The sequence below is a fragment of the Canis lupus genome, chromosome 14 (genome assembly GCF_003254725.2).
Source record: "Canis lupus dingo isolate Sandy chromosome 14, ASM325472v2, whole genome shotgun sequence".
Taxonomy (NCBI): Eukaryota; Metazoa; Chordata; class Mammalia; order Carnivora; family Canidae; genus Canis; species Canis lupus.
In genome coordinates this window covers 50,150,344-50,294,522 of record NC_064256.1, presented here as the reverse complement: position 1 = coordinate 50,294,522, position 144,179 = coordinate 50,150,344, and the positions used below count along the sequence as shown (strand labels likewise).

General features: G+C 35.5%; 1 long non-coding RNA gene across 1 annotated transcript; it reads right to left on the bottom strand.

Moving 5' to 3' along the window:
- Window positions 1–72,931: 72,931 nt before the first annotated feature.
- On the bottom strand, window positions 72,932–135,326 carry LOC112670893 (uncharacterized). The gene is made up of 3 exons (XR_003143280.2): window positions 135,251–135,326; window positions 84,490–84,604; window positions 72,932–75,275 (listed from the first exon to the last, which is right to left on the bottom strand). It is a non-coding gene; the product is annotated as an uncharacterized LOC112670893 (long non-coding RNA).
- Between the last annotated feature and the right edge of the window lie 8,853 nt (window positions 135,327–144,179).

The following is a 144,179-nucleotide window of genomic DNA, read 5'->3' as shown; positions in this document are numbered from 1 at the left end:
CAAATGGAGGCGAGGGTTCTTTTTCTAAAGTTTAAGAAACAATGACATTTCATGCCTGTAAGTTTACCTATGAAAAACTGAAGTTTACAGACATGTAAAAAATAAAAATAACCTTTTCACTTTATTAGTTTCGTTGTTATGTAACAAATTACCACAGTGTAAGCTTGAGACACACACATTTACTGTCTCACTGTTTCTGCAGGTCAGAACAGAGTACAACTTAAGTGGGTTCTCTGCAAGACTGCCATCAAGACGTCTGCCAGAGCTTGGTTCTCGTATGAAGGCCTGACTGGGGAAAGATATGTTTCCAAGATTGTAAAATTCATCTTATGTTGTAGGACACATGTCCCTGTTTTCTTGCTGGCTGTTAGGCAGAAGTCATTCTCAGCTTCTGGAGGCCACACAGAGTTACTTGCCATATGGCCCTCTCACAGCATGGCATTTTACTTCCCATCAATGGGATTGATGGGATCCAGCATCTCTCCAGTCACTAAAATAGAGTCCTCTATAATGAAACATAATAATGGGAGTGACATCCTATCACCTTTGCCTTATTGACTTGATTAGAAGTGAGCCACTGGCTTCCCCTCCCCACACACTTCCAAGGCAATGGGACTAGACATGGATGTGTATCTTGGAGGGTTGATTTGGGATGTGTCCATCATATCCACAAGTAATTTTAAGAGTTTACAGAAAAATCAAAATCTTCTAAGTGCACATCTACCACGGACCACACATGTAGGTAAAAGAATTATAGCTTTTCCCACTGTGTTGTTACCACTGGTGTTTGAGGTGAGGAGGGTTAAGTAGGGAGGAAAGGGATAATTTCCAAGGGAAGAGAAAGAATGTCATTTATAGCAAGTTAGTGTGCTGAGAAAACACAGAAATGCATGGGCAGAAGCCACTCTTGCACCATGGTAAGGTATAGAGAAACACATGAAATGTGAAGACATCCATATTCTGGAACTACTTTTAAAGAATAAGACTAGCAATTAAAGGAACTAAAATTTTTTTAAAGATTTTATTTATTTTTTCATGAGAGACAGAGAGAGAGAGAGAGAATGGCAGAGACACAGGCAGAGGGAGAAGCAGGCTCCATGCAGGGAGCCTGATGTGGTACTCGATCCTGGGTCTCCAGGATCACGCCCTGGGCCGAAGGCGGCGCTAAACTGCTGGGCCACCCAAGCTGCCCAGGATCTAAAATTTTAATGTGGCTGGATTTAACAGAATTGCTAGCTAATATAAAACTAGAAATCTGGGCAAGTCTATTGCACATCTAAGTTTCGCATGTGCCCCACTCTAGTAAGGCACTATACATGTGTGTATATACACATACACGCTTAAAGTGATAATTTCCATAATGTTATATAAAAGAAAATGGCTCTGATAGCCCCTTGTCTTAGCTAGAATATCATTCTTTTCCTTTGTAAAAACTTTTGTTATTTTGTCTGGTTGCACATCCAGGTCCAAATAATTTCTCCCAGAAAATATTCTGCTAAACTCTGTTGAAAAATGAACTGGGAGTACTAGTTGTCTAAGGGATTTTATTTTATTTTATTTATTCATGAGAGACACACAGAGAGAGACAGAAGCAGAGACACAGGCAGAGGGAGAAGCAGGCTCCATGCAGGGAGCCCAACGTGGGACTCGATCCTGGGGCTCCAGGATCATGCCCTGGGCCTAAGGCAGGCGCTAAACCACTGAGCCACCCAGGGATCCCCTGTCTAAGGGATTTTAAAACACACTTGAAGCAGTCCTGGTGGCTAAGGGAAATTTTATCTTTTCATTTGCTTCATTTGCTCAGGTGCTTAAAAAAAAAGAAAAAAAAAAACACTCCTCTGAAAAGTACGACAGGTCTCTCATAGATTAGAATTGAAATTCCAAGACATAGGACAAGCGGTCTCCAAAATTGGTTGCAGGTAGCCCAGGCAGTGAGCAAGACAACTGAAAGCTGGAAGAATATTGGGATGTATACTTGTAAATATAAAAATAGAAGAATGATGTTTTACCACTATATATTATTAATATATGAGCCTTGGGTACTTATTAATTTGCATGTCACAGAGTCATAGGTCATCTATGCATTTGGAATATCCTGAAGGAAATGTGAGGTTAAAGGTTGACAATTGAGACCTCAATTATTCACTTGCTTTTAGCATATTGTGGTGTTTTATACTTTATTGTGTCTAGTTAAGTAGACATATTACGTGATTCTAACTAACCCTGTTGAAATGTCTGGGAAGCCTTAGAAGGGTCCCACTGAGGAACCATGTATAACTGAGAGGGAAGCAAACCATAAGAGATGCTGAACTCTAGGAAACAAATTGAGGGTTGCTGGAGGAGAGATGGGTGGGGGGCAAAGGATAATGGGATGATGGGCATTAAGGAGGGCACTTGCTGTAATGAGCACTGGGTGTTATATGCAACTGAATCACTAAATTCTACTTCTGAAACTGAAAAAAAAATCATTAGAAAAAAAGACATTTCTATTGTTGGGTGACGCTCTCCAAATACCATAAAAGAATATGGGGTCATTACCAGATCTGACATGAAGCCCAAAGTATATAAATAACAAAAAGATTACTTAAAATATAAACTCCTGACCACCATTGTTAATGGCATTCTTGGTTCCATGTATGCATATTATCCCCTCAGGTATTAGTTAATGTAATTCAGTGCCATCTTCCATTGTTTTTTTATTTATCTTTGAGGTAACTTTTTTATATATAACAGTCATTTACAACTAGTATGGAAATAAACTCAACTTAGAACCACTCCTTTCATTCATTGCAGCACAAATTTTAAACCAGGATTTAAACAAAGAATTTCAATAATCAAAAAAATTTTTAATCACATTGTTGACTAAAAGGTGTCATTAATTAAAATCCTCTGGCAAGAGAAAAATGTTTTCCAACACCAAAAAAATGAAATATACATATTTTAAATATTTTAATTTTTCTCAACTTCTGGGTATCTATTTTATGTATGCTTTAATATATGTAATATATCATAACATGGTAATATAATCTATAAATAAATATAATAGGAATATAATAGGTTTATTAGAGCTGAGACCTCAAAATTTTGGAAGCCCTGGTTTACAATCTTGCTTATTAGTATAAGTATTCATAAAGGCTTTTTTTTCTTCATTAAATTGCATAAACAAAATTTATTAAACTATGTTCTTCGAAGCTAATCTTCTATTTGGAAAAATAGAGGTTAAATAAATAGAGGTTAAAAATAGAGGTTTTAATCTAGACATCTCAAAGTCTCCAGTATGCTAATGTGCCAAGTCAATCTCTACAAGGAGGATTGCATGTACAGCATTTCTCAGTTTTATTAATCCACAGAACCCTATTTTCATAAAACATCTCACAGAATTGATGTTCTGATTAAGGCACTTTGGAATACACTGGTAAACATTCTTTGATTTTTATCTACTATTTATAGAACTCTAATAAATAAGCCTGTAGCTCTAATGATTAGCTAAATTGTGATAAAAGTAAAATTAACTCATATAGCTCCTCTACTTCCTGAGTTAAATTCTTCTTACAGTCAACCGTTCTGTGCCTATATTTAGACTCCTAACTGTCCCAATCCAATATTCTGATCCATTACTTTCCTTATTCTGTGATTCTAAGCCCCCTAACATCTAATTTTAAGCAACTTTGCTTCCTCAATCACATTCATCAATTTACACTTGAACACTGTCCTATGCCAGACTATGGCCAAAGTATTTACTACATGACCAAATAACTCATTATAATTGTTTCTAAGTGTTAAATGCCTCTTTATAGTTGTTATGAAAATACCAGATCTAGAAGGAAGACCTAAATTGAAATCAGGAGATTCAAAAAGAAGTACAGAAGGAGAGAGCAAGTCACTTGAGATGAATTCTGAAGAGTGCCTATAGATAACCCAAGGATGCTGGGCACATATTTTTCTATGGGGCTGGTTGAATAGTGTAGGGAGACCCTAGAAACCTAAAGACAATTATCCCTAAGAAATATTCATTTCAGTGGAGCCTTCAGTAACATCACCCTAGTGAGTTAGTGATGTTGTCATGTAAGCCAACACGGTAGTATCAAGTAAGAAAGGTACTAGCTGGGGAGTGGGTTTTAAGGTTATTTAGAATGCCAGGAAAGAGACAGCTGCTCATTGAGTCTATGTGTTTAGCCGGCTCTGGATTGCCACTCCAGCTCACTGCCACCTGGATCACATGGTCCATTTGTTCAAAATGAACTCTTTATCTGTCATGGCTACAGGCCAGATGGGTCTGTCAGCTGTAGTGACTCAGCAGCAATCCAATGCTCTGCTGGCATAGGATGGTCAGTTCTTAGGATTCGCTGATGGAAGCTCCCAGGCCATAGTTATAGAAATCCCACATGAACTCAGAAAGGCTATGCCACCTGATGATCTAGCAAAGAACAAGATTTACATTAGCAAAACTAGTAAGTTATCCTATAACAAGTGCATGGGCAATGTTATTAGAGTACAAAATACAGTAATGCTAAAAGTTAGAAATCTGGATGTAGTCAGATAGAAAATAATTATGGTATTATTATGAATGTAGTTAAACCTTTAGGATGAAATTTCAAAACATCACAAGGGGATCTGGCTGCCCAATTCCTATAAATGCTTTAAAAATGTATTCCTTGCTGAATAATTTTCTAACAGGAAATAAATAACAACCCTGAGTTTATGGGCTCCACTACATTTTCTTTGGCAGTCCTATCCCACTTTCTCAGCTGATGGGAATTAATTTATAGGAAAAACATTTGGTATACAACATTTCTTGTTGTGTCCTGTCTGTAGTGTGCTTTGATGTCAGAAGCTCTGAATTTCATAGCTTTAGGGTCCTGCTTAGAGTGAGCCTGAAGATTTCTTTGAAAGATACTTTCACTGGATAAATTTAAAATAACACATGGACAAAGTGTTATAAATTTAAGACCTGGGAATTTTTCATACTGTTTAAATAAATGAAAAATATGGTATTGCTTTTAATCTGTCTTCAATTATAGAATACTGATTTCAGAGAGCTTTTCTTTAAATTCACATCTTAGAATTGATAAGACCTTTAAATAGTGGGCTGCAGATCAAAAGTGACTTAAAAGCTATCTTCATATTATACTGTTTAATATGAATTTTACTGAGATCATCAATCTGTATCTTTTTTTTTTAGGATTTTATTTATTTAGAGACAGAGTGTGTGTATACATGTGAGGAGGGAGGTAGGGGCGAAGGGAGAGGGAGAGAGAGAGAATCTCAAGCAGACTCAGTGGTGAACATAAAGCCCTACCTGGGATTTGATCCCACCACCCCGAGATCAATGACCTGAGCCCAAACCAAGAGTCGGAGACTTAACCTGAACCACCCAGGTACCCTATATCCTTTTTAAAATAAAAAATAAATGTGGCTTTGCATGTGTGCCCTATATGTGCTTCCTCTAAAATACATCTCAATTCTATTTACCTGCCTTTTTACCCACTGCTCTCATGACCATAGTCACCTCTAGCATGGGCTTCTAGGAAGGCTTCCTCATTGGTCTTCATTCTTCCAGTCTTGTCCCAGCAACACCATAAAACAGACAAATTAAATTAGATTCGTTCAGTAACCTCCCATTGCCCTTACGATTAAATACAAGATCCTCATTGTAGCTTATGAAGCCCTGAACCAACTTACACCCACACTCCTGCCTCCAACCTGTCTCTAACTCATTCTCTCCTTCTCCAATTCTGCTTTATCATTTTAGCTTTCTTTCAACTAATATATCAAGTCAAGATTGTTCCTTACGACTTGAAGTGATAGTACTCCTTCTGCCTGGATGTCTTTTCCATTCCATCCAATGTCTGTTGACATTGTTGCATTGTCTTGGTCTTTATAAAGTTTCAGCTTTGATGTTATGCCCCAAACAAGGTTGTCCCTATCATCCAACTTAAAATAGGTCCTCTTTGGTATTCTGCTAAGTCGGTCAGAGAGAGAAAGACAAATATCCCATGGTATCACTTATATGCAGAATCTAAAGAACAAAACAAACAAATGGAAAAGAACAGAAATGGATCCATAAATTTGAGGAACAAGTTATGGTTGCCACAGGGGTAGAGGGTAGGTCGGTAGACGGGCAAAATGAGTGATGAGTAGTGGGAAGTATAGGCTTCCAGTTAAGGGGTGAATAAGTCATAGGGATAAAGACACAGCATAGGGAACGGAGTTAGTGGTATTACTAGTGTTGTATGGTGACAGATGGTAGCGACACTCATGGTGAGCATAGCATACTGTATAGATTTGTCAAATTACTGTTGTACACTTGAAACTAATACAACATTGTGTGTCAACTATATTTTATTTATTTATTTTTTTTTTTCAACTATATTTTAAATAAAAAAAAATACTGAAGTAACTCTTCTTCCCTGCCCCTAATTTTCCTTCATCACACTTTTTCATAATTGAAAATTATACAGTTCTGTTTACTTGCTTACGGTCTATCTCCTTCACTAGATTTTAAGCTCCATATAAGTAGGGCTCAGATTTATTTTGTTAGAGTCTGTACCCAGCACCTATCAGAGTAGATTCTCAATAAATATTTATAGAATAAATGAGTGACTTTATACCTTCTAATTGCTTGTATCTGTCACATTCATCTGTCTCTATCACTGTATTTTTTTCATAATTGAGTATATATCATGGCCAAGCACTATGCTAAGGAATGTAATAGTATTTATATCACCACCTTATTTAAAATAGCTAATATAATAAGACTACTTTTTACTGTGTGCTATAACTTGCAATAAGGACTGAGGCACAGAGCGGTTGGATAACTTGTGTAAATTCCCACATGTGTGAGTGAAGGTCAGGCAGTCTCAGCTTAGTGCCCATCTTCTTAATCACTAGACTAGGGGGCATCCCTGGAATAGACATTTAACTCCTTCTTGTTCTATGCCAAGGATGGTCCCCAAGAGGCTTAGAATTAGCTTACAGGCTCACTGATGACCAGTACACTCAGAAGTGTCAATTATACATATGTGTTTATCTTGTTATGTCTCCCAGAGCCTCAAAAAAAGGAAGCCCAATGCCACTTGGGTCTCTTCTGTTTGTCTCTGCAGTAGTGGTTGGTTTCTGGATAAACTAGATCACATCCTGCCCAGAAGGTCTGGTCAACCCCAGCTATTTCTCAGATGTCTTTATTGATTTTTGTATTGCTTCTGGCTTGTTTTCAGCACATCACTTTAGTGTCTTACTTGACAGCCCTCTGACCTATTCACTACTGAATTGTTGTTCAGGAATGTACTCACTTGTCCTGCCTGCAGAATAGAGCCGAATTTCTACAGTATTCTGATCAGCTGGATACTTCAAAGGGTGATCATACAGGTGTGTGGAAGATTTCTTGGCCATATTTTAGTAATACTTGGCAAAATGGGTTTCAGAATGATGTTACTTTCAACACTTCCTCACCTTATTGCATCTATATTAACTGACCTAATTAGTTCAATTACTAGGTATTACTGAATATTTACTATCAAGCCAGTATAGTACTAGAAATATATTATATATATTGGCAGACTGAAAAATATATAGTGCTCTTACAGAAGATATAACTTTATGGGGAAAATTTATTTTAATAAACACCTTAGAGATTTATCTGGGATAGTATAAGGTCAAGTGCTGGAATGAAAGGTGCAAACAATGTGTACAAGTTAAATTAAAAGAAAGCAAATGGCTATGGACAGGACATTGTGGTAAAAGACTTATGAGCATGCAAGGACATTTGGCCTACTATAGGAAGCAATGTGGCATAATGGTTAAGAGAGCATGGACAGGTGCAGAGATCCTAGATTCAAATTTGGATTTTTCCATTCACTGAATGAATGGTTTTGGACAAGTTTCTGGATTTCTATGACATAAATTTAATTATTTGTAAATATGTAGTAATAGTTTTTGCCTTATAGAGTTAGTAGTGATGAGTGTTGCAGCAAATACGATATATAAAGGTTTAATTTAGTGATTGGGGACAGAAGGTATCATATGGCTGATATTATGAAGGGTGGATGGTATTTGCATGGGAAGATGGTCTAGGAAGGAACTTTAGCAAAATGGTGCCTTTAGCACCATTAAAGGCCAGGAACTGGGAATGCATGGCATGTGCCCAGAGAGGAAAGAGGACCTGCCTCAGTGGAATCTACAATAGTCTAGTACCTTCTATCAGACAGTCTTCCTTTTGGATGAAAAGTAAAACTATTTGCTTTAGGGCAAAAAGTACCAAAAATTCCACCCTGTCTCCAAAGAGAATTCAATACCACTCTCACTTTGAAGTGTTGATTTTCATCTGCACGGCACATTGCTCCATTACCATTCCTGCCAGTCTTCCAAGAGATGCTCTCACTTTCTTAATGCAGGTTGTTATCTCCTTGTCAAATGATGCCTCAATGCAAGGAACATTCCCAAGTTACATGAATACAGATACCACTTTTAGCTTTGGGCTTTTGATAGGCTAGCAATCCAAAGGCAGAACGAAGTGTAAGATATGCCTCTGTCTTATCTGCTCTATGGTACATAGAATAATTTCTTTCCATTTTCATGAGATTGTCTTTGTGTTCCTTTACCATAGATTTTATCAGCAGCTACAGTGAGATGTAGTCTAACAGAGAAGTTAGACTATATATGAGCTCCTCCACAAAGGCCTGGATGACAAACGTCAGGCTTGCTGAATACAAGGTGGGGGAGGGCTGAATGACAACAAACTAATCTTTTCATATTAGGAAAATTATTCCTTCTTTCTTTCTGCAAACAACAGGACAGTTGTCCCCCTCCACTTCCATGGAGTCTGTAATGTGGAGATACAGTCAAATAGCCTATGAGAGAAACAGTGTTGGTGTTCTCAGAAAGAGACTGTGAGCACCTCGCCCTTTTATCTGAGATGCTCATAACTCATAATACCTTCGGAGAGTCACATGGTTAACAGACCCTTCCAGCCAGGCTTTGCTTTAATCCCTTCTAATCCTCCCCGCAGCCGTACAGTCAACGCTGTTCTCCCCTTTCAGTCCAAGGCACAGAGAATGTGGAGAACCCTCTGTACAGTTTGTGTTGCCAAGTATTCCATGCCTCGCTGCCCCGTGCCTCTAAGATACCTAATTATCCCCACACTCGAGTGCTGTGGCTACAGAGAAAGGGAGGTGTGCTACAAAAGGTGCTGTTTTGACATGCACGAGCCTGAAGAAAGGAGGCAGGAGCAAGGTTTTGTGGCTCCACTCACACAACCTGGGACTTGCTGGAGAAAGACAGATGTTCCAGTATAGGGTGGAGAGCTTTCTTCTGGCTTAAGATTCAAATACGTAGGATGAGCTACATTAGACGCGGTCTCTTTGATGGCAAAACATGCATGAATTAAGCAGCATGTAAACAAATCACCTCAGGCTCTAAGATTCTGGAGCCATAATGATGAAAAGCCATTTGGGATCGGGTGAAATGTTTAGTTTCCTTTGGGACATGCTGGCATTCCACACAGAGGTGGTAACTCCTCTGATGGCTGAGCAGAGTGAAAAATGGAGAGCATCCACCCTCTTTAGCTTCTGACTGGCCAATGTCTGCCTGCAATGCTCTTAGGTTTAGAGAGGTCCTCAATGCTCTTAGGTTTAGTCAGGGCCTGGGCATGGTGGGCTCCATTCTCCTTTTCAGGCACTGACAGCCCTCAACCCATACAGACTATGATGATGCCATCACAGTATCCCTGGCAGCAAGATATGCTCACAGACCATGTCAGAGAGGCAGTGGACCACCCTGTATCAGTGCCACCCTTGGGCACTGAAATCCCATTTTTAATAAATTCCATTTTTAACAAAGCCATATATGTAGGTACACATAGCTTTTGAAATAAAACAACTGGCTTATTGGCCTCCCTATGTTTCCTTCCCAAGAGAATAGGAAGGACCAGGCATGCAACTGAACATTTAGGGGCATCTGAATACTGTGTAAGCTTCTGTGCTTCTCCAAATCCGATTCCTGTCAGGCCCCCAAGCTTCAAAATTCTGTAGCCAAGGAAGACTGGAAAATGTATAAGTCAGGATTTTGCTCCTGGGGACTTAGCCACAGTGATGAGGTGCTTAGCATCCTATACCACCTGCATTCTAATGGGCCATAAGCTATTCTGGTTTTTCTGAGGCTTTGCTGAAAGTAAAAAGGATAAGCAGCATGCTCCATCTTTAGTATTCTGAACTGAGAAGAACTGCGCTATAAGCCATCTCTTCTGCTTTCCTGTCAGCACAGACACGCAGGGGAGGGGGGTCCCGCTATATCGGATGGTTTTAGAATAGCATCCAAAGTGATCTTGAAGTAAGAGGCCACAGACTGGTTAATGCCTGTGGTGCCCATGACATTTGTTTCAGATTCCTCACTGTTACAGTCCTGAGATGATTGTAAGCGTGATGGCCTCAGATTACACGTGGGGAAGGTAGAGCTACACGAGCCTTATACAGTCACCAGCCATGCGCTTTGTTCTCAATTTCCCACTATGCCTCAGATGGCCTACCAGCAGTTAGACACAACTTTTCTGATGTTGTATTGGTTCTAGAAGCATCGTAGGGGAAGAGCTAACATCTGATAGCACAGATCTCACAGTTTTAGATTTATAAAACTGACAGAAGTCACATGCAAGAAGCAAGCTTTGCATTTGACGTCCTACGGTGTTACAAAAAAGTAATTTTCAATGCAAACTGAAAACCAAATTTCAACATACTTTTCAAAAAGTTGTCAGGCTAAAGCATTTCTCCTGCAACTTCATAAGAATTGCTATCCTCATGCTGCAAATGGCACTGAAACAGTTTTTAGATACTGGATACAGAGAGTATTTCATAGATAGCAGACCTTGGGGCAAACCTGGAGCAAATCTCTGACATTGGTCTTGGAGTTTCTTCTCCCGTTTTGAACAGGAACTAGGTAATGGTTAGTTTGGGGAGAAAAAAATAGGATATAGTTTGTTAAAAATCAGCATGACATTTTTATTGTTCTCACTAGCCCTAAGTTTCTTTTTATTGACACCTACAGGATAAGTGTTGTCTCTCAGATTCATAGTTGGGCGCAAATGCGTCTACATGATTCTGGAGAGCCATCTCTCCTTTAAGCTTTCTTGTTGACTCATGTAGGAAGGCCCACGGCATAATTAACACTAATTAAGTTTTCTCACTATTCTGAAAACCCTCGCTCTCTGGAGGAAGCAGAAGAGGTAGGTCTCAGAGAAATACTTTTCTTCTTCCTTCTAGTGTTAGCTATGTCTTGTAGCAACTTGAGACTGGGGACCAATTGAGAAAATCACTGACTATATATTCACACTTGTCATCTAAATCTTCTTTCAGTCAGTAAAAATGTACTGAGTATCTATTATGGGCCAAGCAATAGTTTTTGACACTGTGGCTAGAAGGAAAAAAGAAAAAAAGGACGAAAAAAATCTCAGCCTTCATGGGATTTTTATTTCCGTAGGACAGATAGACAATAATTAAGGAGAATAAGTAAAATATGTACCTGATAAAGAATCATAAATATTAAGCAGAGAAGGAAAAGAGCCCAGCAGGTTGGAGCGAGAAAAGACTGTTGAAATTTTAGGTAGGATATCCAGGAAGGATCTCTGAGAATATTTTTGAGTAAGGATTTAAAGGGAGTGAGGAAGCAAGCCATACAATTATCTCAAGAAAGGGCATTCTAAACAGAGAAAATATCAGGTTCAAGCTGAGACAGGGCATGTCCAGGAAATGGCAAAAGTGCCCGGATGCCCAGAGCAGAGCAAGGGACAACAGAATAGGTAGAGAAGTCAGCAGTCACATCGGGTAGGGCCTGGAGGCCATTGTAAGGACTTCTGCTTTTACTGAGTAACATCAGAAACCAGGAGAGGCTTTTAAGCAAAGCAGTTGCATCATCTCACATTTTAATAATATCATGCAGGCTGATGTGCTGAAGTCAGACCATATAAGGAACAAGGATGGGGGACAATGTAAGAGGCGACTGCGGTGATCTATTCAAGAGGTGACAGGTTTTTTTTTGGTTTTGTTTTTTTGTTTTGTTTTTTTTCCCCAGAGTGTTGATGGTATGGACTTGAAAGACAGGGTCAGATTCTGGATATATCCACATATGCCACTTTAGTCAAATAAATACTGCGTCAGGTTCACAACCACAAGAAAGTCCTTTTAAACACTCATAGGGTACACAGAATATATGATGTCCTCTGCAAACATGAGTAGTGAAAAGATCTACATAAATTCATATTCATTCCTCGCATTCACTTATGTTCCCTACTCAGATTGCATATTTATTCTTAGTTATCCCATTATAAGAAGCATCTTGATTCAAACAAATTTGATGACTTAAACTTTGAGTTCCTTAGGAAAAGCACATTCTACATACACACAATTTTAGAATACATTTTCATACTTAAGTGTAATTACTAAATGGAAATTCACCATTGCCATCTAATACTCATACTCTATATAATATTTCTCCCTAGCCTGTCATAATTTGTGGAAAACACTATAAAACTCTGATTCTCTTATGCCATGCTTGTTTTAGCACTTAGTCCTAAATAAAATATTCAGAAGTCACCTTTTGCAGAAGTAATCTGCCTCACTTAAGGTTGCATCCTCTCCTCAGGGTAGCCCACATCCAATGACTGGTCTGTGCAGGGGACAGGGCCACCTTGCCTGGATTCACAACTCTGAAGAACCATGCCAGCTCCAGAGCCCCCTGTGGACTTTGCCAAGGTCTCTGTTGCAGCTGCATCAGAGTTCAGCTTCTCTTGCTGCAAGTCCTGCTTTTTTTACTCCCTCACATTTGCCTAATAAACTTATTACCTGTAAATCTCTATTTCAAATTCTACTTCTCAGGGCCCAAACTAAGACATCATGACCATATTTGTACAGCTGTTGTTTAGTGAAATTGAAGAGTGAAGCCATAGATATAGCCAGAATTTCAGCAGCTTTTTTTTTTTTAAAAAGGAATACACAACAAAAGGAATGAATGTTAACTACCACTATTGTAAATTTTAATTCTGATCTAATCTCCAAATTGCTTACTATATCAGTTTGTTATTTATTTTAAGGAAAAGCTTTTAAAATGAGCAGCTAACTTTCAAGGGAAAGTGTTTTGCTGCTGTATAAAATGTATTCCCTATTCTGCAAATTACAGCAAACATACATGCAGAATTTTAAAAATAGCTGTCCTTAGAAATCAGAAGTATATGACATAATTACTTGAGCATGCATGCATCTTGGAAAGAGATGAAAGCAGTTATATTTGAGACTGTTCTCTAAGTTCCTCAACTACTCAGTCATTAATAAAATAAACACCTTCTCCCTATATATCCATATCTCTATGTCTCCAGTCAGGTTCCCATCTGCAAATATATGTACTCATAGGTGAATATTCTTAGAAGTGCTCTCTCGATTGGGGATTCTTTTGTAAAGTATTTTAAACAAAAAGAAACATTGCCTGCCATTGGAGACATCTGTATGCCACTGTCAGTTCATCTCCCTGGAAACAGAAGAGAGGTTTATAATATAATGTATTCTGGTAATAGCAATCACCCTGACAATATATGACATAGATATAGTAATTCTAACTATGCACCACAAAGCATTTTATATATGCATTAATAAATTCCAGTAAAATAGAAATACAGTCAGTTGGAATTATTTCTTTTCTCATTTGTTTGACTAACAGCACCTCAAGATCAGAGATTCATATTCTCATTGCCTCTCTCTCCTCCCCGCCCCCCCCCCAAAAAAAATTTTGGCTTTGGTTTGGGAGTAATTTCTGTTTTCTCTAATGTTTTTATAAAAACCAGGTAAGCAGATTGTTCTTTGGGGGGCTGAGAAATTATAGCATGATCACAACAAATCAGTATAATGAGACACATAACTAATTTGAGAATAACGTTATGGGAACAGTTCATCGTTGCTAAAAGATTTCACTTGTCATACTTGGAGCTATATCATTCAATTTTATAATGTTAGAATTAGAAATAATTTTATTAAATTAACCTATTTCAAATTATTACATTTTCATAAGAAAAAAAAATCAAGCCCAATAAGATAAAGTATTTATTTCAAGGTCATAGACTGTTGTAGAATTAAGCCAGAAATTCAGATATATTTCTTTTCAGTTGATAAACTGAGCACAAAATTAACCTTATCCTGTCTCAACACACTGCACAGCAATAGAAAAGACATAGGAAGAAATGTAACTGTATAATTGTGCTAAGAATCTAAAGAGGGTATTATCAGCAGAACAGAAATGCCAAAAAATTTCTAGAAGAATCTAAAGAGGGTATTATCAGCAGAACAGAAATGCCAAAAAATTTCTATAAGATACAAGACAGCCTCTCTGTCTCTTGGATCCATTTGTATACATCTTGAGAACACTTATTTCTTTCCTTGCCCCATTCAGTGACTTCAACAAGGTGGACCTCTCTGCTTAGAGTCAAGGAGGTGGTTCTTTAGCCTACTGCCTGCTACCTAGTAAGTAGGTTCACACAAGAGTAAGAAATAAATCATTCTGACAGTTCATCTTGTTGGGGAAGGTGGGCTTTTTAAAATTTATTATTTGAGAGAGAGAGAGAGAGAGAAGAAGGGGAATAAGGGGAGAGAGAGAGAGAGAGAATCTCAAGTAGATTCCCCACTGAGTTCAGAGCCTGATGTGGGGCTTGATCCCATGACCCTGAGATCATGACCTGAGCTGAAATCAAGAGTCGGATGCTTAACTAACTGAGCCACCCAGTGTAACTTGGGAAGATTTTTAAAGAAGATATAACCACTGACTGACCTGTAAGCTGTTGGACTGTGTGCTTGGAGGCTCCTCACCTGTTCTCCTATCCTTGGAATGTGGGTTCCACTTGCCTTTCCCACTCCCAGAGGCTGCTCTAAGGACATAGCCCTGAGATAGTGACGAGGTGTTGAGAATAATTGTAGAATATACTGACTGACCTCAGTTAAGGCCTCTACATAAATCTTTAAGATTTGGCAAATGGGTATGAGGACACATTCATCTTGCTGCCACCTAATTTGTTTATTAAAACTATCACCTACCAACCTAGAGTAGATTTGGCTTTTTCCTTTGGTCTTTCCCCACCCTCCATGTTTGGGGGTCAGTTTCAGATTACATCTGGGAAGCTCCTGAGGAGGTTATGAGCCAACACGGTCTAGGACAATTCAGTATACTCACCTGGAGCTACACTGTCTGTAAGTAACTGGGACTCATAATCATACTGACTATGAAATCCTAACCATAGTACTGCTGCTTCCTTGGAGAATCAATTTACTTATCTGTAAAGAGTTAATAATAACCTATCTACTCATGCAGCTATAATTATTTGTTATTTTTATTATTTTTCCCCAAGTCTCAAACATAAATACTAAAGAGACAAAAAATACCAGATAAATTCTGAAACCAGAGCAAAGCAGTCCACATTCTAAAACAGAAACAGCAGTGAACTGACAACTTGTGAGCTGTTCCTCCAAATGAAGCTGCTAAGAAACTCTGCATGTAGAAGCAATAACTATGAAGAATGGGATGTAAAATACAATGATGTCCAGAATAACTAATTACAAAACTTTCTTCCAAAAAGCTGAGATAATCAGGCCCCTCCCCATCTCCACATATAAAAAGAGCTGACTGTGGATTTTGTCCTCAGGATAGAGCCAAGGAAACATTTTCTAAATTAGAAGCTAATATAATTGATCTGGGGTAGGACTTCAACTTTCAATTTTTTTAATTCTCTTGATGACTCTGGAGTTAAAGGCCATTTTCCTAAGCTAATAGTTCTCAAAGTGTGGTACCTGGGATAGCAGCTTCACCAACATTAGAGAACTTATTAGACATGGAACTTATCTGACCCTATGCTAAATCTACTAAATTGCAGACTACAGATATGTAGTCCAGCAATTTGTGTTTTAATAAGTATTTGGATAAATATGCTGTATGTTAGTTTAAGAACCTCTACTCTTAGTGGAGTGAAGAATCTAATTTAGAGGACTCTTATTGACCTGAATATTTGGGCCGGAGCCTAAATAAGAAAACAATAAGTAACTCCAGACTTCTATGATAAAAAATATATGGGTGAGGGAGGGGTAAAAAGGATGAAAGATTAACTCTATTCAGATAAAAAATAATTTACTTTGATAGCACCAAGTACTGCTGGTCAAAATCAGCTTTCCCATTTGTAAAAAAAATAAATTATGCCAACATAATCAGCTTCATGACCAAAAAATACCCTTAACAACATATATATATATATATATATATATATATATATATATATATATATATAAAGTTAAAAAGTTATATTCAAAAGCATCAAATTATAAAAAATGTTTTATCTGAATAAACAGTATTGGAAACAGCTTCTTACACACAAAATCCATATTTAATCACAAAAGTTTGTTTGGCCATATGAACATCCTCAATATTATCTGCAGTGACTAATCTATAAAAAGAAAATGATCAAAAGGGAAGAATACAGAGCAATCACAGAAAAAGAAATAATTTCTGACATGATACTCAATTCCATGTGTAGCCAGAGAAATGCTAATTGAACTATATATCCCATGTATAAAATTCACAAAAATTAAAAACTGCAAGAAAATCTGTCAAGAAAAAGAAACTCAAAAATCAGAAATGAAAGAGAAGATACAAACTGTAACACAGAAAAAAAAGGGTTTAAGAGACTACCACAAAAACTTATGCACCAAAAAATTGGACAACCTAGAATAAATGGGGTAATTCTAAGAAACACACAAGATTCCAGGACTGAATCAGGAAAACAGAAAATCTCAGCAGACTGATACTAGTAATAAAATTGAAATGATAAAAACTCCAAGACCAGATGGCTTCATAGTTGAATTCCACCAGATACTTAAAGATGAGTTAATACCTACCCTTCTCAAACTATTCCAAAAATAGAAGAAAGGATGTTTTAAAACTCATTCTATAAGGCCAGCATTACCCTGATACCAAACCCAAAGGAACAAGAAGAACAAAATTACAGATCAGATCAATAACCCTGAAAATCATAGATGCAAAAATCCTTATCCAAATATTAACAAACCAAATCTGACAATACATTAAAAGAATCATTCACCACTGTCAAGTAAGATTTATTCCAGGGATCAATATCCACAAATCAATCAATGTGAAGTATCGAATTCACAAAAAGAGACATAAAAAATATATGATCACCTCAATAGAGGAAGAAAAAAGTATTTGACAAAGTTCAACATCCCTTCATAATAAATGTTCTTAAAATAATGAATTTAGAGGGAACATAACATAATAAAGATGATCTATGAAAAACTCACAACTAATGTCATACTCAACGATGAAAAGCTGAAAGGTTTTCCTTTAAGATCAGGGACAAAATAAGGATGTCCACTCTTGCCACTTGTATTCAACATAATACTGGAAGTCCCAGCCATTGCAATCGGATAAGAAAAATAAATAAAAGGCATCCAAATTGGTAAGGAAGAAGTAAAACTTTCACTATTCATAGATGACATGATACTATATACAGAAAATTCTAAAAACTTGAGGAAAAAACTCTTAGAATAAATGAATTCAGAAAATAGAATAACGTTAAAATAGAATAAATGAATTCAGTAGTTAAGATACAAAACCAATTACTGAAATCTGTTGCATTTCTATACATATTAACTAGTAGGAAGACAAATAAAGAAAACCATCTATAATTGCACCAAAATGAATAAAATACCTAAGAATAAATTTAATCAAGAAGTAAAATTCTAAAAAAAAAAAAAAAAAAAAAAAAAGAAGTAAAATTCTGAATTCTGATAAGACACTGATGTAAGAATTTGAAAATAACACAAATAAATGAGTGGGTATACCATGCTTATGGATTAGAAAAATTAACATCGTTAAAATGTCCATCATAGCCAAAGTAATCTACAGATTGAGTGCAATATATTCCTCTTAAAATACTACTATTATTTTCCAACAAACTAGAAAAAAATAATCATAAAATTAACATGGAACCACCAAACACCCTGAGCAGACAAAATAGTCTTGAGAAAGAACAAAACTGGAGGTATCACAAGATTTCAAGCTATACTGCAAAGCTACAGTAATCTAGATAGCTACAGTAATCTAGATAATATGGAACCAGAACAAAAATAGACACGTATAGATTAAAATACAGGGCCCAGAAATAAACCAACGTTTATATGGTCCATTAATCTAGGACAAAGGAGTAAGAATATACAATAAGGAAAAGACAGTTTCTTCAACAAATGGCATTAAGAAAACTGGACAGCTACCTGCAAAAGAATGAAAATGGACCACTTTCACAAACAATATACAAAAATAAACTCAAAATGGATTAAAGACCAAAAAGTAAGATGTGAAGAAACCATGAAACTCCTCAAGAAACATAGGCAGTAAATTTGCAAATTATGTATTTAATAAAGGGTTAATATCCAAAATATATCAAGAACTCATCCAACTCAGGAGCAAAAAAAAAATAAATAAATCTGATTTGAAAATGGCCAGAGCAGTCCATTGGATTCGGTTTTGGCTCAGGTCATGATTTCGGGGTTATGAAATCATAATAATTCATGATATCTCCCCACCCTCAGGACAGGGTCTGCTTGACATTCTCTCTTCCTCTTCTCTGTACCTCCTGCTAGTGCTCTCTAATAAAGACATCTAAGAAATAAATAAAAATGGGCAGAGAATCTGAACAGTTTTCTAAGGAAGACATACAGATGGTCAACAGGTATATGAAAAGATGCCCAACATCTTCCATCATCAGAGACATGTAAATCAAAATCACAATGAGGTGTCACCTTATAGCTGTCAGAGTGGCTAGTATCAACAAGACAAGAAATAATAAATGTTGGCAAGGATGTAGAGAAAAGGAACACTAGTGTATTGTTGATGGGAATGTATATTGGTGCAGCCGCTTGGAAAACAGTATGGAGTTTCCTCAAAAATGTTAAAATAGAAATACCATAAATTCCAGCGATTCCAATCCTTGGTGTTTACTCAAGGAAGATAAATAATAGAAAACACTATTTGAAAGAATATATGCACCCCTATGTTCATTGCAGCATTATTTACAATAGCCAAGATATGGAAGGAACCTAAGTATCTATCAAAAAATGAGTAAAGAATATGTGAACACACACACACACACACACACACACACACACACAGGAACATTACTCAGCCATGAGAAAGAATGAACTTTTGTCATTCATGACAAAAGAAATGGATTTGGAAGGCATTATTCTAAGTTAAATATGACAGAGAAAGACAAATACCATATGATTTCACCAAATGTGTAACCTAAATAACAAAACAAATAAACAAAAACAGAGCTAGACTTATAAATACAGAGAACAAATTGTGGTTGCCAGAAGGGATGGGGGGTGGGGAGAAGGGGGAGAAATAAGTGAAAGGGATTAAGAGGTACAAATTTTTAGTTGTAAAATAACTAAGTCACAGGGATGAAAAGTAAAGCATAGGGATTATAGTTAATTATACTGTAATAATTTTGTATGATGACAGATGGTAACTAGATTTATCATGGTGAATATTTTATAATGTATATAATTAATGAATCACTATGTTATACTCCTGAAATGGATGTAGTATTGTATGTCATCTAAACTTCAGTTAAAAAATAAGCTGCAGTCATACCCAATGATGCTGAAAGGATGTGGTGAAACTGACAATATCAAATGTTGACAGGGATGTAAATTTTATAGGAAAAATTAGGATAATCTATATAACTGTTAAAATGAGGTAAAATAAAATGTATACAACTAAGAAATTCTACTTTTGGCTATCTACTTTAAAGGTTAAAAATGCAAATATTTAATAATAAGTGGAAGATATTTTTAGTACAGCATTGCATATAGTAGCAATAAATGAAACTAATAGGAAAATAGTATATGTATTTTTCCTCTTTCATGTACTATTATGCCACTACTCAAAATAATTATTTATTTTCATTTTTAAAGATTTTATCTATTTGAAAGAGAGCATGAGCAAGCATGAAGGGGAGGGGCAAAGGGAGAGGGATAAGTAGACTCCAGCTGAGCAGAGATCATGAACAAGGGATCATGACCTGAGCCAAAAGCAGATGCTTAACCAACTGAGCCACCCAGGCACCCCAATTTTTTTATTTTTATTTATTTTTTCCAATTTTTTATTTTTTAAAAGACGTCTTTATTTGAGAGAGAGTGAGCATGAGCAGGGGAGGAAGAGCAGAGGGAGGGAGAGAAAATACTCAAGCTGACTCCATGCTGACTGTGGAGCCAGATGCAGAGCTTAATCCCAGGACCCTGAGTTCATGACCTGAGCTTAAACCAAGATCTAGCTGCTCAACCAACTGAGCCACCTAGGCACCCCTCAAAATACTTATTTTAGATTTTATCTAGGGTCAGGAGAATCATTTATAGTTTAATAAGAGAAATATGTCAAAAAAAGAAAAATCTATCATCTCATGTCTCTAAGACATTATTTTTAATTCTTTTTAATTTTAAAACAAAAAAATACTCATGTATTTGGGTATATGTGGTTAATTTGGCAAATTAAATTACTTGGAATTATTATCTCTTCTCCTCTTACATACACATACACACAAACACAGTCATGCAGAAATTAAAGAGGAAATGTAGTAAAATTACATTGAAAAAAATTGAAAATACATAACTAACATAAAATTGAAAAGAGCTCCTTGAAAATTCAGGAGCTAGAAATAACAGGACACATACAGTGGGGTGATCTGAGGTTGCAGATAAGTGGTTTACAAGCCATTAGAACAAATATAAACCCTAATATTAAAGGGTTATGGAAAAGAAGGCATGCAACATGCATCCAAACCTCTCCTGGTGCTAGAGCTGCTCTAGCAGCATAACACTGAGAGACACAAATGGCTTCAAAGAAGACCTGGATATGAGACCTGAAAAATTCCACCTACTCTGAGAATATACTAAAAAGCTTACAATTCCAAAGATGACATAAAAATGGCCAACAGACACATGAAAAGATGCTCCATGTCACTTGGCATCAGGGAAATACAAATCAAAGCCACCATGAGATACTACCTAACGCGAGTCAGAATGGCTAAAATGAACAACACAGGAAACAACAGATATTGGTAAGTGTGGTTAGGGAGATTGCAAGCTGGTACAGCCACTCTGGAAAATAGTACGCAGGTTCCTCAAAAATTTCAAAGAGAGCTACCCCACGACCCAGCAATGTACTTCTAGGTATTTAGCCTAAAGATATACATGTAGTGATCTGAAAGGGCACCTGCACCCCAATGTCCACAACAGCCAAACTATGGAAAGAGCCCAGATGTACATAAAAAGATGAATAAAGAAGATGTGGCATATACATCTATACAGTGGAACTTATCATTTGCAATGGCGTGAATGGAACTAGAAGGTATTACGCTAAATGAAATAAGTCAGTCAGAGAATAATTATCATATGATTTCACGCATATGTGGAATTTTAGAAACAAAACAGAGGAGCATAAAGGAAGGGAGGGAAAAATAAGACAAAATCAGAGAGGGCAACAAACTATAATAGATTCCTACTTATAGAAAACAAACTGAGGGTTGCTGGCGGGGAGGAGGGTAGAGGGATGGGGTAATTGGGTGATGGGCATTCAGGAGGGCCTGTGATGTAATGAGCACTGGGTATTATATAAGACTGATGAGGGATGCCTAGGTGGCTCAGTGGTTGAGCGTTTGCCTTTGGCTCAGGGAGTGATCCCAGAATCAAGTCCCACATTGAGCTTCCTGCATGGAGCCTGCTTCTCCCTCTGCCTATGTCTCTCCCTCTGTGTGTGTGTCTCTCATTAATAAATAAATAAAATCTTTAAAAAAACTGATGAATGACTGAACTCTACCATAATATACGATATGTTAATTAATTGAATTTAAGTTAAAAAAAAAAGAAGTTTACAATTCACATAGGGCCATAAACGAAAAAAGAGTCAACCATAAGAAACTAGAATTCTACATAGAAGTAATTAACCAAGACCAAAACCCAATAAGTTACTATGAAATTACATCAGAAATGATGGAAACCATGGGGTGAGACTGAGGGAATGGGAAACTACATTTTAAAATTGACTTCACATCAGGAAACTTGCAAAGGAAAACAAATAACAGAAAAAAATGAAGATAAGCACACAATATATAATCATGAAAAATACATAAAGAAAACACAGAAATCCTGACTTCTACGTAACTAACATCACTATGGAAAACATATAAGGCAAAAACTTACAGAATTACAAGGAGTAAGTCAGTAATCCGCCATCCAAGCAGAACATTTTAAATTATTTTTAAGAAACTGAGATCAAGTGTTTATAAAGCTAGTATGGGTAGAGAAGATTTGAACACCACACATTACCAGGCTGCATCTATTAGGTATGCTTTGAACTCTCCATTCAACTAATTTTCCAGGGCACAAATAATTTTTTTTTGTCTTTCTTTTTTTTTTTATTTAAAAGTCTGCATATAAACATTTTCAAAGGCTGACCATTCACTAGTCCACAAAGGAAGACTCAAAAAATTCCCCAAAATAGCTATTTTACAGATCATAATCTATCATCACATAACAATTAAATTAGATATAGCTAATAAAAGAGCTTTTTAAAAATGTGTGTAACTAAAAGTCATACTGCTAAATAATATATAGGTTGAAGAATAAATCATAATGAAAGCTATGAAAAATTACATATTTAGAACAAAATAACAGATGTCAAAATAGATCCTAAAATATGTAGAAACATGGTATATAAAATAGAAATGGAACAAAATATCATGGAGAAAGTTTAGATATTTAGTAAATGGCACAAGTAAATTGGCTTTCCATATGGAAAAAATTAGATCATTACTTAAAACTACTTTGAAGTGAGATCGAGATATTTTGGAGAACTAAATGAAAACAAAACAAAACCCAAAGAATAAAAAGCCTTTGAAACCCTCAGAAGAAACTTACAAAAGACTATTTTTATGGCCTTGACATAGTAAAGAATTTCTTAAACTGGACACAAATAGCATAATCAAAGAAGGAAATAGGTTGATAAATTTGACAATATCAAAATTTTAAAATTCTGCTTGACAAGAAACTCCATAAACAAAATTAAAAGACATATTAAAGACTGCAAGAATAGTTGGCAATATATATAACAGTCAAAAGATGTTCACTCAGAATATCAATGAACTACAAATCAATAAGAAAAGGTCAAATCAATGAAGAAAGTCTATGAAGCTACAATTCACAGAAGAGGAAACCAAGTGGCCAATAAACTTATAACAGCTCCACCTCATTAGCAATAAGGGAAATGTAAATGAAACAATAAATAAATACCAACGGCGGCCAAAATTAAAAAGTCTGAATATACCAAATGCTAAGGAAGTTGTAGCCAACAAGAACTCTCCTGCTCTGCAGGTAGAAGTGTCAAATTGGATCATATTTTGCATAGTAATCTAGCCAGAGCTGAGGGGGGTGTGTTGGAGGGAATGTTTAGTCTCAGCCACCCGTTTATCTCCAAAATTCATGCTCTTTCCCTTACAAAACAAATAGCATGCATTTCTTCCTGTGTAATCCACAAATATAACTTAATAATATACTCACAGCGGGCTCAAAAAATATTGTAGCTGCAGGTTACGAGCCCATCTAAGAGCTATCATTTTGGTGCTGTGGGCTCCCTCTTCAGCATTCTTAAATCAGCTTAGGTTCTCAGTGTCTCATCTATTTCTACACATTTCAGTCAGCAGCTCCACCAATGTACATAAAATAAAGTGGTTTTGTCCAATGCAATAGGACAAGCAATTGGCAGGTTATTATATTTTGTAACTTCAAAGAGAATTTTTCACACATGCAACACAAATGCCAGAGTCCAAACTCACTTCACTAGTTCTCATAATATTTTGGTTTCCAGTCTAAAGCTGGTTTGGTTGAATCTAAAACTTTTCCATTAAAACTTCACTCAGCTCAACTAAAGTGAGAATTTCACTATCTACTGTTGAAAAAGCAATTTTCATTGCTACTTTAAGAGTCCAAGAAAATGGGCACCCCGGGGGGCTCAGCGGTTTAGCGCCACCTTCGGCTCAGGGCCTGATCCTGGAGACCAGATGGAATCCAGGTCGGGCTCCCTGCATGGAGCCTGCTTCTCCCTCTGCCTGTGTCTCTGCCTCTCTCTCTCTGTCTCTCACGAATAAATAAAGTCTTAAAAAAAAAAAAGTGCAAGAAAATGAAAACTTTGGATTTAATTAATAATGAAAAATGATCAACCAATCTCAAAGTGTTTCAGTGAATTTTACTTGGGAAAAGAAAAATATTCCAAGAAAATAGAGCAAACTAAAGAGACTTGGTTATTAATATATTAGCCTTGGGACTTTAGCAGATTTAAACACTCCACTACTGTATGTGTAACATTTGTAAAATAAATAGGCAGGAACCCTGAAAGCTGTTGGGTTAAGGTACTTCTAAGAAGCTAAGAACAAAGGGACCTGGGTTTCTTCTCTTTTTGAAAAAACTTTTTAAAATTACAAGAAGAAATCAGATTTATATAGGTCTTACAAAGAATTGGTAAATTTTTTTAACGATTTTATTTTTCATTCATGAGAGACATATATACACGTATATTATATATATATATATATAATATATATGCACACACACATAAATATATGTTATACATAATACATTACTTTCTGGAACTTGTTTTTAACCCCTACTATGTTTTTGAGATCTATTCACATCCTAGTGTACTCAACTTTTATACAGCATCCCATTGTTTGAATGTATCACCCTTTATTCATTACTATTGGTGGATATTTGGTTTATTTCCTATTTTTCATTTGAGAAACATTTCACATTTCAAAAATTAGTATCTCAATGCATGTCTTCTGGTAAACATAAATAACTTTTCTGTTACAGATCTAAGAAGTTAAACACGAGTTTGGGGCTCTAAGCATTTCTAACTTTACTGAATATTGCCAAAAAGACTGAGTGACAAAGCAGGCCTTTCTCATACATAATCGTAAGCAGTGAAAATTGGTATAGACTTCATGATAGTTATTTGTTAAAATATACCAACATTGAAAATACATGTAACTTTTGGCTGAGGAATTCTATGTCTAAAAATATATCTTAACAACATACTTGCTCATGTGTACATAAATGTATTTTCAGAACTAAATATAGCATTTTTTAGGTTTTTTTGAGAGAGAGAGCATGAACAGGGAGGAGGGGCCAAGGGAGAGGGAGAGAGAGAATCTTAAGCAGATTCCACAATCAGCACAGAGCCTACTGTGGGGCTCGAAATCACCACCTGGAGATGGTGACCTGAGCCAAAATCAAGAGTCATACACTTAACCTACTGAGCCACCCAGGTGCTCCTAAACATAGCAATATTTTTGTAATAGTGAATAATTAGAATAAAATTTGATAGCCTTTTTATGACATTTATAAGCAATATCATAAATAACTTTGAAGTCTAAAAGCCCAACCTCCCTACACACACACACACACACACACACACACACACACAACTTCCAGACAGAAGGATGCCTTAGTCTTACTGGAGAAGAGCATGTATGAAAAAAGGCAAAAGAGAAAAGTATGTTAACATGTTTCAACGCATTACATTCATCTCCTCGGTGTACATGTAACAGGATGTTAAGGAGGACTTTTCTGTAATCCTACAATTACCTGCTAGGATCAAAAACTGTGGATGAAGCGGCTTCAAGTACTTTACTTTCCAAAGAGACACACCGATGAGAGGTGTCAGAAACCTCCCTTGGAGTTTTATTAAGAGATGACTACGCAAGCTCTACTGTTCCAGCGACTTCACTGGCTCCTCTCCCCAACTGCCCCAACTCTTACTCTATGTACGTGGAAGAGTAAGGAAGAAGGAACAGAAATTAAATAGCTACTGGAGTTGAAAGAGTCATGCAGGCTCCACAAGTAAGGCAGTGTTTGTCCCCTAAGTGAAATTAGTCCATTTCATCTCCCTCTTTCTGGCCCAGAGGGAGACACATCCAAGCTAATTCTCAGGTGCAGGAATGAGAGGGTGGGGTATTTGAGCAGACCACACATCTCTCACACTATGGTGAGGGAGTGGAAAGAATGCAAAGAGTAAAGCATACCCTTTTCTCATGCCCTAAATCTGAAACTTGGCTAAAGATGAAGCCAAGAAAGTGCTTTATGTGGGATATGAGACAGGAGTTTTCAACTAGAGAAGACAGTGGTCTATTTTTGTTCTTGTTTCTTGTTGTTTATTTGCTTTAAAAACTGGAAGTGACCAGAAAGTTTTGGAATCTACACAAGTGTTTGTTAAAGAATTCAGCAACCTAGTCTGCAAGATAGGCAGTAATAGAAGAAAAATTAAAGATTTCAAGTTCCTCCTCCACTATGTTTGGGCTACTGAATAAAATGGCTATATATGCACAAAACTTAAAAGACTGTAGGAATATATACTGAATAGTTACAGACATTAGTGTTGGCTGGTAAAATTATGAGTGATTATTTTTGTTTTTATAAAAAAATAAAAAATATAAATATGTTCTATAATAAACTTCCAAAGTCAGAATAAAGCTCCACTCTTTGCATGAAAATAAACAAATGGGTCAAAGTGTTATGTGTGTATCAAGAATTATTTTTAAGGTATATTGCTTATGAGTTAGATTCTACTTAATTCCTAAGACAAAGAGCAGTGGTAATCACAAGTGTCACTGTACATTTAGAAATTATTTTCTGAACACCAAAATGAAAAACAAAATCATAGGACTGATTAAAACCCCACCTGTAGAAGAAAAGAAATAAAAGGGGTTGCAACTCTTTCCCTTACATCCTCGAGACCTGCTGGATTTCCTTAAGATTTAAGATAATCCACCTGAAGAGGCTCAGCAGAGCTTCAACTACCGAGGACACAAGCCCTTCCTGCTATCTCCCCATATTATAGTCTCACTCCTACAGCCTTCGAAGGTGTTCTTACCCTGGGCACCAGGTGCCTGTGAGTAGAAGACTCATGATAACCAGAAGCCTCTACAACCCCTTCCAGGAAGAAGGTAATTAATGCAATCTTTTCATGGAATATGATCATTCCCTGAGATCAAAGTGCATTTCTGTTTTCATAATTGAAGGGACTCTCCTTGATACTCTTATTACCACAGGCCAGAAAGTATTCAGTGAGGCCAACTAAAATTTTGATCATAATTCCAAGGACATTATTTCCTTAATTAGTATTTTTTTAAAAGATTTTATTTGTTTATTCATGAGAGACAAAGAGATGGAGAGACATAGGCAGAGGGAGAAGCAGGCTCCCTGTAAGGAACCTGATGTAGGACTCGATCCCGGATCCCGGGCCAAAGGCAGACGCTCAACCACTGACCCATCCAAGTGTCCCCTTAATTAGTATTTTTGAAAATATTACTATTTTCTGAGATATGGTGTTTCCAGATGGATCATTCTTTATCATATATTTTAATGTAGCAACTTCACCACTTTCGGTAGATCTTATATTACCATGCAGGGCAAACAGGGTGGAGAGGGAAACTAGATTAACGACTGAATTGTTATTTTATCTTTAGCTCAAAAAAATCCTTTAGACAAAGCTATTGAAAACTCAAAACCAAATTAATATGTAATTTACTCTTTTCTTCTTCATTTGGCATTAATGTCTCTTGCTTTTAGTCATTCTTATTCCATAATAGCAAATTCTGGGTCACTAAATGAAAGAGTAGATTTCCTGCTCCTAATCCTACAAAAATATAATTAGATGTTGAAAAGAAAATTTTCATTTTTCGAAGGCATAAAGAAAGAAAACACAATTTCACTAGCACTTGCAGTTTTATTTATTGGAAAAAATTTGTTAAATTAACCTCTTCTTTTATTGGCCACAATAAACTCAAGTTGGATTATTGCAAGACTTTCACTTTATATTAAAAAGTCTCTTTAAATGAAGAGGAATCAGAAAGGTGTCTTTTTTTGGCACAACCCAATACTGACCCCAGCATGGGGAAGAGTAGGAAAGCAGAAGCCAATATGCTTCCCTTCCTCTCCTGCTGCCTGAACACACACCTGAAGGCTGCATGACTCTGACAAAATCACGCTGCCCTCCAACAGGTACATCTAGGCTGCTGGACCTTAGGTTGAGCCAAACTCCAAGCAGGATCTACGGGAGAAAGGGTTAACTCCTTTGCATTTAAAGAAAGACATAGATATATATGGTCAGTTCACCAGAAGTGGCCTCAACAGTATCACAACTCAAAATTCCAGGCCTAGAATCCTGGAAGAGAGGAGGCCTCAAAGAGCAGTAGCTTCTCCCTACCTCTTGGTCACCCAAAGTACTTGCTCTGAGTTCTCTTGTCTCTGCTTTAAACAAGTGCAAGACAACCACAGTCCTGTCTAGGGTGAATGTCCCTGGTTCCTGTGAAACATCCCTCTTCCCTAAAGCCAGGTTTAATTGCAAACCTGATGGGAGCATCAGGACAGGAGCCTCTGCATCTTTCTGATAAGGTACAAGTTTTCAGTTCCCTCAGGTTTTATGATCATCAGGGGTGGGAAAATGCTGACAATAGAAGTCAATGACCACAGGTGGTGACTCTCTAAGTGCTGATTTTTCCAAAAGGGAGAAAGAGAGTTGGTCTAGGAATTAAAATTGTGATGAAGGAGGAAGCGTGACCATGGCAACTGATTTGGATGTTAGAGAAGGAAGAAAGGCTTCAAGATGAATCAGTGTATCTCTAACTATGTGCAAATTAAGGAAAAAGATAAAAATGGTCTGTCACCAAGGCTACATCACTGGGAAAGGCTTGGTGTTGACATCCCCCTTAAAGCTGGAGTGCTGACATTGTTGCTGCTACTACTACTTCTACTACTATAAACAGTAAAAATAATACTAGCTGCCATTTACGAAGTGTTAATTTGTGTGCCAGGTTTTTCACACGTATCATCTCAGTAATTTCCACACATTGTTCTAATATAAGCACTATCCTCATGCCCATCTTCAAGAAACTGAGGTTCAGAAAAAACCAGTAACTTCCCCCAAATCAAAGAGCAAGTAAGGAGCAGAGCTAAGAACCAGTGCTCTGGCTACGTGCAAATTCTCATGGTATGCACCTGAGGCTTAGCATCACTGAACACCATTGTCATACTTGGTCCTTCAGGCTTCTGAAAGGCAAAAGAGAATGCCATCCAACTAGCAAATCTACCCTCTATTAAAAACTGGCCACTATTTAAAACAAAGTAACAACAAAACACAACAACAACAACAAAATGTCTACTATTGAATGAACATCAATGCCTTACACTTTTGTTAGCATCAAACCCCTTCCCTTCAAGTGGGCCTTGCTTGTAACACTGTAATTTGTAACGCTTATGACTATTACTGCGAAAAATTCAGTCAAGATTAGCGCATCTCTTTTAAAACAAAATCTTTTTTGTCTTGCTATGCCTTTATCACAGATAACTCCCAGGCTTCTCTGTGATTTCTAACAACTCAACCAGTCCTCTGAAGGCTGAAAAAAAAATCTCTCCTTTCCAAGGTTGTCATAGTCGCATTGAAATGACAACCCCAGGCATAGTCCACTGCAAGACACAAAAAGCTGTTTCTCTCTTCCTGATGTTCTTTCAATAAAAGTAATTGACAAAAACAAAAACAAAACAAAACAAAATTCCATCAAATCATGAAAGAATAAGCCAGTTAAGTTCTTTACTGGTTGGAGAGCAGAGTGTAGTAAATTGTGGGCACAATATATAAAGTATTTTCAAAGTGTGTATTTCAAATTAAAAGTAGCAAATATTTTTGTCACTCCTTATGTGCAAGACCCTGGAACTAGTTTCAGTGAAAAATACAGTCTATAAAATGACCTTCCTTCTAATATTTATCTAGTTTTGTATTCCCATAACTTAAATAATACAAAAACTGCATAAAATGTGGGCAAAATATTTGAACAGATACTTCATTAAAGATGATATCAATAGCCAATAAGCACCTGAAAAGGTGCTCAACATCATTAATCATAAGGGAAAATGCAAATAAATACTAGTGGTATTCAAAGTAAGACTATATAACCATTAAAAAAAAGTCTGATAAGACCAGGTAAGGGTGAGATCAACTGGAATTCCCATATATTTCTAGTGGCAATGTAAAAGGTATAACTACTTTGGAAAAGTGATGTCTAGAGGTTATTTAATAAAAGTAAACATACATATGCCCTGTAGTCCAGCAGGTATTTACCCAAGAGAAATTAAAATATATGCCCACCAAGAAACTTGCACTGAAATGCTTACAGCAGCTTAGTCATAAGAGTCTGGCACTGGAAACAGCCAGAAGTATTCTATAGGAGAATGGATAAACAAAATGAAATATTTAACTCATGAAATTATACTCTACAATAAAAAAGAAGAAAATACTGGTAATGTAAAATTTTAAAAATTCAAAACATACTGAGTGAAAGAATCCCTATTTCTTTATGGGATTCTTTATGTTTATGTTTATGTTCCTTTTTATTATAAGGTCTAGAACAAATAAAGCTAATCTGTAGTGATAACAAATCAGTGATTTGTTAATGATGTGTAGTGATAACACATCAATGTCCTCTGAAATAGTGATAGGGGAATAAAATGGAAAGGAGCATGAGAGAACTTTCCGGAGTGATATTATAATGGAAATTTGGGTCACACTCTGTATGCACTTGCCAAAAATCAGCAAATATTTACTTATGTGTTTTCCACTGTATGTCATTTTTATCTTAAAAAGATTGTTTAAAAGGTTTAAATTCCTAAAATATTTTTATTTAAAATTATTTATTTTTTACTTATTGATATTCATTTTAATATATTTATAAAATATACACTGAAGTACTTAAAATGAGCTTAACTACTATCTTCAATTTAAGCATATCAAGAAATAAGATGGACTGATGATTAATAGAGGGACAGATGGATAAATATATGATAGAGCAAATATATTAGAACAATAGTAAAATAGTAAGAATCCACTTAAATGTTGTGGCCACTGTATTCTTTGAATTCACTGTATGTCTGAAAATGTACATAACAGGTTGGAAAAACTTTACTCCTTCAGTCTTTATCTATGTGAAATGATTAAAGAGAATGTAATGAAGAAGGAAAGAGGAAAAGAGGGCAAGAAACAACATCCAGGCAGATACAATTTTCTCTCTATATATAATCTCCCGTTTCATTTCATTGCTATACAGTCTTTGTCACACATGCAGCAGAAATTTATTGAGTTTCTACTATGTACCAGCCTGCATGCAAGATGAACAAGAAGCACTGATTTCAAAAAGCTTGGAGTAGAGTGGCATCTAAAGATTCAATATAGATAAAATGTTTAATCAGGCACTATCATCATGCAGTGTTAGTTTCTAGACTTGGAAAATTTTTTATATTTGGGGAAGTATTAATATTAATCAACAGTACTATAATGTTAGAACCAATTATATTAAAATCAAGCATACGTCATAAGTACATGAATTATTCTGTAATTTATTATTAGGCCAACAAACAGGACATTTGCTTAATTATGATTTTTATATAGAGTGTGTCCATTTAGGGAGCTAAATTAAAAATATCATAATAAAATATTAAGTTTTACGACATTTAGGTAAGCTTATTTAAATCTACAGCTTCAACTACTATCAATGATTCCTAAATGTGTATTTTTAGCCAAGAGCTCAGTTTTGAGTTTCAAAAACTTGAAACCAATGCCCTACTAGACATTTCTACCCAGCTCTCATATTTAACAGCTTCAAAATAAACTAGCTTCTTCCATGTGGCTATATAATTAGTTATCTAAGTCCAAATTAAAAATGGTTAGCCTAAACCCCTTTTTCATACTTATTTACTAACATCAGTCAATGTTTAGTGTTATTTATTCTAGGTTCTAAAAATCTTGGAAAGTTTATTTTTATTAAAATGAAAATGCTAATGAAATAAAATTCAGAAAATACAGGAAAATGGTAAAAAATATAATCACTCATAATTTTACTATACAATAAGTACAAATGCTATGTGCTTCTGCAACACTTTTTGTCCCAAAGCAGAATTTTATAGGAGGCTTTTGTTTTTTTACTTAGTAAAATATAATATAAATGATTTAATACTTTGCTTCTTAAAATTTAATGTTATAACTTGTTTTCAATCATGCCATTTGGTCCTTGTAAACTCTATTTTTAAATGGCTAGCAAAATATTTAATTACCTCATGTTCCACCTATAACAGACTGTATTCAGGTTCACATTGCATTTTTTTCTATATTATAAAAGTTATTTAAACCATTCCTCTCTAAAAACTGAGCAGAGGATATCTGAACTATGGAGTAACATCAAGCAGTCTAAGACACATGTAATGATAATGGCGGTCTCCAAAGGATGACGAGTGGGTGCAGAAAAAATATTTTTAAAAATGGCCAAATGCTTTCAAATTTGAAGAAAATGCAAATAAATTCAACAGGCTTAGTGAACCCCAAAGCAAAATAAAAATAAAGTCAATAATATTAGAATAATAATAATGGTTTAAAATCAGTAAAACATCAAAAATCTAAAAAAAAAGTCTAGGTTGAAGAAGGAGGGGAAGAATATTGTGTACAGAGAAGTGAAGATAAAATGATGGCAGATTTCTCATCAGAAGTAATACTAAACAGAAGAGCATATAACACCTCTAGAGTAGAGGAAGAAAAAATATCTACCAATCTAGAATTAACTGATGAAAATACATTTCAGAAATTAAGAGAAAACAAAGTTTTTTTGAGATATATGGAAGTTGGTATAATTCATCACCCGCCGACTTGCACTAGAGAGAGAGAGAGAGGAGCGAGAAAGAGAGAGAGAGTGAGAGAGAGAGAGAGAACCATTCCAAGCAGGAATGGTGGAAATCTGGATCCACATGAAGAAATAAAAGAGTACAAGAAATGGAAGATATGCAGGCAAATATAATAGTTTTTCTTTAAAATTTAAATGACCCATAAAGATAAGTAACAACAAATATTGAGACATTATAACATTGGAGACATAATTTATGGCAACAATAGCAAAAAGACCAGGAGGAAGGAAATGGGACTAATCTGTTGTAAAATTCTTACCCTGTATGCAAATGGTATAATATTATCTGAAATTAGATTGTGATATATTAAGAATGTATGCAAAAAAACTAAAACAACCACATGCAAAAAAAAGTAAAACAAACAGAACATGTCTTAACTTTCAAGTCAAAGAAAATTAAATGGAAACTCAAAATATTCAATCCAAAAGAAAGAAGAAAACAATTAAAAGGTAACAAAGATATATGGGAAAAATAGATAATAGCAAATGATAGATTTCAACCTGACCACATCAGTCATAACATTAAATATAAATGATCTAAAGCCCTAAATAAATGGTAGAGATCATCAGATTGGATGAAAAATATCAAGATTCACCCATAAGCTATCTATAAGAAACCTACTTTAAAAATAAAAGCACAGTTAACTTAAAAGTAAAAGAATGGGAAAAGATAGGTCAAGCTAACATAAATCAAAAGAAAGCTGGAGTGACTAAAATAGTATCAGATGATGGATTTTTTTAAAGATTTTATTAATTTATTCATGAGACATACAGAGAGAAACTGAGATGCGGGCGGAGGGAGAAGCAGGCTCCCTGAAGGGAGCCAGATGTGGGGCTCCATGTCAGGACTTGGGATCCAGGATCACACCGTGAGCCAAAGGCAGAAGCTCATCTGCTGAGCCACCAAGGCGGCCCATCATATGAATTTTATAGCAAAGAATATAATCAGGGATAGAGAAGGTTATTGCAGAGGGACAAATAAATCAATTCATCAAGAAGACCTAAGAAATCTAAACATGCAACAGCAGAGCTTCAAAAGCACATGAAGTATAACCAATAGAACTACAAAGAAAAATAGACAAATCCATAATTATAGTCCGACATTTTAATATCCTTCTCTCTCAATTAATTGATGGAAAGATTAGATTAAAACCACTAAGGATAAAATAAGAATGGAAGAGCACTACCAACCAACTTGACAAAATTGTCATTTATTGACTTTTTCACCATACAAAAGTAAAATGCACATCTTTTTCATGTGCACACAAAACATTTATTAAGACAGACCATAATACTCCAGGGCATAAAATAAATCTTAATAAACTTAAAATTACTCAAACTGAGCAGAATCTATTTCAGACCAAAACATAATTAAATTAGAAAGCAATAGCAGAAAAACATTTAAGAAAAAATTGAAAACCTAACAACGGATTCAAAATAACTCAGAGGCCAAAGGAGAAATTAAAAGAGAAGAAATTAATTTTAAACTTTTTTCAATTCAATTAAAATTAAATTGTAACATAACAATATTTATGAGATGCAGCTAAAAAAGTAGGGAGATTTGTAGCATTAAATGCCTACATTTTGAATCAGTAACCTCAGCATCAACTTAAGAAACTAGAAAAAGACTAAATTAACTAGCTATGGAACAGAACAAAGGAAATAATAGAGAGCAGATATCAACAAATTCTTTGAAATCAATAAAATATGTAAATCTTTAACCAGAATGAGGAAAAAGAAAGTAAATACATTATCACAAATTAGAGAGGTGACATCACTACAGATTCTGCAGATATTATAAAGATAAAGAAATATTTTAAACAGATGTATGCCCCCCAAATCAGTAATTTGGGTGAAATTCCTTGAAAGACACAAACTGCTAAAACTTACTCAAGAAGAAGGAAATAATCTGAGTAGCCCCTAAGTATTAGAGAAATTGAATTTGCAGTTTAAAATTTTCTCACAAGGAAAAATCCAGTCCAGATGGCTTCAGATGTGACATCTACCAAGTTTTAAGGAAGAAGGACTACCAAATCTATACAAAGAATTGAAGAGAGACTATTTTCAAATTTATCCTAGGAGAACAAGTTGACCCTGATTTCAAAACTAGACAACGATGTTACAAGACAATTACAAACCAAAATTTCTCATGAATATACATGGAAAATTTATTATTTTAGCAAATCAAATTCAACAACATACAAAAAGTCTAATACGTCATGACCAATTTGGGTTCATTGGGGAAGTACAGGGGTAGTTTAACATTTGAAAATTGGCGACACCTGGGTGGCTCAGTGGGCATCTACCTTTGGCTCAGGACGTGATCCTGGAGTACTGGGATTGAGTCCCGCATCAGGCTTCCTGCAGGGAGCCTGCCTCTCCCTCTGCCTTTCTGTGTCTTTCATGAATAAATAAATAAAATATTTTAAAAAAGCACATTTGAAAATTGATGTATTTCACTACATCAACAAACTAAAAAAAGAAAAATACATAGGACTATCTCAGTAGATGCAGAACAAAACATCTGACAAAATCTAGTATCTATTCCTCATTTAAAAAAAAAACAAACAAACAAACTCAAAACTCTTAGGCAACCAGAAAAAGAAGGGACCTCCCTACACTTGATAAAGAGCATAATAATAATACACTTGATAACATAAAAATAAATTCAAATTTTATTATCTAAATATTAAATTTAAAAGTCCAAAATTTCCTAAAGAAACAGAATATTTTTGTGACCTTGGCTTAGACAATGACTTCATAGGTACAATACCAAAATTATAATCCACAACATAAAATTTTGATAAACTCAAAATTAAGAAATTCTATTCTTTAAAATACATTATTGGTGGGGATGCCTGGGTGGCTCAGCAGTTTAGTGCCTGCCTTTGGCCCAGGGCATGATCCTGGGGTCCCGGGATGGAGTCCCACATTGGGCTCCCCACAGGGAACCTGCTTCTCCCTCTGCCTGTGTCTCTGCCTCTCTCTGCCTCTGTGTCTCTCATGAATAAATAAAATCTTTAAAATAAAATAAAATAAAATAAAATAAATAAAATATATTACTGGGAAAATAAAAGATAAGCCACAAAATGGGAGAAAATATTTGCAATTCACATTTCTGTTGAAGTACTAGTATCCAGAATATACAAAGAACCCTCTAAATAACAAAAAGAAAAGCAAATAAGCATACTATCAGAATAGAAATTTTTACCAAAGATGATATGTCAATGGCAAATAGGCAAAGAAAAAGATGTTCAACATCATTCATCATTAGAAGAATGCAGATTAAAACCAAAATGCTATACCGCTACAGATCCACTAAAATAATTAAAATTTAGAACATGACTATAGTAAGTGTTGGTAGGGATAGAAAGCAACTGGAATTCTCATAACTGCAGGAGAAAACACGAAATACTTTGAAAAAAAAAAAAGATTGACATTTTCTTAAACACTAAACACCTGTTATTATACTGTCCATCTACTTCCTTCCTAGATATTTGCCCAAGAAAAGTGAAACCATATTTCCACACACACTTTTGTGGGGATGTCCTTAATAGCTTTATAAACCAAAACAACCTAAATGTCTTCCAATAGGTATGTGGATAAACAAATTTGGTATATTCATACAATCGAGTATTGAACAATATCAGTGAATATCAAATACTTAAGCTGAATGAAAAGCCAGATTTTTTTTCCAGTACTTACTTTGCTATTCTTTTATATAGTTTTCTAAAAAATGCAAACTAACCTATGGTGAAGAAATCCATTACAAAGGAACAGGGGGAGACCTTCGGGATGATGGATATATTCATTATGTTGATTGTGATGATGCTTTCATGGGTAAAGAGGTCTGTGAAAAATATATTAATTTTTACCTTTTAAAAATATGTGGCCTTTATTATACCTAATAAAGATTTAGAGAGAGAGAGAGTTTGGGGGTGGGGGTGGGGGTTCGGGTAGAATGGAGAAAGGAAGAGTAGAAGGGAGGAAAAAACAACCCGTAGGGTCTTCTGTGAGCTCTCAGCATAGTACCTCATCTTCACATCATATCCATGCCCTTCCATGACATGGCTCCTGTTACCCTCTTCAGTTCATCTCTTGTAACTCCCACTCCTATCTATTGTTAGTCTCTTTCACCACATACTTGATGTTCTAGTTTACATTATCCCAGGCCTTATTCTCCCCAACAACCCCTGCAACTCCTCTTTTGTCTTTCAGAGCTAAATGTTAGCTGTACTTTTCGTGATCCCAGGGGCAGGCTGAGTCAGTTGCCTTGCTGTGCCCCCGCATAGCAAGTGATAGTTCTGCCAAAACATTCTTCACTCTAGTTAGACTGTTGACTCACTTGTTGGCTTCTCTTTCATCAAGAAATCCCTGAAGAATAAATCGTCTGGTCTACCTCTATTCCCTTCAATATTTCCTACAGTACCCACATATAGTATAAACTTAACATAATTTGTTGCATGGAAGAATGAATATAATTATGTTAATGTATGTTCTATTCCACTGGTGCCCTTTGAGTGCCATAGCATAGTAGGAAGAAGTCCCAGAGGTAGTCATAGCTATTATCCTAAAATTTGTTTCTATTAGGAGAATACAGAAAATTCTAAATGCATGAGACCATTAAAAATGTTCACCACACATCATAGAAAAACATCCCCCCCCCACCAAGGTTCACAATGGGCTACACAGCCTCACTGTAGAATCATCTGCCAAACAAATTGATGTCCTGGGGCATCACTGGCTGGCTCAGTGAGTTAAGCATGATCTTAGGGTCCTGAGATCAAGCCCTGTGTGGGACTCTGCATAGGGTGTGGAGTCTGCTTAAGATTCTCTCTCCCTCTGCCCCTCCCCCCACTGCTCACTCAGAAAGAAAGGAGAAAAGGAAGGAAGGAAGGAAGGAAGGAAGGAAGGAAGGAAGGAAGGAAGGAAGGAAGGAAGGGAGGGAGGGATAGAGGGAGGGAATTGTTACTTATGTTTTCAACAAGCACAGTAATGACTGAGTGCAGTAAACTGCATGACAACTTCTTTGTTTTGAGCGCAGAGTACTTCTGAACTCTTGAAATCTGGAATTTAGTCTGACTCACAATTTTACTGTGAGTGTCTGACAATCAAGAAATAAATTAATCTAGTTCTCAGAACAGTCTCCAGTGGGAATTATAGAAGAGTGAGGGGGAATTCTCTTGGATGGACAGATGTTTTTTCATAAGAATGTTTTTCTGCCTTACTTTGAAAGTGTTTATGAACTGTTCACAAAATACACAGTTACTGTAAACAGGTATTTTTGTTGACCACTTATGCTTAGGAGCCACATTTCCCAGAACTGGCTGGAATGAACCCAGTTGTACTGTTTCTGCATGATCCACAATTGGAGATCAATATGAAAGAAGTTCTGAAATGTCACTGGACTGGATGCTAAACGTAGTCCATTTTGAAATGAATTTCAGAGTACAGCCACTTAAGATATTGTTCTGTGTCATTTAGGTCAGACAATAGAAGCGGAATAGAAAATGCAAGCAAAGAATTTTTAATGTCAAGCCTTTAAAATATAGCTAAGAAAACTTGGGTGAGGATGTGTGAATTTCCAAGCACTCTGGGAAGAGGTGAAAATTAAAATCTAGCTGTAATTCCCCCCAGAACAGGTCATTTCTTCCTTTTGAAGCACACAAAGAAGAAATCATGCACCAAGTAAAGCCAAATCCCTTTAAAGCTTCTGTTAGTAGTAGGTTCATTTATTTTTTCCCCTGAGCAAGCCTCATCGGATTCAAATCAAAGTCTTGAGGCATGTCTGCTAGATAATAATAAATGATGAACAATCTATCTAGTAAAGTCACAGTGGAAAATCAGAATAGTAAGGTTACTTTTACAAACATTTATTTAATAAGGGCATGCACAGAAACCCGAAGGCAAAAAAAGTTGATGGGAAACAATTATGATATACCTAGGGGCATCTTTCAACATCTATTTCAAACTGATAGGAACTGGAGAAAAAGTAACAGCAAATGAAATTTTCATCAGTCAATCATAAGAAACAAGAAAAATAGTAACATGAAAATATCACTCATCTTCTGCATACACAGAGATTAGGGGAAGGCTCCTTTGTAGAATCTTATTTTCAGTCATGGTGACAAATTTAGGAGAAACTGAAAACAGCCAACTGTCCTGGTCTGACACAGCTCATTCTATCTACCTGTTACTTATTTCCAAAGAGTTTCTTGGGGAAAAAAAAAAAAAAAGTCGATAGCAATTCACCTGTTTCATCTCTATCAGACATGATTAAAATATATAAATTTAAATTGCCCTATAATGAAAGATGTGTACACGTTCTCAGTTGAATTGCATTAAAGCAATAATGGTAGGTATGTATCAATTACCACTTCCTTTTATAGCAGATCACCTTTACTCTTGAATTTATGTGACTCTCAAATTGTAGAGGGAACTGTTGCAGAAATGACTCATGGCATCAAGCTTATCCCCTAACAACCAAGTGTAGAGGGTAGGTAAAAGATTCTAAATGCTAAAAAGCTTTTCTGCAGTGTCAGTAGCAATTCCAGAAGCCTGTACTTTTTGAGGCATTTATTCTTCGACCCAAAGTGCACGAAGTGGCAATTTTTAAAATGGTAGCACCCTGAAGAGACTTTCTAGAGAGCAGTCTCTTCTGTGGCGCTGTGCCTAATAACTAGTCTTTCTTTCACCTGAAATCATGGGCTTGAGGCAGAAGGAGGAGTCTTCACATGGCTACCATGCTCTGGGCATGAGATCCAGGACTGTGCACACTTTATCTACTTTAATATTTGTAACACCTTCCATCGAGTGTGATCCACTATCTTATAGGTGAGCACTGAGGTTTAATTTCTCTACACCAAATTGATCCACCCAGTCAGCCTGACTCCAAAGCTGAGGTTCTTAACTCTATACCAGCCAATTCAATTCTGGATCATGTTTACGTTCCTAGTGTAGTTTCATTCTAGTGAGCCAAACATCTGATCAACGTCTACAAGCAGCCCACTGTTACAGCTCCCAGACTGTACTTCTGCAGTTCCATGTGCCCCAAACAAAGTTCAATCAGAATACCAAACCCACTAAATTATGAAATGGGATCCTCTCTAAAATGTAAGCCCTTTGAAGGCAGAACTGAGGTCAATTGTATCTTAAGCACTTTGTAGAGTATCAGCGATGGAGGAAGCGCTCCACAAACATTTGGTGAGTTATCATTGAACTGAGAGGATTGGTTAGATAAATAATTTCCCATATGTGCTCCATGGAACTCTAAGAATTATTTAGGGCTTGCTTGATGTGAGGAGAGGCACTAGAATTGCAGGGAGACGGTGCTGATCATGCAGGAGTTCTAGTCTGCACCGTCAGCAAAGTCACAGTTAACCCTACATCAGTCAGAGTGCTTTTTCTTTCATCTTTTTTTCTATTGAACACTTTGTTTGAACAAAGCAATGTATGGCTAAAAAAGGTTTAAAACTATTGGATTAAATGGTCCCTCTTTCACTTCCGAATTTATGTCATTGGTATCCACTTTCCTCTTAAGACTCCATAGCTGAATCCATGTAATCAAATGTATGTCACGCATTTACATAACAGAAGTTGCTGTGGGAAATTGGTGTTGGTGGGTGTGGTGTACTTCATTTGTGTAAAGTGTTCCAGAATCTCATGGAAGAAAATTGTAGAATAATCCAACATGTCAAATTCACCAAGTTCTAGAATGTGAGTCTTTGGGAAAGATTCCCTCATCTGATTTTCAGGAATGTTGAAAGGACATCATGATTGAGAGGAGGCATGAATCATACCAAATTTGGGGGGTTTTACTACCGATCATGGACAACAATAAACTTTATTAGAGATTATTCTCTGAGGAGGCACTTCCCAGAATCCCTTATTGCAATAAGAGGTTGATACCATATTCAATGAAATAGTCTTGTGAAGCAACTATCCCTACTACATATTAAGAGGATGGGGAAAAGCCTAGTATTAGCCAGATCATGTGGCAACTTTTAACTTAATGTTGGAAAGTTACAAATACACAAAACTGATTATAAAAGTAAGGAAAGCCCAGAACATGGCTAGAGTCTGACTGGGGGCTTAAACTGGAATTACACTGCCCATTCCCCAAGCTCAGGTGCACTGGTAGTGAGAGCCCCCACCGTTCCCCCAAAAATCTCATGGCTATGGGATTAGAGGGTATGTATCAGGGATGCGTGGGTGGCTCAGTGTTTGAGTGTTTGCCTTTAGCTTAGGGCATGATCCTGGGGTCCTGGTATCGAGCCTTACATCAAGCTTCCCCCGGGGAGCCTGGTTCTCCCTCTGCCTATGTGTCTGCCTCTCTCTGTCTTTCATGAATAAATAAATAAATAAGTCTTAAAAAAAAAGGTGGTATCAGGCAAATGAAGTGAACAGTAATTAGAAGCAAAGTCAACTTGGCTGCATCCACTCTACAAGATCAGAGGGAGTTTATTAAAGGGTATTTAACACAGAAAAAGAATAAAGTTGCAAAAGAGATATGTTTAAGTCAGTGTTCTCATGAGTGTTTCTGAGTAGAGGACACCAGTTGATTTATTCACTGAGTCAGGTCAAGGCAGTTCAGCCAATAAATAATGCTGTTGCACATTCATGGTTTTTGCTTGTCATCAGTGCTGCCTGAAGGGAGCCAAGAACTGGCTAAATGTGACATACTCTCTTCTGCGGTCTTGTGTGTATACTTTTGTCCTGAGACTAGAGCAAGTTCTCTGCCTCAGGCTTAGGTTGCTCTTGCCGTTCTCACTCTCTCCACCCATGGAAATGGGGATAGGACCCTTCCCAGAGGTAGGTGTTAAGTGAAGAATCATCAATGACATGAGTATTTTGATCACTGACTTTGTTCTAGGCCACAAGTACCACCAACATCCACATTTTATAGAAGAGTAATCACACAGAGATTTGCTGTCCTGCCAAATTCCTACACAAGTTAAGTGATATGCTGGGATCTGAATTTTGTTATGTCTGACTCTATGACTGAGGTATCTAATGATGACTTTGAAACCATTTCCTCTGACACCACATGGTCTCTCTTGTTCAAATCTTGAATATGGTGATGCTTCTAAAGGGTGTGGGAAATCACCAAGCCTGTATAGGACCACCTTCAAAGAGTAGATAGCTTTGTGGAAATGATTTGTGCTAATGGGACACAGGCACAGCTCACACTGGCAAGTTCACACCAGCAGGGGGTGAACAGTAAAATACTGAATAGCAGTTGAGAGCATAGTTCTGCAAACATGGGCTCAGGCGCTGGTTCTAATGTTTACTCACTGACCTTGAGAAAGTTCCTTTAATTTTTCATCTACAAAAACTTGATGGTATAGCTGTAAGAATGAACTAAATAAGTGGTGTAAAACCTTGGCATACTGCCTAGTACATAATAAGAGCTTTATAAATGCCAGCTATTATTATTGATGCTGCTATTATTGTATTCGCCACAGTTATATTTGCAGCAATGTTTAAAAATCACATTTTCTTTTCTAGCAAAAAGTTTTACCAGTTCAAATCTTTCTCATGGTCCCATAGGACACAACAAGGATCCTAATATATATTTACACATAACTGCTTTTACTGGACAACTCTAAATAGAACACTAGTGAATTAGTAGTCACCATCACATATACTTGTATGTACCAAAGATACTAATATTCTAGCATGAGAAGAAAGTGAACAAATAACGGAGAGAAAGTTAATTGCCAATGCTAATTTTCTTAGGAGAGATAATGGTAATGAGGCCTTGTAAGAGAATGTCCTCAATCTTAGGGAATACACATTAAAGTATCTAGGAATAAAGTGTGGTGATGTCTGCATTCTCTTCTCATGATAAAATTCTCAATGGGACTCCCATTTCTGCACATCTTGGGAGCATGGGCACTGTTTTTTTTTTTCTTCTGTACTTTCTATTCAAGAGTGTTTACGTAGTTAATAGCTTTGCAAAACAGACGATATCTTCCTCTAGGGCAAGAAGTAAGCACATTGGCTTGCGGTTTCCTTATAAAAGTTTGAGGTCTCTTAACTGTGACACAAAGCTATTGTGTGCACAGCATCCCATTGGATCTGCCTCCGTGCCACTTCTGTACGACTTGGGGATGAGGCAACCAATATGCAAATAAAGCTGCTGTGCTATGAGTTATAACATTTTGGCTTCTGACCCAGGAGTCATATGTCCTATGCTAATCAATGAAACTCAAACAAGCTATCATATTGGTTTTCAAATAGGGGGAAAAAAATCTCAGGCCCTTCAGTTCTTGACTGCTTTCACATGTTTGAGTGTGTGAAATAAACTTGTACATAAGTGTATATACTAGATTATAAAAATCAAGAGATTAACTACCCATTTTAAGAACATACACAGAATAACCTTAGCTACAAATCATTGAATTCTACACTTGAGCCTATGGTCCCAAGTGAAAATGGAAAGAAACCAGATATTCCCTGTAGCTGTGTGGGCATGCAGGCATGGAGTGGCTCTCAGGGAACTCTAGCTCTTGCATCAGGTATGGAATTAAGAGAAAATGCACTCAAAAGGGCCTCCGGGGATCTGAAGTAGCATATATGTCTATCTCAGCACTTAAAAAAACACTCAGGTACTGTACCTTGGTTAGTAAACTTGTTTCTCATAAGTCTATGGATTAGAAATTCTGAATCCACTTTATACATTGACATTATGCACCCTCAAAGGGAAGTACATCACTTGAAGTTTTTTGCTAAAAATGCATAGCCTTAATCTAATCATGAGAAAAATATCAGATCTGTACTAAAAGACATGCTACAAAAGGACTGTACTCTTCACAAGTTTCAGTACTCTTCAAAAAGTTTCAAGCTCTCAGGGATAAGGAAAGACTAAGAAAATGCTAGAGACTTAAGGAGACATGATAACTAAATGGAATGATTGAATCCTGGAACAGAAAAAGGACATCAGTGGAAAATCTGATGAAATCCAAATAACAAAATGAAACAGTCAGGTAAACATTTAGACAGCTAGGCACATTATTTGCATTCTGCCTTACTCTTTTAACCTTAAAATCATGTTCACCAATGTTTCACAGACATTTAAGGACCTACTTTGTGCCAGGTATCACAATAAGTCCTTAAATAATCTTGCAATAGGTGGGTTGGGAAATACTACTAAACCATTTTTTGCACGAGAGGAAAGTGAAGCAACACAAGGTTTAAGGATTTGCCTAAGACTCAGAATGACAGGGCTAAAATATGAATTATAATAAAATCCTGACATCTTTCAGTAGTTCATGAATTTTATACTCCAATCCATGTATCAGCAAGATTATTAGGGTCAACTTTATATCCCCCTTTTGAATTAGGAAAATTTAACATGCAAAAGACCTTTTATTATTGATATCTTTTTACTTCTATAAAATCTACAATCCACTATAATTTTAAACATATATTATCCCATTTAATATACATATATTTAAAGAATAGTTTAAGAATGATTTCCCACTTGGCTTGGGCAATCTAAGTATATTCTCATAAAAAAAAGTATATTCTCATCATTTAACAATTATTTTGGAGAACTTTTTTAAAGTATTCATAGTCTTCATGTACTACCATATTAAGCTTGGGGAAGTTTGTCCACAGTTTTTTTGAGTCAGTAATGATTTGACTGGATTCAGATTTGTCCTTAAAATGTGAATTTAGCTAAACTGTTCAGTCATAAAGTAACTAACAACAGTTGTAATCTTTCAGTCAGTTGATTTGGGGAACTCCAAAGAAAGACAAATACAAAATAGTTTTTTTTTTTTTTTTTTTGGCAGTATGCCATCTGACATAGATAAACTTTTATTCATTATGATCTTTTGAGCATATCAAAGTACCAAGTAATATCTGTCACTGAATATTTTTCATAACCAGATTTTTATCTATATGTGAAATGTAGCTATTGTTTTATAAAAGTAAGTTCAACTGATCTCAACCTGGATTTATTCATAGGTAGCCTTAGATTAAAAAATGTATGGTTGGCTATTAAGCCATCTGCTCCTTTGGGTCTATTATGAAGGGCAAACTGTCTTAAAAAGATAGACTTTATTGTATAATTTCTGATATTTTTCCCACTAAAAGTCAGCAAAACAATGTTAATAGTTTTCATGAAATTTCGTCGTATTTAAATCAGAGAGTAAACTAGCAAAAAGGAATATGGGGTAAGGAGGAATATAGTAAGCAGCTATGATAATCATTATGTCTGTGCAAAAATAAAGAAAAAGAGGAGAGAGAGATGGAGGAAGACAAAAATAAATGAAAACAGAACAGCTCTTGAACTAATGTAACTCTAACGTGCAAACGACCTGGCTAAGTGTCAAAACCCAGAATATAAAATGTAGATTGCTTGTCCTATTCTTATAAAACTGTTCATTGATGATTTGGGCACTCACTTTGCATCTCAGGATTTTTTTATTTTTAATGCATGCTCCAGAAGTATTAACCAAGAAACAGGCTTCTCAAATATTTTTAAACCTATTATCACTTTGAATAAGCATAAAAACTCCATAAACCATTAAAGATTCAGACATAGATTTTAGGAGGTTAACCTGTAAGAGTTGAAAATAAATCTCTTCTGTGTGTCCCCATCAAGTCAAGAAGAATTTTGCCCAATTTTACTGTCAGTGACTTTCCTTCTGAAACCAATAGATGTGCATTTCTTTCCAAAATAAAAGTGATATGGTTGGTTATGCTTTCTCAAACTGTATCTTAACTCTTCCTTGATATTTTGATAAGCTCTTATATAATAGTTAGAATGGGATAGCATTTGCTATTTAACAATTGCCTAATACATAGAGACAGCATTGCTGGCAATTACTATCTTTCAAAGTACTTTTTGGTTGGTTAGTACTTTTATAATTGGTCTGGTGTATATTATTTGACTGTGAATAAACTGCCATTATTTTTTGAGAAATGAGCCTTTAAGTAGCTTCATAAATGTTAATGACATCATTTACCATCATCTACTGGGCATCTTGGGGTATTCAATGGAGATAGAGTAACTAACTGCTATTAAGAAAAAATGAGAACAATTAACCTCTAACATAAGATAGCTCATGCTTAATTGATAACATCACATGATCCATACCATTATTGACATGAATTAAAAAATACTAAAAAATGTAGATGTCATATTCTACATACATAATTACAGACAAAGATATGCAAGAGTGCATCAACTATATAATCAAGTCAGTCTAATTGGATGACTGAAGAATAAAAATAATGATATTGTTTTGCTGGGAAAATTATGAAAGAGTTCTTTGAATTTTATACCAAAATGTGTAAAATGCTCAATAGATAAATACACATAGATGTAAAAAGTCATTTAAAAAATTCTCTTAAAAGACTGAGGTATAGGAAACCAATTATTATATTCAACCTGAATACAGACAGACATACCCAGCGTTCATCCTAGCCATTCTTGGCTTCTTTATGAAGTAAACATTGAGCAAGCCTCTAGTCAACTCTGGACTTCAGGGATTTTATCTGGGAAATTAAACTAGATGATCTTTTCTTAGGGTTCCTTCTTGTTCTGATATTATTCTGTAGTTCTATGAAGGCACCCAGAATTCAATCTCTTCATGTACTAGGAATCTTGGAACTATGAGGAAAGATGATCTCTAACCATTATTCACTCTGAAGTGTCAATCCAAAATCTTACAAGTTCTCCTTTTGTTTTGTAAACTAGCCTGAGTATAAAGACGTAACTTAATGTTCTTTTTTTTGCTTTTATTTTGATCTGGGAATTGTGTCATTTGCTACTACTTCAACTTGGAATATAGTATCTACATATATACACTGGATAAATTTTTCCTCAAATGCTCATATTAAAATGTTGACTCTGAAAAAAAAAAAAAAGTTGGCTACCTTGTTTAATACTTTTCTTAGTGGGGCAGCCCGGGTGGCTCAGCAGTTTAGCGCCTGCCTTTGGCCCAGGACGTGATCCTGGAGACCTGGGATCGAGTCCCATGTTGGGCTCCCTGCATGCAGCCTGCTTCTCCCTCCTCCTGTGTCTCTGCCTCTCTCTCTGTGTCTCTCATGATTAAATGAATAAAATCTTTAAAAAAAAATACTTTTCTTAGTGTTTATCAGTGAGTGATGGTCTGCTCTAGCTTTCTGATCTAAATATCTATGGAAATAAAAAAAATAAATGAAGACAAATATCTTTTTGAAAGGATTCTGGTTAATTAATATAATACTAAAAAGTGGTTTAGAAAATATTTTTCTTATAGACACAAAAAATTATAGAATGTCAGAAGAAATGATACCTATAAAAATGTAACGCAGATATAGGTAGCATGTGGCACATACTGACATGTTTATCTTTTCCATTCTATGCTTTCTACCATTTGAGGGATCAGTTCCAGTACCAGGTATATAGTAAAGCTCACTGAATGCTTGTTGAATAAACAATGATCTCTCTCTCCCTCATTTTATAGATATGGCTATGTAAAGAGATTGCACCATTTGTTAATTTATGGCAAATCCAGATTTAGAATCCAAGCCTTCTGACCCCATAGTCTAGTTGTACTGTTAACATTATACAGCTATAAGAATTTTGATATCAGTTACAAATATAATAAAGAAGAATTTAGATATATGAAAATTTCCACTTAGAGACTGAAGATTTTTAAAAGTCATCACCTCAACGGGAACCAAGAACACTTTTGTTGTGCCTTTACAGAACACAGCATTGTGGTCAGGGATTAAATGAGTTGAACAATTCTCAGTAAGTGCTGCCTCCCCATTCCGTGCACTATATGGGGATGCAGCCTTGATGCTTTGGTGGAGAGTCCTAGGCTTTAGTAGGGGATCTAAAACCCATTAATATTCTAGAATTCTGTGTAACCGAGTGGATCTTTTTTAGAATCTCAGAATTGGAAAAGTCCTAGGAGTTATCTTACTTAACATTTCACCTAACACATGAATCCTTCATAGAACAACTCCTATAGACAACACCCAGACACGGCCAGAACTTCTGTTAACACTGTACCACTTCACAAGGCAGCCTTAAGCAAGAGAAAGAATGGAAGACTTTGAAATTAAAACATGTAAGTGATGACACTAAATGTTCTTAACTTTTTTGAGCCTCCATTTCCTAAGTTTTTAAAATGTAGGGTCTAGTATCTGCCTTGCAGGTTACTATGAAGATCAGATTTAAAAAATTAAATAAAGATCTCTCCCCCAGTAGGCAGTCAAAAATACTCATGTTCCCCACAGATACTTTATTAATAAACTTAGGCAAAAAGTATAACACTGTATGTTAATTATACTGAAATTTTTAAAAATGAAAAAAAAAAAACCCTTGATCTATATTTACCGAAAAGAAAATGACACAAAAGCAGAAGTTGAGTGAAAAGGAAATTGAATAATAGTATATATACTATGATATAGTCTTTAAAAGTATAAAATTTTAAATCATAACATAGTACTGTATTTTTGTAGAGAAGTGTTTGCGTGCAATACACACGCATACATATGTGAAACAGAAATATACAGACCAAATTAAAAGCTGATTATTTCTGGGGAGGGAAGAAAGGTGAAATATTTTACGGAAAAAAATAATTTGCTTCTGCCTAGACACTTTGGTTTCCTAGAGCTGTCATAACAATTACAACAAACTTGGTGGCTTAAAGCAATAGAAATTTATTCTCTCATGGTTCTGCAGCCCAGAAGTACCAAATTAAGGTATTGGCAAAACCATAACTTCTCTGAAGTTTGCAGAGCATACTTCCTGGCCTCTCTTTATTTTCCAGTAGTTGCTTATATCCTTGGCATTTCCTGATGTATGGACCCATTGTTCCAATCTCTGCCTCATCATTACCTGACATTATCCTTATGTGTCTCCGTATTCAAATTTCCTTTTCTTACAAAGACTTCAGTCATATTGGATTTAGGGTTCATTCTAACTCATCCTAACTTGATTATATCTGCAAAGATCCAATTTTCAAGTAATGTCTCATTTACAGGTTCTATCTAAGTAGATACAAATTTTGGGGAGGACACTATTTCAAACCTAGTAGAGTTGGTAAGACGGTTAGTGAAACATTACACAAACTGTAAAGTCCAAGTTGATTCCATTTCTCAAATTTCTGTTAATTTTCATTGTTATGTAGGTCTATGAAAACAAATTATTCTTTCAAGAATTATTTTCAAACGTAAAAAAAATCATTTACCAATTAGATAAAGGAAAAATGAGATAATTCCTACCCCAAAATAAAATTACAAAAGAATACAGAAGAGTTTTTATGTCTAGTATGCCATTTCATTATGTAAAATTAACTCATTTTAGAAAATCTATAGTCATGGGATGTATGAGGCAGGAATTACAACATATTGAACATCAAGTTTAATTTTCCATTAGTTACGTTGATGATTAAATTGTATTGATGTGTGAGGGTTAGTGTGCCCTTGAGCCAAAGCTTAACAGTACACTTGCAGTTTTTTTTTTTTAATAGAAACTTTTGAGGAATGATGATTCTATCACATTGTAACAGCAGGAATAGATTTAACTCTGTGATTATCCACAAATATTTAAATGAAAAATGTATGGCATCAGCCATCTTTTATAATCCTTAAATTGGGTTACATAATGAAACCTTGGGACATTTCATTTATGTTTAAATTGTGAACATTGTAAGTATCAGCATTTAAATTAATATTAGCAGAACAATTGAGTTGGGTGAAGTATTTTCTTCAAAGTAACCTGTAGCAAATCAATCAATGTCACTTGAATTTCTTCATTCGGATTCCCAATAGCTTATGATTTTTCACTGAGTGGCCCTGTGCAAAATATATCTCAAAAAAAGACTTCTTTTGCAGACAGGATGTGATCATAAGAATACTTTATGCTTCCTGTGCAGAAGTAGACGAATCCATATAAATAGTAAAAGGCCTACATTTTTAACATGAGCTGTGATACTTTGTTTTGAATACTTAGACACCTTGAGGTTGTATTTCTTATATAAATAGCCATTAGACAATGAGAATTTTTTAATTATCTAAAAGGAGGGTGAGGAAGACATCAAAAAAGTTAAATATTTTAAAATCCTTATCTTCTAGTATAAAAAATATAATTTTTCGGCTCACAAATCCCTTTCTAGAATCAGGGTGTTAGAAGTACAAAGCCACACTAACCAACAGGTGTATATATGTATTATTCACACTGTCACTGCCCCAGCCTAACATGTTCACTACTGTTACCTGGAACTACTATATTTACTTCCTAATTATCCTCCTTATCATAGCCTTTTCTCCTCAATCTACCCTACTCCAAGTTTCAAATGAACCTTCCTATAACATAGCTTCATTCATGCCATTCCTCTGAGGGAAAACCTGCATGTACCACCATCACAGCCCCATTCCAACCCACCTGAGTTGCGACCCCAGCCAGTTTCTCCAGCTTTCTTGCCCATCTCTTCCCCTCAAGAGGTCTTTCCCTTCAAAATTCTGCACTTAAGCAATCAAGATTCTTCACCATAGTTTTGAGGTAGGCAACACTTTCCACTCTTTTTGCCTCTGCTCATGTAGTCAATTGTTTGAACTGACCCTTCCCAAATCAAACCTTTTCAGACCCACTCAAATGTTCTTGCCTTCGTAAAGCTTCTCAGATACAACATCCTTACTCACAATTCCCTCCCAATTATTATGTGTATCTGTTACAGTATTGAGCACATCCTGTTTTTTTTTTGTTTTGTTTTTCTTTTTATTTTTACCTAATTGCTTATCTTTCTTCTCCCTTGCACAGTCTCCAAGAGGAGAAATCATGCTTTCATCATATATGAATAATCCCTAGCAACTAGCATAACACCTTTATGGATTAGTCAAATGAGTTTTTCATGTGAATTTTTGCAAAAATTCCATGGGAGATTATCACTCCAGTGAGAGAAAACTGTTGTAAAACTCCTTCATAGGTTTTCAGGTGAGGATGGCAAATTGAAAGAGTAAGAATTTGGAATTGTTACCAACATTAGGTCTGAAAAGACAGATGAAGGAAGATTGTATACATTAACTTCTTAACTAAATACTGCAGGGATTTCCTTAAAATCTGTACATGCTACCTTCACAGAGTAATCATAGCTCATATTTCTTTCTTATTTTTTTAAGATATAATTTATTTATTTGAGAGAGAGAGAGAGAGAGAGAGAAAGAGAGAGAAAAGCAGGCTCCATGCAGGGAGCCTGATGTGGGACTCGATCCCAGGTCTCCAGGATCACATCCTGGGCTGAAGGTGGTGCTAAATTGCTGAACCACCCAGGGTGCCCTCTTTCTTATTTTTTTAAAGATTTTATTTTTATTTATTCATGAGACACACAGAGAGAAAGAGGCAAGGATGTAGAGAAGCAGGCTCCTCATAGGGAGCCCAATGCAGGACTCAATCCCCAGAACAAGATCACGCCCTGAGCCAAAGGCAGACGCTCAACCACTGAGCCACCCAGGTGTCCCCATAGCTCATATTTCTTAATCCCTTTTATATTCAGGGTTTTCTTGGGTAGGTTTTGCTGTAATTCTAGAACACAAGATGAAGGTGAAATTTGGAATTTTTAAAGAATTTTTAAGTTTCTTTGATTGTTGTCATCACAAATTGACTCTCAGGGGGTGGAGATAAAAAGGAACCCGCTTTAGATAACATTCTTAGGAAGATGATATAAAAGAAATAAGAGTGACCAACCTTTTTCCCATTGCTTGTTTGTGAGGCAGAGAAAAGACTAAAATAAAACCAGAGTTATTGAAATGCCTTTAAAAGGTATTGAAATGTTTTAAGACAGTCCCCATAAAACAGAAGTTGCCTTTCTTTTCACCTGGCCTTCATTCAAACACCACTAATTTTGTTGAGCTCTCTTTACAGCAGAGCCCCCTGATGATAGAAAACACAACTTTATACTTTGCCAGTGGAATCGCTTGGCACTGGAATTTTGGCTAGATGCTCCCCTATGAGAAATTCACTTTCAGTATGCATTGTTGAGCATCTTATTGTGTATTTAGATAAAGCTTTTATTGCATGCTTTCCTGGTTCTCTTTTTTATGAAAGCCAGGTAGTGTAAATCAGCTCTTTTGACTTGTACATATTAATTAGAGTGGTAGTTAAGGAAGGGCATAAATGAAATCCTTCCTTCCATTAAAATGGAGGTCAAAAGTTGCATATTACTACTCCACGGGGAATTTAACCAAATTTAAAGGAGTAGTGAGCTGTTTGGCAGATATTAGGCTCTGGAGAATAATTAAACTCCCATAAACTTTCTGTGAAAAAAAAAAAAACCCTCACTGTCTAATAGGGAATGTAGAATGCAAAAAGCTCTCAGATCTTAAATTATTAGATCATGTCATGTTTGCCACTGTTCCTCATAAAAATGGTAACTCATTAAATAAAACTAATTGCATTCCTATTGCATCTTATTTGTTGTGAGGATTTAAAAACATTTGTTTTGCTTTGCTCTGGTATTTAGGTATGTTAGTTTCCTGCATTAGATATATTGAGATCTGCGTCTTTTAATTCCATGTGTAAATTAATATTAGCAGAACAATTGAGTTGGGTGAAGTATTTTCTTCAAAGTAACCTGTAGCAAATCAATCAATGTCACTTGAATTTCTTCATTCGGATTCCCAATAGCTTATGATTTTTCACTGAGTGGCCCTGTGCAAAATATATCTCAAAAAACCTAGTCATAGTATGTAGGATTGCAGCATGTAATATTGTCACTGAGCTTTCTCCCCAGGACTAAAATTCGAAAGAACCATTATGGTCTGTGCTTATCTATGACTTGTCTAGAAACATTTATGGCATTTGATGAGATGTTCATGTCTAATGATGAAGCTAAGAGGGACAAAAGTTCATACAGTATCCAATAGAGTGTTAAAAATACCACCAGTACTCAACTGATACTCTAATTCTAACAAAGTAAAGCTTAATTAGATTAAAAGTCCTTCATTCAAGTCCTTAAAAAGTAATTCAAACACATACCAAATGAATAAAAACAATCTCAGAGCTATTCTAAGCCCCTTAAGTAACAGGGAAATAGATGTCCTTGTCAAGAGAGATAGGACTAAAGCAACAATTATTAGCAGCTGCCCAGAACGCCCACGTGAGGTCTCCAACCTCGTTATCAGTGAGTCAGCACATTACCACATGTGGGACAAAACCTTGGGAGTGCTCATGGGCTCTCACCTCAAAATGTGAAGTAATTATGAAAAAGATGTTCTTTTAAATCAAATTAACAAAAGAATAATGCCCAGCGCTAAAGAGAACATTCTCGGTGGATCAGGCCCCAAGTGGAGATTTACATAGTTCTAGATACCCTTTCTCAACCAGCAACTCAGGAAAGCACCCTCAGCTTAACATTCCTTTTTTCCCCCTTTTCCCAATCCCTCACTCCTGTTCCTTGAGGCTCACTTCTGGGAGAAAAAAAAAGCATTGACACCTACATCCTTGTCCCAGGTTTTCTTTCGAGAAGAACCATGCTAAGACACATAATGAATTGGGCCACAGGGGGACCTAGCATGCTGGTTCATAATTTATTTTCCCGTGAAACAATTTTTTTAAAAGAACCTTTCTTATCTCTGATGCTCCAAAGAATACATTCATGGAAACAAAGAGATACATTTGTTCTCTTTCAACATAGAATACAATCCAAATTCCCTGTTTTGAGCTCCTAAGAGAAAACGTGAGGCAGAAACGTGACCCATCTAACCTGGTCCCCGGCTGTCTGATCATGCTCACATCCTATCTCCTTGCTTTCCACTCTCTTCACCCCAGCTCTGCTCTTCTCACTCTTGAAACATGCCAAGACACTCCTGCCCCTGTGCTTTCGTTCCTGCTATCCCCTCTACCAGGAACAGATATTTGTCCAGCTAGTGACATGACTCACTTTCTCACTTCATTCCTGTCTTCATGTAAGTGTCGCCTCAGCAGAAATGCCTCCCACAGTCCCTAAAATATCACCTCCAGTCACTTTCTTTCATACAACTTTACTTTTCTCCAAAGCACTGATTTCTATTTAAAAGCACTTTGCACTCATGTGGCTATTGGTTGTCTCTTGAAGAGAAGGTAAGCTTCACACAGGCACCCTTTCTTTACTGTTGTGTTCCTTCCCCCCTGGGGCATCTGCTTCTCTTTGAAAATATATGTGTTCCTTATCACTCTCTCTCTCTCTCTCTTTTTTTTTTTTTTTTTACATTTTGTTGGGTAGCCATGAAAACACAACCACAAACCAACTTTTGGAAAACATTGTTCCGTAGTAATTTCCGCAGCATTACATAATGCCTTCACTCATTCTATCCTTTCTTTGTCTCCTTTTGCTTTTCCTCCTCACAATCACCTCAAAAATTCTTCCTTTTCAGCATCAGATTCAGCATCTCACCCTCCATGAAACCTTGTTGATGGCCCATACCATCGGGATGGATGCTCTGTCCTGTAGCTTCTTTGATCTGTGTTCCATGCTCCCTTGTCTGAAAACATGTCATGTAGTGACTTGGTCACGTGTCTATATCACCAGACTGAGTACTGGTGGAGGCACTTGGTTGGTCCTTTGTCATTCACTGTACCTTTACTGCCTAGAACAGTGTCTCTCTCAGAACTTTTCTACCACTGCCATCCTAGTCTGATACACTCTGCTGTTGAGGAGGAGAGAGTTCCTTTTTTTTTTTTAATATTTTATTTAAATCCCAGTTAGTTAACATATGGTGTAATATTAGCTTCAGGTGTACAATGTAGCGACTCAACAGTTTCATACAAAACTCAGTACTCATCCCAAGTCTCTTCCTTAATCCCCCGTCACCTATTTAACCCATCCCCCCACCACTCTCCCCTCCATCAGTTTGCTCTCTGAAGAGTCTACCCCTTGTTTGCCTCCCTGTCTTTTCTTTTGTTCATTTTTTTTTACTTCATAAATTCCACATATGAATGAAATCATATGGTATTTGTCTGACTTATTTCACTTAGCACAATACTCTCTAGCTCCACTCATGTCATTGCAAATGGCAAGATTTCATTCTTTTTTATGGCTAAGGAATATTCCGGTGTGTGTGTGTGTGTGTGTGTGTGCGTGTGTGTGTGTGCTACTACTTCTTTATCCATTCATCAGCCGATGAACACTTGGGCTGTTTCTATTATCTGGCTATTGCATATAATGCTGCTAAAGACATTGGGGTGCCTGTATCCCTTTGAATTACTGTTTTTGTGTTCTTTGGGTAAATATCTAGTGGTGCAATTGCTAGATCATAAGGGTAGTTCTGTTTTTAACTTTTTGAGGAAACTCCATTCTGTTTTCCAGTGTGGCTGCACCAGTTTGCACCCCCACTAAAAGTGCAAGAGCATTCCCCTTTCTTCACATCCTCACCAAAACCTATTGTTTCTTGTTTTGTCTTGTTTTGTTTTTATATTCTTGATTATAGCCATTCTGACTGGTGTGAGGTAACATCTCATCGTAGCTTTGATTTGTATTTCCTTGATGGTCAGCGATGTTGAGCATATTTTCATGTATCAATTGGCCATCTGTATGTCCTCATCAGAAAAATGTCTATTCCTAGCTTCTGCCCATTTTTTAAAGTAAGCTCCATGCCCAGCATGGAACCTAAAGCAGGGCTTAAATGCACAATCCCAAGATGAAGACTTGAGCTGAGATGGAGAGTCAGATGCTTTACTAACTGAGTTACCCAGGTCCCCTGACCCTTTTTTTAATCGGAAAATTCAATTTTTGAGTGTTGAGTTTTATCAGTTCTTTATATATATATTGCATATAATATAAAAACCTTTATTGGATATGTTTTGAAAACATCTCCCATTCCAAGAGTTGCCTTTTAGTTTTGCTGATTGTTTCCTTTGCTGTGCAGAGGATTTTATTTTGATAAAGTCCCAATAGTTTATTTTGCTTTTGTTTCCTGCGCCTGAGAAGACATATCAAGAAAGAAGTTGCTACAGCTGATGTCAAAAGGTTACTGCTTCTGTTCTCAAGGATTTTAATGGTTTTGAGTCTCACATTGAGGTCTTTCATCAATTTTGAATTTCTTTGTGTATAGAAAGTGGGCCAGTTTCATTCTTTTGCATGTTGCTGTCCAGTTTTCCCAACATCACTTATTGAAGAGACTTTTCCCTTGGAATATTTCCTTCCTGTTTTGTCAAAGATTAATTTGGCCATATAGTTGTGGGTTTATTTCTGGATTTTTTATTCTGTTCTGTTGATCTCTGTGTCTATTTTCTTTTGTGCTAGTATGATACTGTTTTGATCACTATAGCTTTGTGATATAACTAGAAGTCCAGAATTGTGATGATTCCAACTTTTCTTTTTCAAGATTGCTTTGTCTATTCAGGGATTTTGTGGTTTCACACAAATTTTAAGATTGCTTGTTCTAGTTCTATAAAAAAATGCTATTGGTATTTTGATAGGGACTGCATTAAATGTGTAGATTGCCTTGGATAGTATAGACATTTCAATATTTGTTCTTCCAATCCATGAGTATGGATTAACTTTGGAATAACTTTCCATTCTTTGTTTCACCTTCAATTTCCTTCATCAGTGTTTTATAGTGTTCAGAGTACAGGACTTTCACTTTTTGGTTAGGTTAACTCTAGATATCTTTTTGTTTTTGGAGCAATTTTAAATGGGATTGATCATTCACTTCTTTGGTTAAGTTTATTCCTAGGCATTTTATTATTTTTGGTGCAATTGCAAATGGGATTGTATTCTTCATTTCTCTTTCTGGTGCTTCATTATCAGTGTATTGAAATTCAACAGATTTCTGCGTATTGATTTTGTACCCTGAAACTTTACTGAATTCATGTATCAGTTCTAGCATGTTTTTGGTGGAATCTTTCGGATTTCTTTTTTTCTTTCAGATTTTTCATATAGAATAACACGTCATCTGCAAACAGTGAAAGTTTGACTTCTTCCTTGCCAATTTGGTTGGGATTTTTTTCTGTTGTCTGATTATGGTGGCTAGGACTTGCAATACTATATTAAATAACAGTGACGAGAGTACACATCTTGGTCTTGTTCTTGACTTAGAGGAAAAGCTCTCAGTTGTTCCCCAATTAGGATGATATTAGTTGTGGGTTTTTCATAGATGGCCTTTATCATATTGAGGTATGTTCCCTCTACACCTACTTTGTGAGGGTTTTTTTTTTTTTATCATGAACAGATATTGTACTTTGCCAAATGATTTTTATGCATCTACTTAAATGACCATATGGTTATCCTTTATTAATGTAGTATATGACATTGATTGATTTGTGAATATTGGACAACCTTTGTAACCCACAAATAAATCTCACTTGAGCATGGAGAATTTTTTTGATGTATTATTGAGTTTAGTATGCTAATATTTTATTGAGTATTTTTGAATCTATGTTCATCAGAGATATTGACCTGCAGTTTTTGTTTTTGTTTTGTGTGTGCATACGATGTCTTTATCTGGTTTTGGTATCAGGGGAATGTTGGCCTCATAGAAGTTTCTTTTTTTCCTTTTCTATTTTTTGGATTAGTTTGAAAAGAATACTTATTAATTCTTCTTTAAATGTTTGGTAGAATACACCTGTGAAGCCACCTGGTAATGGATTTTTGTTTGTTGGGAGTTTCGATTATTGACTCCATTTCTTTGCTGGTTATTAGTATGTTCAAATTTTTTATTTCTTCCTATTTCAGTTTTGGTTGTTTAGAGGTTTCTAGGGATTTATTCATTTCTTCAAGGTTGCCCAATTTGTTGCATATAGTTTTTCATAAAATTCTCTTGTAATTATTTGTATTTCTGTGGTGTTCGTTGTTATTTCTCCCCTTTTATTTCTGATTTTATTTAACTGCATCCTTTCTCTTTTCTTTTTGGTAAGTTTGGCTAGAGGTTTATCAGTTTCATTAATTTTTTCAAAGAACCAGCTCCTGGTTTCATTGATCAGTTCTATTGTGATTATTTTTAGTTTCTATATCATTTATTTCTGCTCTCATCTTTATTATTACCTTCCTTTTGCTAGCTTTAGGCTTCATTTGTTGTTATTTTTTTAGTTCCTTTATGTGTAAGATTAGGTTGTTCAGTTGAAATTTTTCTTGCTTCTTGAAGTAGACCTGTATATATATATATATATATATATATATATTTCCTATTTATTTTCCTGTTAGTACTGACTTTGCTATATCCCAAAGGTTTTGGATGGTTGTGTTTTAATTTTTATTTGTTTTTCAAGTATTTTTAATTTCTTCTTTGACTTCCTGGTTGACCCACTCATTGTTTAGTAGCATGTTGTTTAACCTCAATGTATTTGTGGTCTAAACTTTGTGTGGTTAACTTCTAATTTCATAGCATTGTGGTCAGAAATTTTGATCTGTTTGTACTTGTTGAGGCCTTATTTGTGACCTAGTATGTGATCTATTCAGACAATGTCCTGTGTGTTCTTGAAAAGAATGTATAGTCTGTTTTAGGATGGAATTTTCTGAATATACCTATAAATCCATCTGGGCCAGTATGTCATTCAGAGCCATTGTTTCCTTATTTATTTTCTGTTTAGAGGATCTGTCCATTGATGTAAGTTGAATATCAAAGGTTACTACAATAGTAGTAACTGTGTTATTATCAATCTGTTCCTTTATGTTTGTTACTGTTTTATATATTTGGCTGTTCCCATGTTGGGTGCATAAATATTTATAATTGTTCTATCTTCTTGTTGGATTGTCCCCTTTATGATTATATGGCACTTTTATTTGTCTCTTATTACAGTCTTTGTTTTAAAGTATAGTTTATCTGACTCAATTGTTGCTACTCTGGCTTTTGACATCCAGTTGTGTGATAAAGGTTTTTCTATTACCTCAATCTGCAGGTGACTTTAGGTCTAAAATACGTCCCTTGTAGGCAGTATATAAATGGGTCTTTATTTTTACCCATTTTGACACAATATGTCTTTGGATTGGAGTATTTACTCCATTTATATTCAAAGTAATTATTGGAAGATATGTACTTATTGCCATTTTATTACTTATTTTATTGTTTCTGGGGATTTTCTCTGATTCTTTCCTGTCACTTTTAGTCTCTCCTTTATTTAAAGAGTCCACTATAATATTTCTGCAGAGCTGGTTTAATGGTCATTAATTCCTTTAGTGTTTGTCTGAAAGATTCTCTCCCTTCTATTCTGAATGGTAGCCTTGCTGAATAGAGTCCTCCTGTCTTCAGGTCTTTCTCATTCATCACTTTGAATATATCATGCCACTCTCTTCTGGTTTGCCACATCTCTATTGAGAAATCTGCAGTTAACATTATGGGTTTTCCCTTATAAGTTAAGAACTTTTGTCTTGCAGCTTTTACCATTTTTTTCTTTATCACTCTGTTTTGTAAATTTAAGTTTTTTTTTTTTTTTTTGATGGGAGTTCTCTGTGCCTCTTAGATCTGGATGTCTGTTTCCTTCTCTAGATTAGGGAAGTTTTCAACTATTTTCAGAAAATTCCAAGTAAATTTCCTGTTCCCTTTTCCCTTTCTTCTTCTGGGGCTCCTATAATATGAATCTTATTACGTTGGATGGAGTTGCTGAGTTCCCAGAGTCTAGTCTCATATTGCATAATTCTTCCTTCTCTATTCATTATTTTCCATTATTTTGTCTTCTGGGCCATGGATTTTTTCCTGTTTCTTCCAACCTGATGTTCTTTTCATCAAATCTGTTTCGTATCTTGTTTATTGCATTCCTCATCTCCGTTTCTGGTTTAACTCTTTTATCTCTATGGTAAGGGTCTCACTGATGTGTAATCTTTTCTCAATCCCAGGGGTTTTCTTATTATTATAGCTTTAAATTCTCCATCAGGCATGATACTTACACCTTTTTACTTAGATCTCTGTGTGTGGCCTTATCTTGTTCTTTCATTTGGGATAAATTCCTCCACTTTGGCATTTTGTCCGAGTTTCTGCCTTCTTCTCTGTGTTAGAAGAGCGAGTAATGCCTCTGCTCCTGAAATAACGGCCTTATGAAGAAAAGGTCAAGTAGTGCACTGGGCCTGGTACTTCAGGGAGTTTGTGTGGTGGGTACTGCATGCACTCTGCTGTTGTATTTTGGCTGCTCTATCCTTCAGGCCAGTCATCTGCAGAGGCTTTCTCTTTGCCTTCTGTGGGCAGTATTTGGTCCCTGGCCTGAATGTGACAAGTTTTAAGTAGGCGGCTCTGGTCTTCTTGTGAAAGGAGACCTGCCACCATTTCCACCAGAAAGGAGATCCTGCAGATCTCTCTGGTTGGGAGACATGGTGTGGGTAGGCGTTTGGGCTGGTCTTGTAGGGGAGTAGCCCACTGGGACTGAATCAAGCATGACTGAGCAAGACAGTCCTGCCAAGGTCAGGGGGGTGGGGCTTGACGTAAGCAAGTTAGGTCTCCAGTATTGGTGTTGTGCTGCTTCCTTCAGGCGGCTCTATGTTTATGCTGAGAGGTGGTGGTGGAGAAATGGCACCAGCCAGCTTCTTTGTTCCCACAGATGTGCTTCTATGAATGTTGCCTGTGAGGGAATAGCTCTGAGAAGAGTGAATAATCTTTCCCTTTGTGCTCCAGGCATTCTTCAGATTTTTGTGTCCACACTGTCCCCAGGTTGTTTGCTTGCCTTCTTTCCAGGAGCAGCACAGTGCCCTCTGGGCTCTATCCTAGCCAAGCTGCTGACCTTAAACTCCAGTCTTAAAGCCCTGCTGGTTGTGACAACTCCTGAAATTTAGCTCCTCTTATTTTCAAAGACAATGGCTTTGGGGAAAGTTCTCCGTGTGCATTCCTCTGTGTCTTCCTCTCTCACTTGTAACCACAGCTTCCTCCCCTCTGCACCCAGGATCAGTTTCTATCTTCTTCTATATGGCCTCTTCTCTCCCTTTAGCTGTGGGGTTTGTTCTGTCAATCGCTAGGTCAATTTCTGGGGTATTTAAGATAATTTGATAGTTATCTAGTTGTGATTGTGGGACAAGACAAGCCTAGGGTCCTCCTACTTTGCTGTCATCTTTTTCCTGAACAGAACATTTCTGACGATGCCTGAAGATGCTATGTTTTGTCTTTTCTTATCAGACTATTTCTCTGTCAAACATGGTTTGCACCACAGGGCCTTTAATGGTGCAACCTTTTTTTTTTTTTCTTAATTATGTTTTCATGGTTTGAGTAAAATGAATTGTAAATAATACAGTATACTGGTGAACAGCTTTAGCAACATTTTTATATGACTAATCTGTATCATCTCTGAGGGTTTTTATAGCAGGGATTTCGTCAGCAACCCAGAGAAGCTCACAGCTTTAGGACCTCAAGACCCATCTACTTAGTTCACTATAGCCAGTGTGATCTTTTGTAAATGTGAATCTGATCAGGTCATACACTCTTACTTGCTATACTGCTTCTCCTCACAGCCTTTGCCAATACAATTCCCTTTTCTGAAATGCTCTTACTTCCCCTGCCCATTCCCATGGCACATATCTACTCATCTTTTAATCTCACAGAAGCTTCCTATTCTCTGTGACTATTATCTCTCTATTATAGGCATTTATAACACCAATCACCTCTTCTCCCAGCATCTTTCACATTTGTTATTTCACTTTGATCATATGATTGATGCCTATTTCTCCCCAAAAAGTAAGCTCCAAGACGAAAGAGGCTATGGTTTTTATTCATATAGCATGGTGTCGAGCACAATATGTAGTCAATAAATATTCGAGGGTAAATGAATGAATGCATGAACAAAAGTACAATCTTACCAAGTTCCCAAATGTACAATAAAAGGGTTGCTATGGAAAAAGAAAGCACTTTTCAGTTGTCTCAAGAGGATTTTGGTTTCTAAAGGAGACTTAAATTCTTACAGAGTTAAAAAAAAAAAAAGTTGTAGCTTTTTGAACCTGATCATTTTTAGAATGCTAGCCTAGGCTGTAAGTCAAAGGGAGAAAGCTTTATGCTCACAAACCCCAAGGGGTTAAGGGCACGATCCAGGGAACCTGGAAGAAAAGTCTGCCACTGAAGCATGAAAAACCCACAGTAAAAGGATTTTCAATTCTGGTCCACTTGTTAGGAATTCTAAGTTTTACAGCCCTTGATCCTCTCTATATCAGATTACTTTGTAACTCAATTGTTTCCTCACCTCAAAAGGACATGATTTTACTTTTTTTGATTCAGGTGTTGGGTGAACTGAAAAGATAGAGAATAAAGAGATTAATTAAAGTAAGATAGCAATGGTCAAGTTTGCTCTCTGCTGAGTGTATCGCCCTCATCTTAAATCTTCTTAAACCGCACGCAATTAATTCGAAAGCCTGAGGGCACTTGCATGGAAAGGATAATGGGGTGAGACTTTAAATGATATAAAGTTCTTAATGTGAAGTCTCTCTGCTTTATTGGTTTATGTTAACACCTTACTGATTAATCTTGTGATGACTAAAGCTATTCCTATTCACGGATATCAAATTGAATCTATTCTATTTTTGGTCATTTAAAATTCTTTGTCACCATGCAATTGATTGAATTGACTGTACTGTAATCTAAATCTTAAAACTACAGAAAGTACCAGATTGGCCATTGCTTAATTCAATGGATATTGTGGACATAACTAGTCTCTATGATATTTTCTAAATGTTTAAGAAGTGTGGACATCATACATAAACGGCCTTAGAAGATTAATTTGTAAACTACCCACATGTACAAGTGTTAAGAGACTGATTTGCAAACTACAGCACATCTATGTAAGCACTGTTCTGACGTGACTTTTAAAACAACGTTTTCAGAGACAAGTTAACGACATGGGAAGGGTTCACAAAATGTTAAAGAAGAAGGCAAGTGACAAAACTACAAAAAGAGTATAAACCCACAATGCTGCATGTTATACATAAAGAGGGAAATGAAGAAGGGCTTCATTAGGAGGAGAGAAAGAGGAAAAGGAAAGGAAGAGAAAGAGACAAAAATATACTAAAATATTAGTACTGGCTACTCGATGAAATTATAGGTATTTTTTTCTTTCATCTTTATACTCTGTCATATATTTTCCAAAGTAGCCTATGTGCTACTTCTATAATCAGAAGAAGCCAGTATTTTAAAAGTTAGAACACATACTGTATGGTCTTCACATGAAGAAAATAATCTTCAGAAAATTCTCATTGTTTGGGTAGGTTCATTGTAGAGAAGTGGGGAAGAAGAAAAATGATCCCCACACATGGTCTTCTGTCACTACTAACACATGCCCTTACTCTCTCTCTCTCTCTCTCTCTCAAACACACACACACACACACACACACACACACACACACAAACTCACTCACACGATGATGCTACTACAGGTTCAGGGCCTTGACATCTAAGAACTATGCTGGACCAGAGTCACTAACTATAGAACTCCAACTGTGTGTTCTTAGCTGCCAGTAACCTAGAACTGATGCATCATTTGAAGCTGAGTCCTCTCCATTTTTGACTCTAGAGCCTCGGGTAACCAAAGTGCTGTGGGGCCACCATCAACTGTGAATAAAGAAAAGGGGAAAAAAGGCAATGCAAGGACTCACACAGCAAGACCTCTTCTCTGATGGAGTCTCCATCTCTGGAAAATAAGGACTTTTTTTTTTTTTTTTTTTTTAAATAAAAACTGCCCTCTAGATGTACCAAAGTCACCAGCCTGTATGATGTAGCATGACACTGTGGAGGTTTACACAGACAGGTCTTTCGCTCAGCCTCTTCCCAGAGCCACGAATAAAGAAAGGAGAAATAGAAGTGATCCTGAGAACACTCTACAGAGCAGGCTATAAAATTGCAGGGTCCCAAGTAAAATGAAAATGTATGGCTTCTTCTCTGAAAAGTGGGAACAAAGTGCCATTAAAGGTGCTAAAACAAAACTTTTCCCTTTCTTCCTGGTCTTTTTCCTGACTCGTCATGGTGTTTTTTGTTTGTTTGTTTGTTTGCATTGGATGTCATTCTAAGGAGAGAAAATATTAAAATTTTTATTTTTAACATGAATTTTACCATTCCTGTATATATCATGCAATACCTATTTTAAATCCAAACACAGAAACATTTAACTCAACTGCAGAATCACCAAAATTATACAATTCATATTTTGTAGCTTGTACATGCATATTCATCATGTTGTCCTTAGAACAATGGAAATACTGCATAAAATACCTCAATTGTTTTTATTTCACTTCTTGATGTGCACACATTATACCAATATTCTCTACTTGAAGCTTACTGATGAGCGAAGAAGGAAAGCAACTATGGTTTCCCTATCTCCCTTTCCTTCTATGTCATCATTTTCAGCCTAAGTGGTTGGTTAATACAGGGAAGTAACATGAGCAAGAAAGGATACAACATGATTCCTTGGACATTGTGTAGAAAAAAAAATACTGTTAGTGTTTCCCCTTTACTACTACTCACACAGAAGGCTTCACTTCTGACACCTCTGATCACTAGCTGTGTGTGTATGTGTATGTGCGTGTGCATCAGGGAGGAGGTTTCCCAAACCAGTAATTTTCCAACAAGCTGGATATCTTGTAACTCAGCTCTGATACTATCTGGAGATCCCCAAGATTACAGGTTCAGTCCTACAAGACTGTCTCTCATCCTTACTTCAGATGCCAATCTCAAGTTCCAGATTGTCTTCTGTGGTTCTGACTGATGACAATTAAGTGGGGTTCCCATGACATATTCTTGGGTTCAGTAATTGGCTGGAATGGCTCACAGAACTCAGGGAAACACCCTATATTTACCAATTTATTATAAAAGGATATGATGAAGAATACAGATAAATATCCAGGTGGAAGACGTGTACAGCAAGGTCTGAAAGGATCCCAAGCAAAGGAGCTTCTTCTGTTCCATGGAATAGGAGTTGATCATCCCCTTGGCACATGGATGTGTTTACCAACCCAGAAGCCCTCCAAACCCCACACCTGGGATTATTACGGAGGCTTCAGTGCAAAGGTGTGATTTATCATGAACTCAGTCTCCAGCCCCTCTCCTCGTTCTAGAGGATGAAGGGTAGAGCTGAACATTTCAAGATTCTAATGATGGATTCATCTTTCTGGTAACCAGCCCGTATCCTGAAGTTATCCAGGAGCCTACCAAGAGACACTCCTTAGACCAAGGGCACTCCTGTCTATCACCCAGGGAATTGCAAGGGCTTTAGATGTTATGTCAGGAACTAGGATCAAAAACCAAATATTAGCATGAAAGACGCTCATAGCGCTCTTATCACTTTGGAAATTACAAAGGTTTTAGAAGCTCTAGGAACTGAGGCAGAAACCAACATACTTATTTTCTATTATTTCACAGTCATCCGTATATTTTTAGAGTGTCACTGACCTCTTTCTCCATTTGAAGCAAGTTCGGGTTCAGATAGAAAGCACAGCACCTCAGATTGGTTCACAATTGCTAGCTTAGTTGTAGGTATAATATGCTTATCTTATATTCCCTTTTTGTTCTGCTGGACATCCATATGTTTTCCATCCACCAGAATTCTATGCTCACGGAACATCATAAGCATGACATGCAAATGAAGTAGCCAGAAACGTGAGCATACATTTTGTTCTAATCTTCTCTACTCATAGACATGCTCCATCGCCATCAAATGCCACTTACAAAATACAAGTTCAAAGATAAGACTGTTAAGAATTTCAAACACCAGCACCACAGCATTAAATCAAAGGTGGGGCCTTTCTGAATACAGGTCCCTGTAGCTCTGTGGGTTGCATATCCATGAAACCAGCCCTGATGTATTACTTTGGCTTTTTGGCCAAAGTACTTTTCAGTGCACCCAAAAGCTTATAATAGCTACTTACATAATTAATGAAAGTAAAATTTGTTAGGTACAGGGGCAGAGCAAGACATGCACATCCTGAGTTCTACATGAAAAGAGATTAGGACAGACTCACTGAGTAAGAGAGTTGAGCCCAATGATGTGATATCCACATAACATTATATGACTATTTCACCAAAATCCTATCTTATAATTTAAGGAGAAAGCCAACAGTGGAAGAGAGATTGGGGTGCAGCAAAGAAGGGAAGTTTGCTCACTGGTTATTTTAGATGCAGTTCCTGAGATTGACTGGGACACTAATTGGAGAATCATTAAATGAGAAGGCACAGTCTTACATATATCAAAGGTCTGTTTTCTTTCTGGTTGACAAAACGAACAATTCCAGGAATCATGCTGAACACTGTAATCTGATAATTAAGGAAGGGCTCAGTGGAGCAAGGAAAGGAAACAGGAAAATTAAATTTAGAAAGAAGCTGATGAAGAGCCAGGCACCAGCTGACACAAAATCGTCCGTTGAAAATGTTCTTAGAGAAAAACTGAAAATGCTCTTCATAAATAAGATTTAGTGGATGGGGGCGGGGAGCTCTTCTGTAAAATAATACTAAGGCTATTAAGGCAATGTTTTTCTTAACCAAGCAAGTTAATACTGCTTCTGTCTACTGCTTGCTTCAAAATGAGTGAGGTCAGCCTTATAAAATGATCAGATCAAGTGCAGTTTAAGTGAATTGTTTATGCACATTCTGCAGCCCTCCACATATGTAAAGTGACTGTCATATCAATATAACAGATTAACTAGAAGTCTTTTGCTGGACATTGATTTGGCATGATTTCCACATCAATTTACCTAGTTTTCTAGTTCTCCAGCCCCCTTTCTAAAGCTGAGATCCTGACATAAGCTGCAGCTTATGGCCTTCTTAACAAACCATTTTCACCTGACCTATATTCTGCTACCCATGCCTTCCCATGTGATTCCATCTCCAAAATTCACACATGGAATAACCTCTATTGGCCAAATGGCATCTGCTTGTGTTACAAATTGAACACCACCATATAACTCCCATTCTATTTCCACTGCCATCATCATTAGATTATAGCTCTGGATTCAGATGACCCAACTCCCAAATTATGGACCTTCGACCACCCAGCTCAGAGTTCTGAGATCATTCTTTATCAACCTATGTATTTCCTCAGCCCTTCAACCCACAAACTAAGGTTATCTCTATCTAATGACAGTTTGTTCTATTGTTGCTGGCACCAGTTTCAAGGTCAACAAAATGTGGCATTTCAGCATCTGTTATAGAACTTTTTCCATAACTTAAATTCTAACCCTAGAGCTGGGGAGTGCTGATCTTTTCCCTCAATGGTGCTTGCATTGTCAATGTCTATGTCTTTGGCTCCCATTGTGATTTGGGAGAACGATGAAAAGTACAACTGTAAGAATTGAGAAATATTAAAAAGATGTTTTTTATCCCAAAAATTGTCTCAATCCAGGTGCCAAAATTCACAATATAATCATAATTTAATTCAACATAAATTATTTTAGTATCAACCAAAGCAGAGACAATGGGTGACTTTATACATAATAAAGACATAGTTCCTACTCTTAAGAACCTCAGTCCAATTTGAAATAACATAATTACTTTACATACGTATATAAAACATTTATGAAGTGTTATGAGTATATAGGCTGAATATCATTTTCTTTGGGTTAATCCTTGTTCTTTCCCAGACAGTATTTTATTCAAATTATTCCAAGATGCAATACATTGGTTACGGAAACTATCAGGACCTTGCCTCTCCCCTAAGCTATGAGGAGTGTGGTAAGTATGTTGGGAAAATTAAAGCAAGATAAGAGGTATCAGGAAAATATTCATTAATGCAGTCATTCATGCATTCAACATTTATGCATTAAACCCCAACTCTATGACAAGTACTGTGCAGGATGAAAAGCTCTATCAGGCATTGCTACCTATTCTTTGATGTTGAGAAATCAAGTTGGGACTTTTGTAATTTTGAGTTTAAGAGTGGAACTTTTAATATTTCAATACTTAATCTATATTCCATTGCACAACAAATTCTTATACAGACCTTTTATTCCAGTAAGTTGTCTATGTTTCTATTTATTCCCCTTGTAGTTGCTCAGCTTAATTTCTAGTCTAATATTTGTTTTTTAAAAGGAAAAGATTAATTGCTTAGACCTATATTTCATAAAATGGAATCATAACTACCTACATCTGAAAGAATAGCTTAGGTATTTATAAAAACACAGAAGATAAGGATGCAAAACCTCTCAGGTTGAGATTCTGCAGAAATCTCAGCAATCTCCATTTTTAATAAGCACACAGATTTTTTTTGATTAACACTAAAGTTTGAAAACTATCACTCTAGCACATCTTTATCTTATACTCTTAGGGATTAGGTTATTCATCGTTTAAGTAATGTTCTGCCTCCTAGGCTCATTTTTATTCACAATATAATGATTAACCAAATTCTTTTTGATTGCTCGGTTTGGGGGTTGGGGAGTGCGAGCCTGCAGAGGCAGAGGGAGAAGGAGAGAGAGAATCTTAAGCAGACCCCATGCTCAGCACAGAGCCCAAGGAAGGGCTTGATCTCACAACCGTGTGGTCATGACCTGAGCCAAAATCAAGATGCTTAACTGACTGAACCACCCAGAAGTCCCAATTAAGTAACTTCTATAGATGTGAGAATACAATTTTCTCTACAATGGAGCTATAGGGACCCACAAATCTGTCTTCCTTTTCAAACTCATCCCTTACTAATGTCAGCTGTGCTCTAACAACGATTTGTCTTCCACTTTCTTTATTTTGTTGAATTCCTACCAGCCCATAGTTTTGTATAATACCATGTCTAATGTTGAGAAGATTCTTCTCCTACACTCTTTGCCTAGCTAACTACTTTTCATTCTTCATAGCACAATTATCTTTTTCATGGATAGACTTTTCCTAAACACCCAAAGTTAATTAATTCTCATTTAATAGTTTTTATAGAACCCAGTTCCTTTCTATCAAGAAACTTATCACAATTTATTATTATACATTTGTATATATTTTTCTTGATCCATATGTCTTCTGTCACTGCAAACTACATGAGGGTGGGGACTATGTCTGTTTACTTCATCAATATAGATATCTCCTAGCACAATGCCCAAAGGAGCAGATATCTAATGAATATTGAATAAATGAGCAAACAAGCAAATAGTAATTACTTCATATATGTGGAGATAGAAATAAGAACACTGCATAAATTAAATATGTGAAATATCTAACAATATATGGTCAATTATATGCAAGTCACAAAATGGTTTAAGAATTTAGAGGGCAAAGAGATCAATATGCACTGATGTGGTCAAGAAAGACTTGGTAGATGAAATGGAACTTTAGCTGGGCCCCAGATAGTAATTAAAATAAGCAAAGAGGATGAGAAAGACAGGTCTCATAGACAAAAGTTCAGAGGTCAAAATCACAGAATGTCTAAGCTAAATTACCCCAAGATTTATTCCACTTCAGCACATTGTGTTTATAGATAAATGTGGTGAGGAATTTTTGATTTTGATTGATTCTCTTTTCCCTAGAGGCATGGTCCACAGAAAAGCAATATTCTAAATTTCTCAGTGGTTTAATTGATCCCACCACCAATCCCCAGAAATAATAACTCTGTGGGATTCAAAGTATAGAGAGAGGTTAAAAGAACAACAAAATATGATCAGATATCCAAGCAGACATTATGAAACTTGGCAGAAGTGATGTAAATACTGAAGGAAACCATATTGAACTTAACAGGGATTTAAATCGGAGCATAAAGAAGTTGGTTTCTCTAATACAAACCAGGAATCTGGACATCAGTCTCCTCTGAACTTGATATCAACACCAGAGCAACCATTCCACTTTTATTTCTGCTCAAATTATTTCCCTATACAGATGCAAACCAAGAAAAGAATTTCTAAAAAGCAGTATTATTATCCTAATTCCTAGTCTACTAAACAGTCTCAACTTGGAGAGTTGCAAATATGAAATGGTTTTACTTTTTCTTTTCTGTTTGTCACCAAACATACTTTGAAAGCTTCCTCTTCCTATAACACTGACATCACTTTCAGACATTAAAAGAAGCCTCTTGACTTGTCACCGTATGCCATTTCCTAAGGCTTATATACCACACTGAAGTAAGCAATTTGGTCTTGCCCAAACCCAAACAGCCAGACCCCTGAAAACATATATGAACTAACTGCTTTTAGGAATTGAACATTGTGATCTCTGAGAGAAAGGTAACAAAGGTGTGCTCTTCAATCTTCCTGGCTTTTGACCTGGAGAAACACTGTGGACTGCCACACATGGAGGGGAAACCCAAGCACAGCATGGCCGTTTCATTGAACTTACACCAGGATAAGAATTAAGGTTTTCTCAGGAAGCTGCAGTTTTCTTGGAAGAGTGTAGAGAGGATTAAATATACAGAGGAAGAACTCTAGAAACATTTGTGGTGTTTTTCTTAAGTCTGTTTTTGAATGCTAAGCTATCAAGCATAGGATAAAATTCCAAATTCCAAGCAGATAGCTAATGGAGAGCTAGTAAGAACAATTCCCAGAGATCAGACTACCCCGGGAGGCATTCACATACCCATCAGCCAGAATGGAGAAACCTTGTTGAATTATCATAGGAGACAACAAGAGACTTCAGTACCTTAGAAGTAAGGCTAAGCTAAGTGTAAAGAACATTACCAAGATATAGATCTATCTGACTATATATCTATCTACTCTCTCTCTCTCTCTCTCTCTATATATATATATATACACACACACAGAAACATATATACATATATTTATATTAAATATTTATAAATATATATATATATACATTTCATGACACAGCAATAGAAAATATACAAATTGAAGCAGAGAGAAAATGTCTAAAAGAAAATGAACAAAACCATAGTGACCTGTGGGACAATTTAAAGTGGTCTGACATGTTTAATTTCAATGACAAAAGGGAAATCAGCAAAAAAAAAAAAAAATTGTGAAGAAATCATGAGGTAAGAAATTCAATGACTCAAAAGCAAGAATAAAATGAACTATGAAGTAAGCCACACCAAGGCATGCCATAATCAAATAGAGAAAATCCTTAAAGCAATCATAGAAAAAAACATTTTGTACATATGAAAAAGATAATGATTTGAGACTTCCTGAAAAACAATGATAGCCATGAGAAAACAGAACTTTAGGGCACTAAAAAAAGTTATTTCAGAATTTTATACTCAGAGAACAAGAACATAAGTCATATTTAGACAAATGAAAGCTAAAAAATATGTATCACCACTAGATACGCATTATAAGGAATGGTTAAAAAAAATTTCTCCAGGGACAATAAAAATAGTACTAAACGGAAACTGATCTGAATAAACCATGAAGAATTTCTTAAATGATAATTACATGTGTAAATAAAAATGATATCTTGTTCACATTTTTTAAAGATTTGTTTATTTATTTTAGGGGGTTCTGGGGGGGCAGAGAGAGTTCTGAAGCAGTCTCCCCAATGAGTAGGGGAGTAACACAGGGCTGAATTCCTGAGATCATGACCTGAGCCAAAATCAAGAAATGGCTACTTAACTGACTGGGCTACCCAGGTGAGGCTATTGTTCACATTTTAAAATTTCTTTAAAAGATAAATGATGAAGGGCATCTGGGTGGCTAAGTGGCAAATCCTCTGCTTTCAGCTCAGGTCATGATCCCGGGATCCTGGGATGAGTCTCGCACTGGACTCCCTGCTCCGTGGGGAGCCTGCTTCTCTCTCTCTCATTAATTAATTAATTAATTAATTAATCAATTAATTAATTTAAAGAAAAGGATAAATGATTGAGGAGTAACAATGTATTACAGAATTATCCCCCATGTAGAAATAACATGTATTACAACAGTATAAAGGATGGGAGGATGGGAGGGAATTAGAAGTAAACTTTTAAAGTCTTACAGCGTATGGAGTGTTACCATATTTTTAAGTAGAATCTGATAAGGTTAGTTACTATAAACCCCATAATAACCTAATAAGATACATATGAAATAAAGTCGTAAATTATACTTCAATAATAATTTAAAATGAAAGACAAAAAGAACTTAATCCAAGGGAGGGCAGGAAAAAGGGGGACAAGGGAACAACAAAAGTAACAAAACCCACAATGGTATGAAAAGAAAACAAACATTTTGCGTTTAAACTCAGTTATATCAGATTTTACAATATAAACAGATCAAACCAATTGATTAAAAGAAGTTATTAGACTGGACCAAAAACATGACAAAAATGTAGATCTATCGACAAGATACGTTTTTGATTTTCTTTTTAACAGAAATGCTCTTTATTTTTTTTTAAAGATTTTTATTTATTCATGAGAGACAGAGAGAGAGAGACAGACAGACAGACAGAGACAGAGACACAGGCGGAGGGAGAAGCAGGCTCCATGCAGGGAGTCGGCCGTGGGACTCGATCCTCGGTCTCCAGGATCACGACCTGGGCTGAAGGCAGCGCTAAACCGCTGAGCCGCCCGGGCTGCCCAGAAATGCTCTTTAAATATAAAGACATACATAGCTTAAAAAGTAAAAGGATGAACAAAGATATGCTATAAAAACGTTAATCATAAGGAAGGTGGAAGTGGGTATATTAATATCAGAACAGATTGTAGGACAAGAAATTATCAAGGACAGGGACAGAAATTTGTCAATAATAAAAGGAAAAATTCATTAAGACATAATAATATAAATGTGTTGGTACCATTCTTGAATGATGACTTTAGCACTTTGTGCTCAGTAATCATTAGAAATATTTTTTTTAATTTAAGTAAAAATTATTGAATTACTCTATCAACTAACTTGATATAATCAACATTCATTGAACACTGAATCTTATATTTCAAGTGCCAATGGGACATTTACCAAAAATAGATAAATAATCTGTTGGGCCATGAATACAGTCTCAATAAATACAAAACTACTGAACTCAAATTGAGTATGTTAACTACAACATCATTAAATTAACGATCTGATTGTGTTTTTTAGATTGTCATGGAATACTGCCAAATGTTTGGAAAATTAGGAATACTATCTTAAATAACCAAAGATTAGAGAAGTCACATAGCATATTACAAAATATTTTGAGCAAATGATAATGAAAGAAAACATATAAACAATTGTGAGATACAAATAAAGCAGTACTCAGAGGGAAATTTATAGCTTTAAACATTTATATTAAAAAGTAAGGAAAGTCAAAAATTATCAAAGCTTCAATATTAAAAAGCTTTCAAAAGAGAAAATTAAGAAAATATAAAGCTACTAAATCAATAAAAGGAATAAAAAGAAAATGAAATAAAAAGTGGTTCTTTAGCAAAATCATTTACATTTGTAAACATCTAGCTCAATTAACCAAGAAAAAAGTACAAATGACCTATAGCAGAATGACATATCACTACAAATTCTACAGATATTGAAAGGATTATAAGGGCACATTTTGAAAAATTTTGTCATTTAGGCAAAATGAATAAATTCTTTGAAAGATACAAATTACCAAAAGTGAAACAAGAACATATAGAAAATAGAAATTGCCATGTGTCCATTAAAAAACAGAAAGTACAATTAACATCTTTCCACAGGGAAATTTCAGGCCCAGACAACTTCTTTGCTTTAACCTACAACATTTAAAGAAAATACAATAGCAATCCTACACAAATGATTTCAAGAAAATAATAGAGGAACACATGTTAAGTTGTCTTATGATGTTAGAACCAGACAAGTACAAACCTTCAGCAAAAAAGAAAAGAGCATTACAAAAAGAAAAACTATAAAATAAAAGAGCATTACAAAAAGAAAGAAAGAAAAGAAACCTAAAGGCCAGTGTATGTCTCATGAACAGAGACACAAAAATTCTTAGCAAAGTATCAGACTGAGTCCACAATACATATTTTAAAAAGATACCATGACCAAGTAGCATTTATTCTAGGAATTCAAGGATGCTTTAACAGCTGAAAACAAGAGTTCCCCATCTTAACAGAATAAAGGGGGAAACAATTATTTCAATAGATGTTCTTATTCAGACTGAACACCTTTTTTTTTTTTTAAAGTTTTTTTTTTTTTTTAATTTTTATTTATTTATGATAGTCACACAGAGAGAGAGAGAGAGAGAGGCAGAGACACAGGCAGAGGGAGAAGCAGGCTCCATGCACTGGGAGCCGGACGTGGGATTCGATCCCGGGTCTCCAGGATCGCGCCCTGGGCCAAAGGCAGGCGCCAAACCACTGCGCCACCCAGGGATCCCCAGACTGAACACCTTTTAAATAAATTTCTTAGCAAAGCAAGAATAAAAGGAAACTCAATCTAATAGTGAGAATCTGTGAAAAACCTCAGTTAATGTCATACTTAAAGAGGGACATTCAGTCTTCCTCTATTAACTTTGAGAATAAGAAATAGGAAAGCCTGGCCAAAGAATATAAACTTCCAGTTATAAGATGATTCGTTAACAATATTATTTACTTGAAAGTTGCCAAGAGTAGACCTTAAATGCTCTCATCACAAAAAGAAATGATAATTAGTGACATAATGGAGCAAACACTAGAGTGGTAATCATTTTGCAATATATATCAAATTAACAGGTTGTATACCTTAAAATTACATAATGTTATAGGTAAATTATATATGTAAATGATATACTGGTAGGAATAATCTGGGAGAAAAAAAAGTAAGTCTGCTTTTAAAACTTCTAATAAATATTCCACTGGAGTTTCTAGCAAATAGAATTATGCAAGAAGAGAAAAAAAATTAAAGCATATGGAACTGAAAGAAGTTACATGTCACTGTTCTTGGGAAACAGGATTGTGTGTACAGAAAGAAAACTACACGTATTTCAAAACAAGTACCTGAACTAAGTGAATTTGTTGAGGTCTCAGGATATATGGTTAAAATGCAAGAATCAATGCAACAGAAAATACAATTTTTTAAAGAGAGAATTTCCAATACCAACCATCCAAACCCAAGAAATACTTACAGATCATTTTTTAAATGCCCACAGCCTATACACTAAAAGCTATACACATTGCTGAGAGATATTTTAAAAGATCTAAACAAATGGAAAGACATACCATTTTAATGGATCAGTATTGTTAAAACTCAATAGTGTTAGGATATCAGTTTTTCCAAATAAAATACCAATAGTTTTATAAGAATGAACAAGCTGACTACATAATTTACATCAAAATTAAAGGGACTGAGAATAATCAAAATACTTTAAAAAATAACAAAGTTGGAAGATTTATACCACCTGTTTTCAAGACTTATCAATAAACTGTCTATTGCCATATGGATTTTTATATTGGTTACTGCAATAAAACAGAGTCCAGAGATATATTCATACAACAAAAGTTCCAAGGTAACTCAAGGGGAAAAGTATGGATTGTCAATAAATGATTTTGAAAAAAGACATTTCAAGAATTAGTTCAAAGTCAAAGTAAATCATAGACCTTCATTTGCAAAGTAAATATATAAAACTTCTGGGTGATGAGGGTAAACATTTTTAAGGGACTCCTGGGTGGCTCAGCAGTTGGGCAGACATCTGCCTTCCAGCTCAGGGTGTGATCCTGGTGTACAGGGATGGAGCCTGCTTCTCCCTCTGCATCTCCCATGAACAAATAAATAAAATCCTAAAAAAAAAAAAAACACAATTTTTAGGACTTGGAAAATGATAAGAGATAAAATATAAAAAGGAATTCATAAAGATTAAAAACCTCTGCTTCTCAAAGGATATAATTTATATATTGATATTTTAGATATATATATATGTGTGTGTGTATATATATATATATATATATATACACACACACACACATAATATTGATACCACGTATGTATTCTCATTTAGGATCAAGGACTTGTATCTAGAATATTTAAAGAAAACCTAAAGTTCAAAAATAAGCAGAGAAACAATTGACCTTGAAAACAAAAGATTTTAACAGATGTTCACATGAAAATATTTGAATGGGCAATAAGAGCCCAACATCATTAGTCATTAGGGAAATACAAACTAAAATCACGGAAAAGATGACATTTAAGAGATTAACAATATCAAATGTTGCCAAAATGTAGAAAAACTACTTTCATACATTGCTGGTGGGAATGTGAAGTGACACATCATTTTAGCAAAAATTTTGACACTGTCTTATGGAGTTAGCCATACACTTAACAGAGAATATTGCCATTCCAGCCCATTTACACCAATAAATGAAAGCCCATGTTCACTCTAAGATTCGCATATGAAGGTCTATAGCAACTTTATTTATAATAGCCTTGAACTGGAAATGTAATTATTCATCAATCGGTAAAAATTAAACAAAATGTAGTATTTCTCCATTGGAATACAGCTTAGCAATAAAAAGGAGTAAATACTGATTTAGGCAACAACTTTAATAATGTTCAAAAACATTACGCTGTGCAAAAGACAATAGATGCTAGAAGCACATGCTACTTGATTCCTTATATATAAAACTTGTTTAAGTTTTTATATGAATTCCAGTTAATAGTGTAACATTTGTTTTAAGTGTACCATATAGTGATTCAATACTTCCCTATAACATCAGGTGCTTATCACACCTTAACCCTCATTCCCTATTTAACTCATTCCCCACTGACCTCCTCTCTGGAAACTATCAGCTTGTCATCTGTAGTTATCAGTCTGTTTCTTCATTTGCCTCTCTTTTTTCCCCTTTGCTTATTTGTTGTGCTTCTTAAATTCCGCATATGAGTGAAATCACATGGTATTTGTCTTTCTCTTATTTCAGTTTAGCACAATACACTCTAGCTCCATCCATGTCTTTTCAAACAGCAAGATTTTGTTTTTTGTGGTTGAGTAATATTCCATCATACATATTATACATACCACTTCTTTTTTTTTTTTTTTTTTACATACCACTTCTTTATCCATTCATCAGTTGATGGATACTTGGGCTGGTTCCATAACTCTACTATTGAAGTTGCAAAGCGAACTTCAATGCGTGCACATTGGGGTGCATGTGTCCCTTTGAATTAGTATTTTTGTATCCTTTGGGTAAATACCCCACAGTACAACCACTGGCTCATAGGGTAGTTCTATTTTAGAGGAAACTCCATACTGTTTTTGGGAGTGGCTGCCCCAGTCTGCATTCCCAGTAAAAGAGGGTGACCCTTTCTCCACATCCTCACCAACACCTGTTGTTTGTATTGCTTTTAGCCATTCTGACAGGTGTGAGGTGATATCTTACTGAAGTTTTGAATTCCATTTCCCTGATAATCAGTGAAGTTGCTGTATAGAGAAAGCTAATTAATATTAACAGAAAGCAAATAAGCTGTTGCAAAAGACCTATAGTGGGTTGAAATTTACTGCAAAGGTACAAGATGGAACTTTTGGGGTGGCGAAAATGTTTTACTCTTGATTGTAGTGATTCTATCCGTGTATATATTTATCAAAACTCATTAGACTACACATTTTAAATGGTGCATTTTATTGTATACATCAAAAACTACCTCAATAAAGTTGAATTATTTCAAGCTCCTTTCTAACTTTAGGGTTGGGAGTCTCTTGGCCCAACACAGCACTTTCCTCCTGGGAAAGAACTTAATACTCTGAAATATTGTTCTCTAACCAACATTTCTCTAGTTTTGTCTTCTGGTTGTAGGCTAGATGGCATGGTAGGTGAGGTTTTCAGAAAGGCTGGTTCCTTCATCAATGATGGAAGGAATATCTGACAGCAGTTTTGTGCTTTCTGTAAAATAGGGATGGACTTACCTCTTTGTAATTGGTTTGAGACTAAACCCAAAGTTATAAGCACTACTCCTCCTCCCCCCCAAAAAAGTCATACTCAACACCTTCTTACATGTTTTAGGATATTGGTTTTTAAAAACTTCTGTTTTGTCTGGGAACCTGTTCCAGTGATGATCAAGAAGAATTTCAACAATTTAGAGGCATATCTGACATCCCTATAGTAGTAGCTGTTGGTTCAGTAGCCTGTCTGAGATGGTCAGATCAAATTGATCCATGCAAGTTATATAAATGTGGCTATCTAGAGGAGTTTTTGGAATTTGCAAGCTTTGTACAACAATTCACCTACCCTTCGGCAGTGCTGTATGGTGAATCCTCCTGAAAAGGAGGAGAAAGAGGGATTGTCCCTGGTGCATGGGGGGCCTTACCTAGAGAACCATAGTCTAGACAGCTTTAAGGTGAGATAACGCCAAAGCCAGCATGGCTGGCTGGAATGTAAAGTTTATATGGTGCTGGTCTTCTCAGATGTTTTTACAGAAGAATTTAAACTGACCTCAAAGCAATCCTATATGAGCATGGAAGACTCTTGATTTATTTTAAAACTGAATGTAACTATAAAATTTATTTAAACTACTATTAAAGAGTAAAAATGACACTCCAGGAAGATGTGCCATGTTGATAGTGTTGTTTTATATACTTCCTGGTAGAGGACAAGATCTGTCATGAGCACACATACCCATACTCATCAGTTTTCTAAAATCTAGATGTAAGAGCACAATAAGAGATGAAATAGAAATGACATAGCCCACAGATAATGAACACCTAATGAAGGTTTTAATGAAAGTTACAGAAAATTAAAAAAAAAAAAGATTTAGCTTGGAGTAAGGTGGGTTAGAAGGGAAAAACTAGGACAAGTGATATCAACTTGATATCAAGTGATATTACAATACTTTACACAAAAAGGGAGACTCCCTCAACTAGTATTACCCTTAAACATTTGGAAAAAGGTTCCCACTGAACTATTTACTACACAAAGATGCTATAGGCAAGGATTACACCCCAGATGCTATGAAAGTCTCCATTTTCATCCCATCATGAAGAAGAATGTTCATTGGAAGTCTAGAGGAGGACAAATGGAGACATGTGGCATGAAAAGCTGAAAATATGACTCTCTTTTCACCAGTATTTATATATATATTTAGTATTAATAACCAGAAACAAGTTTTTTATTAATAAAAGTTGTACACTTCTATTTAAATCTGATATAAGGAATAGATGCAGTGATTATAACATAGAATTTTAAATATATTGTCATCAAACTGCAATGTTCCAAAACAGAAAAATGTAAGGGGCATGATAAAAATATTTAATTAATAAAATGTACTCATTCTTAGTAAACGTCACACATCATGCATTATTCAGTTTCAAAGTGTTAACTGTCTGCAACCATCAAGTGCTGGGTTTGGTAGATGCGCTGTTTTGCATAGGACAACCTGCATAGAGAGCCACAAAAGAACTTCTTAAAGATAAATTGGCAATAATCAGGGGGATTATTTGTTCACTCAAAGGTGGCAACTTTCTTAGGAATAAGACAAATCATCTGTGGAAACCTGAATTAATTGACAGCTTTTCTAACTTACTTCTCTGATATTTTAGTACATGTCATAAAATAGCAACTTGAAAACATCCTATGTCCAGCTGGCCAGCTTTGAGGACCATCTTGGCTCATTGTTTTCAGCAATAGATTTCTCAATGTGAAAAAAAGTTAAAAGTGCTTCTGCCTATGTGGTATTTCTTATTAAAGTCTCTCTCTCTGTTTTTTATAATTTATACTTTTGGTTTTGGTTTTGTTTTGCTTGTTCTGTGGCTGCTTCTCTGTCCTGGGAGGTCACTCTGCTCTCTGAAGGATAACCAATAGCTGGGGTACAGTCTACAGAAAAGGAGGCATCATAAAAAAATGCTTTAACTAGACTCTAATCCTAGCTTTCCCAGGATCATCTGCTCCATTGGTCTCAGATGTTGGCATGCCTCACAGTCACTCAGAGGGAGTGTGAAAACACGGATTCCTGGACCTTTTCATGAGTTTGACTAAGTTTGAAGTAGAACGCTTCAAGTTCTCAGGTGATAGTGATGTTGCTAGTCTGGGGACCATGTTTTGTGAACTAGTAAATAATCAACTCATTGAGGCCAGAAGTCCACAGAGAAATTTAGGTTCAAATCCCCAATATTTCTAAGTGTCTTATTCTCTTTGTTTTGGGTTTTTGGCCTGACCTTCTTCTTTGTGATTCTTTCCCTTACAAACCTATAATGGTTATAGGATGCCAACTGAGTAATTATATAAAAGTTCTAAATACCTCTCTGTATGATTCAGCCTTGGAGATGTGCCTGATGATAAACTGTGGGTCATGTGACTCCCTCCATGATAATCATGATTATTTTCATGAACATTATTATGTAGCTTCTAAAAATGCCATTTGCAATTGGGAAACATGAGAGTCAGGAAACTGGAATCAGTAATCCCCTTAAGCTAGGTGGACAAAGATATCAGCCAAGATGGACAAGACTTAATAGCCTGTCTTGTGTAGAGGAGCAGTCATCAAAATACACTCCCTACTATCTCGTATATAACTTATACTGCGATGGCTGTCATCATCAGATATTATCTAAATGAAAAACTGGAGTCGAAGGGTATTAACATAGTAAAAGGTGTCAAGAAAATGAGAAATGAGTCTAAGAAAATGATTTCAGTCCACAATTATACACAATATAAACCAAGAAAAAAAGACCTGTTTAGGAAAAGTATGTGGATTTGATTCATCAGACTCAGACAGTCAAAAGCAGGTAAAAAAAAAATAGCAAACTTTGGTAGGATTAAAAATAGATTTTAAGAAAAACATAGGGGGAGTTAAGGAAAAATTCCTGTGCAGACAAGTTTACTAGAAATACATTATACCTGCTATATTGTAAATATAATATGGCCTTATTCTCAGATATATAAAATATGTTACAGATTTTAAAAAATAATAAGGGGATAAAGCAGGTGGGTGGAGTCAGATAGGCAATAAAAAGACTATTTTTATCTCGAGCAAAATACTTAGAGTCTTGGATGATAGAAATCTAAATAATATAAAACTCAATTAAGGGACACACTTTATTAAGCTGGGACAAGAAAAGGGTGATTTGAGGCTCCAGACTCAATTCTATGTCCTCAAATCTGTTTAAAATTGACCCAGGCTTGACATTGGTCCTCCTACATTTCTACTCATTAAGAATTAGTGGTTTGAATTACTATCTTGTGGTACTTTAAGGTACTTCCAAAAGAAGAATTTATATTTTACTAAGTTTAGATACATACTAAAGTTTTTTTTATTTACTTATTTCAGAGAGAGAGAGTGCAGGAGAGCACAAGCAGGGGGAAGAGCAGAGGGAGAGGGAGAAACAGACTCCTGAGCAGGGAGCCTGATGTGGCTGGATCCAAGGACTCTGGGATCATGACTTGAGCCAGAGCTGAAGGCAGATGCTTAATCAAGTGAGCCAGCCATGCACCCTACACTAAGTTTAGATAAATATTAAACTTAGAAAGCCTTTTAGAAAGATTTCCAATAACCAGAACTGAACCAGAAGAAGATTCTGTTTAACCCACCATTAACCCAACAGGAAATGCACAGAAAGTCATCTAGAAAGAATTTGCTGAAGTCAGACTTCCTGAATGCTTATGCAGAATCTCAATTTTTACATCTCTCAAATGGAGCTAATAAATTTGTTGTGAGATTTAAATTAGATTTTTGCAAAATTCTTGTGCTGTATTAAGAGGTCAATAAATATTAGTTGTTTTATTGCTAGTAGTGTCATGATATTGGAGTTGTAGTTAATATTTGTTAGTTTTCTAAACTGCTATATAATAGCCATATACTGCCACTATAATAAATTCCCACAAACTTGGTAGCTTAAAACAACACCAATGTATTATCTTATGGCTCTGTTTTACCTTGTAGAAAAACATATGCAAGTAGGTCAAAGTCTAACATGGTTTTTTCAGGGCTGAAATCAAGGTATTGACAGAGTTGCATTCCTTGTTGGGGGTTCTTGGCTAAATCTGTTTCCTTGTACTTTTCAGCACCTAAAAAACATTCCCTTGTTCCTACATATCTTCAAAGGCAACCATGTGTATCTCTTGACTGTTTTTCCTTAGTCACATCTCCCTCTGACTCCTCTGTCTCTCTCCTCCATTTATAAAGACCCTTGTGATTTCACCAGAACCAGCATGGAAATCCAGGATAATCTCCTCATCTCAAGGAACCTTAATTTAATCACACTGGCGAAACCCCTTTTGCCTAGAAAGTAGCATATTCAGAGGTCCCAGGGATTAGGGTATGAACATCTCTGGGACCATTATTCTGCTCCCCTGACCACCCCCTGCCCCCACAAGTTACTCAGTACATGCCATTCAGCTAGCATTCTTGTTGAGGTTTATTTCAAAACAGAGAAGCAATACAGTTAAGTAGGCCACTTATATTTTAAATACAAACACAGTAGATAATTCTCACTCCCCACCTCCAATTTTTAAAAGTCTGCTTTATGGCATTAGTTACTTTTAGCAAACGTCTACACAGCCCAAACTTAATTATATTTTTAATATGTGGATTTTTTAAAGCAATGTATGTCAAAAATGCAAATTAAACCATAAATACCAAGACAGATATTACAAGAAATTACTAAACATCTTTCCCTCACCTAGAAACCTCAATAAGGATATTCTGATTTTAAAAATATTAATTACTCCTATTAACTCTGGATTTGCAGAAAGAGAAAACAATTAAGAACATTTCAAAAGCCTTCTACTTTGATGGCAGTTTCATTTGGTATATAGAAGAAATGGGTTCTTATGCTTCATGTTTTTCCTGTTTATACATTTTTCTAAACATAGAAATTTATCTTTGAGATATAGCAAAACCATCAAGTAGAAAAACTTTTGTGAGTTCATCAAACATTACACAAAACAAATGAACTATTCAAAGATGGTCAGGTACTATTATATTAAAAAGCATAATTTGTCTGTAACCTGATTATACAAATACATTCTTTTAATTAGGGTAGATTGATGAATCCAAGTATTTAGAACAACTACTTGGGAAAAAAATGGTAGTCAATTAATGCAAATCACAACCACTTCTATAGTTCTCTGTACTATTGATTCTTCTTTATGTGCAAATTTGCTCATGAATAACTCATATAAAAGAATAGCAGCATTCATAAATATGATAGGATATATATGGCAAAAAATACTCAGCAATTTACTCAGAGGAAAGCTATTTTATTACTACTTATTTCATAATAACTCTTGGTACCGGACAAAAATAAAACAGGAAAGCACACTTTTCTTGCTCTTGACAAATGTTTATTTTTTATTTCTAAGATTCACAAAAAAAAAAAATAGACAGAAGAGTATTTGAAATTATCCATAATTAAATGATAATCCCTAATCACTCACCATTAAGTAAAACATATGTTAATTAGAGAGTCTGAACTAATTGCAGGCTGTCAAATGCATATGTGTAATAAAAATTTCTTATTTTCATAATAGTCTATAATTATATATTTCACAATAGACTAATGGATTTTCAGGAGCCATAACGTGGTGCAGTGCTCACTCTTATTAAACAACATGAAGAATAATTTAGCAAGAGCTGTTTTCTTTCTTTATGCTATCAGAAATAAATTAAAACCAAGTAAAATTCAGGTTCAGGAAACCATAAGTCAATTTATATTAATAATCCAAAGGAAAAAGCAAGACCAGAGTCATTCCTTGTCAGGATAATTTTTTTTGTTTTTGTTTTTTTTGTTTTTGTTTTTGTTTTTTTTTAGTAAGTTGTATCTCCGTACAAAGCATATCTTTATTGGAACCCATTCAGTGGGATTTGTTGGTTGAACTAATAATCACTTTTAAGTAGCATTTTCCCAAAAGACTATGAAAACTAATTCTTGGCTATTTATCTATATCTTATTTTGCCTTTGAACAGAATTAATACAAGTGATAAAGGGAATAATGTAGAAGAATGAAAGTAACTTCAGCATATTTATATTATAGATCTTTTTGGCATGTGTTTCTTTAGCCTTATATTAAGATTCTGAAAGACTTTACACTCCATGGGCCATGTCTCACTAACTCAGCCCAATAGGCCATCGATACAAAATTGACTGTGACAATATCTACGGAGTCAGTATTCACAATTGGAATGGATGCCATTAGTTCTGTTGATAATACAGTGATCCCTATTACCTTATAAAACCACAACAGCAATGAAAATAATTTTGGGTTTTCAATATGCTTGTCATTTTTATCCTATACCACCACAAGAACAGTAATAAAAGAAAAATCCAGCAGTGCACGTATCATAAATTTTTATCTTTAGCAAAATAGAAGTCAGCGACCACCATTCATATATCAACATTTATCCATCTAGCTCTTTATTTCACATAAGTAAAAATAGCCTATGATTCACCTAAAATTCCCTTAGAATACTGTTTGGGGTAATATTTGTACTTCTTTTATTGGTTTTAACTGTTAATTATTAAAATTATCTTTTCCTTAAGAACAAAAAAATTCAGACTTAAGAATAAAATAATCATGCCTTTGGTTTTAACACATTGGTTCTGATCAGTGAGTCTGTAAAAATACATCTGCATTTGTTTAATGTAGTAGTAAAAAAATTAGATATTTTTCTGACACAAGAAGGTGAAAAGAGTTAAGAAAATAGAGTCATCTTTGCTTTTCATTTGACTTCCTAAAAAGAAAGTCATGAATAACAGTTATTTCATGAGACTAGGTCCGTGAGTTGGGCTTCATGGCTACTTGTGAAAGCTGAAATTCATGGTGGATATATACATTTATAATTAATTAAATGGTATTAATTTAATATTGTCCCCCGCAAACCATTTAAGTTTTTCAGTAACTGTAGTAAAAATTATCAGTTTTTCTCAACTTCTAAGATGACCCAGTCCTTTCTCCATAATATCTGGGAGCAACTAAATTGTCCTTGGTATTCCTACCCCAACAGAACAGAGTGCTATCAAAACAGGAGTAATGTCTTGAAAACATATATAATGAAAATAGCTCACAGTACCTTGCTGGCCTGAGAAAGCATGTAGGATCCTTGCTGATGGGTCTGAGAATTAGAGTTAGGTCATTAGCAAGGACTTCAAACTTCAGGGAGGAATCAGCTGTCATCATGGCTCCCCCTGTAGGGCAATGACATTCATTAGAACGACTGATTGTGTTTCTATTCAGCCTTGACAGGCTGTCCTCAGATACCATCCCAAGACTTACTCTCTTGTTCATCATTATCAGCAAAAGTATCTGGTAGTTTTCTCCCCTTGAGCAGATGTGTAAACTAACAGGAGAGTATGGCCTGTCAAAATGACAATGTACATTGATTCCTCTTATCTTGATGTCTTTGGGAGGACAGCTTATCTTGAATTTACAAAAGAAGGAACTCAGTATCAGTGTTTCTTCATCAATAAATGACAATGGCAGGCCCAGTTTATAACTAATTGCCTGTTTCCAGAGCAACATTTAAAATGTAATGCAAAGCATTCAGCCACTATAAACTGATGGGAAACTACTTCTTCTTTTGAATAAATAAAGGGACGTTATTTAGAAGGGATAAAAGATAAAATCATTGCTATTACAACAGTATAAAAATATACATAATTTTAAGTAATGATCATAAAAGTGACCATAAAACTAAGTACTAAAATATGTTTTTAATATATACATATTTATACAAGTAAATGTATAGTATGTGAACTACGAATAATACAAAGATGTACATTACACATAAAGAAAAATTTCACTAAGATGTATAGAGGAATTTATCACTGGCCATTAGGCAAATGCAAATCAAAACCACAGTGAGATAACACCTTACACTTGTTAGGACAGCTATTATTGAAAAGACAAGATGTAAATGTTGGTGAAGATGTGGAGAAAATAAAATTCTGGTATATTCTTGGTGTTAATTTAAATTGGTACAGCCATTATTGAAAGCAGTATAAAGATTCCATTAAAAATTATATCTTATGATCCAGAAGTCCCACTTCTAGAAAATTTATCCAAACAATTGAAGTCAGAATGTCAAAGAGATGCTTGCACTCCCATGTTTCTTTCAGAATTATTCACAATAGCTAAGACATGGAAACAACCTAAGTGTCCATTGATAGATAACTGAAAAGAAATTATGATATATACATACAATGGAATATTATTCAGCATTGAAAAGGGAGAAAATCCTGCCATTTAAACAATGTGGATGGATCTGTAGGGCATTATGCTAAGTGAAATAAGTTAAGACAGAAAGACAAATACTATATGATTTCAGTTATATGTGAATCTAAAATAGTCCAACTCATAGAAGCAGAAAGTAGACTTGTGACTGCTTGGGGAGGTGGGGGAGGAAATGGGGAATTGATGGCCACAAGTATATAAAGTTTAAATTATGTAAGATAAATAATTTCTAAAGATCTACTATATAACATAGTGCCTAGAGTTAACAATTCTCTACTGTGCATTTAAAAGCTGCAAAGATGGTAAATTCTTAAGTGTCTATACCACAAAAAAAAAAGAATAGTAATAATAACAGGGTTTGGAGGAAACTATGGGAGGTGGTGGATATGTTATGGACTTGATGGTGCTAATAATTCCATGGTGGTGATAATTCCAGACTCATTGAGATGTATACATTAAATAATGTACAGCTATGCACATGTCAATCATTTTAATAGTGTGGTTCATAAATTAAAGTGAAAGTAATTTATATCTATTCCCTCTCATACTCTTGACTTTTTATTTGTACTTTTAAATGTATAAAAGTTGGGATAGTATCACATTTTCTGCTAAATATCAGAAAACCCCTACATCATATAATATAGGTATTTATTAATAAGTATGATTGATGAATGATAGACACAGACAAAACTCATCAATTCAATGCAATCATCATCTTCCTACCACTCTATCATATTTCCATTCTAGGTGTTCCTCAAAATATAGTGTTAATGTGGGAATGGATGTCATAGTGTACATATATACATATAATTTATATTAATTCTATATATAGATCTATAATATCTATAATTTATATTAACTCTATATCCCTAAAATGAACAGCTATGATTGCTTTCTTTTAGCACTTCTTGATTTTTGGAACTAGTCTTTCAGCTTAGGATATAAATAGCTAGAGAGGAATCATCTACAATTACTGACCTATTATATCAGGGGTTCTATACCCATTCTGATCTTCAAGTTTGCTTCCAGGTTGAAATCAATCTAAACCCTCTGACTCACAGAAATTACCAAGCATGGGCAAACTACGTAATTTCTCTGTACCTGTTTTTTTTTTTTTTTTTTAATCTGTAAAGTGAGGAGAATAGTATCTACACCTCAGGTGTTACTGGGAGGATTAAAGGAGATATTCGACAGAAAGTTCTTGGGATGCCTGGGTGGCTCAGTGGTTGAGCATCTGCCTTCAGCTCAGGGTGTGATCCTGAGGCCAGGGATCAAGTCCCACATTAGGCTCCCTGCGAGGAGCCTTCTCCCTCTGCCTATGTCTGCCTCTCTCTGTGTGTCTCTAATGAATAAATAAAATCTTACCAAAAAAGGAAGTTCTTAAGTTTTTTTTTAAATTTTTTTATTTATTTATGTTAGTCACAGAGAGAGAGAGAGAGAGAGAGAGAGAGAGAGAGAGAGAGAGGCAGAGACACAGGCAGAGGGAGAAGCAGGCTCCATGCACCGGGAGTCCGACGTGGGATTCGATCCCGGGTCTCCAGGATCGCGCCCTGGGCCAAAGGCAGGGGCCAAACCACTGCGCCACCCAGGGATCCCCAAAAAAGGAAGTTCTTAGAACAATGCCTAGCATATAGTAAGTTTTCAATAAATTTACAGTAAATAGAATTATAATGGTTAATAACTATGGTTCAGACCAATTCTCCAAAATGGGCACTACACATCAGTTAAGCATCATTAATAAATTATTCTCTAGGATTCAAAAAGATCCCCTACCACTTTAAGTTTGTGCAAGTGTCCAAAAATGATCACCTTGACTTCTTGAAGTCACTTGAAATCAAAGATACTCTTAGATACTGGCTGTATTTTATGTATACAAATGAACACCTCTGTTTGGATATCCTGTCATTGAAATGTGTAGCCACAAAATAGATATATTTAGAAAATATAGAGCTTTGTTGAGATTATTTTTCTTTTACAGAGCAAGGGCTAGGATAGAAAGAATACACAGCTTATTTTGATAGTGTGATGAATGCTTTGTTCCTTTTCTTAACAGTTGATAAGTTTTTCTAAATTAATTTGTCAGCTAGACATGTTAATAGAAATAGAATATAACTCTGAGAGCACTGAATTTACAAGCTAGACAGATCTCATCCCAAATAGCAAAAGCAATCCTAAGAAAGAACAAAGCTGGAGGAATCACATTCTCTGATTTCAAATCATATTACATTGCTATAGTAATCAAAATTGTATGGCATTTGCATAAAACCACATATATAATAGAATATAGAGTCTAGAACAAATTCATGTTTGGGAGTTAATTTATGACAAATGAGCCAAGAATGTACAATGGGGAAAGGAAGTGGTACTTGGAAAATTAGCCAAATGCAAAAGAATAATACTAGACCACTGTCTTATAATATACACAAAACTTAGGTGGATTAAAGACATGAATGTAAGGCTTGAAACCATTAAAAACAAAACATAGATGGTAATCTCCTTGACATTGGTCATGGCACTTATTTCTTGGAAGCAAAGATAACAAAAGAAAAAAATGACAAACCTCTGCACAGCAATGGAGACCATCAACAAAATAAAAAGGCAACCTACTGAATGAGAACACATTTGCAAATCATGTATCTTATAAAATGTTAATATGTAAAATATAATAAGAACTCATACAACTTGAGGCACCTGGGTGGCTCAGTCAGTTAAGAATCTACCTTCAGCTCAGCATCTTGGGATCAAGTCCTGTGTCAGGCTCACTGTTTGGCAGGGAGTCTGCTTCTCCCTCTGCCCTCCCTTACCCCTATCTGTGCTCTTGTGTTCTTTCTCTCACTCTCTCAAATAAATAAAATAACATATTTTTTAAAAAAATAAACCTCCTACACTCAATAGCAAACAAACAAAAAATCTTAAACAATGAGCAGAGGATCTGAAGAGACATTTTTTCCAAAGAAGACATACAGATGGTCAACAAGTACATGAAAATGTGTTTGACATCACTAATTATTAGAGAAAAGCAAATCAAAACTACAATGAGATATCACCTCACAACTGTTAGAAATGCTATTCTCAAAAAGAGAAAAAAGAAGTGTTGATGAGGATGTGGTGGAAAGGCAAGCCTTGGGCACTATTGGTGGGAGGGTAAATTGGTACAGCCAATACGGAAAATATGGAGGTTCCTCAAAATATTAAAAATATAACTACCCTATGATCCTACAATTACTTCTGGGTATTTATCTGAAGAAAATAAAAACACTAACAAAAAGGTATGCACCCCCATGATCATTGCAGAATTATATGTAATAGCCAAGATAAAGAAAAAACCTAAGTGTCCATGCATGGATGAATGAATAAAGAAATTATGATATAGGTATAATTCCTATTCAAGATGTGACATACAATGACTGATCTCACTTCCTTCACAGAAAACCCAAATTATATCTATTAATAGGATAATTCCTCCTGAAGAACTGAGGGTTGACTGAACAGCTACTCAACAACCAAATATAGGGAGAATGTCAAGAGAACAGCAAGAGATATGTAGACACACCACTGTTTAAAAGAATAACTAGCCAAAGCCCCAGCCAGCCAGCATACTCTCTACATAGAGGACACCATATACAAAACCACTACTTCAAGTTTAGTCGAAGTAGCCATTTTGCCTAATCCGTAGAAACAAATACAGGAAGTCAAGGAAAATGGGGAGAGAGGCATATGCTCCAGAAAAGAGAAGGAGAAAAAAAAATCAGAAAAAGAACTAAATGCCTGATTAAAAATAATAATAAAAAATTCCTTAAGATTTTGTTTATTCATGAAGGACACAGAGAAAGGCAGAGACATAGGCAGAGGGAGAAGCAGGCCCCTCTCAGGGAGCCTGATATAGGACTCGATCCTGGGATTCCAGGATCATGCCCTGAGCCGAAGGCAGCACTCAACTGCTGAGCCACCCAGGCATCCCACCTGATAAAGAATTTAAAGTAATTATCACAAAGATGCTCATGGGGCTGGAGAGAGGAGTGGAATAACTCAGTGAGACCTTCAGTGAAGAGACAAAAATATTAAAAAGAACCAATCAGAGTTAAAGAATACAGTAAGTGAAATAAAAAAACACACTAAAGGAAATCAAGAGTAGATTAATAGTTGCAGAAGAATGGATCAGTGATCTAGAAGATAGGGTAATGGAAAGCACATAAGCTGAAGTGCAAAAAGAAAAGAATTTTTTTTAAACTGAGGCTAGATTAAAAGATCTCATGGACATCAAGCAAGCAGACATTTGCATTATAGGAGTTCTAGAAGAGAGGAAAGTATATAAAACTTTTTTGAAGAAATAACTGAAACTTTCCAAATCTAGGGAAGGATATAGATATCCAAGTCCAAGAAGCACAGCGTTCCAAACAAGATGACCCAAAGAGGTTTACACCATGGGTCATAATAAGTAAAATGTCAAAGATTAAATAATCTTAAAAGGAGCACAAAAGAAACAAAAAGTTACCTACAGGGGACAACCTATAAGGCAATGAGCTGATTTTTCAGTAGAAACTTTGCAGGCCAGAATAAAGTGGCATGATAGATTCATTCAAGTGCTGAAAGGAAAAAAAAAAAAAATGACTAAGAATACTCTATGCAGCAATGATCCTGGAGACCCGGGATCAAGTCCTACGTCGGGCTCCCTGCATGGAGCCTGCTTCTCCCTCTGCCTGTGTCTCTCATGAATAAATCTATCTCTCTCTGTCTCATGGATAAATCAATAAAATCTTAATAAGTAAATAAATAAATAAATAAATAAATAAATAAATAAATAAATGTATGTATGTATGTATGTATGTATGTATGTGCGTAAAGGCCCTAAATGCTCCAATAAAGACATAGAGTAGCAGAATGGATTTAAAAAAAACAAAAACAAAAAAAGACACACTACACACAGCCTACAAGAGACACAGCTCTAATGTAAAGACACATCCAAACTGCAAGTGAAGGGATAGAAAAACATTCACTATGCAAAAAGAAAGTGCAAAAAAGCTAGGGTAGCAATATTTTTATCAGAATTATAGATGTTAAAGACTGTAACAAGAGACAAAAGATATTACATACTGATAAAGGAATTAATCCTACAAGAGGATATAACAATTGTAAATATCTACATACCCAACATTGGAGCATAATCATAATACATAAAGGAAACATTTAACATATATAAAAAGAGAAATTGATGTAATAGAATAATATTAGGGTACTTTAACATTACTTATATCAATGGATAAATCCTCCAGACAGAAAATCAATAAGGAAATGATATCTTTGAATGACACATTGGTCCAGATAGAAATAACAGATATATACAGAACATTTTATCCAAAACCAGAATACCCAGCATTTTAAAATGTACATGGACATTTTTTAGAATAGATGATATATTAGACCATTAAAACAAGCCTCAATAAACCTAAGAAGACTGAAATCATACCATGCATCTTTTCCAACCACAATGAAATGGAACTAGAAATAAAACATAAGAAAACTGTAAAAAAAAAAAAGTAACATGTAGAGACTAAACATTGTAGAGAGTAAATGACAAACATAAAAAAAATTAATGAAACCAAGAGCTAGTTTTTTGAAAAGATAAACAAAATTAACAAACCCTTAGCCAGACTCATCAAGAAATAAAGAGAAAGCACTCAAATAAAATCAGATATGAAAGAGAAGTAACAACTGACTCCATAGAAATACAGAAGATTAATAGATAATACTATGAATAATTATATGCTGACAAAATTGGACAACCTAGAAGAAATGGATAAATTCCTAGAACTATATAATCTTCCAAACTGAACCAGGAAGAAACAAAACTTGAACAAGTTTTGAGTAACAAAATTGAATTGGTAGTCAAAAAACTACCAAAAAATAAAAATCCAGGACCAAATAGATTCACAGGTGAATTCTGCCAAACATTTAAATAACAGGTAGTATCTATTCTTCTAAAAATATTCCAAAAAATGGAAGAGGAAGGAAAGTTTCCAAATGTATTCTATGAGGCCAACATTACCCTGATATCAAAATCAGACACACCACACAAAAAAGAAAACTACAGGCAAATATCCAGATGATCATAAATGCAAAAATCCTCAACAAAATATCAAACTGCACACAAAAGCTCATTAACATCATTCACCATAATCAGGTGGGATTTGTTCCCAGAATGCAAGAATGCTTCAATATTTGCAAATGAATCAATGTCATACACAATGACAACAAAATGAAGGATAAAAATCACATGATCATTTTAACAGATGCAGAAAAAGCATTTGAAAAGATTCAACTTCCATTCATGATTTGAACTGTCAACAAAATGGGGTTAGAGGGAACATACCTCAATATAATAAAGACAATACATGAAAAACCCAGAGCTAACATCATCCTCAATGGTGAAAAACAGAGAGCTTTTCCTCTTAGGTCAAGAACAAGACAACAATATCCACCATAGCCACATCTATTAAACACAGTACTGGAAGTCCTAGCAATAACAATCAGACCATAGAAAGAAATAAGAGGTATCCATGTTGGTAAATAAGTTAAATTCTCACTATTTGTCACTTTTCCAATTATATAGAAAATCCTAAAAATGCCACTAAGAAACTACCAGAATAAATAAACTCAATAAAGTGGCAGGGTACAAAATTAATATCCAGAAATCAGTAGTATTTCTATACACTAACAATGAAACTACAGAAAGAGAAATTAAAGAAACAATACCACTTAAAATAACACCAAAAATAATAGAGGTAAATTTAATCAGAGGTGAATAATCTGTACTCTGAAAACTATAAAATACTGACACAAACAAATGGAAAGATACTGCACATTCTTGGGTTAGAAAAATATTGGCAAAATGTCCATACTATCCAAAACAATCTACAGATTCATTGCAGTCCCTTTCAAAATGCCACCAGCATTTTTCATAAAACCAGAAAAAATACTAAAATTTGCATGGAACTACAGAAGATCCCAAATATTCACAGCAGTTGGGAGAAAGAACAACAAAGCAGGAAGTAACACAATTCCGCATTTCAAGATACACTACAAAGCTATTGTCATCAAAACCAAATGGTACTGGCACAAAAACAGACACAAAGATCAATGGAAGAGAATAAAGATTAAAGAAATAAACCCGCATTTATATAGTCAATTAATCTATGGCAAAGGAGGCAAGAATATACAATGGGGAAAAGACGGCCTCTTCAATAAATGGTGCTGGAAAGACGGGACAGCAACATGTAAAAGCAAGAAACTGGACTACTTTCTAACACCATACACAAAATAAAAGGGATTAAAGACCTAAATGTGAGACCTGACTTGAAACAACAACAACAAGAAATCCTAAAGAGAGCACAGGCAGTAATTTCCCTATCATCAGCCATAGCAACCTTTTCTAGATATATCCCCTAAGATAAGAGAGAACAAAGCAAAAATAAACTATTGGGGCTACATCAAAATAAAAAGCTTCTGTACAGCAAAGGAAACAACAAAACTAAAAGACAATCTACTGTAGGGGAGAATATATTCTTGCAAATGATATATCCAATAAAGGGTTAATATCCCAAATATAAAAATAACCAATACAACTCAACACCAAAAAACCAATCTGATTAAAAAATAGGCAGAGGACCTGAATAGATATTTTTCCAAAGATGACATACAGATACATGAAATGATGCTCAGCATAACTCATCATCCAGGGAAATGTAAATCAAAACTACAATGAGATATCACCTCACACCTATCAGAATGGCTAAATTCAAAAAGGCAGGAAACACGTATTGGCAAGGATTGGGCGAAAAGGAACCCTTGTGTACTGTTGGTAGGAATGTAAATTGGTACATCCACTGTGGAAAACATGGAGTTTCTTCAAATAATTAAAAATAGAAATATCATAAGATCCAATAATTCCACTATTAAGTATTTACCTAGGCAAATTAAAAACACTAACTCAAAAAGATATATGTGCCCTTATGTTTATTGCAGCATTATTTATAATAGCCAAGACATGGAAGCAACCTAAATGTCCATTACAAGATGAAGGCATAAAGAAGATGTGGTTTGTGTGTACACACACACACACACACACACACACACACACACAATGGAATATTACGCATCCATAAAAAGGATGAGATCATGCCATCTGAGACAACATGGATGGACCTAGAGGTTATTATGTTAAGTGAAGTAAGTCAGACTGAGAAAAACAAATACCATATGATTCAACCCATAAATGGAATCATTAAAAAATGAACAAAAAGCAGAATCAGAACTATAAAAACGGAAAACAAACTGATGGTTGTCAGTGGGGAGGGTGTTGGGGGAGTTGGGCAAAATAGGTGAAGGAGAGAGGGAGATACAGGCTTCCAGTCATAGAATAAGTAAGTCATAGGACTAAAAAGCAAGGTATAAGGGTATACGGATAATATGTTAATGGTGAGGAAATGAGTCAGTTGGTAGTTATACCTGGGAATGTAGCATAATGTATGAACTTGTCAAAACACCAAGTTGTACACCTGAAACTAGTGACATTTTTTTAACTATACTCAATTTTTTTAATAAGTAGTGTATATGTATGCTTTCTACCTAGCTGCATATATACATGCACATAATGAAGTATCACTCAGCCACAAAAAAGGAGGAAATCTGGCCATTTGCAATGACCTCGATGGACCTGGAGGAAATGACATTGAATGAAACAAGTCAGAGAAAGGCATATACCATATGATTTCACTTATGTGTGCCATCAAAAAAAAAAAAAAATCCCTGAGCTGATAGATAAACAGAACAGTTTGGTGGTTGCCAGGGGCAGAGGTTGGGAGGTAGATGGAGGTCTACCATGGATGGAGGTCTAATGGATGAAGGAGGTCAAAAGTCAGACATTTTCAGTTACAAAATAAATATCAAGTAACTATGTATGGTGATTTATCATGGTGCTCGTTCTGCAATATAAACAATATCGAATAAAAAAATTAAATTAAAAACTAGACTGCTCTTCTTCAATCTTCCCTCCATCCCCCACTGAAGGAAAAGACTAAAGGTGTTGCTTTGCTACCTGCCATTTCTGAGTTTAGGAGAAGAGGGAGAAACTAATGCAACACCAAGTTCATGGTTTGTACCCCCAAACATCAACCCTAACCAACCATTTGAGTAACATAAATTCAGACTAGCAAATCAGACTTAAATGAAGCAGAGATAATACCAAGTGGTAATTTTACTAATAATTCTAAGGAAAGAGACAAGAGATTCAGACAAAGCAGAAGATGCCTAGGACATCAAAGACAGTTCCCCTAGTACTATTTTTTGCATGTGAAATACTGGCATGGAATAATAGAGGAAATTTCTATAAATGAAGTCCAAAGGGCTACTTCATATAGCATATATACTTCTTACCAACATCATAAAGGAAGCTTTAATTGTGAGACATCTCCTTTTAATACGCTAGACTTAAAGCACTTACATAACATTTTCCAGGAAGCCCTGCCTTATAAGATTATAAGTTTATTAGGGCAGCTTGGGTGGCTCAGTGGTTTAGCGCCACCTTCAGCCCAGGGCATGATCCCTGAGGCCCTGGATAGAGTTCCACATCGGGCTCCCTGCATGGGGCCTGCTTCTCCCTCTGCCTGAGTCTCTGCCTCTCTTTCTCTCCGTGTCTCTCATGAATAAATAAATAAAATCTTAAAAAAAAAATTCATTATCCAGGAAATAGTACTACCTTGAGACCCAGCAAGCAGAGTCCCTCCCCAAGGACAGTTCCCTAAGAGCACTCAGAGCTTTGGATTCCCTTCACTGAAATTCTCTAAGTCTTAGTCCAGTGTCTGGAACTGTCTGGAGTTGACCATTCTGGCAGGAGGCCCTAAGATCAAATCTGGTCTTGCGTGGATCCTGGTTACCAGAAATACATCAAAACCTTTGTCTCACTCCGATGACTGAGACTAGCTAAGACCTGGAACTTGGCCAGGATCAGACCCTATTTGGGTCTCTTTGCTAGAAATACCTTCTACAGATTTGTAAAGGCCCTCTCCAGTGGATGGGACTGCCTGAAACCAGTATTCTTGCAGGGAGAGGGCCACATGTGCTGTCATTTCCAGTTTTTTGTTCTCTTTGGAGACTCTTTGGTCCTTTATACTACACACACAGTTGACCAGATGCTCTGAGGAGCTCTGGGACTGTCTTTGATGTTCCTCAGCCCCAAAAATTGGACCCAGTTCCAGGAGAACAGTCTTACAAGCAGATTGTTCCACTGGCCAGTGTGATGTTTCTTTCATTAAATATCATGAGATCTGGCCCCCAGAATTGTGCTTACCCACAATTTTGTGTGTGACTCCCATTCATGTAAGACATAGGACAGGTTTGGGCTATGGATTTCTGAATGTCCATCCATGACCCTTAACTTGAGCTGCTTGTTTATGCTCATGTGTCAATTCTCACCTATGTCCTGACCATGGTGCTGCCTCTGAGCTTCCGTACCCAGGAATGGTGGAGGTAGGCATCCTTTACCCTGTGTACCATAGTGCTGGCACAGAATGCAGTTACCCTACCCCTTTTGCAGGCTCTACACCACATATGAGGCCTCAAGAGTTCAGAAGAACACGTGTTTGGAATATATGTTCTTCTGTACTTATACTGTAAAACTCCAGGCAGTAAATTTAACGGAAGAAATAAATTATTGTTCACATTTTCTTACACACTCTATGAAAGTCTTGCATTTGTGGTTATCAACGGCAAAGTACAGTAAAATCCTTTGAGGGAGCCATTGAAGTTCATATTTATGGATGGCATGATGGATAATACAGCATCCTCCATAAAGATGTAATCAGAAAAATAAATAAATGTTATTAGGGAAACTGCAGAACTAGTAAGATTCATATTGTTTTAATACAAATAAGGTTTGAAGATCTATGACCTTGTAATAAATGTATAACTACCTTTTTCTTGCACAGCAAATATCAAACTAGTCGGGGAATGTACATTTGACAAGAAATAACATGAAGAGCATGGTTTCTGAACCTGAACAAAAAGAGATGTTGACTGGCCACCATGTGCTCTGGTCAGAAAGTAAACAAAAATATAAGTACCACTATTCTGTCCATTACTCTAAATTTTCATTAGATCACTACATACCCATGTATTAATTTTATAATATATTATTTAATTAAATTATTTATACAGACAAGGTCTCTGTACCTCATCCCCAGAAAACAGGGTTCCACATGCCCTAGAGTTAGCCCTGCAAGGAATTTTTAGCAACACTAAATATTTATTTATTTATTTATTCATTCATTCATTCATTCATTCATTCATTCATTCATATTCATTCATTCATTCATGAAAGTGAGAGAGAGAGGAAGAGACATAGGCAGAGGAAGAAGCAGGCTCCTCGGAGGGAGCCCGATATGGGACTAAATCCTGGATCCTGGAATCAGGGCCTGAGCTGAAGGCAGATGCTCAACCATAGCAACGCTAAATAGATAAAGTCTTCTCCCTCTTGAATAATATTATTACTCTGTACAGCTTAAGTTCCAATTGACAGGGAGATTTGATGGGGTCACCTGCTTCCCTTTCTCTCCCTCAGAGTATCACCTCTGGGTGGAATGTGACTAAATCACAGTTAAACGTTAGCTCCTTGAGTTTTGGAAAAGAAACAAAATCTTAAAAGATTGCCTATATTTGAATTCCAGCTCTGTTGCATACTAGCTGCATGACCTCAGACAGTTACTTAACTACATTGTTTCAGTTCAGCAACTACAAGTAAAGCATTCATTTGTTCTACAAATATTTATTGAACATCTACTATGTACCACACAATCTTCTAGGTGGCTGAGATGTATTAGTGACAAAAACTAGGAATCTTACGATCATGAAAGTCTTTTGGGGGATACCTGGGTGGCTCAGCTGTTGAGCATCTGCCTTCAGCCCAGGGTGTGATCCTGGAGTTCAGGATCAAGTCTCACATTGGGCTTCCTGCAGGGAGCCTGCTTCTCCCTCTGCCTGTGTCTCTGCCCTCTCTCTGTGTGCCTCATGAATAAATAAATGAAATTTTTTAAAAATAAAAAGTTTTTGGGAACTCCCACTATCATAGCTTATACACATAGAAATTTTATTATTTATATTTATTATATTTATAAATATCTTTTATATTATATATAAAAGTATTTTTACCTTTAAAAATAATCTGTCTTAAAATACCAATAACCTATTAGTGGTCAAGTAATCTACAAAGAAGTCAAGAATATGCAAGAGGAAAAAGATAGTCTTTTAAACAAACTGGATAGAATGAAACTGGGCCATTTTCTTATATTACACACAAATCTAAACTCAAAATTAATTAAAAAGCTAAATGTGAGACTTAAAACCATAAAAGTCTTAGAAGAGAGCACACGCAAAATTTCTCTGACATGATCCTTAGAAATATTTTTCTAGATATGTCTCCTGAGGCAAAGGAAACAAGCAAAAATAAACTATTAGGAACTCCATCAAAAGAAAACACTTTTGCACAAAGGGAGCAATCAATGAAAGACAATTTTCTGAATGGGAAAAATATTTGAAAATGACCTATCTGATAAGGCTTTAATGTCCCAAATATATAAAGAGCTGATAAAACTGATCACCAAAAAAACCATAATTCAATTTAAAATGAGAAGACATAAACAGACATTTCTCCAAATAAGACTTCATACGGCCAACAAACACATGAAAACACGTTCAATGTTACTCATCATCAGGGAAATGCAAATCAAAACCACCATGAGATATTACCTCACACCTGTGAGGATAGCTAAAATAAAAAAATATAAGATACAGTAAGTGTTAGTGAGAATGCAGACAAAAAGTAATCCTCATGTACCATTAGCGGGAATGCAAACTGGTGCAGCCACTGTGGAAAACAGTATGGATGTTCCACAAATACTTAAAAATAGAATTGCCATATGATCCAGTAATTCCACCACTGGGTTATTTACCCAAAGGATATGAAAACATTACTTAAAAAGATATATATTCTCCTATGTTTATTGCAGCATTATTTACAATAGCCCAATTATGAAAGCAATTTTCCATCAATAGATGAATGGATAAAGAAGATTGTTTATATGTGTATATATATATAATACATATATATAATACACATACAATGGTACATTATTCATATATATGTATATACACACATATGCATACAATGGAGTATTACTCAGCCATAAAAAAGAATAAAATCTTGCCATTTGCAACTCCATGAATGGAACTAGAGAGCATAAAACTAAGTGAAATAAGTCATTCAGAGAAACACAAATAACATGATTTCACCCCTATGTGGAATTTAAGAAATAAAACAAATGAACAAACTGAAAAAAGAGACAAAGTGAAAAAGAGGCTCTTAAGTATAGAGAACAAACTGAGGGGCACTTGCGTGGCTCAGTGGGTTAAGCATCTGCCTTTGGCTCAGGTCATGATCCCAGGATCCTGGGACTGAGCCCTACATCAGGCTCTCTGCTCAGTGGAGGGCCTGTTTCTCCCTCTCCCTCTGTCTGCCACTCCTCTTGTGCTCTCTCTCATTCTCTGTTAAATAAATAAATAAATAAATAAATAAATAAATAAATAAATCATTTTGAAAAGAGAGAGAACAAGCTGATGGTTACCAGGGGAGAGGTGGGCAGGGGGATAGGTGAAAGGAATTTAGAAAATACTTAACATGTTCAGTAAGCATTGAGTAATATATAGAATTGTTGAATCACTCTATCGTACACATGAAACTAATAAAATACTCTATGTTAACTATATTAGAATTAGAATGTTTTAAAATGCCAATATCCTAGATGGAGGACACAGTTGATTATGTACTAGTCAAAAGCCTAATTTTTAGTAAATATTCAAACAAACTCAGTTGGCAACAAAAAACAAACAAGGAGACATTGGTCAAGATCCTTGGCTTGAAAAATATACTAGTAAGTTTTTTTTTTTTTTTTAAGTTTTGATGTGCAGGATTTGCTGATTTCTGTGCAAAAACCCCTTTTGTAGCTACTTTTAAGCCACCAATAGTAGCTTTCAACCAGCTTGTGAAATTCCTGAATTTTTAACTATCAGCTGAACAGCAGGTACAAGTTGGCTCCAGCTCACCACTTGGCTGGGGAGAGTGGGCACGGGATCAAAGACAAGAAGTGTGAAAGCAGAACTCACAGTAAGGCAGAGGCAATGTCAAGGAAACTTAGCCCCACGTACACAGAATAAGTTCTGGTCTTTCCCATAGCCTTGCACTCCACACAACAATCAGTTTCATATTAAGTAATAATAGCACTCTGTTACTTTTTAAAAATAATAACTGAAGCTATCAGCTGACCTTAGCCTTAACAAGAGTGATGATTAACTCTGCTACTAAAGCTCTTCTATGCCACCTTTAAAGAATATTAATTCAATTTTAAGAAGGTTTTATTTTATTTTTATTTTTTTTAAAGATTTTATTTATTTATTCATAGACACAGAGAAATAGGCAGAGACACAGGCAGAGGGAGGAGCAGGAGTCATACAGAGAGCCTGATGTGGGACTCGATCCCAGGTCTCCAGGATCACACCCCAGGCTGCAGGCGGTGCCAAACCGCTGTGCCACCGGGGCTGCCCTAAGAAGGTTTTAAAACTTATGTATTCAACATTATGAGAGTATGTCTGATATATTCTGATTACTTTGGGTACCACCTTCCTACACAGATACACACAAACATATATATCTCATGGCATATATAATTTCTATACTATACATAATATCATATTTCATATAACATATATACATATAACTAATATCATCTACTATGTACCAGGAAATATAAGAAGTAATATAATTTCCATGAGACCAAGGAGCTTTGTATTTGTCACTATTTTTCTACAACCTAAAAGACTGTGTGGTATATGGTAGGTGCTCAATAAATATTTGTGAAATAATTAATGTTTTACATGTAACAACTAAACCAAGGCAAGGGGAGTTTAAATAACTGTCCAAAATCATAGAGTTAGTAAAAAGTGGAGCTGGAATTCAAACCTTAGTTTTTTAAGGAGATATCCATAAAACTAAAGACTAGCAAGAGGAAGAAAAATAAGTGTGAAGTTCTAGGAAATTCAGTGATATAGAAGATACTTGGAAGACTTGGAACTATTCAGTCTGAAAAATATAAAACTCAGGTTAGAATTATTTTCATCTAACAAAATATTAGTTGTTGTGAAATATATTGTCCACTACCTCAGGGTAGAAGACGAGGGGTAGGAAGGATTTTAAATGATAGCTCAAGAAGTCAAAAATCCAATTCAAGACCCACAGTGTTTTAAAACAAATGCAAATTAGAAACAAGTTTCTGTCAGACTGATCAACTAAAAAGCACAGCTCTTCCTGTGTCTGTCTTCCTCCTTTCCCCTTCCCAGGGTCATGACCCGGCAGTCAGGGCTCCATGTAGATTCTTATGCCTCAGCCAGGCACCCTTTTGAAGACAGGATCTGAACAAATATTTGTGAAATCCTAAGTAGATTTTTAACCACAGATTGGTTTTGACTCTGAAGAATATATTCGAAATGAAAGTTTAAGGAACAGTATAATTTACTGTATTAACTATACTACACTGCCATCATCACCACCCAGCCCACCAAACAAACGGTCACAACCCAGAAATAGCAAGTAGCCAACTAATTATTTCTTACATTATGCTCTCAAACCACAGTTGGTCAACATAGCGAATCACTGTTGCTCAGGATTAAGCCCTACTTTTGCCTTTTGATCCTAAGAGCTGACTTGTTCTACTGGAGTTGAGGTATTCCGAACTCACTCCTGGCTTTACCCCTGATTTATGATTGTTCTTTTGAGCCTCGGATTTTTGTCTTCTCTTCATCTTAGGTGCTACAGAGTCTCAAGATAGTGTTTTGACCCCAGCTTCCAAACCCTAGACTTCCTTCAAACTCTTGATAATTATTTAATCTTTCAACTATTATCCATTAAGCCTCTACCATAGGTTTGGTACTAGACCAATTGTTGGGAATAGGAAGTCATTAGGATCCACTGCTTCTCTACCCAGTGGGGCATTCCAGAAAATAGATCCACTAAAATGTAGTCTCATAAGTGCAAAAATAGAAGTAATCAATCATTCATGTAATGTAACTGAAGCCCAAAGAAAATTAAGTCACCTGCCAAAGTGGCAGAACTGAGTCCAGGACCCAGGTCTCCTGACCCTAATCTACTGCTGTTATCATACTTTGTGATATTGCGGTACTTCCCAATTGATTAATTAAATGATTCCTTTATTTGTTCAAGAAGTAGACTTAGGAACAGAACTATGTGAGTTATTGTGGAAAGAAAACTATGCCAAGGATATAAACTGTGAACTCCAAATTTACAAATTTATTAAGAAGAAAAGGAAGGGAGAGAAACAAAACAGGGAAATGGATAGATTATGCCTTGACTTATATAAAGTGAAGAGCTCAGACAAAATCCAGTAAGTTTCTTACACTTTGCCTACATAGCCTGCCATTCACAGCATGCTATTTACAAGAGTCTCTAATTGATAGATATGAGAGGTCATGTTGAGTAGCTAAATTTACACATACACTTTCCATTTGGACATTATTAAAGTATGTTCTTTTTATACACCATGGAACACAGGAACATTTTGTCCATTTTATAATATTAAGAATAGTTCCATTTCAAAGAAATAAAATGGATCAGGATATTTCTCCATGGTTTCGTTTTTAAAAAGAACACATTAATTTGAGTTCCTATTTTAGCTAATGGCCTTTATCTATCTGTTTGGTCAACCAAGCCAGAACTAGAAAGCTTATGCCAGATTGTCTCTCCCTGAACATCTCCAGATCCCACCAATCAATCACTAAATTAAGCGGAACTACCTTTCGAAACCATTCCCTCATCTTCAACTACCATATTATTTATGCAATTTTCACCTCGACTATGGCAATTGCCTTCCAACATACCTTTCTACTTCTGTCCTTGACCCACTCCAGTTCCTCTGCTATACTGCTATAAAAGTGATTCTTATACAAAACATGTCTCCAGGGCTTAAATCTCTTTATTGGTTTCAATTTCCTACAGAAAACAGTTAAGCCCCTTGTATATATATTTCTCCTGACTTCACCTCTGCCTGCTTTTCCAACTTAAGCCCCCTTATTGTGTTTTGAACTCCTAATTTCCAGTCATGCAAATCTATTTGCATTTCTCCTAAATATTTCATCTTTTGAAATATGTCTTTTCACATCCTGTTCTTTCTCCTTAGAATGACCTTCACTTTTCTACCTGAAAAAAATCCATTTCACTTCACTGTACCTTGAATTATGTCATTATTGTAGTGTTATTCAAATAAACATCACTTTTTGTTGCTATATTTTTCTTTCCTGCTAGCCTATGAGATCTGGAAGAAATGTGATTTTCTCATCTTTGTATCCCATACTTTAGTATAATATCTGACAGGACACTTTATAAATGGTGGTTGAATTCAACTCAATACAGAAAGTTTCTAAAGATGCCTAGACTTTTCAGGGTTCTGGCATTTAGAAAACAATAGTGCAGATAGAAAAGAACTAGGTGGTTCTACTGTCAGTTGCCAACAGGACAGACTGCTGCTACTTCACACAATCCCCCTCACTGTATTATTTCAAGTTGGAACTTGCCAGTGAGGGGACCTCACAGACTATTTGGAAGGCAGATGTGAAGCAGATGCCATTGTTCTTGGGAGCCCATGAGAATCAGGCATGATGACCTCATTCACTGTGGTACTTCCTCAGACCTCTCTGTGAGTTCCCACTTTGAAGTTTCACATGTGTAACCTCATGAATATCCTACAAGATTTTTCACTCATGCTAGTACTAATGCTTCAGACTGAAATGATTAATGAATTTCTCTGATGTGCTAACTATAGCCTTCCAGACTACACATGTGTATAAACTTTAATTCCCATATTAAACCACTTATTCCTGTAATACTTGTCTCAGTTTTCCTGAACAGATCCAGACTGATACAGCTTTTGGTACTAGAAGTAGATCCAGGGAAATAGAACCTAAAAGATGGGAACCTGAAATTAGTTCTATAATGTAACTAGATTTAAAAGCATTAATGACCTGATTGTCAGTGGCAAATTAGATACAGACCATGATACAGAGTGGTAAAATAGTTTCTTAAATTATCATGTTGAGTCACTTATAGTTTTGGCTGAATAATGTCCTACCTAAAAACAAAACCAACATTATCATCATAATATGGAATATAAGGGTGGGATATATTGAGTCAGGGGATCCTGGCCTGGCTATTTTAACTGCATTGAACAATTTGGGGAAAAAAAAAAAAAAAGATTAAGTCAAGGCTTTAAATCCCCATCTCAAGTCCTGGGTAAGGAACAAGAAATATTTATGACTATCCTGAAAGATTACCTATAGCTTTAAGTTGCAGGTTTGAAGTTTCTGAAAACAAAATCCAAAATCTGACACTGCAAGTGACTGAATTAAAATGTTAATCAAATCCATAATATCTCAGAGTCTCTTACGTGTGTGGGGGGGGGGGGTGGAGGGGGGGACATCAATTGGGAAGGAAAGGAGCCCTAGATATTGAGATGTTTGGACTGGTCCCAATGAACCTGAAAAGTTTCTATCCACAAATTTCACTTAATAGAAACCACATCTTACTCCTCTAAACAATCTGTAGCCTTGTGGGAGAAAGCTCATTTTCGCAAAGATCCACTCCATCATCACTCATTGATTCTTAACTCTTAACTGTACTCAAACCTTAAAAAAATGCCAAGTATGAGTTTGAAGGACATACCATACACATAAAAAAATACAATATTTTGGCAATTTACATCAGTGAAAACTGGGAGAATGTTTTTGAGAATGAATTCTAAGGATGTTAGAAGAGAGAGGAAGGAATACACTGTGGGATTCAGCTGGGTTAATAGGAATCACTCAGTGATTTTGGATGCAGTGTGCTGCCCTGAACAATTGGGAGTAACTGTGAGACCTTGTTTGGTTGGTTGACTGTAACTTAGTCTCTGTGGTGGCCAAAATGAACTGAATGCAGCAGTATCCAAAGGTTTATAAAGATAGGAAGGTTTTATTGTTTTCCACTGCTCCTCCCTACCCCCTCTTTCAAGTTATTCAGAAATACTTTGATGAGGGAGAAACATTCAATCTTGAAATACTCTTAAATGACTATTCTTTCCATATCAGAAATGACAATGGGGAAGGCTAACAGTGGAATGGACTCCCAAAAACCAATAGGAATGGTGGAATTCTGTCTGAAATGACAGGAGCCACATGATGCATTTAATTGCTGCTTTCATTGAATTACTAGGGTTGGAATGAGCATAGTTACCAGAGTGAGTAGAAGGGATAGAGCAGTAGTCACATAATTTGGCATGTAGAGATTTTTGTCTGTGGCTAAATAATTGTATCTTAGGACTGGTACAGATGAACAGCCTCCTAAATCAAGTATATTTAATTTGTATAAGCAAAAGTTTTAGAACTGGTAAATAGAGGCCTGACTTGCATTATTACAAGAGTTGTGGGCCTTATCCACTTCTCAGACTTGAGCAGTTTGCAGACTCAGAGTACTTTATATGAAGAGGAGGCCTGCTTTATCTCCTTGAGAAAAGATACTGCTGCACTGCCTAAAGAGTATATTGTAAATTATTCATTTAGTTCTTTCCAAAAGAACCTGCATCTGTGGCCATTTACCAGGGCATTTCTGCTTTAAGGAAAGAAATAACCAAACATCTTAAGTATTATTGGACACTCGCTCTGAGCTAATTCAAATTCTCATGGATACAAAAATAGCACAGTGATCCACTTTTCAAAAGGGGGGGGGGCTTATGAAAGTCAAATGATTAATGTTATTTAAATATCTACAGTAGATAATTCAAGTGACACAGTTGCCATGCTCCTAGTTCTAAAATGAAGAGTGGGAACATATACAATCATCAACATGGGCATCCACCTAACAAGGCTAATCCCGTTCTATCAATGCTGAGCGCCCAATTTGCCAATGGTAGAGACACACTATGAGTCCCTGGTATAATACTATTCCAGAGTGACCAAAGATCTGCACAATGACAAATTAAATTAAATACATTTTCATGGAAGGGGCAGTGATTTGTTACTGGAATAGACACTTGAGCTATTTGAATTTGCCTTTCCTGCTCAAAAGGTTCCCACTGGCTTAGAGACGTTAGTTCCCAATGGAATGAATCCACAAGGAGATAAAGCAATGGTTCCATTGAATTAAGAGTGAAGAATTCCACCTGGTCACTTTGAGCTCCTTATGCCATGGAATTCGATCAAAAAAAAAAAAAAAGGTGATAGGTACAATTGGTCTGTAGCAAGCAGAAGTATGCCCAATGTGGCAGGCTGACTTCTAAGATGACCCTCCATCATCCCTGCCCTTTGATATTTATGGTCCTATTTAATCTACTTCTTTTGAATGGGGGCTAAAGTTAGTGATGTGCTTCTAACCAGCATAATACAGCAATGGGTTTAGTTTCTCACAAGATGTGATGCCACTTCATGATTAGGTATGCATATTTACATTATGTTAGCCAGAAGCATGATGTGGTTATTATATTAATTTGAAAGTTTAAAGAACCGTATGAATGCTGAGTTGGCAAAAAAAGGGGGACTGTACTAGACTGTGCTACATCAACTTGGTTAAGGTTGAAACTATGACTAACCAAGCCTATGACTGAGAGAACTTGGTGTTAAGACATTCTTCTGTTAAGGCAGTCCAATCTGTTAAGACAGAAATAAAAAACATTTTTCTAGAGAGACCTGGGCAATCTGACTCAGTGGCTTTGCTCAAGTGGATAATAACCTTCTCTGATCACCCAGATACAGCCTTACAGAGTAACATTCCTACAATTATTCCTAAAGCCCTATAACACTTGATTCCTATACTAAGTCACTTATATTCCTGTAATACTTGTGACTGTTATACTCACCAAATCCAGGCTGATAAACTAAAAAAATCTATATGGTAGTAGATTAGTTTTTTTTTTAATTCTTCGTAGCTTGTATATTTGACTTTTTCCAAATTTATATGTTAATATAAGCTTTAAAACAGCGAAGAAATACAAAAATGTGGGAAGAAAAAGTTAATCATTTGCTCCATACCTTCTCCATGATCCCATCTTCTGAGCCAACCCATGTCAATTGTTTTATGTGTTTTTTTAATGTTTCAACTTGTTTATTCAAACTTATACAAACATTTCCATGCATATAGAGGAATATTTAAAAATGTCCTATGCTCCATTATTTTGTCATATAAAATCATACCATAAAATAATCTATAATGATGACAAAAATCTTTATGTAGGTATATATATATATATGGTTTTTCAGTATTTTCAACATTAAGATCATATTAAACATACTTTTCTACATTCTGCTTTTCTCATTCATAAATACTTTATGGCAATTCCTTCAAGTCAAGTGATACCACTAATTCATATTGTTCATTTCAATGAGTGTAAAATATCTTACAGTTTGGCTATTTCACAATTTATTTAGGCACTTTCCTAGTACTGAGTATTCACTTTGTTAACAGTTTTATGCTATCAACTTCCATGTGCATACCTTCATTTATTTTTATTTGTATGGAATGGTTATAACATTGAGTAGTCTGGAGCTAGGAGTTTGTGGACTATTTATTTATTTATTTATTTATGAAAGACACAGAAAGAGAGAGGCAGAAACACAGGCAGAGGGAGAAACAGGCTCCTTGCTGGGAGCCTGAAGCAGGATTCAATCCCAGAACTCCAGGATCACACCCTGAGCTGAATGCAAATGCTCAACTGCTGAGCCACCCAGGCATCCCTGGGCCTTTTAATTTAATGACTGTGACCAGGTTATTTTCCAAAAAATGTTGCAACAATTTATATTTGCAACCAGAATATGAGTGCCCAAATTTTTTAGTATTAATTTTGAAGTTTTGTTACTGTTCTTTGTATTTCCTGAACTAGTAATTAATTTAATTTTTCAGGTATTTATCTGGGCATTTTTGGTTTGCTTTTTGTGAACTGATTACATTCCTAACTCATCTTTATCTTGTTTGTTAAGACTTCTTGTATTGCACAGCAATACATTCTATAGCTGTCATCTAGGTTGCAAATAGATCTTTCCAAAAGCTAAGTCTTATTAATATTGTTTTTTCTATGCTTTTTGTTATACTAAGTTTTATATTTTTATATACTCAGATATTTTTTCCATCATATAGCTTCCAGTTTCAGCTCCCACATGTAAAGAGATTAAAAATCATCACTCCAAACCTTGCCAAAAAAAAAAAAAAAAAAAAAAAAACCACCAAAAAACAAACAAACAAACAAAATACAAATAAAAAACACCTATACAAATTTAAAATCAACAATTTTCTTGAACCGGTCAAGGAGCTGGAGTTATATACAAACCATCACCCAAAAATCTAGAGAGAAATGTGCCTCAAAGAAGAAATACCAACTGAAATCTGCTTACATGGAATAAAGTGGTAAGAGCTTTAAATAATCTGATGAATTGGTAGAGACTAATTATGAACAAGTAGAGAATGAGAAACTAGAGGGGCAACCATATTTTGGAGGAACTTTTTCTTCCAGAATCTCACCAAGTTCTTATGTTGTTTTCTAGGAAGATCCCCAGTGCTTTTGATGGGGGAACAAAAGAGAAACCAAGGCAAAACAAGCCAACAGCCTTCTCCATAATAAATGCCTATTTTCCAGAGTAAAGCTCTTTGCCAAAGCCCTGCTGGGGGAAGGGAATTCCTCCCACTTAGCTTCCCTCCAGCCTTCCTGTCTCACCTAATTGGTAGAGATATACAGTAATCCGGGGTCATAGATTCAAGAAATAGAGGGAAAGGAGAAAAAAAACCCAAAACTATAACACTGAAGAAACACATGGATATCAAAATTTGAAACAGGCCCACAAAAGGGCTTAGATTTAGTGAAAGATTATAGAACATTTACTCTCCCCCATACTTTAACACCACATCAACAAAATTCCAGTATAAAAACAGTGAATGACAGCTAAAGGGCTAAAACATACAATCTGAGGAGTACTTAGGAAAGCCAAAGTCAAAAGGAAAGACAAAAAACAGGGACACTAGAAGAATCTGAAGCCTCTAGAAAATTCTAACTCCTAGCTATATTAGCTGAACTCCTAGATGTTAATATATACATATATATATTAATTTGTTAATAATTTAATGTAATAATCATATTAATAAAACGATATATTAACACATAAATCCTTACACTAAAGGCCTATTTACTTCATTTCTCATTACTGTATCTAACATGTTCAGCTTTCAACAAAAAATTGCAAAACATAACAAAGTCAAGAAAAATCATAGTTGGAAAGGAATCATAACCAAACTTGGATATAAAACAGACATCAGAATTATTAGAAAATTCAGAATTATGAGAAAATTAAAAATAATCATGATTAATATTTAACGGACTCTAATGTAATAAAGAGATATTATGCAAAAACATATGAGTAATGTAAGCAGAGAAATGAAAACTATAACAAAGAAATAAATGAAATGCTAGAAAACAAAACCACGATAACAGAAATGAAGTATGCCTTCAATGGCCTCCTCAATAGACTAGATATCAATTTTGAAGAAAGAATTCATGAGCTTGAAGATAGATCAAACGGTATTTCCCAAACTAAAATTCAAAAAGGGTAGGGAAGAAAAAAGAAAAAAGAAACCACGAAGCATCCACAAATTGTGGGTCAATGTCAGATGTAACATGCATATACAATTGATATAAGAAAACAGACAAGAAATATTTGAATCAATAGCTGAAAAATTTCTAAAATTAATGGCAAGCACCAAATAAACCACCAAAGCAAAATGAATACTAAATAAATACTAAACACACACACACACACAACATACAAACAACTACAGCCACTACCCTCAAGAAAACATATCTGACTTTTCTAACACAAAGAAACAGGCACAAAGGCTTAGATAAAATTAGAAGACAGGAATTTTTCCCAAATGAAAGAACAAGACAAGGCCATGGCCAGAGATCTAAGCAAAACAGATGTAAGCAACATGCCTGATGGATAATTTAAAGCAATGATCATAAAGATATGCACTGGACTTGAGGAAAGAGTGGAGGATATCAGTGATACCATTAACATAGAGATAAGGAATAACATGGCAGACATAAAGAGCTCAACAAACAAAATGAGAAACATGCCTGATGGAATGAACAGCAGGCTGGAAGAAGTCGAGGACTGAATTAATATCCTAGAATTCAAAGTAATGGAAAGTAATCGAGCTGAACAAAAGAGAGAAAAAAGCATCATGAAAAATGAGAACAGACTCAGGGAACTCAATGATTCCATCAAATGTGATAATATTCATAATATAAGAGTCTCAGAAGAAGAAGAGAGAGAACAGGAAGCAGGAAATTTATTTGAAGAAATAATAGCTGAAAATTTCCCTAATCTGGGAAGGAAACAGAGATCCAGATCCAGGATGCAGAATGCCTGCCTTCAAAATTCAGCAAAAGCAGAGCCACACATACTAAAATTGAAATGACAAAATATAGTGACAAAGAAAAAAATATTAAAATAAGCAAAACAAAAAAAGACAACTAAAAACAAAAGAAACCTCCTAAGGTCTCAGTGGATTTTTCAGTAGACCCTTTGCAAGCCAGAAGGGGATAACATGATCTATTCAAAGTGCTCAATGGGAAAAACCTGCAGCCAAGAATGCTCTATCCAGCAAAGTTATAGTTCAGAATAAAAAGATAGATTTTCACATTCAAACAAAAATTAAAGGAGTGCATGACCACTAAACCAGCCTTAAAAGAAATATAAAGGGAACTCTTTGTGGAAAGCAAAGACCAAAACTGATGGTATAAAAGAAGCACAAAAGCAATAAAAATAAATATTTCTGTAAAAAAAAAAAATCAGCCAAAGGACTCACAAAATAAAAGGAGTTAAAAGGAAACTACACACTTAAAATGTGAGAAAGAGAGGACTAAAGAATGAGTTCAAACTTAAGTGACCATCAACTTAATATAGACTGCTATAGGCAGAGATGTTATATAGAAACCTAATGGTAACCACAAATTAAAAACCAGTAATAGATATGCAAAAAATAAAGAGAAAGTAATCCAAATATGTCATTAAAGAAAACAGGCAACCATAAAAGAGAGAAAGGGTCAGAAAAAATAATCAGAAACCACCAAAAAATAAGTAATAAAATGGCAATAAATTCCTATGTATCAATAATTACTTTGAATGTAAATGTACCAAATGTTCCAATGGAAAGACATGGGGTGACATAATGGATTAAAAAAAATCCGGGATGCCTGGGTGCCTCAGCAGTTGAGTGTCTACCTTTAGCTCAGGATGTGATCCCAGAGTCCAGGATCGAGTCCCACATCAGGCTCCCTGCATGGAGCCTGCTTTCCCTCTGCCTATGTCTCTGCCTCTCTCTGTGTGTGTGTGTGTCTCTCATGAATAAATAAATAAAATCTTTATTAAAAAATTCATCTATATGCTGCCTATAGGAGACTCATTTTAGACCTAAGACACATGCACATTGAAAGTAAGGGGATGGAGAAAAACATTTATCATGCAAACGGTTGTCAAGAAAAAAACAAAAAACAAACAAAGAAACAAAAAAACCAGGGCAGCCCGGGTGGCTCAGCGGTTTAGCGCCACCTTCAGCCCAGGGTATGATCCTGGAGACCCGGGATCGAGTCCCACGTCAGGCTACCTCATGGAGCCTGCTTCTCCCTCTGCCTGTGTCTCTGCGCCCCCCCCCCCGTGTGTGTGTGTGTGTGTGTGTGTGTGTGTGTGTGTCTCATGAATGAATAAATAATAATCTTTAAAAAAAAAGAAAGAAAACCAGGGTTAGCAATACTTAGACAACACAGACTTAAAGATTGTAACAAGAGACAAAGACAGAGACTATATAATCATAAAGGGGACAACCCAACAAGAAGACATAATAACTATAAATATTTGTGCACCCAATATGGGAGCATCCAAATATAAAACACAATAATAAACATAAAGGAATTTTAAAAAACATAATACAGAAGAGTAGGGGACTTTAACACCTCACTTATATCAATGATAGATCATCTAGGGGATCCCTGGGTGGCTCAGCGGTTTGGCACCTGTCTTTGGCCCAGGGCACGATCCTGGAGTCCCGCGATCGAGTCCCACATCAGACTCCCGGCATGGAGCCTGCTTCTCCCTCCTCTTGTGTCTCTGCCTCTTTTTCTCTCTCTCTTTGTCTATCATAAATAAAAATAAATAAATAAATATTTTAAAAAATGATAGATCATCTAAACAGAAAATAAAGAAGGATATAATGGTTTAGAATGACACACTAGACCAGATGGACTTAACAGATATATTCAAGAACATTCCATCCTAAAAGAGTAGAATGCATATTCTTTTTAAGTGCACATGGAACATCTCCACAATAAATCACATATTACGTCAAAAAACAAGCCTCAGCAAATTAAAGACTGAAATCATACTATCCATCTCTTCTGACCACAATGTTATGAAATTAGACATCAACCACAAGAAAAAGTCCAGAAAGATCACAAATACATGTTATGAAACAGTGAATGGATCAGTCAGAAATAAAAGAAGAAATAATTTGGAAACAAATAAAAATGAAAACACAACTGTCCAAAGCCTTGGGATGCAGCACAAGTGGTTCTAAAAGGAAATATGTAGTAATATAGGCCTACCACAAGAAGTAAGAGAAATCTCAAATAAACAACTTAGCCTTACACCAAAAGGAGCCAGAAAAAGAACAAGTAAAACCTAAAACTAGGGGGAAGAAGGAAATAATGATTACAGCAGAAATAAATGATATAGAAACAAAACAAAACAATAAAACAGATCAATAAAACCAGGAACCGATATTCTCTGGGGAAAAAATGAGTAAAACTGATAAAACTCTAGCCAGACATATTAAGAAAAAAGAACATACTTAATTAAATTAAATCATAATGGTGAGAGGAGGAAAAAATAACCAACAGCACAGAAATACAATTCTAAGAGAGTATTCTGAAAAACTATATGCCAACAAATAGGACAACCTAGAAGAATTGGATAAATTCCTAGGAACATATCAACTACCAAAACTGAAACAAGAAGAAATAAAAAAAAAAAAATTGAACAGACTGATAGCCAACAAAGAAATGGAATCAATAATCAAAAAACTTCTGACAAGCAAACATCCAGGACCAGATGGCTTCATAGGCAAATTTTACCAAACATTTAGAGTCAATACCTATTATTCTTGAAGTAATCCAAAAAATAGAAAAGGAAGATAAACTTTCAATTTCATTCTGAGATGAGCATTACCATGGTACAAAAATTGGATAAAGACACTGAAAGAGAAAGAGAGAGAGAGAGCGAGAGAGAGAAGAGAAAGAGCAAGAGAGAGAGAGAGCTAGAGAAAGCGCATGCACGCGAGAGAGGGCAAGAAAATGAACTAAAGGCCAGTATCTCTGGTGAATATAAATGCAAAAATCCTCGAAAAAATACTAGCAAACTAAATCCAACCATACATTTAAAAACCATTCACCATGATCAAGTGAGATTTATTTCTGGATTCCAAAGGTGATTCAGTATTCACAAATCAATCACCATGACACATCACATCAATAAGAGAAAGAAGAACCATAAGATCATTTCAATAGATGTAGAAAAAGCACTTGACAAAGTACAACATCCATACATGATAAAATCTTCAACAAAGTAGATTTAAAGGGAATATAACCTTATTAAAGGCGACCTAGGAAAAACCCACAACTAACATCTCTCAATGGGGAAAAACTAAGAGCCTTTCTCTTAAGGTCAGAAATAAAACAAATATGCCCACTCTCACCACTTCTATTTAACATAGTACTGGAAGTCCTAGCTGCAGTAATTAGTTATTAGGCAACAAAAAGAAAGAAAAGCCATCTAGGAGTGTTAAGGAAGAAGTAAAAGTTTTGTTATTCATAGATGACATGATACTCTGTATAGAAAACCCAAAAGTCTCCACCAAAAAAGAAAACTGATACAGGAATTCAGTCCTGTTGCAGGATACAAAAATCAATCTACAGAAGTTCGTAGCACTTCTATACACTAATAATTAAGCAGTAGAAAGGGAAATTAAGGAATTAACCCCATTTACAATTACACCAAAAACAATAACCTACCTAGAAATAACCTAACCAAAGGAGTCACGGATCTCTACTCTGAAAACCATAAACCACTGATGAAAAAGATTGAAGATGATACTAAGAAATGGAACGTTATTGCATACTCATGGATTAGAAGAGCTAATATTGTTAAAATGTCTATATTACCCAAAGCAATCTACACATTTAATGCAATCCCTGTCAAAATACCAATAGCATTTTTCACAAAACTAGAATGAACAATCCTAAAATTTGTATAAAAACCGCAAAAATCCTGAACAGCCAAAGCAACCTTAAAAAAGAAAAGCAAAGCTTGAAGCATCACAAATATTCTAGACTTCAAGTTATATTAGGAAGCTGTATTAATCTAGAGTATGGTGCTGGCACAAGACCAGACACATAGATCAATGGAACAGAATAGAAAATTTAGAAATAAATCCACAATCATAAGGTCAATTAATCTTAAACAAAGCAATAAAGAATATCCCATGGGAAAAAGTCTTTTTAACAAATGGTGTTGGGAAAACTGGACAGCAATGTGCAAAAGAATGCAACTGAACCACTTTCTTACACCATACACAAAAAGTAAACTCAAAATGGATTAACGACTAAATATGAGACTTCAAATCATAACAACTATAGAAAAGACTTAAGCAGTAATTTCTTTGACATCAGCCATATCAATTTTTTTTCTAGACAGTCCCATGAGGCAAGGGAAACAAAAGTAAAAATAAACTATTGATACTACATCAAAATAAAGATCTTCTGCACAGTGAAGGAAACAATCCACAAAACTAAAAGGCAACAGAATGGGAGAAGATATTTGCAAATGACATATTCAATAAAGTGTTAATATCAAAAATACATAAAGAACTGATAAAACTCAACATCTAAACAAGTAATCCAATTTAAGAGTAGAAGACATGAACAGACATTTCCGCAAGGAAGACATACAGATGACCAATACACACATGAAAAGCTATTCTTCGTTACTTATAAGAGAAACACAAGTCAAAACTACAAGGAGGTATCACAGCACATTTAGTCAGAATGGCTAAATCAACAACACAAGAAACAACTAGTGGAGAATCAGGAACAATATGGGAAAAAAAAGGAACCCTCTTGCTCTCTTGGTGTGAATGCTAACTCAGACAGCCACTCTGGAAAACAGCATAGAGGTTCCTTAAAAAGTTAAAAATAGAACCATCCTAGAAGCCAGAAATCCCACTATTGGGTATTTGCCCAAAGAACATGAAAACATTAATTCAGAAGGATACATGTACCCCTATGTTTATAGCAGCATTACTTACAATAGTCAAAATATGGAAGTAACCCAAGTGTCTGTTGATTCATGCATGAAGAAGTGATATACATATGCAATGGAATATTACTGAGCCATAAAAGAGACTGAAACCTTACTATTTACATTAACATGGATGGATCTAGAGAGTGTAATGCTAAACAAAATAAGTCAGAGAAAGACAAATACTCTGATTTCACTCATGTGGAACTAAAGAAACAAATGAGCAAAGGGAAAAAAAGAGACAAATCAAGCAATGGATTTTTTTTTTTTTTTTTTTTTGAGAGAGAGAGAGTATGAGTGGGGTTTGGCAGGGGTTAGGTGGTGGTGGTAGGAGGGGTAGAGAGAGGGAAAGAGAGAATCCCAAACAGGCTTCGTACCCAGAGTAGAGACCAATGCGGTGCTCAATCCCAAGACCCGGAGATCATGACCTGGGTCAAAATGAAGGGTGGAATGTTTAACCAACTGAACCACCCAGACACCCCTAAGCAACAGACCTAACTATAGAGAACAAAGTGATGGTTACCAAAGGGGAGGTGGATGGGGGGGGATGGATGATATAGGTGACTGGGATTAAAGAGGGCGCTTGTTGTGATGAGTACTAGGTAATTAAAATTTAAAAACAAGAAAAGGAAATCATGATGTCATATTGAAATTTTTCCAATTCAAGTTTAATATTGTAGTTTTTCTTAATGTGTTTTGGGTTTCTTTTCATGTGCATTTAAATCCTTTATTTGGGGGGTACTTGGTGGCTCAAACATCTGACTCTTGGTTTCAGTTCAGGTCAGGCTCTCAGGGTCCTGAGATCCAATCCCATTTGGAGTTCAGTGCTTGTCCCTCTCCCCCTTCTCCCTTTGCTCACTCTCCATCACTTTCTAAATAAATAAAATCTTTTTAAAATATCCTTTTGATTAAAAAATTATTTTCTAGACATTTTTAATTTATATGAGACAGTTCAATTTTCTTCGAAATATATATCCAGCTGTGCCAACCCCATTTACTAAATATGCTGTTTCCCCCATATTGAATTTAAACAGCATTTTTGCTATGATTTTAAAATCATATATAATATTTACAAAATCATATTTAAAAATATATATACTGTGAACTATTTCTGGATGTTATGCTGTTGTACTTCTTAATTTGCCTGTTCTTGTCCCCACATCATGTTGATTTGATTATAGTAGCTTTATAGTTCTGCTTTCTAGAAAGGCAAGGCTTCCATTAGTATTTATGGATTCTAATTATCCTCAGTAATTTGTATTTATTTGTTTATATTTATATAAACTTTAAAATCCTTGATCCAGTCATTATAAAATGAAATTCTACATGTAATATCATTAAACTTACATATTAATTCAGGTAAGAATGATGTTTTCATGATGTGGTATAAGTTGTGTTTAAAAACCTTTCATCATATTTAAATAGCTTAATTCTATTTTTATCTTAATTGAATTCTTATTAGGTATCACTGCTGACTTTTATCAAAGGATTTTTCAGAATCTATTGGTAGCAACATATTATTTTTCTCCAACCATGGGAGTGATATTTTGAGTTATGTTGACAGATTTCCTGTTATTGAAGCACCCATGCATTACTGGATTTTCTATTTCTAAAAGATTTTATTTATTTATGAGAGAGAGAGAGAGAGAGAGGCAGAGATACAGGCAGAGGGAGAAGAAGGCTCCATGCAGGGAGCCCAATGTGGGACTTGATCCTGGGTCTCCAGGATCACGCCCTGGGCCGAAGGCAGCACTAAACTGCTGAGCCACTGGGTTTTCTTTAATATGGGCTGCCCCCCTGGGTTTTCTTTAATATGTTTTACAGCTCTATTCATCAGTTTTGTGCATCATTTTCTTTGGGGCTTTACCCATATTATTATTTGCTATTCAAGTTATGTAGCCTTGAAAAGTAATCGCCAAATATTCATGATTTCAAAAACATGGAATTTATCTTTAAAATTTAGATACAGATTAGGCATGAATACACCGGTCTTCCTGCTTTTTCTTAATGGTAAGCTTTATAATCATCTTTGTAATATTTTATGTTCATTCATTTAGTCAAGTTTTTTCTTTGGGAAGTTATATTTAATCATTTCCTTTAGTTTTTAAAAATTTTGACATAAAATTGCATTGTCTCTTACAATCTAATGTTCAGTTTTGTGAGTTTTCTCATTTCCTATCAAACTATCATGTTTTTAATTCTTCCTTAATCAAGCTAATATGGTATGTGACACTTTGATTTTTCTTCCTAAAGATGTAATCTGGGATTTATTCATTGTACTATTATTTTTTGTTTATATTTCATTAATTTCAGTTTTTGTATTTGGTAACTCCCTTTTCCTGTTTATTGTTATGCAATTTCCAACTGCTTGAGATAAATAGTAATATTGCTTATATTTAGTCTAATGAAGGTATGTTAATTTAATTTTCTATTGATTAAAGGATTTTTTGTGCTCTATAATTTGTGACAAAATATTTTGCTTCTTACTGCTTTTGTGCTTGCAATTTCATTTTTTTATTCTCCAGCAAGTATGTTTAATTTCTAAGACATTAACATTTTTATAACAAGTTAATTTCATTATTTTAAATTTTATTAGGTTTTGAAAAGAAATAGTAGCTTAATTTTTATTTTTCTAAGTACAATCTAGTTTGTAATTGTTCGTGGGGATATACAAATATATTTTATCATTTCTTATATAAGTATATATATAAACCTTGCATCTTAATGTTATACATATATACATGTGTATTTTTTCTTTCATTCAACATCTTTACTAATATTTGTATGTATTTACAACTATAAAGGAGTATATTAAAATCTATCAATTTTACTTACCAAGACAGCTATCTAATGAAATTAATTTTATTCTCTATGTCAACTGTAGTGTTTAGAAATATCTGAGTGTATCTGTTATATCGTCTTCATGAGTCATTGTTATTTTTACCTACTATATTGTTAAGTGTTCCTAATTTAAATCCCACATTGTCAAATATTATTATGACCAATTGCTTTTTATTTGCAGTTTCTTGGTATCTCTTTGCCCATTTTCATCAGCCTTTGCCACTTTTAAGTGCATTTCTTGTGAAGTATCTATTTCTGGGTTTTGTGTTCTAATCCAAACTGAATCTCTAAGGGAATCTAAAGGCATTCACAGTATAATATCTGGTGTTTCATTTCTTCCATTTTAATTTATGTTGATTGATAAGAGAGGAAACCATGAAGGATGACAATCCTATATTTCAACTGGTATGATCAGTCACTATTCATTCCATTTATTCCCTTTGTTAATTTTAAAGTTCTTTAATTTTCTCTTTCACAAGTAGGATTCTAATGAAACACAAAACTGAGCACTTATTCCAGCAATCATATGAAAATAAGGAAGTCACTGTTTCCCCTCCTACAATGTGCCCTCTCTCATGACCCAGAGATCAACCTTGTAGAACACTTTTACTTTTTCCACTCTAAAATTCCCTTTACTAAACATTTTTTATTTCATCTCTCTCATTTATGTTTATAGATTTTACCAAAATTAATTCCTCTAGTCCTTTTGTTACAAATTATCTATTTGTAAATTTTTCATTCTTTGAATCATTATGTAACATTATCCATCTATGTTTCTACAATTGGAGAGGTGGTTTCATTGCTCGCTACTATTTCTTCTTCTCCTTATTATCCCCTTTCTTGATGTTTTCCTTGGGGTTTGTCACTTGATTAGAATCTCCTCCCAAGTACTCTCTTTATATAGAATATGTAGATTATATGATTTTTGAATACTGTGCATCAGGTATTTTTAAAAATCTGGTAGATTCTATTCCATAGTCTAAACTCTAATGTACAAATTATAAGTTTGATTTCAGCCTAATTATCTTTTCATTTTTTAAAATCTTTTTGTAATTTTTAAGAGTTTATTTATTTGAAAGAGAGAGCAAGCAGGAGCAGGGGAGAGGAGAAGGGAGTAGACTTCCCTTAGAGCAGGGAGCCTGATGCCAGCTCAATTCCAGGACTCCAGGATCATGACCTGAATGGTTGCTTAACTGACTGAACCACACAAGTGCCCTTCTCTTTTTAAGTAACCTATTACATATTAAAATTTTTTTTTTCAAATTCTGAAATTTTACTATATGTCTGGTAAATTCCTCAATAATCCTACCAGCAAGTAAAAATTACATATGGGGTTCTTCTTCAGCATGTAAGTTTTTTTTCTTTAATTATTTGGGTAGTTATTACCCTTCCCTTCCTTTTCCTTCTTGTTGAATATGGTATTTTTTTTTTAAAGATTTTATTTATTTATTCATGATAGTCACAGAGAGAGAGAGAGAGGCAGAGACACAGGCAGAGGGAGAAGCAGGCTCCATGCACCGGGAGCCCGACGTGGGATTCGATCCCGGGTCTCCAGGATCGCGCCCTGGGCCAAAGGCAGGCGCCAAACCGCTGCGCCACCCAGGGATCCCTTGAATATGGTATTGATCACAAGGACATGGCTTCCTTATTCCTTAAATTTTACCTCACATTTTCTTGGAAAGTGTTTGTTTTAAGACACCTCCTCCCCGTATCTTTGGGTCTCTTCCCTCCTTAATTGATTGGGATAGGAATGAAGGGACAGGAAAGATGAAAAAAGAGGACACACGATAGAAACTGGCTTACAGATATTGTAAGGAGCATTTTGTATGACCCTGTTGGGAGGTCCTTTCCATTGCCCTCCTCTGCAAAGGGGGAATATGCTCCAGTTTGACCACTTCTCTTGTGGTTGGTGGTATACCTCATCTCATCTTTTTTAGGGGATATCTTCATCCAGTCTAGCACTCAACTCTCATAAGTGACATGCCTTCAAGATAAATCAAACTCAGTTTCTTTCTGTAGTATCTACTTTATCTATTGGCTCATGGAGAATTCCCATATTCCTACCACATCAAGCAGTACAAAAGCAGCCTGTTCCATAGCTGAGCCCAGTCTAGACCTGCTGTCTCCAAATTTTTTTTTTCCCAAATCCCATTCCTCACTTCCATAGGAAAACGAAGTTTGATGTGTAAGGAAACATCCAACCAAAAAAATGAGAAGCCACTAGGCATTTCTAATCTCATAGGCATTTCTAATCTCAGAGCCTCTATCACTTAGTTTGATGGGAAGGAGTTACTGAGTAGACAACTTCTATGGGGAGGGGAAGGAAAACCTCATAAACCAACCATTTATCACATGACTGATTAATGCCTCCTAGTTCTTTTTCTATTTAAAGAAGCTAAGGGGTAGGAGTGATATTTGAGGCTAATAAAAGGATTTGGCTTCATTGCAAGCTTTGAAGGGATACATGCGCTCAGTTATTTGGTACTTTATTTTGGACACCAGTGTCCAGAAGAAGCCCAATTCAACATCCAATTCTACTGCTTAGCTTCTATTATTTTAAGATTGAAATTAGTGTATCTTCTGTCAAATATATGAAAGCCTGTTCTACCACTTGTGCTGTTTCTTTCTTCCCTTTTTTGTTTGAATGTTGATAAATTTGAACAAAATGTGAGACAAATAAGTCCCCATAGAAAATTTTTCTCTACCCTGAAATTATGTTATAGCCTCATGAAAAATTAGCATAGGGAAAAACTCATGCACTGAAACTCTAACCTCGAATTTACACTACCTAAGACCTATGCTAACACCCACAAAGACTATTTCATCAGCAATGTAAATAATTTAGAGGCTAAATGTTTTTAATAATTACAATTCTGAGTTATTCCAACTAATTCATTATATCCAGCCTAAGAGTGTAGTGTCTAATTTTCAAATGTCATTGCTATAACTCACAACTATCACAGTACAGTCTTGCATTGGTTTATGAAAAAAAGTCTTTTATCAATGGGCTTTAGGCCATATCATGGAGTAGCCCAATTGTTGTACTGTGAAGTGCTGTATAGTGAAGCATTCATATAAACATAAGCCTAGGCTTCTATCTCAGGCATTTACCACATGTAGTAGTAAAGCAAATTTGCTTAGTTCTAGCAAATATAAGATCAGTTTAGTGTTCAGAGGACAAAAATAGGCGTTCAAAAAATACTTCTAGGACTTAAGAACATAAAGCTCATTCCCTATATGTTTCTTTTTTCTAAAACACCTCAAAATATAACCTTCACATTTAATTTATCCATTTGAAATTCTTATATGTACAGGTGTGTCCGTGTGTGTTGTGAGGTAGTAACGCAATGTTATTTTTTCATATGTTGAGCTAGTCTTCTCAGCATCTTTTCTTGAACAATACATTTCTCTTCAATAATCTGCAATAATACCACATCATATATTGAATTTCCATGTATGTTCAGGTTTCTTTCTGTGTTCTTGCTCTCTTTTACTTGGTCAATTTGTCTTGATTACCATAAATTCATAAGTCTTAATTTCTGGTACAGTAAGCTCCTGGGGTTTTTTGTTGTTGTTGTTCTTGTTTTCTCAGGTTTGTCATTATTAGTAATATCCTTCCATATACATTTTATATTTAGATTTTGTATGTTTCAAAATAACTGCTAGCAGAATTTTTATTGGCAATTATTTGAATATATAAATTGTTGTGGGAGACTTAATTATTTCCTGGTTTGTTATTAAGGCTATCCAATTAAGTTGATTCCTACCAGAACTATCTTGAAGTGGCTTAATGTGGCCTAAAATGATAGTCTCTAAAATTTGTTTAGGAACAATGGAAAAAAGAGACCAAAAAAACAAAACAAAACAAAACAAAACAGACTCTTCGAAAACAAACTAATGGTTACAGAAGGGAGGTGGGTGGAGGGGTGGGTCAAATAAGTGAAGGGGATTAAGAGTACACTTATTGTGATGAGCACTGAATAATGTGTAAAATTGTTGAATCACTATATTTTACACCTGAAACTAATATAACACTGTTTGTTAAATATACTGGAATCAAAAACAATTTTTTTAAAGATTTTATTTATTTATTCATGAGAGACACAGAGAGAGAAAAGCCAAGACACAGGCAGAGGGAGAAGCAGGCCCCATGCAGGGAGCCTGATGTGGGACTCAATCCCAGGTCTCCAGGATCAGGCCCTGGGCTGAAAGTGGCGCTAAACCACTGAGCCACCCGGGCTGCCTTGGAAACAAAATTTTTTGAAAAGAAAGAAATACCCCAGGCATAATCAAAATAAGAAAATTTATTTAAACTTTTATTTTCCTGTTTGTTCTATCAATTCCTGTGATATAAGCTCCCATTAGAGTGACATTTGTCCTTATTTTTCCTCATGATCCTGTCATTTTTACATTATATATTATTAGTAGTATATCTTACTGAATTTATAATTCATCACTGTGTCATCTTCTTTTATAACTAATAATGTTTTTTATTACTTGTCTTAAAGTCTATTTCCTCTGAAACTAATGCAGCTAGAATAGCTATTGATTAGCATTTTCTTGGTGTATCTTTATGTGTATACTTACTTCCAAACTCTGGTGGATTTTAGTCTTTTTTTTAGAAGGAATATGAAAATAGATTTTGTTTTGTATCTTTTCTGGTAATCTCTCTCAACTAAGTAGTTTAATTAATCTATGTTAGTGCTACTATAGTTGATAGTTGCAATTGGTTCTACTTATATGTATGTCATTATGGATCATTTGATTTTTTTCAATCTTGTTTATTTTCTTTCCTACATTTAGTCTGATAGAGTTGATTAAATCTGTTACTTTTAAATTTTGTTTTATCTTTCTATTTGTTTGATAGTTATGCCCTGTAACCTGGGGCAAGCAAACTGTAGCCCACAGTCATATTTGGCCTGCAGTCTGTTTGGTAAATAAAGTTTTATTAGAACACAGCCATGCTTATTTTTCTACATATTATCTATGACTGCCTTCATGCTACAATTAAGTAGTTATTATAAAGACTAAAGATGCAAGGTTTGGATTATTTATTGGTTTTACAGAAAGAGCAGGCTGTTCCCTATTCTAATATTTTTTCTGAGTATTCTTAAAACTTTAATTTGCATGCTTAATGTGAAATCCAAACTTATTGAATACCTCCATCTTCCTCTCAATAATACCAGGTTTGGAAGAAACCAAATGCTCTGATTCCAATTAACCCCTCCCATCTTAACCTGTCATTTTGGAAAACATCAAAGACTCCACAATTGTTATTTGAAATAATATTTGTTTGTATTTTCTTTTTTTTTTTTAAAGATTTTATATTTATTCATGAGAGACACACAGAGAGAGGTGGAGACACAGGCAGAGGAAGAAGCAGGCTCCACACGGGGAGCCAGATATGGGACTCCAACCCAGAATCCTGGTATCACGCCTTGAGCCAAAGGCAGGCACTCAACTGCTGAGCCATCCAGGCATCCCTGTTTGTATTTTCATACTTCTAATAACACAAATTTTATTGTTAACATAATTTCACTGCTTTACCAATTTCATTCCACATCATTAATTTTATTGCTTCTTGCATCTCTTATCTCCAGGATTTTTCTTTCTCTGAAGTATATTCTACAGATCTTATTGCTAGTATATTCTCTCATTTTTTTTTAAACTGGCTTAATCCGGTTCTCTTCTTGAATAATTGCTTATAGGTACACAGTATTATTTTAACCCTTACATTTCTCTCAATATTTCAAAGAAAATATTTCATTATTTTCTTGCTGGCATTATTATTGAGAAGTTCCCTATCCAGTCATTGCTATTGTCTGGTAGGAATCTTTTGTTTCATTCTTTCTTCTTCTAAATTATTCCTTTTTTGTGTGTCTTTGGATTTTGTTTTTTTACTAAAGCATAGATAGAATTTCTTTTTATTCACTCTATTTGGCATTTGTCATGAATATTTATGTCTTACCTATTTTGAAAAGGTCTCAACTATTAACACTCTGAATGCTGACTGGCTCATTCTCTATATTGTATTTAGAAATACACAGAGACAAATTCAAGAACTTATTTCTGTCTTAATGGTTAAGTTCTTTTTCATATATTTGATCTCTTCTCTCTAAACTGAAGTCTGCAGAATTTCCTCAGATTTTCCTCTTTATGAATTTTTCCTTCAACTATATCTATTCTACCATTTAGTATTTTATGTTTTTTAAATGTTAAATGTCAATATTTATGTATCTTAAATGTTATAGATGTTTCTTTTTCAAAATTCCCTGGTTACTTATGATAATTTTTTTCACTCATTCAAGGTATCAGTTTTGCATTTTATCTCTTAAATGTTTTATCCATACACTTAAAATACATTTTAAAAATGTATTTTTCTGATTATTTCAGTGTCTCTGAGCTCTAATTCTGTAATTGAAATTTCTTCTGATTTTCTCTCATGGTAGTTTTTTTTCCTATTTTTTATTAAAACCATATATTTGGGTGATTAAATCTATAGTTATCTTGAAGAACATGGCATAGGTTATATTTCATGAGAATAATTTGCTTTTGCTTATAATAGGTATTCTGGACTATTTTAATCCACCATATTTTACAATATATGATTTTTCATAAACATGATGCTTTGTAGGGGAAAAAGTTCTTAGAGTACCTATTTTGCCATGATATTGCAAAAAAAAATAAAAGTCACTTTTCCCTTTATACAATTGTAACAAAAGAACTATTATAGTATTCTAACCAAATTTTCTCATTGTTTAATTGTACATAAACAGATGTCTATTCTTTTAGAGCAAGTGGAACATATCCACCTCTCCTTTAATTTGCATTCATAAGTACTTAAAAAATTATAGGGTAAGAGACTTAATACTGCTTTATGAATCATGCTGTTCCCTTCTTTGGTTGTGGGGTCGACTTGTGGAATAGCATATAATTTTCCTCAAGTATATCGATTCTAAGATTCTCTCCAACTGCTTCCAAATCTTTCAGCTTCTTTCTTACTTTTTTCCCCCTACTCTGCTCTCATCCAAATCTTCTGTGTTATAAACAAATAAGATTCCTTTTCTACTATCTATTCTGTCAAGTTCCCAACCCACCTAAGCATCTACTAAGCATTCTTTTAGGTGTTTTTGGCAGTGAGCCAACCAGTTTAAGAAACACATCAAGATTTCTGAGAATTCTTTTTGTTCTTATAATATTGACTCTGTATGATGTTGTGAAGACTTCCAGTCAAGAATCAATGTCCACTGCTAAAGAGGTCTTGTCCAAATGCCCCTACTGAAATATTAAGGTACTATATGGGATTTTAATTTTTTTTAATTAAAAAGATTTTTTAAAAGATTTTTAAAAGATTTTTTTAAAAAGATTTTATTTATTTATTTGAAAGAGAGAGAGAGAAAGAGAGAGAGAGAGAGAGAATGATAGAGCACAAGTGTGGTAGCGGGGAAAGGGGCAGAGGGAGAGGGACAAGCAGGGAGCTCAACCATTGAGCAGGGAGCCCAACTCAGAGCTCAATCCCAGGATCCTGGGATCATGACCTGAGCCAGAGACAGATGCTTAACCAACTGAGCCATCCAGGCATTTATATATGGGATTTTAATTATAAAGAGAAGTTGTTAAAAGAATTCTTTGTGCAACTTTTATATTTAAGAGCAAAACCGAGCAAAACCAAAAATAAAGCGAATTTACTGTGTATAATTTATACTTGTTTCTATAAGAACTCAGTAATTTTGGTGTTGAGGTAAAAATATCAGTTTCAAAACACTATTATACTTCCAAAGAGACATATATTGGTGTATCTGAGGAAGGTCTAAGGAACTCTTTTTTTTGGGGGGGGGGTGTCTAAGGAACTCTTAAGCCAACTACTAATATTTAAAAAGTATTTTTGGGAAACACTCAAATCTCAACTGGTAAGTGGCTTATAGTCTGAAGTATGTATGTAGAAACTATTTTGTCTTTGTTTAATTATTAGATACACTCCTTTAAATCATTAATTAAATCATTACTTTTTAACTTAAATATAAGCAATATGAATTAAGTGGTTAAGTAGGTAATAAAATCAGTTCAAATAAAGGTCACATTTCATTCAACTATTGTGAATTAAAGAAGATTCCTTCCTTTAAAGAGTTTACAGAAAATCATCCAGTGTGTTTCTGTGTGTGTCTGTGCACGTCTTATTGGAAATTGAACTAAATTAAGTTTTATCTACATCAATAAAATGGAGAAAAATCAACGTATGTTGCTTTATTTAGAACCTTTTCTAATAAGGCTGGATGGGTAGGGTATCAATGGATGCATATGGAATAGTAAGTGAGATGGAATTTCATCTATAAGGAGTCAGAGTTGAATTGGGCCCTGTATAGAGTGGTATTCTGGATCCAAAGCAAATCAAGCCATCACACTAGTAGGAATATACAGCTGATCTTCACTTATTTTCACATCTATTTCCATCTATTCTTACTATCTGTGAACATCTGCACTCTGTATCTTTCCATTTTCTCATAGTGATACGGGAGAGCTTGGTCCTTGTCTTACAGAGTCGAAGAATGAATCTCGCGGACACAGGAGAGTGAGTAAAGAGATAGAAGTGTATTAACTAAAGATACAGAGAAATTTCTCACAAGTGAGAGGGGCCCCAACGGGGTTGCCACTGAGGGCTTGCAGGGTTGGTCTTTTATTGTAAGCCATCTAGGGAACCTAAATCCTTTTAACATCTATTGATATCACTATTGAGTAAGGACTGGTGATAATGTCTTCAATGGCTTACTTCCTTTTTAGAGTTCAATATTTCTTTGTTGGTCACAAGTAGCTGTTATAAGACCCCACTTCTGGCACCTGGGGCAGGGTGGTCTGGTTTATTTATCTCTGGTTTACTTTCATCTTCATATTTTGGGTATTTTTGTGAGCCTGATTCCCTGGCCCCCTACTTAGCCCTGCCTAGCCCCATTTGTCCCTAACTCAATAGTCCCTGCTTAATCTTCTCTCTCATGCCTGTGGTTGTCAGCATTCCTTATGTTCTTTTCTACTTTATGTTCTTGATGACAAACTCATTCCACTTAATCCTCTCCTTCTTCATGACATTAGCCTTATAAAATTTTCCAGGTCAAATTTCTAAGAGAATCTAAATGACCCATTTGTCTATTTGTATGAGGCCACATCATGGGTTTTTTGAGCCCACTTAACTGCTTGTCATTGCTTTACTTAGCCGTGGCAGGAGATAGGTAAAGAGTCATACTCTAGAAAACATAGCTCCTTAAGACTACCCATTCCTGTAAGCTATGGTGAGAGAATGCTGTATGCTTTTTAGATACTTTGAAGTAACTAACCCATAGCCAGAACAAATTACATTTCTTCCAGGCTGCTGATCACATTTACTGACTGCTCTATGTTTGAAGAATTTACAAAAGAAATGATATCTAGGTCCTGCTCTCACATCACGCCGCTGACTCATTGAGCTCTCAATTTAGAGGATTTTATGCCATATTCCTCTCAATGGCTATCCTTATTTTCTTATCTTTGTAAGTAAAAAGGACTCACATCTTCTCTAAATTTCTTTAAACTTCTTTCCATTCAGGCAAGAGGTGGTTAGGCTTCCCTTCCTATATTTTCTAAATGTACATTCCTATTAAAAGAATTCAAAGTTGATCATTGGTTTCTGGTTCTGCACATAAGGATCTTATAAGTTGCCACTCTGTCTTAATAACTAGTAGAAAGCTGGACAAACTGAAATATCTACAACTCTTTTTTGAAACCTTAAGAGAGGGGAGGAAACAGGATAAATCGTTGACCTCAAAATTGGAGAGACAAGCAGGCTATACAAGGGGTAGTGGCTCACAAACCACAGAAACAAAACCAAGCTTGGAAATGAGTGCAAAGGTAAGGAAACCTGCACTGTCATCAATAAATCCCTGAAGGCTTGGTGTGGTTAATTAAATCTGAGAGTTAAAAACTCCAGGGAGGGTCAGTCATAAGAAAGACCTTACAATATTTGGAGATTCACCTATAAGAGCTTGACAGTTTCCCCACAGTAAATATCAGAGAAAAATCGCTTTGTGCTTCCAGCTGAAGGAGGGGGAGAGAAACAATTTAAAAATACACTCTGTTCTTAACAAGGCCTGCCCTTAGGGAAAACTGGTTAATTGGAGCCTAACCTGCAAAAGTTATCATCAGAGCTAGCTGACCTATGGGGGAGAAGGAAAATATACAGCTCCTGCCAGTTGTAGCCAACCTGCCCCACCTACAGGAGGATAAAAAAATCCATGAGAAACACAGAAAGTTCATATTCCGGAGGCTAAGGCTCACAGAGAGACTGAAACCGGCCCACAGTACTATACAGTTCTCCTTCCTCCTCCCCATACCTCATTCACCACATTACTAAAGGCCTATACATAATGGTTCCACTACCTCAAGTCAGGCTATCAAGAAAAAATTATATGGCATACCAAAAAAATCAAAAAGTACAAATTAAAGATGAAGCAGGAGAGCTTGGTTCTTGTCCCACAGAGCTGAAGAATGAATTTTGCAGACAAAGGAGAGTAGGGATCCCTGGATGGCGCAGCGGTTTAGCGCCTGCCTTTGGCCCAGGGCGCGATCCTGGAGACCCGGGATCGAATCCCACATCGGGCTCCCGGTGCATGGAGCCTGCTTCTCCCTCTGCCTGTGTCTCTGCCTCTCTCTCTCTCTCTCTCTCTGTGTGACTATTATAAATAAATAAATAAATAAATAAATAAATAAATAAATAAATAAATGGAGAGTAAAGCGATGGAAGTTTATTAAACAAAGATACAGAGAAAGCTCTCAGAAGTGAGAGGTGTCCCAACAGGGTTGCCCCTGGGGGGTTGGTCTTTTATTGAAAGCTAACCAGGGAACCTACATCATTTTAACATCTCTACTGATATTGCTACTGAGTAAGGACTAGTGATAACATCTTTAATGGCTTACTTCCTTTTTGGAGTCCAGTAATTCTTCATTGGTCACAAGTAGCTTGTTATAACAGCAAGACCCCACCTCTGGCAGCTGGAACAGGATGGTCTGGTTTATTTCTCTCTGGTTTACTTTCATCTCCACATATTTGGGATTTTTGTGAGCCTGATTCGGTGGCCCCCTACCTACGTCTCCCTGCCTAGCCCTGCCTGTCCCTTACTCAAAGAGACAGAGCAAACATCAGAAGCAGACGTGCAGAGATGTTGGAATTATCAGACTGGAAACTTAACTGTAATAATATACTAGTCTCCAATGGGTAGAGCAGATAGCATCTAAGAACAGAGGAATCATGTAGGTAGAGATATGGAAATCCTAAGTAAGAATCAGAAAGAAATGCTAGAGACAAAGTCAAGTGATACTTGGAATATTTCTAGAAAGTTGGCAGTATCAATCAAAAGTCTCTGATAATGAAATTCAAATCCTAAAACTTTTCCTAGGGTAATAATCAGAGTCACATACTTATGTTAATGTCTAAGAATATCCATAGTAACACTTTTAAATGAAAATGTGTAACATACGGAATGAAATTGATCATATAGTTACCTGTTTAGTACTGTACTTAAAATTTAAAAAATATTGCCACCATAAAATGCTTATATTAATTGAAAAGAAATTTATAAAATAGTACGCACATTGTGGTATAAACGAATACATAGGACATAGGAAAAATATATAACAAAATATTTAAACTGGTTAGCCTAAAGTTTTAGGTGTAGGAGTGACTTTTATTTTTCTTTATATTGTTCCTGTCCTTGCAATCTTCTGCTTAATTAAAAATGTTTTAAAAGTGATTTTTACCTGTATTTTTCAAATGTTTAAACTGTTAAGCATGGCAGAAGGACACAGAATCAGCCTAGGTGTCACAAACTATCCAAATTACTAAGGATTTGAGTTATCAATAATCCATCACTAAAACAATGATATCCACATCGGACTTCTACTTTACATAGCATAAAAATTAAATCAAAATGGAGCAAAGACTTACCTGTTAAAAGACCTAAAAGCTAAAACTATAAAACTCTTAGAAGGAAACCATGGTGTATATTTCCATGAACTTGGATTAGGTAACATTTTCTTAGAATAAACATTCAAAACACAAGCAACTGAAGAAAAAAAAGACTTCATCAACATTAAAAACTTTTGTGTTTCACAGGACACTATTAAGAAAATGAAAAGACAACCCATTGAATAAGAAAAGATACAGTGATCTTTGAACCACATAGTGTAGTATAAGAAATTTACATATGTATGACCTAAGTAGGTTTCCTCTTCCTAATGATTTTCTTAGTATCATCTCTTCTCTAGTTTACTTCACTGTAAGAATACAGTATACAATAAACATAATACAGAAAATATGTGTTAATCCACTGTTATCAGTAAGGCTTCCAGTTAACAGTATGCTATTAATAATTAAATTTTGTGGGGGTGTCAAATGTTATATGGGGATTTACAACTGAGCTGGCATCAGCACCCCTAACCACTACATTATTCAGGGGTCAACTATATTTGCAAATTATTCATCTGATAAGGTTCTGGTATCCAGAATATATAAAGGATTCTTATACCTCAACAATAAGAGACATGTAATCCAAATTGTAAAGGGTTTATCAACTAATGAGACTTTTTTTCTTTTTTTACAATAAAGGTATACAGGTCACCAATTGACATATGCCAAGATTTTCAACATCATTAATTATCGGAGAAATACAAATCAAAACTAAAATGAGCCAGCATTTCATACCTATTGGGATCATTATTATCAAAAATAAAGGGAAATAAGTTTTGGCAAGTATCAGAAGAAATAGGAATTCTCATATATTGCTGGCAGTAATGTAAATGCCACTATGGTACAGCCACTATGGCAAATAGTTTGGGAGTTTCTCAAAAGTAAAATAATTACCATAACATTGAAACAGCAATTCTAAGCCTAGGTATATATCCAAGAGAATTGAAAACATTTTCACCAAACATTTTCACAGAAACTTGTATATGAATATTCATAGAAGCATTATTCATAATAGCCCCTAAATGGAAAGAATTCAAATGTCCATCAATTGATGAATAATTAAACTCAATTTTGCATATCCATACTGCTGAGTATTAGTCAACCACAAAAAGAAATGAAGTACTATTTCATGCTACAACATGGATGAACTATGGAATAGCTATGCAGATACATGAGGCCACACATTTTAAGATTCCCTTTATATGGAATATCCAGAATAGGCAAATCCACAGAGATATAAAGTAAATTAATGATTGCTAGTGGAGCAAGGAGAATAAGGACTGACTGCTAATAGACATGGGTTATAGGGTTTTCTACTAGGGTGATGGATGCATTCCAAAATTACATAGTGATGATGATATACTACATGATGAATGTACTAAAAACCACAGAACTGCACACTTAAAATGGTGAATTTTATGTTATAGATAGATGTTATAGATATAATTATAGATCAGTAAAAATAAGTCCATGAGTAACCATGTCTTACCAAATCCACCTGTTTTAGATTTGTGATCTCTAGCTGTAATGAGATAGTAATCTTAATAACCAGATTATTTGTTAAAAAATATTTTGTGTCTACACTGGGAATCGGAGTAAAAGAGGTGTTCATTTATGTATGAGAATTTTTTTTAAAGATTTTATTTATTTGTTCATGAGAGACACAGAGAGAGAGAGAGAGAGAGAGGCAGAGACACAGGCAGATGAGAAGTAGGCTCCCCACAGGGAGCCCGAAACGGGAATGGATCCCAGAGCCTGGGATCAGGCTCTAAGTCAAAGGCAGATGCTCAACCACTGAGCTACCCAGGCATCCCAAGAATTTTCTTATAACAAATATTGTTGTTTCCTGCCCTTAGACAATTGAAACATAGTGATCAAATGATGAAGATATGTATCAGACTAATGACTAAATGTTGTATACAACTTCTTCCTCATTGGAACCATACGCATCAGGTACAGTTAATACCTCATCTTGGGGATGAGGAAATTTGTATTTAAGATCAATAACTTATGGGGATATATTACAGAATGTTTGACTCCAGGATATACACTTTTCACTGTTAAATTATTTAAATTATTTTTGTGTGTTTCATTTAAAGTATATCATGGATGAAAGCTAGGCAGCCAAAATAGGTTTATTGTTTCAATGTTTCTCCTTTAGTACCATGGAACAGGAACTAACAGTTTTATAACCTGCTTACTCTACCTGCTAACTAAGCTAACACATTATTATTATTCCATTTTCCATTCTCTTGAAGGATCATGGGCAGATAATGGAGTTTTTTTTTTTTTAATTTTTATTTATTTATGATAGTCACAGAGAGAGAAAGAGAGAGAGGCAGAGGCATAGGCAGAGGGAGAAGCAGGCTCCATGCACCGGAAGCCCGATGTGGGATTCGATCCCGGGTCTCCAGGATCGCGCCCTGGGCCAAAGGCAGGCGCCAAACAGCTGCGCCACCCAGGGATCCCTGGAGTTTTTTTTCTATTAAAAACTATGGCAAGTAGTCTAGAATTATTGGCCAAGAAGATAGTCAACTTTCAATTATATCACCTTTCATGCCTGTAGGCCAGTTCCCTGATCCCTCAACTTACTTGGTGACTAAAAACAATAATCACAGTAATCAAAAAGATACTTTGGGACCTATTACCATCTCTACTGCTGCATCTATGAAAGTACATGTGGCTATATAGATTCATACATATTACATAGGGTTTAAAAATTAAGTATTAGCAAGACTATCTCTCTCACAATTAGTTTATTGAGAGAAAATATACAACTGTTCTCTACATTCACATTATTAGACATTTACATTACCTATCTAAAGATTTAAATTCCCTATGCTTAGGACATATAAACACATTAACTTAATGATTGTAAGTTGTGAGAGCAGAGCATGAGTGGAGACCAAGTTGGGGCAGCACTGGATGCCTACATGCATTATTTAGGACTGGTTTTCACTCAGGTCAGCTGGCCAGTTTGTACCCTGGATTGCTGATTCCACCTGTAGATCACTGATCGCTACAGTATGAAATTAGGAAAAAATGTAAGCTATCACCATTTTGAGGGGAAATAAAGTCTATAATGGTAAGAACAACGATAAATGCTATTCATATCGTCAAGCAGTTACAATGTTGTTGGAGTCAAGCAGCTTGTCAACATTTCACATGTCTATGATGGCTGGTCTGCAACCCCAAGCAATGTACAGAAGAATGGCACGGTATTTCCTTGGTACAGGAAGGAGATGGCCCTTTGCCCTTATGCATTCTCCTTTCCCTGGGGTTTTTCTTCCCTTTAGCATTCACCTCAAAATCCCCAATATCTGCCTTCTGTGATTGATTCAGCCTACAGACATCTAACTCCAGTTAAAATTCTTCATGGGCAATAGGAATTGGCTCCGACTTTGTTTATCCCTAGAACAAAAGCAGGAGCACTTATAGCTCTTGCTTTGATACCCTGGGAGTCACTAGCCCCCACTATATTCTCGTCTTTGCAGGGTGTTCCCAATGTAAAAATAAAAACAGAACAGGAGAAAGAAGCCCCAGGAGACTTGTTGGCAAGCAGCACTGATGTCGGCCATACTGTGTGATTGATTGCCAAAAGGTTATGTATAAGGGACAGATCATTGGATTTCCAGTCTCTTGTGGATGACAATTGTAGTTAAAAATATCACCCACTTTTGAGAATTAGAAAACTCTTTGCTATCCTTAAAACCAGAAAGAGCCCCTAACCGGAAAGACACCCTGGTCCACCGATGACGGACAGAGGAAACTAGAATTATGAAGCTGGGGTTTGTGCAAACATAAAGGAGTTTTCTGAAATGAATGCAAACCTACAACACTAAAAGGTTCTCAGAATGACAGATTTCTTTTATTTTTACTTATTTATTTTTCTTAAGTAGGCTCTAAGCCCAAGGTGGAGCTTGAACTCACAACCTCAAGATCAAGAGTCTCACACTCTACAGACTGTACCAGCCAGACAGGGGGATTTATTTTAAATATTCAAGTCATTTATTTACCTTAATAATAGCCTTAGGCAATAATTACAGGCTCCTTTATTGTAGGTCACCACTCAACAACAATAGCCTAATTCAACAATTCAGTGTTTTTAAATGAAAATACAAAAGAACCAGCTTATACTTCACTGCAATTTTTTGCAGTTAACTCTGTACTTTGATACATTTTGTGGCTATGTTCTGATTTCATGACTATATAAACAAGGTGCAATGTGCATATAAATGATCACCAAGTACAAAATCTAAACAATCCTGAACTCTTTCCAAATGTAAATTATGCTTTAAAAAAAATAAATTCATTGCTACAAAGAGGCCAACTATGATTACCTGAAGAGAACAAAGGCTTAATTTAAACAGGACTTTGATTTGTAGAATCAGCTTTAGAATATAAATAGTCAGAGATAAGAAGGCGGCATGTGAAAAGGTTAAAATGGTTATTAAAAAATATGCAACAGAAAATTCCCCCTAAAGCCTAGACAGTAACTAAAAACTACGTCAAAAAATTAATGAGATGCGATCAATTGCAAACATTTAATACAGCGCCACAACATGAAACTGTCACAGAGAAATATGTGAGTGCACAAAGACATTACTATGACTGCCTCTCAGGTCATCGCTATGTATGTAAAAACACTTTGTTTGAACTCTATGGTTACTTCATTTCTTACATCAATGATATTAAGAACATTCTCTGAGTTTATTTGAAGATGCACATTCAATGAATAAACTATAAAACAGTTTAGAGAAACAAAAATATAACCACATCCTTTTCCCCTCCAAATAGAATGTTCTGAGCCTTTACAACAATTAATACAATGAAATCAGCTCTTCTTTATCATGAGGCAAAATGCACACCTAAATGCACAGACGGAAGTACACAGGCACATGGCTCTCCCTACACTTTCCTTTCCCTCACAAACATCCAATCGGCCAGTAAGTTCTAACTTCGAAATTTCCCAAGTCCAACCATTTACACAGCCTTCACACTTTACATTCTTATCTTACAACCATGTCTCACCCCTGCTGGAGCCTCCTAATTGCCCTCCCTGTGTCCATTCTGTAGCTCCCATCCCACATAGGCAATACATTTATATCTATAATACCCATCAAATCATGCTAATTCTCTGTTCAGAAGCCTCCAGTGGCTTCCTACAACATTCATAATAAAATATAAACTCCTTTTCATGGGCTATACTACCCCATATATTGTGACATTGGCCTACCTCTCCAATCTCACGACCCATAACTTTCTCTGTGTTCGCTCCACTCCAGCTGTACAGAGCTTGTTGCTCCTCAGTCACACACAGTATGTTCCTGCCTCAGGGTTTTTGTACCTGTTATACTCTCTGTATTGGTCCTTTTTAAAAAGGCCTTTGTTGATTTGTTGAGATATACTTTACATGCTGTACAATTCACCCATATAAAATGTACAATTCAAGGCTTTTTTTTTTTTAGTGTATTCACAGGCTTGTGCAACCATCATCACTATCAATTTTAGAACATTTTGTCCCCACCAAGAAATCCCATAATTATTCATAGGCACTCTTCATTTTCCCTTATCCCTCATAAACCCTAGACAATCATTAATCTTTCTGTCTCTGTAGTTTTTTTCTGTTCTGGACATTTCATATACGTGGAATCACACAATACATGTTCTTTAGGACTGACTTCTCCCAGCATAATTTTTCAAGGTTTATACATATTGTGATAAGTATTCATACATCATTTTTAAAAAAATTATTCATTTGAGAGAGAAAGAGAGTAGGCACAAGCAGAGTATAGGAAGAAGGAGAGGCACACCTACTGCTGAGCATGGAAGCTGACAAGAGGCTGGATCCCAAGACCATGAAATTATAACCTGAGCTGCAGGCAGACACTTAACCAACTGAGCCACCCATTTGCCTCAATATATCATTTTTTATTGCTAACACTCCACTGTATGAATATACTACATTTTATTTAACCATTTATTAGTTGATGAATATTGGGTTGTCTTCACTTTTTGACTATGGACAATACTATTGTGAATGTACATGCATGCATTTTTGTAGGGATCTATGTTCTCATTTTTCTTGGGTATTAAACTGTTTTTTTAAAATTTTTATTTATTTATGATAGTCACAGAGAGAGAGAGAGAGGCAGAGACATAGGCAGAGGGAGAAGCAGGCTCCATGCACTGGGAGCCCAATGTGGGATTCGATCCTGGGTCTCCAGGATCGCACCCTGGGCCAAAGGCAGGCGTCAAACTGCTGCGCCACCCAGGGATCCCTGGTATTAAACTGTTGAATCATACAACTGTGTTTAACATTTTGACAAACCACCAAAGTGTTTTACAAAGTGGCTGTGCCATTGTACATTTGCATTAGGATAAAATAAAAAAGACTAACTGCCAAATGTTGGCAAGGATTTGGAGGAACTGGAACTCTTAGACATTGCTAGTCAGAGTATAAAATAGTCCAACTGTTTTTGGAAATCTTCCTGGCACTTTCTCATGTTAAGCATATACCCACTTCTGTGACCTAGTAATTCTACTTCTAGGTATTTGCCTGAATCTAAGCAATACAGCTGGGGTTGGGGTGGGGTGGGGTGGGGTGGGGGAATTGAAACAAAAGAATAAACAAATGTGTGAACTTAGAATATCATAAATTAATGGAGACTAGGCAGGCTGTTTACTCTGAGCATATCATACCAGTTCATTTTTACATCATTACATCAAGATGCAAAACGTTAGTCTCATAATGTTTTATTTCAAAAATATACTCAAGAAATGTTAAGAAAACAGCCATGCAAATATCATATAATTTTACTCATATGTGGAATCTAAAAACCAAAACAAATGCGAACAAAAAGCAGAATTACTCCTATAGAGAAAAAACAGATGGTAGCCAGCGGAAAGGGACATGGGCGAAATGGCTGCAGGGAAGTAGAAGACACAGGCATCCAGTTGCAGAATGAACAAGTCACAGGCACAGCCTATGGAAAAGAGTCAGATACTATAATAGTGGTGTATGGTGACAGAGGGCAGCCACACTTGTGGTAAGCAGAGCATAACATATAGAGATACTGAATGACTATGTTGTACACCTGAAACTAAGGTAATACTGTGTCAACTACAGTCTAAAAAGAAGACGAAGAACAACAAACAACACAGTTATGCAGATTTGTTTTTTTTTAAATGGCTCAAAGACTTAAAGACAATGATAATGATAATCCTTTTTGGGGGATGTATAATGATTGGGTGCTACAAAGGTAGTTTGAGTCTGATAACGTGAGATGCCTATTAAGGAACTAGAAGAGGTAATAAACAACATGTTAATTAAATTTATTGTTAATATCCAAGTAGGGTGCGTGAAAAACATCAGTAAAGAAAGGCTACTACAGTTGGCGGAGGAGGAGTGTAGCAGTGGAAGAAAAAGGAACAAAAGCACTGTTACTCTGGTATTTGTGCCTTTTTCAAGGTATAATGATATTAAAAATCTAAGAGCAATCATGAATAAGTGTGTAAATAATGATTGGCCCTCCTCCAAGAGATTCATTAGGTTCTTCCCAGCCCAGTGTTCCTTACCTGTGGAATAGAAAGAAGCACCTTCATTTATTCTCCCCAATTGTCAATCTACAAAATCATTGCCTACTTAGTGCTTAGTTCAGAGCAATCACATCTCTTAGGGGAACAAAAAGAATAAGTAACAGAAAGCAACTGATTTTTGTATTCTAAAGGTTAGACCTTCCGCAACGCATCCTCAACTACCCATGCAAGATCCTGCCTCTTGGGGGAGGGGAGGGGCAGCCTAACTCAAAGACAGTGAGGTGCTGGTAGGGCAGAATTTTTTTTAAATTATGCTAGATCCATCTAGGAGTGTTTGACAAAGACTACACACATAGTATAATAAGATACATTTATAGTGTCTATCACTTATTGATATTGAAGAGTTGCATGGATCCACCAAAAAAACCCATACAATCCCATAATTTTCCAGGTAGAAAGAAACTAAGAGCCAATCCAACTTCATGAATTCATAAGGAAATTGTGCCCCTACAAAGTAAAGGGAAAGACTAAAGGCAGAATCACAAGTGGAACACAGATCACTTCAAGCATAGTGCTTTTCCCAATATCCCCAACTACACTCAAATGAGGATCACTCCCTAAAATGGAAACTGAGTAGCCATGTTGTCTACATTATCCATTTTTTTAATTCATGGCTGGCCTTGGTATTCAACTGTAAATGACAATTGTGTAGATTTTAAAAGGTAGATAAAAATAAAACTAATAGCACAAGAAGAGAGTATCTCTCTTTTTTTAGTTTTTCTATCTTAAAAGAAAAAAATAAGGGAAAAATCAGTGTAATGATGAGTTAAATCAAAACAAAGGACTGAGCAGATATTGTAGAAAAAAAATTTTCCACAGGTGAAAGACCCTAGAACTAAAACTAAAAGAATAAAACAAGGTTGGAAACATATATAGTTCTGTTAATTAGCTATTAGACTGTGCAATAGAAGGGTAGGACCAACCTCACTTAAACTATTCAAAATAATTGAATAAATATGGTGATTAATGCTTTGATTATACTAAAAATAAGGTTACGTCCTTGGAATTAAATATGCAATAAAAATGCATTGTTAATATTCAATCAAGTTGTTCTTAAGCCAAGAGTTCTCTCATTAAATATGCTCAATATTCAAGTCTGGAATATTCCCTTGAAAATTAGCAATATAGGGCATTGGTTGAATTGGGAAAATGTGTTTCTGCAGAATTAATATCCAGGAATATTAGAAGTGACATAAATTAATAGCTGTATAACCAGAACTTCAGCATCTTTTTTTTCTTCATTACGCTCATTAATCTGTCTTTGTAATAGACTGTAATATAACAGCCTCAACTGTTTCAGCCAGATAGTTTTAAGGCAGTTGTTCAGGTTGGGGGTGGTTCATGTCATATAGTGATGGAATGAAGATAAATTTTCTCTTACTTTTGTATACCTACCCTACCCTCATGACTCTTTAACTCTACACTGAAGGAAGAAGACAATACTTAGCTTCTGCTATGGAGATAGATTATCTTTTACCTTTTTACAGATGAGGACATTGAGCCACAAGAGATAATGAATCTTTTCCAAAGTTACACAAAGAGCAAATAGGAGATCTGATCCTATTCACAAGCCCATGCTCTTTCCATTACAAAAGGATGACTCTTCAAATCCAGAGTGGGTAAAGAGAAATAAGAACTGTGGTTGCTAGGAATTTTTTCAGTTAACTGAAAAAAGGTATACAAGAGAGGAGCAAATGGCTTCAAGAGAAAAAAACCGGAGGCTTCCAAGTCAAGCAGGCAAAGTTGGAGTCTTGTTCTGCTACTCGCTGGTCTTATTAAATTGGGCAAGCTGCTCAGCATTTACTAAACACCGTTTCCTCATTTGTGAGACATGGTGATAACACCATGTCTCTCATAACATCATTGAAATTAGTAAATATAAAGCAGTTATCACAATGTCAAGTACAACTGTTTACTAATTGTGAACTACTACTTTTTTTGTTAATTGTATTTAAATCAATATTGTTTTTTTTTGGGTTTTTTTTTTTGTTTTGTTTTTTTTAATGAGGGAGAGAGGGAACGGGAAGAGTAGAGGAAGAGGGAGAGAATCTTAAGCAGTATCCACAACCAACACTGAGCCCGATGTGGGACTTGATCTCACAATTCTGAGGTCATGACGTGAGCTGAAATCAAGAGTTGGAAGCTTAACTGACTGAGCCACTGAAGCACCCTAATATTTCTATGATTCTTAATAAATTCTTTACATTTATAGAAAGCTTGTGTCTTCTAAACAGCATTAAAGATGAGGTGAAAATTAATGGACATATTGGTACAGAGAACTCTAGATTTTCCCTAAAATACAACTTTAAAAAGTTTTGGAGGCCCAGCCATCTGTTTTTATAACTATAAGTCAAAGCCTCCAACATGGTCAAATTTTTAATAACAGCAGTCCAGCAGGCTATATAGTATATAGGTCCTTCATTAGGTGAAAGGTTAATCTAGGTGGTCTTTAAGTTCCTTGCTAACTTCAAGTTTAATAGATGTCAAACATACATTGGCACATATTGGTAGGATATTTTTTTTTTCCAAAAAAGTAGTTGATACCTGTTACTGGAATGCATTTTGGAAGGTAGTATCCTGATGGTCATACTGCATATCAACCATTCAGCAAATCACAAAGTACAAATGATACTAAATATCCTTTTGGAAAAACGTTTGTTTTCTTGGCCACAAAGACAGAGACTTTTATCTTAGTACCTCTGATGCAGGTAGAAAAGCTCATGTTCTGGCCTCTTACTTGCCTTTGAACTTATTACTCTTCTCACATATTATGGGAATATCATAAATATTTTGTCACTAAAATTTTGTAGCATTAAGAACAAGCAAACAAAAAATTTGCTAGTCCTTTGATATTTATACTGGAAAGAATTGTAAGGAGTTTTAGTATCCTTAAGGAAGCCATAAATCACTCCTGTCCATTGATTTAATAGTAGTTCTGGATTAGACAGGGTGGTTAGACCGATGCCTTTAGGTATAAAGTCAATGGCTGTATGCTAAGCAGATCAATTTAAAGCTGAAGTCAATTTAATAAGGAGACAGAATAGAAGATTTACAGAAACATCAATAGAACACCTTATTCTATCATTTCTAAGGAATGGGTTATGCCAAGATTTGTGGAAAGATTATCTCATGGTCTCAAAATTCTTTGATTGTTTGTTTTTCATTCAATTAAATTTAGAATTTTCCCCCCTGATCCAGAGATACCACTATTTCTTTTTGATCAACTAAATTGATACGACAGATTTCCCTTAAGGATTTTAATATCAAACCTAGTTGAAAATTCATGAATTATAATACTCTTTGATCAGTGATGGTTTCCTATTATCTTCTATCACAGAGAGCAAGCATCTACCTTGCATATAAACATATAATTATATGTATCAATTATTTTTTGACTCAGTTCACATCCATTCAAATGAAGACAAATTAAATCAGCCTGAACTTTTAGGTCATTTCAGCTTAATGAGACATATTTAACTAGGTATTTTGATAGGGCCTAGATATTGTCAATATGTTAGGTTCTAGTAATAAATGATGTCTTATTTTTCCACTAATAATCCCCTATCTGATTGAGAGAGGGGTTTCCCAAAATGTGATCTGTGGGTCATTTGTGATGAAATCACCTGGGAAATGGTTGTTTAAAATGCAGAATCCTGGGTTCACACCAGATACGTGAATCAGTTTGAGAGGCTAAGGGCATCACAAAATCTGTATTTTAAAGAAGCTTACCAGATAATTCTTGTGCACAATAAAATCAGAATCATTGTACAGATATTGTATCCAGGTATTAAATGGTAGCTGCTATATAAAACTGTGAAGAGAGCCAAGTAACAAATATAAGAATTATCTTTCCTATATATCTCCAAGATGAAAACGGTAATAATAGTTTATGAACCTTGGCACAACTCAGTCACTCCCTTGTATAACCTTTTACAAGGTACTTAATCTTCTTAAATCTTCATCTCCTGATATAATAGTATCTACGTTACAAAGGTATTGTCTTTCTTTACCATATATATCTCTTTAATCCTGCAGGTCACTGTGAAAATGACACATGGTGACATGGTTCTCACCATCTTTTCTATTTTGCAAATGAGCAAACTGGAAGCTAATAAATATGCTTCAACCAAAGCATATTTGCTTTGGGCCTTCAACTAAGGGTCTTCAACCAAAAAATCATGTATTTTGTCCCATTGTAGTACGTGATTCAGAATGTATTCTGTGGTTACTGTTTACCAAATTTGCCAGTACTTTTTAAAATTGTAGTCACCACTTTGCTAGACTTTTTTCTTAAACAGCAAAATGCATAAACCAATTATACCTTATTCCATAGTTGACTTTGCTTATATTGCAGAAGGGGGTAACATTAACAAACAAGAAAAAACAGTGTTTTTAGGTCTTATATTACTCCACTTATCTCAGGAATGTCTATTCTTTCTTACTAGATTGCAAACACATAGGAGAAGCACCCTCTCTGTTCTACAGACATTAACAACAACACTGCATACAGACAGATTTCAACAAATATAATTTTAAAATGAGTAAATGGATTTTTATTTTGCATCTTTTTATAGCTTCATGTCTGTTTTACTCTAGGTAATGTGGAATATGGTGTTTCCTCTGCAATTACCTTGACCTTTTATTTATTCTATTGTGTTTTATTTGTAATAAATGGCAAAGCTTTACAAGAGATTTACTGGAAATAATTACTCAGCAATCTTATTTATTAAAAATATAATAAGTATTCCTAATTGTTCAAGGGGCTTTAAATATTACCAAATGATTTCAAGGAATATATACACAATGTACAGTAAAATGAAGGCTGTTATTTCACTGGGTGCTTATTATATAATCAGACCTGCTGAGATACATATTAAGAGCTCTACTTTACTAACAAATCCCATTTTGCTTTTATGTCTCAGAGTAAGTGACCCGAAGTCACAAAGGGTTCAGTGTATCTAATACCTTCTATGTAAAAATGGAAATTCTTTAGAAGGTATCATGGGCACTTTGGGCTGTTCTAGTGCATTAAATTACCAAGAAATTTAGAGATGAGCTCACCTGCCAATTGACTGCAATTTGTAGATTCCATTTCATAACTCCTGGGATAGAATCATGAGCTCTTTCACCTCCTAGTGGTTCTAATGGTTTAAATATCTCTCTCTGGAGGTTATATCCAGGACTTTTAGGCCCAGTTGCAGGCTAGAGACTATATAAACAGCCTCCAATGTGAGGACCTCTGACTGTAGAATCCTCAGAGTCTATGGACTTCCAGCTTCTCTAGGCCATGTAATTTGTTTGTGGAGCGTGGTTAACTTTTCAATTTCAAGGGATCTCACTGCACTGACAAAGATCACTAGATAAAATGGCAGCTACCTTTTTTTTTTGCTCTATAAGCTCTGCTTTCATAATGACCTACTGATGATTTCAACAGCCTCTAGTGTCCCAGATAAGCAGGGCCCAAGCTAAATATTCATCTTCAATATATATGAGAGATGACGGAGGCATCATTTTCAAGCAAATTGGAATTTGTGTGTGTAGCTCACTGTAGGCCTATCCTACAATATCTCAATCAGTTTTTGGTGAAATTCATTCTTCTGGGGTTAGAGGCTGACTGCTTTTTTTTTTTTTTTTTTTTTTTTTAATAATGGCAGCATAGAGTCAACTAAAGAGTCAAACCATTTTAAGAATGCTGAAAAAAATCCTGGACATGAAGGTACTTTTTAGCAGTCCAATATTTGTATGTCACTGGGGAGAAGCGCCAAATATAAGCCCATTGTTGTTGAAGTCCTTAGTGATTCCCTGTTTGGTAATTATTTTACTCCCTCCATAAGTTAGACACTTAAAATACCAATTCAGGGTCATGAAGATATATAAAATAAGCAACAAAGCTCTTTAGTAATATCTGATTCTATCATATGAACTAAAGCCATTAAAGCTTCTTTCATACTCAAGGAAGTTCTGGAAATCTAGAACTTTATAAAAGCTTCTTCAGAGCTTTTGTGAAAGACTTTTAAGGGACTCATTTTCAGGATTTATTGATTGTTTTTATTTTTGTTGTTTTATGAACTTTTAACTCTTGTGGTATAAAGTACCCTAGTTTCTTTTTGGGGACCACTTGAGGTTCAGGTGATTATAAATCTATAAGAAATATATAGAAAATAACCCATTGGTCTTAGCTGGGAGTGGGAGGACTATTCCAATGCCACTGCCATACATAGTATAAATGGACTCCCTGAAAAATTACAATAAAATAACCATTTTCATCTTTAAAGAGTCAGTAGATACTAAAAAGCCTGGATCTTAAAGGCTCTCAAAAGTTCAGATCTTATAGGCAGAGAAATCTGCCTGACAGAAAAAGTACATATTTTTAAAAGTATACTTTTAAAAGTATATGTTTGAAAGTATATATTTAAAGAAAAAAGTATACAGAACATGAGAGACTCCTAACTCTGGGAAACGAAAAAGGGGTAGTGGAAAGAGAGGTGGGTGGGGGGTTGGAGGACTGGGTGACTAGCACTGAGGGGGGCACTTGACAGGATGAGCACTGGGTGAAATGCTTTACG